Raw genomic sequence first — 144179 nt, 5'->3', positions numbered from 1 at the left:
TTACTTCTGGGCACTTTTAATTAAAACACTGCTGTATTGCTAGTTATGTTTAAAACACTTAATGTTGAATTATTTCATCTGCAATTTCCTGAAAGCAGCAACCACTGCTGCCTTTAATATTCCAATCCCAAACTGTCCTGGAAGTGTTATTTTTGTTTGTACACTTCAGTGGCCACTGGTAATTCTGCAGCTCAAATCAACATAGTGCTTTTTCCATTCCCTGAAATGACACCAAGGTATTTGTAAGAACTGCAGCTGTCTAACCAAAGTATCATCAATCACATTAATTTAGAAAGCATGAGGGGGATGGTTCAGTTTTAAATCATCATTTTTGTCCCAAGTTGAGCAAGAGAAATAAAGTTTCTATTCTTCCCTATTAGCACCCCCAGACTGCACCCCACTTTCCCTCCATTCCTGCTGCTGATGCTCTCTGCAGGCATCTCCAGGTGTGGGGACTTTCCTCTGAGGATGACAAGAGTTTGGAGGAGAAGCCATAGCATTGCCCACCCAGCACCCAGCAGGGCAGGCTGGGGCACCCACGAAGCTTCAGCGGGGGCTGAGCTCCCTGGGGAGTGCAATGGAGGGAAAACAGAAGGAAACCGAAGCTCAGCAGAAGAAAGTTGCCTGCACAGAGATGCCACCACGTGCCATAGTGGGCCTGAGATCTCCATGGGATGCCATGGTTGAACACCTCACCCAAGCACCCCCACACTCACTGGCTCAGCGGTGCTCCTGCCCCTCCACTCCTCCATAGCCCACAGGCACTGATGGCAGCAGCTGCCTTTTTCTGTGTCTGGCTTTCCTGGTTTGACTCATCATTTTATAAGTGAAAACCGCATTTCCAGAGCTCTCCTTGCATAGCCATCACCTGGCATTGTGCACAGCTGGAGATCATACCCACCTGGGCATTAAAAAGTCAGATATTTTTTCACGTGGTATCTCATTCCAGCCTCTCTCTGACATTTTAATAGAGAAAGGCTTTACAGAAAACCTGGGCTAACACTGTATCCTTGTGTCAGGTGAAGCTAAACAGCAGTGCAACTTCAAAACCTGGCTTACAGTCACAGCTGTCCCCTATGTTCCCCATCTGTGTTCATGCTTTGGCATGGAAAGATAGAGCATCTCTCACAGCATCTTTGAAAAATCCCTTGAGAAGACTCAGCAGTGTTCAGGAAGCCAGGAACAAACAGATAGAGCTGGGACTTTGTCCTACTGCTTCTTGGTCATAGGGAATAAATAAACCTGGGTTCTGGAGACCCACTGCCACCACCCAAGCAATGTGTGTGATCAGGACCAGCCCTGCCAACTCAGCCAGCTGTTTTGAATGCAGACCGCAGCACTGTCACCTGTGTGGTGACACCAGGGCTGGGTGCTCTGCTGACCACATGCCCGTAGTTGATGTTGTTCTGCTGCACTGAGCCTCCAGACCCCAAAATGCTACTAGCGATGCGGGCAAGTGTAAGGGTATTCACCCCTTCTGCTTTCTCTGGTGTTCACCTCTCATGCAACACTGACTGCTGAACACACCAGCATGACACTACCAATTCTCCTCTGTGATAAAAAAGGAGATTTGCTTTAAAAACTAGTGTTTAAATGTGCTTTTAAAATTCTATTCAAGGGACTTCAGATTTATATCTGACTAAACCAGCCCTCCATCAGATCGCCCCTGCTGGGAGCAGAAATGGCTGAGGAGGACATAGAAACATCAGAAAACCCAGAAGCATAAGTTGCATCCAGGGACACTGAAGCATCTGAGAATGGGCACCAAGCACCTCCGTCCTCGCACCCTCTCCGTGCAACACTGGTGCTCCGGTGCTTACAGCTCCGATTTCATGAAAGCGAGAAATCGTTCATCATACAATGGATGACTGAGGCTGGGGAAGTTGCCAGACGGCAGAAATACCATTTCTGAACACTGCCACGAGCAGATGTGGCATGGCAGGGAAGCCTGGCTCATTCCCAAAGAGCCCTGCTCGCCGCAGAGCAGCGTGTCCACGCTGGCCCTTTATTTTCTACCGAATAACCAAGCGGCAGCTGTACGGAGGGGAGTCGGTAGAGGGCAGCTTCACCCTGCTTAACGCAGGAAATATTGTTTGCAAGTAGGGGCTGTTTACACGCTGCATGCAAAGGTGAAGCAGACAGTTTTGCACACCAGGATCATGAAAGGAACAGGGAAGATGGTGGCAGAGACCGTCTTCTGCCCTCTCTCCCCATCCTCAATGCCTCTGTGCAGTGCGGAGCCCGCCTGTCCTCTCAGCAGCGTAACTTGTGATCAGAGTGACAAAAATTCTGGGGTCCATCATGTCTTCTGGGGCTGCTGGAGACTCAGCATGGTCCAGCTGTCCGGTAAGGGCTCGATTTGGCCCTTGGGATGCTCCTGCTGAAGCTACTGCTTTTCTGCAGGGAAGGATGGGGTGTGCAGATGTCACCCCCCCCCATGCCTGCGTAGGGTCTCAGACCCAAGGGTGGGTGACAGGGCAGCAGGGATGCTGGCCTCATTCTGGCCCTGATGGGGATGGTTTGAACTCTTCCTGGAAAAAGTCCATGCAGTCCATGCTAAAAATTGGGTGAACACTTTTCACCTTCCCTCGTGTGATGGGTCCAACCCCCGGGCAGGGGAGGCTGCCCCGACCGCCCCCCCCACCCTCCACCCAAACAGCCACTGTCACATTGAAGTGAAGCGGTGAGGTGGGACAGGATCGCCTTGTGCATCACAGAGCCACAAGAAAGGGCATGACCTTGTTAGAAATGTATTTTCTGCAAATCATTCTTCAGTAAATAGATCAGAGAAGTCCTGGCTCTTACAGAAACACCAGTGAAGAGGGTCACTGGCAGAAATTTTAGCCCAGAAATAATTTATAGCCTTTCTTTCCCAATAGCCGGGACCCGGACAATTTGTTAGGTGATCAGCACCCATGTGTGGCAAACAAACTCAAACTGGAAGCTCCTGCTGGCTTCAGCAGTAATTTATCTTCCCAAAGGCAAAGGCGGGCAAGTACCAACAGGGTCCATCTTCTGCTGCAGGTGTGTTCTTTCTCCTCTCTCCTGAGGTCCATTTCAGAATTTAAATCCTGGCTTTCACCACGCTTTATCTGCATGTGCGATACTTCCTGGGAGGGTTTGACTCTAGAAGCAATCAGACAGCAAACAGCGACCACAGCCATCATGTTTCCATCTGCAACACAGTCTGACTCCCCCAGTGCTGGTGAAGGCTGGTGGAGACAGCCCACATTTCCACTCTGAAAAGTCAGCAGGGAAGAAATCCCTTGAAGCATGAATAAACTGAGAAAAATAATTAACTATGACAATTAATTTGGTAACCTCCATTGCTATTTTGTGCCTCCAGGATAGAAAAATGCCTGCAGATCATTGCATTGGTTCTCCACTGTGTTCATCAGAAAACATGAGGGAAGGAGATGCTGCTCGTCCCAGAGGTGTTGTGCACACCAGTGGGACCAGAGGCACGTCACACACATGCTCCTGGCCCAGGCTGTGGCAGAGCATCGTGGCCATGAGCAAGCCCAGGTGCAGCACAGCACAAGGAGCTCGCTTGGCTGCAACACCATTGGGTCTCCTCCAGTGACACATGCACCTGGCAGATGCAACATGGCTTTTCCTAACAGAGACCAGCATGATGTTTAAAATCCAGGACATGTATTTCTGCAGCAGTACACATCCAACAATATTTGAGAAATGCTGAAAACTGCAACTTTCACTTCGCTCTTACAGGAGATGTCTGCAGAACTCCAGTGCACAGTGTTGCCCAGCCTGCTGGCGGGGGATTGCCGGCCTTCTGCACCTTGCTGCTGTCTGCCCAGTGCTGACAGCTCACATAAAAACATGGAGGCTTCTGCTTCAGGGGGAGTAAGCATCAGATTTCATCCGTTAGAACAAGATAATGACGGGCTTCTACCTGGTTCACAGTGAGGATGGACAAGGGTGCTGTGACAGCACAGCCGTGGGCAGCCCTCCGTGGTGATGGTGCAGCTGGGGATGGGCAATGCCTGCCCAGTATCCCACTGGGACACCCCATTCTCCAGTAAACTCAAGGTGGACTATCTCAGAGTCACAGAGGGGTTGAAGTGGGAAGTAACCTCTGGAGGTCGTCTGGTCCAACCCCCTTGCTCAAGCAGGGACACCTACAGCCGGTTGCCCAGGACCATGTCCAGACAGCTTATGAATATCTCCAAGGATGGAGCCTCTACGGCCTCTCAGGACAATCTATGCCAGTGCTCGGTCACCCTCAGAGTGCAGAACTGTTGCCTGATGTTCAGGTAGAGCCTCCTGTTTCCATTAGTGCCCATCACCTCTGGGACAAGGATCTCAGGGGGCAGTAACACAGGCTGGCTTCTGCTGAGCAGTGCTGTCAGGATGTCTCACACACATTGTAGTTACTCATAAAGTAAAACAGAAAGGGAAGCAGAAGCCCTCCTTGGCAGATGGGTCCACTGAAGATGCCCTTTCCCCTTGGCTGGTGAGAAGACATGCCCCATCCCTAAGGGGCTGCTGTGCCTGTCTCCATTTTGCAGAGTCGCAGCCCCAAGTCCATTAATAGAGGTTTGTGCAGCTCAGGTTTACCCAAAGGGACACACTGAACCCAGGTCACCCTCCTCTTGGTGTGCCTGAGCCTGGGGGTCTGCTCATGGTTGCTGCAAGGCAGGCGTTGCCCAACTGGGGTGATTGCCTTGGGGCAGCCAGATATCCCAAATATCAGCATATTTTTTGAGAAGGACCAAAAACCACCACAAGGCACTTACCAAACAAACCCCGGTGGGGGGATGCAGAGATCAGCTGAAATGTTATAATCCCATCCCTGAGGTCAGGGGAGCTGCGGAGCCTCTTGGAGGCTCCTTATGCATCCTTGAACCCAAACCAAAGTCCCCACTGATGCTCCCCTGGCCACTGTGCACCCACCGACCACCTTGCCCAAGCACCTGCTCGCTGCTGCCATCTGACACACACTTTTATTTCACTGTACTCGAGCTTTTCTGTTAATGCAATTGCCATAAGGCACCGAGCCAGAGACCTTTGCAGTTTTAGAGGGGCTCTACTCCTGAAGAACCAAGCTGCTTCTGCATGGACATCACAGCCCACAGGCTGAGCAAAGAGTGAGTCTCCATGAGTCATTAAGCTCCTCTCCCCCAGGAAGCAGCTCACTCTTGGTTACACACTGGAGGTGCGTGTGTCTCCTACAGAAGGTGGGAAAAGGAAGTTTTTAGCTCTCAAGTGTAAGATGAATGTTCAACAAATAGAATCATTTTTCAGCCACAAAAAAGCAGCGTTCAAGTCACCAGCACCCCAGGGGTATTTATTTGGCTATGCAACTGGTGGCATGTGGAACACAGCACCTCCTGAGCTATGCACGCTGCGGGTTTTTGCTTGAGCAGTTCTGCTGTCTGTCTGGTTTGCTTTTAAATAAGCATGAGGTGCAGGCTGATGCTGTGGGGATGTCTCGAATGGGGCAGCCTGAGCTCCCTTCCCAGGCACTCAGAGAAGATCTGCCAGGTAGGTAGGTAGGGCAGAGTGATGGTAAAGTTTGTTGGCACCATCGCTTGACCCTTGCAGTCTCCCTCCTTTCCCTAATTAATTTACCACAAATTACTTAATGCATTTGAAGCCTCAGCCCCTGCCAGGACCCACCCTGTGCTGCCCTTCAAACCAGGGTGCTGCTGGGGAGGCAGCAGTCAGTAGTGCTTTCCACGAAAAAAATTGCATGTAGAATGAAAGTCCCAGGGTGGCACATGCAATGTCTTTGGATTTGGGCACCATTTGCTTGCTGGCATGGGCTGACTTGGCTGCCTTCAAGGTTACTGGTGTACTGGCAGGCTGATATGCTTCATGGGACAATGCGTGGTTTGCTCAGATGGCCAGTTTCCCATCACGTAATGATGACAGTCTGCTGGGGTCTGATTCTGCCCAGTTTAAGGCAAAGCAGAGCTTCTTATCTAGCGTACAGCCAGAGCTCTGCTCCTTCCAGCAGCCCCTCTCAGTATCTGTGGTGCCAGGGTAAATCCAGCACCCTTTGCACCTCTTCTGCAAATACACATTAGCACTCATCACGGTTTTCATAAAAACAAGTAAAAATGCACCTACACTGGACAGAAATTTGGACTATTCCTTCAAATATCCTGTCAGCCAGATACTCGTTAGCTACATCCCTGTTAGCATTGTCAGCATGGTAGGCAGCATTACCCGGGGCTAGACCTCAGTGGCCCACCATGGCTCATCTATGCTGACCATGATTCTTCCAAACCTTCTGGGAGTTAGTGCGGGATAAGGACCTTTCCCAGTAGGTAGCTTGAGTGCAGCCACCCTGTTTTGGGGGACAGGGAGCTCAATCACACAGGTGTGGGCCATCCCAATCTAGCTGCCACAGAGCCAGAGAACAGCCCAGGGCATCTTCCAGTCACTGATGTAGATATCACCGCCATGACCTATATCCTGAAGACACCCAAAACAAGCATGTGTGAGGTCCAGCATGTCATATTGCACCCCGGTCTGTGTCAGGGCTGTGGTTCTTCATCTGGACCGTACCTCAGGCAGCAGCATCTGATGAGCAGCCAGCTGTGGGTTTCGGCTCTGTGCCCCAGCACTCAGTGGGTTGATGTCAGCTCCCTGCCCAGAGAAGTGGAGGCATGTGTTTGGGTGGCATTTGCCCACAGGTCACCTCCTGTACAGGGTAGCTCCTGTACCCTTCTGGGGAGTTCACTTACTTTCAGGTCCCTGTAGGGTCTCTGACCCCAGGCAACAGGGCGTCCACAATCTTTCTCATGTGATCATGCCAGAACAGGAGCTTTGGGGCAAACGCCATGGGGGGGTCTTGGCAGGGACAACTTGGACTTGATTATTTTGTGTGTAATTGTGGTGTGTTTGTGTAGCTGTTTGGTACGTACCCCTCTCCACTGCTGAGCACAGCCAGTGGGTCACACCTTCTTCTTCCTCCCCTCCGCTCCATGCTGTCATAGCCTGTCTAGTTTGAAACCTCGTTAGCTTAATTTAAGAGGTTATTTTGCGAGGAAGACTGACCCATGCCAAAGCTAACACAGGAAAAGAACTGTCATCTGTTTCCTCTTTATGAAGTGCTATTGCTATGCTGAAAACACGCCCCAAACTCCTAATGTTTGATCCAAGACAAAGACACCGTCCAGCAGCAATAAAACCACTTACGATTACACTCCTAGCTCAGTCCAGCCAGAAGACAGGGTCTCCCAAGCATTAGATGCTTGAGAGACACTCTCTTGGGAAATACTGTCTTGGGAGACACTTCTTGGGACACAGTGTTTTGTGAGACCCCATGCATGTGAATAATTTGTCATGCAAAGATAAACTTTCCAGAGGAGATCATTTCGTGGTGCCAGTATCATTTTTCATTAAACTGCACGCGCATCCAGTATCTTCACAGAAAACCAGACTGAAATAACCACCACTGGAGAAACTTTTCCAGAATGGCTGGCTGAATAGGTAGAGTAAAAACAATTTTAGCCCAAAACTCGTTTATTCAGAATTAAATCCTTTTGCTTCAGAATAGAGAGTCTGTGTGGAAGTTGCTTAGGAGTGGGTTATTCTGCTACAGGTATGCCCAGCCCTCTGTGGATGGGTGCCAACAAGTTCAACATGAGATTAAAAGACACACTGAGATGGAGGAAGGAAAAATTAAAAAAAAAAAAAAGACACAAAAATCAAAACAAAAATAAAAGAAAAAATAAAAGAAAACCAAACACAAAAACCAAGAACCAAAACCTCTCGGAGCAGGTCCAGGAGCTGTGATACTGAACCAGGGTATCACAGCTGATCCTCCCAGCACCTGCTGCAGCAGGGATGCTGCCCAAATTGGTGTGACAACCCAGGGAGGGAAGGGGACGACGATGATGGCTACATGCCGAGGGGCTTGTGGGGTTTGCTGCTTCTGACCATGTGTTTGCAAGGAGGCAGGGTGAGATCTGCAAGGGGTAACGTGACACCCACAGTAAATAGTGATTCTGTCGAAGGTGCCCCGTGTATGTGAATAATTCTCACCTGCCTGGGCTGTCCCACCCAAAACAGCTCCACTCTGGTTTATGATCTTTGGCCTTTGGCAAAAAGACAGGACTTGCACGCAGTGATGCCACTGCGTTGGCAGGAGGCACCCAGACGAGCAAGTGGGGCAACTTCTTCAGCCAAATAAATGGCGCTGCTTCATCAAGCAACAGCCTCTGGGTCCGGCCCACTCCTGCCTGGCCAGGCTCACTCAGGGCATGGGTGGGTGAGCCCAGCTGGGGCAAACAGAAAAACTAAAAGGGGGATGCCCAGAGCCCTGCCCATACTGAGCACAGCTGCAGCCTCCAGACTGCTCTGCAGGCTGTCATCAGTGCGCTGAGCTGCGGCAGTGCTCAGGGAGGTTCTGCATCCCAGTCTCTGATGGGCTCCACGTGTCTGAACCCTGAGCAGTGCCTGCTGCAAAAAAGCCACAGTGGAGTGAGAAGAGCCAGAGGGAAGCAGGGTATGGTGCCAGTGGGACATGGTGGGAAGGTTTATTCCTGAAGGCTTTGCCGGAGGCACTGGAGCATTGTTTCTGGTTATGAGAAAGATGTGTTGGGAGGAAAGAGATCGGCTCTGACCAGCCTGTGCCACGGGGTTGCAAAATATCATTGGGAAGATGTCAAGGCTTGTGGATAATATCTGGCTTTCTGAGCTTCACAATTAAATGCTGAGCTCCTCATCTAATTTACTACCACATTAAACATATAAAACAACAACTTATTGTTTTATAATCTCTCCCAGGGGAAGTTAAGCTGTTGCAGCATCCTGCAAGAGCTGCACTGAATGCTGGAGGTTATTCCAGCACTGCCAGCCATCTCACTCTGAGAGCTCTTCCAGCCAAAAATACAGTGGCACCCCCAGTCCACAAACATTAGGCTCACACCAGCACCACAGCAGCTGTGTCTCTGGCCTTCTCCAAACTGTCCTCAGTGTGACAGGCACCCGCTCACACCATGCCGGCAGGCAGCCTCCCTGCAGTGCGTGGTCCCTGCCGAGCCCTGGAAAACCCAGCAGCCCGCTAAGGCTCAGTGTTGACCCGAAGTGCCTTTAGACTCTCTTCCACCTTCTCCTGCCGCTGCCAGCACCACCACCTCCTTCCCAGCCCACAGCACAAGTTGTGGGCACGTCGCTCCCTGGCAGTGCCGCTGCGGTATTCCCAGCGCGGTGACACAATGACCAGGTTGCACATCCCATAACACAGGAGCAGTCAGGCAGTGACCATGCTTGGGGGTCCCTGTGGCCCTGAGCCAGCCCTGCTGATCACTGCTCCTCAAACCATCCAGTGTGAAAGCTGGAAGAAGGGGATGCGATTACCCCTACCCCACTGGTAGGGAACGGTGGCTTGTGGGTGTGTGGTAGGTCACTGGTAAACCAGGACGTGTCCCCACCACAGAGCTCAACCCCCAGCAGTGCATTGGCCTTTCTTGGTGCTCCCCACCGACCCACCAGCACAGGGAGGGAGGTGACATGACTCTGCAAACCAAGCGCTGCTGTGGGAGCCCCTTAGCGCTGGTTTTGGTAGCAGCAGCTGCAGCTATCTATGTCCTCCCTTTGCACCCTGTAGCTGCACTGAAATAGGAAATGGCAAGCAGATAACAAAAGAAAAGACGTGGTGCTGGAGCACCTGCTGCCAAAACACCATTTTTTGATGTCACTTGCTTCTTTGTGGCCCTGAATTTATGTTGAAGAAGCAGATGTTGAGAGGATTGCAGCCTGATATGACCAGCAGTGAGTACAACACATCAGACAGGGTCTGCAGGCAAGGTCCCTCCTCTGTCACAGGTGTGTGACCATTGCTGCCAGACATCTGTGGCTCTGCTCTCTGCTCAGCAGCCACCAACTGCAGCAGCCTAAGATTGGATTGCAGGAGCTCCTGTCAGGAAGCTGCAGATACCACTACCACAGCAAGGAACTATCACCATGCCCAGTAAGGCTTGCTCGGGAAGTTGTCGGTGACTCTGTGTCCATGCACAGGATCTCCTTGATGATAAAACCCAAATGCCTGTGACCTGCCATACAGGGAGCACTGATAACTAGGAGAGATGCTCCTCGCTCGTGCTTCATGCCCTTGAAGCTAGCAAGGCCAACATCAAGAGAGTTTGGCTGGAAAAGTTTTGATGCTAGAAAATTCACCTGGTTTCTCTAAAATGAAGGAAATGTCGTATTTTCCAGGATGGTTGACAATAAGGGCATCAAAGTGTCATCATTCCTTCTGGCCTTGGAGACTTTACTTCCCCTCCTCTCCCCTGACTCCTCAACTCCTCCAGATTTCACTGGGCGGTTGGATCATGAAACCACCACAACCACAGCTTTGCACCACAGCCATGAGAGCATGGCGCAGAGGATGCACAAGTTCACACGTTTTCAGGACACAATCAACAACCCTGAGATGCCAACCCCTAAATGACAGTCATCCCAGGCTGTTAGCTGGGCTGCCCTGTACAGCTGTCTGACGGGAGAAGGAAATGCTTCGGACACAAGCCTCATCTGACACTTGTTTGTGATTGGCTTGTGCTGCATGGTAAAACTCCAGTGTTGCCATGGTTTTCTAGGTTTCAAGGGGTGTTTTTACTCTGTACTGTTAGTTTGTCACAATCTGCTTGTCTTAACTCTTTACACAGGTTGATCAAAGCTAGTTAAAACAGGGAACATATTTGTAAAAATGCTCTAAAGCTACTACCTGTGATACCCAGAGTGGTGGATTCTGTCAGGGAGATGCCAGGAGCATTAAAAAACATCTGAATGGCATTGATAGGACTGTGTCTTAATGTCACATTGGGTTCAATGCACAGGGGTTGTATCTTCAAGAATTAAACTGCAGCGTGGCTGCTCTTCCTCCCATGGAGCGAGGAGCCTGCCAGAGACTGTTCCTGCTGCCTGCACCTCTGTGAACTTACAAAACTTGCTCCAGTCCCCGGCCAGTCTGAGAGCTCTGCAGATCCTTTGTAGGTCTCAGTGCTTTAAAAGCAACAGCAAACAGGCTTTCGTTGTATTGGGCACTTTGCTAATATGCAAAAATTATTAAAAAACAAAATTAATACATAGGTATTTCTTTTTTCCTGAAAGCATAAGCAGCAGGGGCTTGAGCTGAATGACAGAGGACATTTCGACTCACAAAGCAGCCAACTCACTGCAAAAGCTCTCCCTCACTGTGGCTGGCCTGATATTCTCACAGATGTTGGGAATGGTGGGGCTGACTGGAGCGCGGGGGACCAAGGACCAGTTCCCATAGGCTCGTCGTGAGATGGGACTCCAGCAACAACTGCTGCTCCCTGGGGAGTGCAGCTTCACACTGGTGAGGCTGTCAGAAAGAAATGGGAGTCCTGGATGGAAAACGCTGTCCAGGAGCAACATAGCCATGAAGCCTGCAGTTCCGCTGGTCCTGCAGCTTGCTGGGTCACAGCAAAGCTCAGAGTCAACCTGCTGGGTTTCTTCCACATCTACAGTGAACTCCTCTTGGCCAACAATCTCTTCTTGGCCTCTCTGTTCCCTTGCTTCTCATCCCAGAGAAATGCCTCCACTTCTCAGCAGCCTCCCCTTTGCTCAGCAGCTTTCACAAGAGCTTCAGGAGTCTCCTCTTCTTTTTTTCCTTCAGTCCCATTTCTCCAGCTATCGTGTGATACTTAATGCAAATATCTTCACAGGTCAAGTCACTTCAGATACTGAGCTGTTGGAGATGAGAGAAGTAACAAGTTGTTAAGTCTGTTCAGTTTCTATGGTAGCAAGAAGAGAGGTTTTTCAGTAGGCTCCACTTTTGAGACACCGCCTCCAGAGCAGTTCCTGGGCTCTGGCAATCAACTGTCCCCATGTGATCTGTGGCTTCAGGACCTGCCAGACCCACGGACATGCTTCTGACGGAGCTGCCTGGCAGTTTGCTGTCTGGAGCACGATATATGTAGTTCTCCAGTCTTGCATCTCAGTTAGGAGATTGGTATGGAGCAGAAGCCCTAGGGCTGAAGTGCTTTTGAGTAGTAATTCAGTAGGAGAATGGGGGGGAATAGGAAATCTTGGTGAAGACAGCATAGTAGCTGAACTAAATGAACTAACATCTGTCCTCCTTCAAACAGGCTCATGGGTAGAGGACACTGGCTCCATCCCTATGACCTAAAACCAAAAGACTGACTTTTTACAAAGATGTGAGAAACTGAACAAGAGATGAAATGCTGTCATTCTTCATGACATTATGCGGGGTTGAAAGCGCATAATCATAAACTTAAAAAAACAGGAACAGCTTTGCAATGGTGGAACAATTGCTGTATGTAACAACTTTTCATGTACCCTGTGGACAAGCTCAGATCTGCTTTTCCATCAATGCCTTTTTACAACAAATTAAAGCGTGTTGGGTGTCAGGGTCACCAGCATTGCTGCTTTGTTAGGAGTACTGAGGGAGACAGAGCCTGCCCTGGAAACAGCTTACTTCTGCACAGTGGTTTGCCTGTACTCTTGCAGGTATCCTCCAAACCATCCTCCAAAACATCCACAGATACAAAACATATCTTTCATGTTTGCACTGACAGAGCACATCTTTTTTAGATGTAGCTCAATAGTCTTGGCTTTAGTCTTATTGCACTGATAGGCCAGACTAGTTGTTTTCTTGACCAAAACACAGACTGTCTTTGAGAATTAAGTAGCAGTATGTTCCTCTCTCTTTGAATAGCAGGGAAAGCCTTTCTGAAGTCTCACAAGGCTGGCTCTGGACTATGTAATGTGCTTGGAGAGGGAGAAGGAGCCTCTGCTAGCACAGGAGGTAGAGTCAGCAAACAAAATGATAAATATCATTTTGGAGAGATGTGGGGGCACTGGGGAGGTGTCTGGAATTGGGGAATGGAAGAAGAAATGGGGAGAGAATGGGGAATATGGATGCCTTCAGTAGCCTGGCCAGTGCAAATCAAGCTGAGGTGTTGCTTTTCCACCCAAGGCAACCACTTTTTTCAGCAGGGAGCACAGCTCTTCAACTCCCCAGTATGCAAAAAAGGATTCTGAAAGAGCAGAAGTTCAGGATAGTGGAACACTGTATCAGGAATGGGACTTTCCTCCCTAGCTTTAGTCATCTAAAACTCTGATTCCTGATCCTATGAAGGCAAGACATTAGCTTGGTGCTGAACCTGGCACTCACAGGGACTTGGTCCCTTCCCAGTGATGTGGAGCCATGTGGCTTCTCAAGATACACCTGTAATTGAACACCAGAATGGGTTGTTTCCACTGGCCAAGTCTAAGCTGGTTGCCCTCTAATCTCCTGATCAGAGTCCCACTCTGTAGCCAATAAAGAAAGACAGTAAACTCCAAATACCGTCATCAACACCATCAACTCCCCAACCTTAGACACACGCCTTAGGATGAGCTGAATCATCCCAGGGGAGTACACCTCCTTCCACTGATGACAGGGAGAGCCCAGTCAGCCAGCTGGGCTGGATGCCCTGCCTCCAAGAGCTGAAGTTAGGTGAGATGACTCCCACTTCATACATCCTCTCACATCACCCCAATCTTGCCTAATGATGCTCACTAGTCTTCTCTTTATCACTGCCAGTGACCCGAACATTAATTAGGATCACAGGCCAAGAGGTCACAAAGATGGAGCGTCAGTGTCCTGGACTGACTACACTACAGGTGCTGCCACTACAAGAGCTCCCATCAGCACTTGCAGGGAATCTGGGACATATCTGGACAAAGAGCCATCAAGAGCACAGCTCCCCCTTCAGCTCCTCTGTGCATTGACCTTGTCCAAGGTGAAATACTGCTTCATGGGCTGAGATCACGCTGCTTTCTTCAATAAATTGGTGTTGCAGGAGAATGAGATTTTACTCTATATTGCTATGCCAATAAGCCATCTTCACAGCCTGGATTTCAAGAGATCATGGCTGTTGTCAGCTTGCTGCCATTGCCCTCCAGGTTACTTCAAATGTGCCAGAGAATGACAGAATAACTGGGGTTGGAAGGGGCCTCTGGAGGTCATCAGGTACCAGCCCAGCTCTAAGTAAGGTCCAGTTACAGCAAGTTGATTCGGGCCATGATGTGTCTGAACACCTCCAAGGACAGAGACACTACCACCTCTCAGGGCAACCTGTGCCAGTGTTTGACCACTCTCCTGGTGCCAACCCGACGTCTTATATCTAAACAGAATTTCCTGTGCTGTCTCTCATCCTTTCACCATGCACCTCTCTGGTCTGGCTTCATACTCCCTATTACTTCCCATAGGGTAGTTGTAGGCAAAAATTAGATCTCTCCTTTGCCTTCTCCTTCTACGACTGAATAAGCTCAGCTCTCTCACCGTCTCCTGGTACTTCATGTGCTCCAGCCATCTTGGTGACCCTCCACTAGGCTCTCTCCAGTCCATCAGTCCCCCAGCACTTGTCTCTCTATACCAGTGCTGCTCTCCCTGGCTTTCTTTCCTCCCCTGAGGGAAGGACACACTTCCACATGGGTCGAACAAGAAGCACACAGCAAGCACAGGACTAAGAGTGTCTTCAGTGTCCAGCTTCCTGGAGCGCCCAAGCACCAGGGGTCAAAACCCAGCATTGCACCAGCAGGTTAGCAGGAAGGAGACACCTTGTCACCCTTCTTATGAGAGCAGAAGCAGTGCGACAGGGTTTGCAACAGCACAAACTGCCACTTCGACAAGAAAACTTAGGATGGGATCTGAGCATCTTAGCAGCCCCCAAAACAGTTAAGCTTATTTTACAGATATAGAAATGAGGAAGAAGGAGACTAAGGAACTATCTCACAGAAAACCTTCAAAGTCCAGAAGACTTGGCTGCTGGGCACAGGCCACACTACCCTCGAGCTGCCTCAGGGAATCCCTCGGAGATTTTAGAGCAATCAGGGTCAAGTCACTGTCTCTAATATAGGAAGATGAGGCTTCTGCTGAGGACGTGTACTGAAAATGTATCTGCAAATGACACAGTGACTCTGCTTTCAGCAAGTGTCACCAGGCACGGGAATTAGGGAATTTAGGAAAAACCCTCCTGTCTGTGAAAGATTTTGCATGCAGAAGACGGAGAGTATAAAGGGCTGGGAGCGCCTTCATGTATGTGGAGTCCTGATGGCACCACAATGTTTGCAGGGCTGATCTATCAGCACCCAGCTGCGGGCTGACCCCGGGAAAGATCAGAGGTTGCCTCACGCCTCCACAGAGCCTGGTAGCAAAATTTAGCAAGGGTCTCCCAAGCGCAGCTGTGCAATACAGGAGTAACTCACCCTCCCCGCTGCACTCCCCCCGGCCACCCCTGCCCATTGACAGCCGCCCCGGCGCACAGTCTGCCCACCACACAGGAGCCATCACAGCAGCACAGGCTTGCAATAGGCTCTGAAGTGGAAGAAACTGTTTTCTCAGCATTTTATTTCAACTAATGTGTTCAGGCTAGTATCACACTGTGCTGTTAATGCTGCCCTGGTTTGTAATTCTGCTTTCATGTTGGCTCCATTTTTCTCTTTTTAATACCACTATCTAGCCTTCTGGTTCTTAAATGTGGGACCTATTTTTCTGTCTGCTGTAGCAGAAAGAGCTAATTTGGTCCTTCTGTGTATAAGCAACAGGACTGTGAAGTGGAATAGAAGGCGATTTTATCTCTGTGTACGTCCTTGGTCAGATTGACACTAGAATACTGCATCCTGCTGAGGTGCCATATTTTAGAGAGGACATCAAAAAATTGGAGCGGGTGAAGAAAAGAGCCATAAAAAATGGTTTGAGAGCTGAAGAAAACCACTTACAGGGAGAGACTTCTAGAGGTCAGCCTCTGTAACTTGTCAGAAAGAAAACCGAGAAGTGATTTGATGATGTGTATAAGTACATGTGTGGAGAGAAAATACGGGATGCTAAGGGGGTACTAAAAATTTAGTCTGAAAAAGGCACACAGATAGATAGTGATGAGCACCGGAGAACACACTGAGCTGAATTAGAAATCAAGTGTACTTTTTAACCGTAACAGTGTTAACCCTCAGAAGAAAATTGCAAAGTGACTGATGAGTACTGCATTTCTTGCAGTGTTAGAGACAAGTTTGGATGCTAATTCTGCATGTCAGGATAGAGGCAGGGATTCCTGCGGTACGGAAAGAGAGGTGAGTTTGCCTGAATACAACCTGGGAGGTCACAGAATCCAGCTTCACGGAAAAAAAATTCCACATTTCATTTCATATGCCCTTTTTTCTGGCTGCCCATCACATTCTTGGAGAAAATTCTTGGGGAGGCAACTCAGTCCCCTAACGTATTAATAAACTGTTAGTAAGCTAAGTGGTCACTTTTAAGGCTGGGGAGGGATATGGGGAGGGAGAATTTGGGCTCTCAGACACACAGGGATATGAGGATGGATGCTGGGAAGCTGCTCCCATGTGAACGTCTTCAGGACCGTGGAGCTGGGGGGGGCGAATGCCAGCACCCAGCTGGCCCCACTATCTCCACATGGCAATGCTCTTGCCAGCATGGTCATACCCAGAGATGCTCATCCAACTTAGTGAGAAAAATGTCATCAGGCTCCTGAAACTGAACTCTTCCCACTGCCACTGTCGGTGGGTGCCAGCAGCTCCATGAAGCACTTATAAACTCATGTCTTCAGTGTACAGAAGGGGATAAAGGTTGTAAAGCCGAAATTGTGTCAGAACTCCAGGACTAAGTCTAGAGGATCACTCAGTCCACTCGCCTGCTCACGGGCAGAATGGCTCCTCCAGTTTGTAGTTCAGACACACCTTGCTGGGATGGAGTCTCCACAACACATCCAATTTTTCCTGTGGGGATGTTTGTATTCTTTCCCTTGACGTTTTACACAAATATCCCATGTGTTAACTTGAGCCTGTTTCCCTCTGCCTCACCCACAGTGGACACCAAGAATGTTATAACTTCTCCCTCTTTATAAATTTTTAGTATATTTTCCTTTTTAGATTTTAAAAGATTTTTTTAATGGATTTTTTTTTAACTATCAAGTTAACCCCCTTAAAGTTTTCTTCTTTAAAATGTAGCGACCCTCATTCTGAGCACCTTCCTCCACAGACCATGTTTCTCTGCACATCTTCTGATTCTTACTGCCTTTCTGGAGGCCCTCAGATCCCCCATGTTCTCTTAACTGCAGTGCCAGGACTGGGGATGAGGACAAGAGGCCCCTTCTTCCACCAGGAGAGCAGGATGCTGGTCCTTCATGCCTGACTAGTGATGCCCTTAGACTCGCAGACCCTTCCCTGCACTGCTGCTGCTGCTGAAGTCATTTCCCCATCCTGCACATGTACAGTTAATAAATATATCCCCAATTACGCAACTCCTCATTAGTAAACATGGACCTTTTAAAAGGCTCCTACACGTCTGCATCAGAAAAAAAACACGTCAGAAAGCCGCAAAGAGAAACTTCCAATTAAGCTCACTTTGTAAATCATCTGCGGTTTCTAAACAAGCCTGGCGCATACACATTCCTCTTGGTTTTTCTCCTGGTGGATGTTTGCAGTCAGCACTTTGCACACAAATTTTTGCAATTGCTTTAAGGCTAAAACTGCTCTGAGCAACAGCCACGTACCCTGAACCCAGCCCTGAGGCCGGGAGCTGCATCCAGCCCCCAGCTACAGCTGCTAGAGGCACAAACAGAAAGCTGCTGGGCATGTAAAGCAACTATTAAGCTATCCTAGCTCTTAAAACTTCCTTGAGTGCTTATGAATCTAGAAAGCAGTTTGAACCCTTTCTTTTCCCAATAATCTCTCGCTCTCTTAAGGACATATTTCTGCAGATGGACACATTTGGGAGGTTTCTGTAGGCTCTAGGAGTCAAGTGGTCTTCAAGAATTCAGAGCTCACCAGGACTTTGAATCCTTCCAGCTGAGCTCCTGTGCTCTGCAGCCTCTGCACGGCTTGAGAAATTTCAATATTTACCAATCATCTGGTGCAAGCACCACATCCCGAGGAACCCTAAATCAAAGGGGTTATAAGCTCTGCGTGCATGGTGTATAAAACCCCGTTCAAGGGATTTGTGCTGGCTGAGCAAGCGGATTCTGCACACTCAATAGCTGTGTATTCCTCTCTGTACAGGAAAATTACACAGAAAACTCTGAGGCTTAAACAAAAAACAAGGCTTAAATGTAAATTCATAATGAGTCCTGAGAGACTGGAGGAGATATTGAAACATTTGTTTCATAGCATGCTAAACTCATTCTTCAGGAAAAAATAATTTGTCTCCAGGTAAAACTGAACATGAAGAGAAGAGCTTCCCAGAGACACAAGTGGTCCAGTTTTGTGCCATGTAGCAACAGCAGCTGGAAAATCCCGGTGGGAGCAGAAATCCTTCAGGAAGCTGATCCAGGAGGTATGTTACCATCTCTCTTTGGGAGCAAATGGAAATGGTCCCAGCCTCGTCTTCACAAACAGCATGCAAAGCCCTGCCCAGCTGCCCATGCCCCACAGTGCCCCAGTTGGCTCCAGCAGCTGCCTGGCCAACCAACAAGCCATCCCATGGCAGTGGTCTGGACACCTTCCTTCAGCAAAGGCTGTGTTTGATCTCAGCCTCTTGGAGGACACCATCCATAGGTCTGTTAACCAGCATCGGGGACAGCAACTAACTATCAGTACACCCTGGCCGTATCCATGATAGATCTCCCATCGCTGCCTTTGCCTCTTCCTTTGCCCATCTTGGCCTGTCTCACTGGTATCCTGGGTTTCTCGTTCACGCTGGGGTGGTCATTCCCTGCATGCCTGTCCAGCACCTCGCACAACCAGGCCACTCATCTGCCACAGGTCTCTGAGGGGATGCTGTGCCCACAGGAAGATCAACTTTCTTAGCAACATCCCTGTAATGGGACCCTCTGTCCCCCTTCCTTGAGAAGAGTGAGGTTGGTAGGTTTGTGCCTTCTCCCACTGCAGGGAAGATGGGGTGGGAGCAGGCAGCCTGGCAAGAAGTATGTAGTCCGGGAGGAGAGTTTGAAAGATTTTTGATCCCCAGCAAGTGGCACTTTTTCATCCACCTCATGCCTCCAACTGCCCATTTTCTGGCAGTGGCAGTGTTTCCTTTGTGTTCCCCTTCCTCCTGTAAGGGTGTCCTGTGCATCAAGGAGAAGGCACAGCCCCCGTGCCGCACAGCAGGCGATGGACTCTTGGCCTCCTTGTCCATGGCATGGCCTTGAGCGACACACCAAAGGCACTCTTTGTCAGGGGCTCCTGGTGCAGGCCCCCACCATGTGCAACTAATCCCTCCCCCAGCTTCAGCCTTCCTTTCTAAACTGTGTGTTCAGCACAGGGATTGATCTTGTGGGTGACAGCCCTGGTGTTCAAGGTTTCATGGTGAGCTAGAAGAGAGGGCATGGGAAAATACAAATAATGAGCCTTAAGAAAAGAATCAGCTCGTAGACCAAGTGGCATTATTTCATTCCCAGCAGCTCACTCGGCAGCTCTGATGTCCCTGCTGGCGGCCAGCTTCAATTTCCATCTTGGACTTGCTTAACAGGGCCAGGGGGAAGCCAAAAGGCTGAAAGTCTTCATGCATGGGGGGGATCCCAGTGGGTTTGCTGCAGGACACTCTCCTCCAGTGTTAGTTCAGAAGAGATCACAGACACCTCGCTCTAGCACAGTACAAGGGCAGCCACGCAGCCTGCTGAGCCCGTGGACTTTGGCAGGGGCTGTACGCATGCTTTACAGGCATTCACTGGGCAGGTCCAGAGGATCCCTGGCATGTGAAAGGGAAGGGAAGATACCACAGCTCCTTCAGAGATGGGTTTGCATTGCCAGGAGAATATGGGTGGGTGTGGGCAACCTGGCAATAAACCTGTTTCAAGCACTCTTCTGAATCAGCTTCAAACCTCTTGTAAGAGACAAAATCTAGCGTGCTGCACTGAGAGACAAGGGGGCAACCAATTCTCTGCAGCAGCAGGGGGATTTCTGGGGTGAATTACCTTACCCCAGCTGCAAAGCACAACCATTTATCCAAGCAGAAGAAGGTGAGGGCATCTGAGTCCTTCTGCAACCTAAATCTAGGGATTTGGTTTAACTACATATAAGCAAAACTCACCAGCTATGAGAAACTGCAACTTAGCCACCAAAGCTGTATAAACCATGAATCTGTTGCCTCAGAGCATAGACCACAGTCAGAGCACACTCATCATTTTCCTTTTAGTGCATTTGGTATAAGTCACAGTATTTCCAGTCACCTTCTCCAGGAGCACCCTCAGCCCTATGCAGGGTAGATCTAGCTAGAAATGAGCTTGACACCACCCTGAAGTATGGGGAAACCTGTCTGTTTTCATGCATCACCTCAAGTGCACCACTTGGCACCTCCGCTCCTGAACCTTCATCCCCTCATTCACCCCCCAGGGTGAATGAGAAGACAGGAGGAACCCAAGTGATCTTTATGCGGATTGGAGCACAAGTGCAGCCTGCCTATATTTTGCCAAAAGTCCACAGCTTGAGAAGGAGCCCAAACATATATCAAAGAGGGAAAAAAAGCACTTCACAGGCAACCAGAAGAAGACATGCAGGACAGATTTACAAAATAAAGCATGGTGCAAAGAAACATCTCTTTCCAACACCTCTTTCTCCATTGTCCTCCCCTCCTGAGGCTCAGATTTGTTTATAAGTTTTGTTAAGAAAGGAGCAGACATGGGAGTGTCCATCTCTTACCACTTCTCCTAGCCTGGGTGTTGTACTTCAGGGTATTGTCAGAAAGCTGCTTGCTGACCCCGGCTGGACCATGCCCGTGTTACACATTTAGGAATCACTCCGAGGCACAGTGACAGCCAGGCTGTACCCCACCCTGCCCACCGCCCAGTGTATCTGCACAGCAGATCCACTGGCAACTGTTGGGCGGGAGTGGTCTGAGAGAAAGATGACTCTGTTTCAGCATCCAAGGGGTTGAGGAAAGATGCTGCAGAAGCTATGAGAGGTAGCATCTGTACAACAGTCTGACCTCTGGATATTCAGCCTTCTTCAGGCCCCCGGTAACTCCTAAATTTCTCATGCCTTCCTCTCTCTCCTGCTAAAGGAAGAATCCCCTCTGCTGTCTCCAGGCAGATCCTGCCTAATTAGTAACAGTACCTACAACTCACTTGGAAAAAGTCTCTGTCCTGTCCCATCTCCTCCTGCTCATGGTGTTTGCCAGGAGAGGCCAGGATGAAGGTGCACAGCCTCAAGGTTTCGATGCTGCCAACTCAGTCTCACTATTTTGAGTGTGCTGGTCCCACTTGGCCAGGCTGGGCTAAACTTGGCTTGGGAAAAACTAAAACCAGGATCTTTCCAGTGAGTGAGGAGGGATGTTTTACTGTCTGCAAAGGAGAACTACACTGAGACAGAGCTTGGGATTTAGATACCAGGGTGGTCAAGGGTGCATGTGCTCTGTGTCTGCACCCAAGACAATGAGGAACCACAGGACATCTGAAGGTGGGCAACCACCAGGCTGCAATGCTGGTGGGACAGTGAGGGCAAGGGGCACTGAGGAGATACAGACCAACACAGAGAGGTTCTTCCCACTCAAAATTCATCATCTAAACTGCTTCTCCTTGACTCCCTGTATAATAAATGGCATTCTGGAATCACAGAATCACAGAATTGTCCAGGCTGGAAAAGACCTTGAAGATCATCCAGTCCAACCATCAACCTAACATTAACAGTTCCCAACTACACCATATCCCTCAGCGCTAAGTCGACCCTACTCTTAAACACCTCCAGGGATAGGGACTCCACCACCTCCCTGGGCAGCTCTTCTGATTCTGGAGAAGGCATCTCAGATGTGTCAGAGAACTCTCAGCCTAAGCTTGCCCATTTCTCTCCACCCACTCTATAGGGAGTCTGGGTGACCAGCTCAGACACAAATATCTGCAGTTGGGTGAGAGGAGCTCCAAACCTAGCTCCCTAAAAGCAGCCATGGATCCTAACTTGGGCAGTTGCATCATCACCCCAGAACTAGCTCCAGCAGCAGGAACTCCTACCACCAATCTCTTCCTCATCCTGTCCCCCAGTCCTTCCTTGATCCTATTCAACACTGTCTCAAGCAAGTGTGACTCCCCTTTGGAAAGCTGTGCAGTGGGCTCTGTCAGCTGTGTTCAGACACAAGCTTGTTCCCATCCTTTACCAAATCTGGCCAGGCATTTTTTTCTTAAGTGTGACAGTTTTTTTTCCTTCTTAAAACTGCTCTGCACCACTAGAGGAAAATACTGGCCAGGCAGCCTGCAGGTAACTCCTAGCAGAAGGTCTGAGAGATGAAACAAGGTATAAAATACCTCTAGTTGAAAGAAGTCTTTGAGAAGCAGAGTTGCTGGGTCTCTAATGGGAGATGAAGCCTTCACATTCCCAGGGTCCCCAAACCCTCTGCAGCAAAGCTATGGATGCAAGCTATGATTCTGCTGTGGGCTGCTGGAATACCCATACACAGTCCCAGCAGAGCAACATGGCCAAAAAACCACAAAACAGTCCCCATCACCGAGGAGCAGAAGCGTAATAGCTTTATTCCCACCTTGGCTGCAACAACCACCACCAGGTAGGAAGGGAATCTGCAGAACAGACTCAGTCTAAGTGGGTTCATTTTTCACGTAATAGGGTTTCTGGTGCCAAATGCTTAATGGCTCCCTTTGGGAGGCTGCAGTTTGGTTTCACTTCTTGACAGCTCAAGAGGAAGGAGCATGCCCTGGAGAACCATGTACCAGCAGGGTCCTGCACAGAGCAACTGGGTACTTGTGGCAGTGGGGACCAGAGCGCGAGCACCAGGGTAAACCAGGTCTGGCTAGGCTCTGTGCGTACACAGGAGAAAGGCAGAGACAGAGAGACTGGCAGAAGGTAGATGTGATCCATCCTGTCACTCCACACTCGCACTCATCCCTGGTTACTGGTGGCCCTGCTACCCCTGGAGCTTGTTAGCTGGTGCCAAATCTCTTCTTCCCCTTTGTCTGGGCAGCATAAAAACATCCCCAGAAATGCTGTGGTCTCAAACCATGTGGGTGCACCCAGCTGCATCCCCTGTGAAGAGAATACCCAAATCTTTTTCCTTGCCATCACCTGGAGAGCTCCTGCATCTTCTCCCTCCACCTTCCCTATGTATCTCACTGCCTGCCATCATAACCATCATTATCTAATGAGCCCTAGTTGCTGTGCAACAACAATATACCTAAGCCTTCTGCCCTCCTGTAGGTTATACAACTGAATACTTGGTTTATTTGCTTGATTACAGCAACATACCATGATGGCAATTTCTTTTTCTCCTTGCCTTACTGGGTACCTTGCTGTGTGCAGCTTATGGACCCTATGTGTACACTTCTGGTGATCTGTGTTACAAAAAACAAGTGGCTCAGGTGAAAAGAAAGGTTGCTGAAGAGGATCTGTCTTATAAAAGAGACAGAAGGAGGTTGTGCAGTCTAACAAAGCGCAAGGTGTTGCTTTACATGTTGATTCTATAAATACATTCAGGGATGTAGGATAAATATCAGGGAGTAAGAACTATTTGTTAGAAGACATTAGCACAAGATCAGAGGGATATAAATCAAATGTGAACTTATTTAGATTGAAAACTAGTTAAAAGTTTCCAAATCATCTATGGAACACAAAACATCTGGATATGCCACAGAGCTGGAAAAGGCCTCCTGGGTCTCTGGCTGCAGTGGGCTCTACTCTGCCTTAAAACTGGTTAGTTTTTAATTTGTTCCTTTGTTTTAACATAAGTTTCCTGCTCCTCTCCCATCCATGTCCATACTGCATACCTGGGGGAGTGCTTTTCCCTCTCCTCCCCATTGATTTTCCCTTGCCCAGAGCAGGTGGGCACCCAGGGACGCAGCCCAGCATGCCGTCCCACCCCGCCACTGCCTGACCTCCTCCTCAAGCTTCTCCCCAGCCGAAGCCATTTGCTCTCACACGCTTCGCTTGGGGTTGTGTCTTGCAAAAAGCACAGCTGCCTTGGCAGGTGACGGGGGTGAGCGCAGACAGGGCACCAAGCATTTGCTTAAGCTGGGTAGGTTCCCAGTTTAAATAAACCTAAATTCCCAGGATCTAGAGAGGAAGGCTGACCCAGCAGTGGCCAGTGTGCTGCTGGCAGCCCTGCCAACGGAGGGGCCCGCCACCTGCCCATTCCCCCCTGAGCTGAGGCATGCGGATCCATCATGCAGGGGAGAGGCGCGTGAATCACAGCTCTCAGCAACTCGGCGAGGGGGAAGGAGCCCGGTCCCCCAGCACCGTGGTAGAAATGTCTAATTAGATACAACAGAGGGATAGATATGCATACTCAGGGACTTTTCCACACAAGCATAAATTAAGGAAAGCCAAATATTTATTTTAAATAGCTGTGCCATATGCTGATGAAATGTTAATCTTCACAGAAAAAAACACACTGTAAATAAACTCCCCAGAAGCACCTCACATTCACAGAGCTTCATCTTTCTGAGCAAACTAACAAGAAAATAAAATCAACAGCATCCATTATAGTCTCTCTTCCATAAGAAATTCAGGGAAGTTTAGGATGACATGGGCCAGTGCTTTTCAAACTATCATCTGCAGCCCCCAGGAGCACCACAGGCTATTTGTTAAGGTCCTGCAGAAGGTATTTAAGAAAAACAAACTTGCTGTGTTTAATTCACAATACAGGGATCTTTGGCCTCAGTAGAAAAAATGCTAGGGGGCTGCAAATCAAAAGCAACTGAAAAATACTATTTACGCTTTAGAATCAGGAACTGAGTCAGAGGGACAGTTTTGTCTCCTCCACTGATCCCAGGACCTTGGTTGAGTGACTTCACTTCCACCTCTCTCCTCATCCTTCTACCACCTCAACTACCCATAAGCATTTTCAGCGTCTCTTCTTGTGCACCTGAAGAGTATCCAGCACAACAAAGCCCCAGGACCCTACAGAAACACTTCACTATTAACATCCCCTTATTCTTCTAGCTCTCCAAAACCAGTCTGGCCCCAGAACATCCCAAAGTTTGAAGACATTTCAAGATGGGAAGCAAGCTATTAGGAAGTCAAATCTGATTACCTAAAAGGCAGTTTTTATAGAGGCTGTAACAAACCGGCCCTGGAGATTGGCATGTTTTTAAGCAGCAAGACTGGGCGACGAAACCTGTCAGCAGTTGGCTTCCTTTGTTCACCAAGCCACTTCCACCCTCTTACATACGTTTTCCTCACTGGCAAAGATGCAAAGACCACCTTTTTTATCAACATGCATATTGCAGTGTTGTCAGCAGCTCCTTAAGGTTAGTCCCTTTTTCTTCTTGGTTATATTTATAAACCCTGTGCAGAGTTGCTATGGTTTCTCTTACCGCCAGTCCAATCGGTATTCAGTGCAGTTCCTCTCACCTTCACCATTTGGGTGACCTTTACTTCACAAGGAAGATCTCATGCCATCAGCCTGTTCAATTAGATGTCACACAACATGCTGTGCTAGAACACCAACTGCTAAGCAAAAGAGGGCTCTGTGGAACCAATTCATCTGCAAAGGCTGTCTGAGATGGATAAACAATGGTAATTATTTCAAAACAAATTGGAACCAGAAAGCACAACCCAGCAGTGTTAACTGCTAGACAAAAAGGAAAGCCACAAAAAGAAGAAATTTCAGCTCTCAATGTCTTGGGTACTCCGGTATCTTCCTCTAGGCAAATATTTTTCTACCTTTCTTGCTTTCCAAAGTCAAGTTCTAAAAACCATTACTTCCAAGACAGTTTCTTTTACACCAGTTGAATAACTTATGCAAGGGACTTCTCACGAATGGGAGCAATACAGTTATAAACTAGCAGTAAGAATTTCTCTCTTTGCCAAACTAATATTCTGAACATTATATTTAAGCCACTTTGCACAAAGCTACATCGCTTACTGGACAGCCAGACAGCCAAGTGGGATACATGATGCTTTCCTCCAAAAGTAAGCATGCTGGGAATGGGTTCAGCAGCTTCATGTACCGACCAGATCACAAGATCCCCAAAACCCTAACCCAGACACTGAACAAAAAAACCCCAAGGCTTCCCCCTAACTCCAGGAAAAATGCTCCTACTACAACAAAGAAGTCACAAATACACAAAAGCCAGAAAACAGAGCTTGGACATGGTATGAACCTAACTCTGCCCTTGCAGTGGGAATGGGAACATCCCCACACTTTGCCTCTTCAAAACAAAACCAGAATTTTCCTTATGGCACCTCCTTGGTTTTTGAGGTAAGTGTTCTTGCACTGGGCAACCAGGCTAGCCAAGACATCTCATCCCATATGCTTTTAATGCCAGTCGTTGCTTTCTAAAGAAGAGTAAAATTGCCTGCATCTTTCTAAGACACCTAGGTGCAGATGTGTAGGAGCATGGCGCTTTAGCTGATCAAAAGACAGCTCTGTATGGCACAAAAGGAGCTCCTCTGTTACAAGTACTGAACAACCGTGTATGCAGTAAGTGGGTCAGAAGCACAGGTCACAGCCAGCATACAAAAGCAGGCTGGCTTAGAAAGCAGAGAAGGTCAAATGCCCCTGTGCTGTGGGAGGTGGGAACATCACTGGCTGCTGCAGCTCTGTTAGCTCAGGTTTGTTTGGAAGTCGGGCTCTGAAACACGGGTGATTGAGGCATCCGCAGCCATGGCCAAGCTTTCGCACAGCACTCTCATGAAACAACGTGAGCAGGGAAAAAGACCATGTGCCACATTCTCTGAACTGAAGCATCTCTCTGCCCTTGCTATCACCAACACGCGTGGCTTTATGCAGTCTGCTTTATTCCATCAGAGCGCTACCGAAACTACTCCTGCCCGGCTCGCCTGCCGTCTGCACCCACAGCGCTGTTCCGTGGGTGGCTCACACAGAGTGGGCCTAGGCTGCTGGGTGCACACACCCACTTTACACCAGCAAGTTGCTCTGGCTCTCCCGGGCTCCTTGCTTGCTCCCTGGCAGCACAGTGTCACCTGCACATTCATCAAGTACTTATCTGTCACTACAGACCTGAAAAAAATCTCAGTCCACAATTTGATTCAGGGTGGCTTATTCCAAAAACAGAGAATTTTTCACTATTTCCTCTGCTGCTTCCACCTCCTTGAGCCTGGATTGCACAGCTAAATCTTTGCTCGCTTGATGGAGGACTTCTTTACAGCACACAAGTGCTTTCATCTTTACCATGATCAGAACAAGTCAGTGCACCTTTGCTATTTGAGTCTCTTTTAAACTGGGGTGAGCTGAACTTTCTATGCAAAGATTCGACCTCTCCTGAAATCCCTTGATCAGCAATTTCCCTTGCTCGCTCTTTCATGTTTGAGGTATTATGAAACACTGGAAACTACACATTCTTTCATAAGGAAGTTAGTGAGAAAATTCAAATAATCAACTCAGTCCCAGGAGACTTGGGGTCTCTTTCCAAGTTTGAAAGCTCTTTCCTAACAGAAGTTTTGCTCTTGAAAGTCTTCTGGTTAGCAGACAGCTGATGATATAGCTTCTCTGGAGCCCGATTATACTTCCAGCCCAGGGGCAAGTAATAAAAAAGCCTGCCCTGCTTTGTGAGGTCTGAATCAGGTGCTAACACTGAACATCTGCTGGGGCCTCTGCTGTCCTCTCCCCCACCCTCCTTCCATGTGCTGGGCATTGGAGTGTTCTCCATTTTATAGCTTGTGGCAATGAAAGGCCAATTTAAGAGGGAAAGCATTGCTGACAGCGTTATCCAAAAAAAACAGACTCTGCTTTAACAGCTCTCCATCCAGGATTTTGGTGAGTCCAACACCACCGTGACATGCTGAAAAGATCTGCATTGTATGGCAGCCTTTGGAAACAGTTACCAGCAAAGCGTTCACAGACCAACCCGGGCGAGACAACAGACTCTACACGTAACGTTTATTACTTCATGCAACCAGATTGCTTATTGTACAAAAATTAACAGTGCCACCCAAGAGGGCTGTCACAGATGTTTAGAAAGAGACATGTAAACACAGCTTTAAAACATGTTTTTTATGTAATTTAGGTACAAACTACTGAAGCACCATCCATTGTGTGCGTATATAATATACACATACACACGTGCGCGCACATGTCCATACATATACAGACACAAACTGAACAAACTGTCGCAGAGGGCTGTGATATGCTCAGACACTGCTCTCAGAGGAATCCAACATCCCTACACAAGGTGTGTCTACCTGTGGGACACAAACTGGACTTATGCCGAGCCGTAAGCTCATCCTTAGGGCCTCGAGTTGCTGCCACTGTTGGCCTGGCCTTCCTTCCCTGGTTGCTCCTTGCTGCACCTCGCTGCCGGCTCCCCTCTTGAGTTAATAACCCCATCTCCAAGCCCACCCAGGTGAGTGCACCAGCATGACTTGGTAAAATGTAAGGGTCAGCGTACGGGGTCAGATCGCTACCCTGAACAGTCTCAGCACAGAAGGAATGGTCTCTTTGCCTTCCAGAGTGCTGATCTAGCGGGGCCCGAGTCACGGGTGTAATGCTTGGGCACAACCATCGTACATATAAACATCTACAGCCTAGAAACTTTTGCTTTTCTGTTCTGCAGCAGTCAAGGATGAATGGACCTCTACAGAAAAAAACGTGTTTGGTGTAGAAATCATGACCTTTAGAGAAAAAGACTGCAGCACCTGAATAATTCCTACCAGAAGGAATGTCCAGTACAGTGAATTCTGCTTAACATACAAGAGGGAAGTTTAACGCCTTAAGGTAGAAGGTTCATCAAAAAGCTGAGGAAAAACATTTTTGCTAAACGCTGTGCTTTCATCAGCAGGAAGGGCACGGCTGCTTGCAATATGAAACTGAGAAAACTGGTCCTTGGACCTTTCTAAGCAGCAACTGCTGAATCCCAGCACTGCACTCAGACAGCTGAACAGGGTAAGTTATTGGCATTCATGTCTATTCCCTTCTAGATCTTGCTTGTGTAGACTAAGCTCCTCAGGCAGCAATGGCCTCTGTAGTGAGAGATCCTGAAGTGCTAATCTGGCACTGGCCACAAAAGATTCGCGTAGCTTTACTAATTTCTACTGCAGTAAAACAAATAAACAGAAGAGTAACAGCTGCGGCGTGCAGCTTCCATAAGAAAGGAATGACAGACTGTAGCAATTGCAAAACTTTCTCTCTATAAAGGTCCAGTTATTCCCCGGGAGGAACAGCGTAGCTCTGGCAGAAATTTATCCAAAAATTATAGAGTCAACACTGCTTGCTCATCTTCCAGTGCAAAGAGAACTGTTCCTTTTAGTCTGACAGCTACAGGTATTGTGAATCCCAAGGGCTCTATTGTGCAGTTAGTGCAAACTGGTCAGGAAAGAAGCATTTATTCTCCCTGTAGGTGAAGAGGGTAAAAACTGGTGTTCTTTCTGCACTAACCTCCCTGTCCAGGAGTGTAACAGGGCCTAATGTTAGGCAGTGAAGATGCTCTGTCCTTGGAAAGATATGAACAGCAGTTGTGTCTCAACCAGTCTGGAGGCCCCAGAAGGTATTTTTCTGGCGTGCCACATGGAAACATGCTTCTAAAGCCCTGACTGGGTTTCACGTCAAATGCAAGATTGACAGAATCTCAATGGTGCTTCTCCATGTAAATTGCAGCAGCCCTTTATAATGACAGGATCAATCTGAGACATGGTCTTCACACACAAAGAAATAAAACGGAATACTGACAGACAAAGCAGCAATGGTAAAACAGCTTAAAAAGTCGCTCATGTAATCAGATATATGCTGCAGAGCTGTCATGCATGTATCCTGACTATCCTTGCTATTGAACAGTAAACATACTTGAGCAGCATTTGCCTTAGTGATTCACATGTCATGGTCCAAGAGACCAGTGTGCTGAATTACTGACATTATTGGGAACTTCCAAGAACTAGCAAAAATGAGCAAATAAGGATCTACTCCCATTCAAGAGGAGGTATTATCTGTTTCTTACTCCAGTTTGCCACATCTGGCTATGCCACTAGGAGTCTCAGCAGAGAGCCAAAGGACAGAATACCTACCAAACTGCACAGCAACTCACATCCACCAAGATACTTCAGGACTAGCTCACAAAATCACCAAAAATTTGAGAGCTTCCATATTCTTCTGTAAATTTGACCTCTCCTTCTCATTCCTACCACGGGAAACCTTCATATGTCAGGCTCGCTTTCCAAGTCTGTGAAAAGCTCATATAGTCAGCATGGCAGTTATACTCTAGCGAGAGGATTTCTCATGCTGGAGTTTATAACCCAACCCTTCTCATCCCTGTACTTGTACATGGGAAAGGAAGAAACATGTAAGAACAGATTGTATAGATTATTGTCCCCTAAATCAGTAACATTTATACATTTTTAAGAAATCTTCATTTAAAAAAAATTAAGCATGAAGAGTTCTACAACGTAAACAGGTGTGTATGCCATTGCCTAGTAAAGCTAGGATGGAGTTCATGTCTAATCAGAAGAAGTGGAAGTCCACAGCCATGTGTTTTAAGGACAGCCTTATATTTTAAAGACAGCCTTGATATTAGTGTCTTTACTGTATTAAACTTTTGGTACTTAAATAATAATAATAGTAATATCTAGATAGCACAGACAAAGTATAGGATGATACATTAGCATAAAAGTGCAAGATGTAATTTGAGTCAAAGTGCCTACTGGTCAAACTTCAAAGTGTCTACTGCTCAAATTGGTACAAACTATGCTCAGACATAAACCATAAACCAGACTAGGAGCAATCAAGGCCCTTTTCTTTTCCTCTCATTTCCATCAGAAATCGTCACAGGTAACATCAATCCAGTCTGAAGTAACATCAATTCCAAATGGGTGTACATGAGAGGAAAGTCAAGCTCATGTCTTGATGGAAAAACTGGTCCTCATTTCCTCTGTGTAATGGCAATTAATCCACAGGCTTTGCTCCGAATATCCGAGCAGAGAGACAGAAAACAGTAACTTCGATGCCACATTCAAGGGAGGCAGAGTCAGCAGCTCAACAGAAATGTAGCACTTAAGAGCAGGGGGTACAGCAAGCCCTTGTTAGCTCCTCTGGAGTCACATCCCCCCGCTGATTGATTGATTCCAGCCATGAAAGATGACTATGAGGAGGTTAAGTAACACTGCTCTTCATTGGAAAAATAAAAAGATTATCCTCACAAGCTTAATTTTCCCCTTCCTGTTTGTCTTATTTTACTATTTCAGAGATAAAATATCTTTTACAATATCAGCTCATTATTGTGTTCATTCCCTTTAAAGGCAAATGGAGTTTAAAAGATCTTGTCACCAGAAGGGGGTGGGATGGGGGCAGAGGCAGACCTTTTATTAAACCTTAAAAAGATTTCTAACTCATTTTGCAAGTGAAAACAACAAAAGCCATAAAACTAGCAAAGGAGAGCTGTCACTGAGATTAAGCAGATCCAAACTCCGTCATCCATTTTTCATACTTCTCCAGGTCTGCAGCAGAAACAGATTTGGAGATTTTCTTCAGAGCCAGCTCAAAGTCCCCCTTGGTAACCGGCATCTGAAGCTCCTCTTTAGAAAGTGCACGAATCTCTTCTGGAGTTAAGCCATTAATACGTCGTCTCATTGCCATTAAAGAGGCATCCCTGAAAATACAGGACAATGTATGGGAGCTAATTGCTAGCAGCATGTGCTGTAAGCCTATGAATTTTGATTGTATTCTCTTGCTAGAAACCACTGGCAGGAACACTTAAGAGAGCATTTATTTACCATAGAAGATGCAATTCACATATTTCTTAGCTTCCACATTCCCAGATCACTACATTAATTCAACGTAAAGAATGCATTTGCACCAAAACCCATTTAAGCATATGGTAAATGTGCAGAGATAATTAAAACTATAAAACTGAAAACCTTTTACAATGATTCATAGAGATGAAATTTTACAATTTCAGTGCAGGAAAGGGCAGGGTGGGAGAGGAACTGCACTCAAAGACTTTTTTTTTTTTTTAAGTAGTATGGATTTTGCACCCCCATCCTCTTAGATTTCAACCTTCTCTCCACCACGTAGCCCAAAAGGACAGTCAGAGAGTGTTCAGAGTGCAGTCCAGCTCTGTCGCCTGCTCGCACATAGCACCTGTATTAGTAAAGGGCAGAGCAGGAGGCATCAGACACTAGCATCATGTGGCCCTGCGGGGCTGAGGCCATCGATGCCTGTGGTTCCTCATGCTCTACCTGCTCCGTGACTCCTCTCCAGCTCGGAGCTGCCAGTGTGGCCCACTGGCACGGAGAACACTGCTCATTTCTCACACCATGGCCCACATGCAGTCTGAAATTACATTTTTTCTTTCCCCAGGTTTTTCCCAGCAAGGGATAACACAAGCCTCAGGGAGAACAGGTAATTTAACTATTCCACTGCATGACACACACCAGGTTTTCAAAACCAGGGAGTCATTTCACAATTTCAGCAAAGCAGCAGGGGAAAAAAAAAATACAAATCCCAAGCCATGTTCTTAAAGAATCAGTTTCTCTTGGCAAGGATCCTAACGTTGTAAGGGACATAGACTTCCTTCTGATAAGTTTTTTCAAATACCTATCCACCAGAAAAGACTCATTTGTCAAAAAATGAAACAAATTGTGGGAACAGGATGGAAATAAATTCAGTACTAATGCTATCTGTATCATCCTTGCACCTAGAAGCTTCAGGCAGAAACCAAGACTATGCTGCACTGGGGGCTGTCCAAACATACAGCATATAGAAGTCTCAAAGAAGTATGCTGTAAAAGGTTTATTTGCATCACAAAATTCTAGCTCTTATACTCGTGGGATTTAAAAAAAAAAAAATCCAAACCTGTTTTGCACTACATTAACAAATGCAGACAAATGCAACCAATGGTAACCTGAGATTTGCTCAGAGAATTTTTTTCTCTTCAGATCCAAGGGAAACTTAACCACATCTCACAGAAGGACTCCATAGTCTTTAGACTGCTCCACCTGACAGTAACACGTGGTTCCAGTAAATAGATTTGGGCCTCAGACATCGTCACTGTTAACACAGCTTCAGCTGTAGTGGGTATTGCCTTTTATCACATAATGCAAATGATGACTTTCCGTGCAGTTTTATTTGCAAATTAAGGGGAATGAGATACCTGCAAACATTAGTGATGTCAGCACCAGAATAGCCTTCAATCTTCTCAGCAATTTCTTCAAGGCTGATATCAGGATCTAGTTCTACTTCCCGAAGATTAATCTTAAGTAGTTCTGCTCTGCCTTTTGCTACAACACAAAAATACTTGTTTGAAGACTTGCAGGAGTAACATTAAAAAAAAGATACAAACACAACTTAGGTTTTACAGTGAAAACTACAAACAAAAGGGTTTAATATAAGAAAAGGAAAGAGACAGAACAAATCATAGTAAAGTGTGCAATCAAATACAGTAAAGTATATGGTTAAAACCAGTATATGAAAAGAGCATGCTCTAGAGACATTTTCCAAAGTCATACGTCATTAAAAATGTCTGTTATGTCTCAGGTGGCAAAGCATTTGGTCACACACTACCCAAAGGGGACAAAACCACAATCCTACAAACGTCTGCTTCTTCTCACATCCCTTTGGATTCACTCTCTGTTCAAGTGTTTGATTGCATATTATTCACACAGTTTCATTAGAACCACAATGCGGATTCTATTAACAGAGCACAAACCCCTTAACAATAGGCTGAACTTTAAGCATATGTTTAAGCACTGTACTCAGTTGGGACCCAAGAAAGCTGCTGAAGCCTGACAGAAAACAGATACATTAATACAGTAAACATATATTAATATATTTACAACACAAATGTCCCGGTATCCCACTTTCAGACCTAGATGCAATGTGCACACAGTGATAACCAGCTGTACAAATGAGCACTTATGCAGCCAATTAACCATTTTTCTTGCAGAGGGCATGTGCATATGGGTACATATGTTAAGCAGCCTAAGCTTGTAAGAGGGAATTTACATCTGGCAGCTTAGGCCTCAGTGTTACTCTGCACAACCGTGGTGGAGAAGAGGATGACTGCTTTCCTGGCTTTTACTGCACAGAAAAATATACCAGCTCAGCATCTTTATTTCCACAGTGACCAATTTTTATGACCTAGAAAAGAGGATAACCACAACAGAAGAAACAGCAGTAGGACGGGCTAAAAGTCTTAAGGAAATGTCCACACTTACTTTCTATTTATTGATGTCCCTAAATTACTTTTTTTTTATTTTAGGGGGGAGGGGAAATATAAAAGAAATTAGAAAGCTTGTCTAAAGCTGCTGGTTTTGTGTGCTTTGCAGAACTGTCAATAATATAGAGTTATCAATCACACACAACTGGCACTAGCTATAAAATGGGGATTTATTATTTACAGAGCACAATGTACATACGGCATAGCTGCAGACAGCATACTGTATCAGAGAACATTCTTCTGATCTTTGTTATGGGGCTAAGCAAGTCCTTGCAGTATTTTGAAAATGAAACATGGTAGAATATATACTTGCATCAAATTCCACAACATACAGGTGTATATATGACATATCATATCACTTTTTCAATTAAAATGCCTGACCACATCAAACCACACAGCATGGTTATAAATGCATCATTTATACTTGCTCAGAACAGCTCAACATTCTTATTTACAGAACAGACACAACAGAACACAAGACTGGAAATAAAACTGGAGCACATCTTGTATGTTGTCCAGCATGTAATATACTGTGTCAAAAACCAATCTGGTTTAATTAGAAACAAGAGCAAAAGCTGATAGGATTTTAAACTAATTGGTCATAAAGACAGGCATCCTGTTAGGAGCTGTTACTGCCTGTAAGCTGCAAAGACAAGCTGTAGAACTATTAAGCATCCTTATACCTGCTAAACTCAATCACAACTGCTGTCACCATGAACATGCATCTTGTTATCTTGAGTGCTCATGCAAGGAGATGAGGCATCCACTGTACCACAAAGAAACGAAGCTATGCAAACTTCAAGTGATAGGAATCTCAAAATTAATAGGACAGGTGAATGACAGCTAGGAAAGACAATACAAGCCGAGATGTCTTAGGGCAGGAAAGCAATCAGCCTGCTGCATTCTGAGTGACTCAAAGCACAGTCACAGAGGCAAGCAAGCAGTGATTTACAATGAACTAAGCCTGTAAGTGAAAATTCATGGATCCACTTCTTTGCAGTTGTCTGCAAGGGCACGGAGTGCATTTGCAATATTTCTGAACATGTCCAAAGGCTGCCTTTGATGATCACTCAAGGATTGACTGTTAAACATTTAAAATAATTCCAGGCTCATTAAAACTAACTCTCTTTCAAAATGTAAGAACCCATCAATGGGCTTGCAATGAAATGCCGCAGCTCTTTGTTTTTAAGCCTCCAAGCAAGTAGTAGTTTTTTCTTCTTTCTCTCACTCTCTTTAAAAATAAAACGACCCAGCCAAATGATTAACCCCTGAATTTCACCACTCATCACAAAAACATCCAAGATTCCTCCCAAACCCAACAGTAATCCTAATCTCATCCTGCAAAGGCCATTTTAAAGGAAAACGCTTGTAGCAAACATACCCGTGGGCAAAGGTATATAAATCCTCTTCTCCAGTCTCCGTCGGAGAGCTTCATCAATATCCCAGGGAAAATTTGTAGCAGCTAATACCATAACCATCTTGGAAGGGTCATCATTCTCCAGAGCACCACCTACCCCTGCAAGCACAACAGTTCAGAGCAATTTCACTTCACAGCTCTTATTGATCGAGTTGCTTGCTAAGAAACACTGCACAAACACTGCAAAAGCCTGGACAAAGCTAAGCAACAGCTCTATGTAGTCCTAGTGCCCTTTTCCAAACTTCCCATTGCTTAGGTGTGACAAGACCATCACTGGCACAGAGAGACAGTTCCTTCTTTTGCTGAGTCAGGGGAGGGCTTTCTTTGACAGTGCTAATAACATAGTCATATGTGAGTGTAGCCCTACTAGTCCCACCAGAAGTGCTATCTCTGTCAAACCTGGCCATAGAAGAAACAGGAATCACCTCGTGGTCTCACAAACGAGGACTGCAAAGAAATTACCCATTTGGGGCAAAAAGTTGCCTATCCTGAGTTTACCACAATGAACCTGCACATTTGAGGACATTATAAATAGTAGTTAAACAATAGCTGCAATACAGAGGTGGTTATTATACCACTACACTATACAATATTCCTCAGATCATCATCCTCGTTATGTGCACCTGCACAGAACAGATACTAAATCTGACTAAAAGGGTAATATCAGCTGTCACCACAGAATACAGCAAAATCAGATTTCACAGTGGGGTCCCCGAGCTGGAGACTCTAGCAAAGGGGAGAAATCTGTTTAGATTGCACCAAAACCAAAGACCTGTATTAAACTGCACAAATCTCCACTATCTGCTTCTCCTAGAGTCTGTGTCTCTTAAATATGAGTTTTCAATTTACCATCAAAATGGCCATTTTGGAAGCAGAACACCCTTTTCAGTTATCTGCCTTCGAACACTCCAAAAATACACTACTCTCAAGTTCTGCCTTATCTTTCCCCTATCCATAAAGCCAGGTTTTCCAGATTGCTCATGTTCTTACATTCCCACCTGTAAAGAAACAGCACCCCAGCCCCAAACTCAGATCTAAACACTTGTTACCATCCATTTGCACAAGCAGCTCTGACTTGACTCTGCGACTCGCCTCGTGTTCGTCGGACGTGCCTCTGCGGCTGCAGATGGAATCTATCTCATCAATGAAGATTGTTGTTGGAGCATAAAACCTCGCCTTTATTCAAATGAAAACATCACTATTAAGGCTGCAGCAGCAAGCACAAGTCCCCATCAGACCACAACCTAGTCCCACTAGACATACTAGAAACATATCTTCCCTGACTGTCACAAGAAAGTAGTTCAAGATCTGATTTACAAAATGTCTCATGTATGCTGAAGTTTATGCACTTTAAATCGTACTCCTTGGGTCAGGGGTCTCTCAGTGTTGGTTGGTTTCTCAGCAACCAGTCTTGCAAGTGGAAAAGGAACACAACCAGAATACAGGCAGTTTTCATGTCCAGGTTTTTGTGCTGGTGGCAGACAGAAAGGAGCTCAGCCTATCTCAACAGAGACAGGTTTTAACTGACAGTATTGTAGAAGTGCAATGAGGATCCCAAAGAGGTGAATGACTGTTCAGTATAGGTCCACATGGGCATGTCCTTCATATACTACACACAATGGACCACACCCACAACTTTACTGAGAGACTTGTGTTCATCATTCAGAACAGAAACAGAACTAAAGCATGTATTGCTTCTACAATAACAGTTCCAAACCCCTTCCAATTTCAAATCTACTTCCTATAAGCTTCTTATCCCATAACCAAGTAAGAACTGAATTTCTGTCAAGGTCACAACTCTACGTTTAGTCTGGAAAATGCTATCCTAAACATGGGTGATAAACCATTTTCTTCTTAATCCTCAACAATATACCAGAAAAGGATGGAAACGCTGACTATGTTTTTCTAACAGGTTGAGGGGGTGTCAGTTCAATGAACTCTGTGCTTCCAACATGCTACTGGAGGGGCAGGAAACCAAAAGAGATGTCCTTTCTCACCTTAGTGATCCCCAGATCGTATCATCAAGGACATACCATTTCAAACAAGAGGCGGACCAGCTTCTCAGACTCGCCCCTGTATTTAGATGTCAGTGTAGAGGAAGACACATTGAAGAATGTTGTTCCACATTCTGTAGCAACAGCTTTTGCTAGCATTGTTTTGCCCGTGCCAGGAGGACCAACCATCAGCACACCCTGAAAGGTGAAAACAAAGGTAATGAACAACAAATAAAGAAACTCTGCAATTGGTATTCTACGTTACATCTCAATATGAACCAAGATCTGTATTTAAATTGTTTAATAACATAATCATCACCAGTGGAAAACAAAAGACAAGAATCTTGCTTTTGAGAACAGCACAGAAGTGTTCTGAGATTTCTTCTTACCACTCCACTGAGTCCAAATCACAAAAGCCAGTAACTGTTGCTGCACCTATCACCTAGGAAGCAGACAACAGATTTACAGCCTTGCTCTGAATCAGACAGAGCCCGGACTTGAACTTAGGCCTTTCCCAACTCACAAGGGGGTGCACAGGCAGATGAAGACAGCGAATTCTTCTTTTTGGAACAAAGGCCCCTTCACAAAGACCTTCACAGAAACCAAAATACTTTTGCAGAAAGTTGTGTTCCCTCAGTAGAGCATTTTTCTGTAGAAAAACATTTTGCCAAAAAATCCTGACTATGTGTATGTATGAATCCGGTTGATTTTTACATTTAGGTATGCACAAGAGGATTCACTGAATACAACGGTTTGTCATACTGTTTAATCTCTCTATCTCAGTACTTCTATAGCCATACTACTGCATCTTAGCAATTCCCAGATGAAACACCATCCTCACCACACTGTCAGATGGTAGAAAGGCACTGCTATTTCTGTTTTACGGATAAGCAACTGTGGCTCATTTGGACTACCTCTCAGTCCCACAAAAGCCTAATATGAACCTCAGTGATTATTCAGAAAGCTTTACACTAGGAAACTGAACTTCAGTTGTTAAGTCCCAGGTTGGCATCCACCTCATCAGACTGTTCTTCCACCTGTGGCCTATCTGAAAGAGAGGGTAAGGAGCACACACCTCTGCAGCTCAGCACATTCACCCATTGTTACACAAGCAGGTTTTTTGCTAGACACACAGTGCTCTCAGGACCCATGTTAGGATTGTAGCACTAAGACTGGTTAATCACTCTTGATAGTATTTCTAAATACAGTTATCTTTATGGATAATCTTTTCAACCCTTCCAGCAGCAGTGCTAGAGAGGAACACCACACTGTTCCATGCCCATATAGCACTAGAATAGGGCACTGTGATTTTAAGCATGGCACTATGAAAATGTAGTGCTCAAGCAGCTTGGGCTTTTTTTTCCTCCCAACTGCAAGATCTTATTACATGCTAACAAGAGTTTCCTGAAGTAAAGCTGTACTGTGTTGCAAGGGTAATCAAATTAGCCAGAATTAGAATTGCACATCATAATGTGCTTTGCAATTAATAACTTACATAAAATGCCACAGCAATAAAATATCTGTTAAATGCAAGCCACATAGCAAATTAGATTTCATCTGTTCCTCGCAAAAATTTACTTCAAAAAGCACAAAGAATGACATGGAAGAGATCTATAAAAACAAATCAACCGGGAACACAATTATTCAAAAATGTACTATTCAAAAGCAATAGCCTCTCTGTACTCCATTTTCCATTAACTCTTAATACCTTTATTGCCATTTAACACTTAGCTAATGCAAGCTCAACATACATTCATTGGTAAATTAAGTTAGAAACATTTACACACCATCCATACAGCTAACAGTCCAATGTCACTCCTCAGGCTGCCCAAGGTTTCCCAAGCTCCAGAGCAGCAAGCGTAAAAAGTAAATGGGCTCTTTTTCTCCCCATGAACATTCAGACATATACTGTGATATGAGTTGCTGCATAGTCATACTGATATTATAATAATATTGCAAGTACAACCCTGGAGTGACTGGGTAACAATTACTCAGCATGTGATATGCAGGTCAGAGATGACTTACTGTTCTCTCTGAGTTTCAAATGTGTTTATTTAATACTTTAAAACAAGCTGCACCTCAATTCAAACCAGACTTGATCCCTGTGTTTGACAAACTGCCTTCACTGCAGGACCTGGTGATAACTAGTGACTCATTTTTTGGGTGTTGCTTTGGTCTTCCATTATTATGGATGGTCAAATTCTGGCTTCAGTTACACATGCTGCTCACTGCTGAAACTGAAGCCCATCGCTTTGCACCTCCTGTGTAACTATTATAGTGAGCGTTACCTTGCACATGATACTGGTGGCATTGTATACGTGCCTAACACAGGTGCAAAGCAGCCACACCAGGTGTAAAGCCAGGGGAAAACCAAGCTCTCTGGGGATAAAGGTGATAGAAATATCAGTTAAAAAAAAACAAACAAACCCAAACTCGAGTTCTCAGCAAAACAAGATGTGCATGGTTGCAAACAGAAACACATAGGATCACGTTGCTCTTTCTCTCTGCGAACTAGGAGGCTGCCACTTACTCACTAGTTAAAATCCTTGACAAACACAAAGACTTCTTTATTCTTCCTCTAAGGCTCTGTTAATCCAAAGTATTCCAATAAGAAGCTGAAATGCTCCACAGGGAGTAAGTATTTTGATGAAATCACTGCAGGGTTACTTCTTGTTGTTGTAACAATCACTAGCAGAGCAGTGGGAAGCACAGTGAGCAACTGGGCCTTCTTGGCACAAAACAGTTCAGAGAAAAAGAAAGAGCAAGCCTGGGGACACTCAGAAACCCGTGGCTGAAACTACACAGCACCTGTGTTGAATCAGGGAAGACAGCTGGCTCCTTCACACAAGGCACCGTCCTCTGAATGCAAGCACAAACTGTGAGGGCTGTCTTGGGAATTGTTCTCAGGAGAGTCTGAACATCCGAAAACAGATTTGGCTGCCTTTTCCCTGAATTATTGTCCTGAATGCCTAGGCTCAACAAATGCCTGCTGCTACACTGATTACTGGAAGAAACAGTCTTCCCTCCGAAACTTCTCATCCTTCTAGCACAGTCAGAGGTCAACAGTAGGGAAAATACATGCTGTTCTGTGTGAAAAATAAATTCAGGAGAGTTACAGCTTCACAAGTCACCAGGGAAAAGGACAACAATGAACACTCTTCGTGGACTTGTCAGAAATCAATCTGCATTTCAGACTGAAGAGAGGAAATCATCTTAGAATTTTTTTCCATGTTTACAACCACCTGGTTTTCAGAGGCTACACTGCTCAGTAGGAAGAGATAATCTCACGCAGAGATGGAGACTGCAGGCTGTTGTTTCTTTATCCACTGCCACAATACTTGGGAGACAAGGCCAGTGGCACTCTTCACGTTCCCTACAGTCTGCCGAGATACTTGCCTTAAAAACAGATGGCCACTACATCCTCTAGGCATGTTAACAGGTGAAAGAAAACAGCAGCTCTTCACTCCCATAAAGTTTTTGAAGACTGGACAGACAGACCCCCCATAGTCTATCATAAGGGTATGGATCAACTTCCTCTATGCCAAGAGGAAAAGAGAGATTCAGCTGTTCAAGACACTAAAATCTCACCCTACACTTGTAACCCACAATATCTAGGCCCTATCCAAGCTGATAGCTTGGTTAACCTTAAGGTTAACCTCAAGGCCACTGGTACTGACCACAAGCACTCTAAACCCCAAAGACCATATAGCCTGGGACTAGATTTGGGCTGCCCCCCTGCAACTCACTAAAACCTCCATGAAAAGCCCTCGAGCAGCAATCTCCCAGCTTGCACCGTCAGCTCCCACTCTTTCTGACTCCCCCTCTTTACTGTCTGTAGATGCAAGCCCCAAGAATGACAAGTCTTCTACTCATCAATTCCTGGAGGGCTTTGTTTTGTAAATAAGCAGAATAACGGGGATCTAGGACTGGCTCAGGCTGGAGGAGGACAACTTTGAGGGTCAGACCTAAGTATAAGCCAGAGAAGTACAAGAATCAAGCAGGAAAAGACAGAACAAGTGCTAGTAACACAAGATCTGACATGCTGCCGAACCAGCATACTAAACCACAGAAACTACTTACGTACACAGCACTAGCTCACATGCCATTGCCTTGCAGACTCAGAATAACAGAAAATTTGCAAGTCTTTTTTTCCCAGTAATCCTTCCCAGTACCCAGAAAACCCTTGTGTTGTGACTAGTTATTCCAAAAACAAGTGTCAATCCATCCCACAACAAAAGCAAGATAATTCTAAAATGCTCAGCAACCTCCACCCTCCTCTTCCTTTTTAGCTCTAAGCAAGGCCGAGACTGGGCTCACCTCTGGTCCATCAGCAAGGCCATCTCAGTCCCACAATCTTCCTGTTGCCCCACTTGCAGCTCATTCTCCCACTTGGAATTTCTCCCACTCCAGCAGTAACTATGCCCAGTCACAAGTGTAATTGCAAAGCTAAATCATCGCTCAGATTAGCTCCCCTTCTCCCTGCCTCCTTGCACCATCCAGCCTGTAGTTTGCAGTCTGAGTGATAGTTGGCACATGCAGAATAAAACAGTCCAAGGGCTGGTTTTTTTCTGTGAAGTGTTGAAGAGTAGCCACCATAGTCCTAAGCAGAGCTGTCTATTAAGCATTTCTGCTTCTGTCAATATAGCCTGTACATGTGAGCAGGCATATAGGATGACATATAGAAAATATTATAAAGTCAACAAGCTATGACTGAGTAAATACAAAAGAATTATTCGTTACTGTAAAGCCCGTGTACACTTCCAGCTGTTTCTTTCAGTGCATTTTACATGAATCATTGTGAGAGGTTTTCATGAACAAATTACTGATCTTTCCTGTTTGCCTTTTTAGCCTTCTGCTACAGGCATCCACACACATTACAGCAGCAGGTAGCTACACATACACTACATAACATACACACACACATAACTACAGCTTGCCATTTGCTAAAACACCAAATAAATTCCCACCTTCCAAGGTCTTCTGATCCCTTTGAAAAAATCAGGCATCCACATTGGAAGAACAACAGCTTCTCTTAATAATTTCTTGGCTTCTTCCAAATCCGCTATGTCATCCCTGTGCAAGATGAAGAAACTTGTATAAGATTCCTGTACAACAATATTTCTTCCATTTTTATACAAGAAAAATAGAAAAGCTTTTCACTTAGTACCATCTCTTTCAGCATGCCAGTATATGCCTCCTGAGAGCACTTCTATAATCCTGTGACCTAAAATTGCATCCACTTTTGGAAGGTAGGGAAAAAATCATTTTCAACTCAAGTTACCCAGAGCTGCTTAATTAAAAATTGTTTTGGACAATGTGAACACCAAAGTGGTATCTTTAAAGTTCTCTGGAGCGTACTTTCATTTCAGCAGTACCTGTTGTGTTTGTACCGCACATAATATCAGTTAGCAACAAAAGCTTAACGGTAATCATATTAATAAACTGTTAAAACCAAAAGACCTTGTTTTGCTTATCTGTAGAAGATTATGATGGCTCCCTGTTTTAAGAGTCAGAAGAAGGATAATTTCTCTCCTTCTCCACACTAGCAAAAACACTTGAATTGGAAAAATCCTCATACCAATGAATGCTTGGATTCCTTGATACAATGTCCCTTTCAAGAGCTTCGACCAAGTCTTTGTCATAACCCGCTGCATCAAATTTTGGCATTTCCCCATCACCAACTTCCTGGGATATTTTCTTTCCCTAGAAGTGAAAGTCATACAGGCTCATAAGGACATTATTCTTTCAGCATAGCCTTTACTAGCAATATATAGCAATATTGTCTGGTTCACGTCAGTATATGCCACAAGAAGGTATCAAGCTTTAACACAGCTATCTCAGCACCACAATGTCCAGCAAAACCAACACATTTACATCCTCCACTCCACAAAGATTTCCCCAAACACCTGTGGCTGCTTCCACCACAACAGCACCATGCTTCCTTCATAGATGCAGCTCACAGTGACAAAACCCTATCAGAGCTCATTACATATTATGGTGGGTGGGTTGGTTGGTTGGTTTTAAAGCAGCAAACCAGACCCTCTTAACAGAGCTGAACCACTCTTTAGACAACCGACACACTTCCTGGCCAGCTGAAGGCACGAATGCAGAAACAGCCTCACAAAGCAGGTTGCGTCACGACTTAATGCTACGTTAACTCCTGGCTGAAGACCAGAGCATCCAAAGCATATTTTGAAGATGCTACACCTGCCACACTACCTACCGGAGCTAAACAACTGGCACCCCATCACCACTGAAAAGGAACACAAAAGCTGTTACACCCATTGTTTTTAATGGAGGAAAACCAAGAAGATTCTCTCCCCTTCTTTAATTGAAGCCTTCTGGCCCAGCAATTTCTCCTTTCCTCGACTGCAAACTATCTATTTCCCTCCTCTCATTCAAAGGTCAGCTCCATAAACAGTTAAAATGCTTTTTAAAGGTCATATTTATTTAAGGGCCACACCAAAAGCCCTAAAGAAGCTCCCCAGTCACCCAGGCTTCTTTGAACTACGGTAATTTCTGCAGCACGCTAATGCTCATTCGGCAACCAAGCCACACACTACCTCTGCCCCAGACGGCCCAGAATTTCTGGTTAGTACTTCCACAGTGCCGTTAAGCTTATGGGGGTGAAGTAACATTTTCCCTTTGAAGCATCAGGGCTCACACTCCTCCTCTCCCACTTCAGAAGGAAACCGCTTCCCCTCCCAGCTCGACAGCAACGTTTGGCCCTGCCTGAAAAGCAGCTGCGCTGTTTTAAGGAAGGAAGCTGACTAGGGAGCTACTTTAGGCCTCTTAACTCAGCTTCTAAACACTATCAGCAGCAAGTTAAAGAATCCCAGCTGGCTGGACAAAAGCAGCCTAGGCAAAGGCGGGCTGAGAGGCAGCTGGAGACACACAAATAACCTCACAGTGGAAAAAGAAAAGGTAGCGATTACACCCCTCCCAGTTGCCGTTTGCCCATGAGGCGGGTGAGGGAGCAGTTTATCTTCCACTATTTTTATTTCTTGCTTCCAAGTGAACTCTGTTGTTTAGTACTCCCAGATCAGTTTTTTGCAATGGAAATGAAGCTGAAAGTTGCGTTTAGATAAAGAGCTAGTGTCAAAAATGTAATGGTCTGATGTAAAAAGGAAATGGAGAAAAAAGCCCTGTAGAGCTTGGAAAATTTCAGGAGAGAGAAAATGGAATCCAAATGTAACCATTAAAAAAGGGGGAAAAAATGACAATGAAGTGAAAAGTATTTGCTGTCTTTGTTACACGCTTCTATCCCTCCGCAAGGGACTGGTTTTCCTAGTGGAAGACTTTTTCTGCACATTTGAAAACAAATCGGATGTTTTGGGTTTTTTCTGGGTGAAACGGAGTTAAGGAAGGCTTTAAAAAGCAGGAGAAGGCAGGGCGGGTGGCTGCAGCCCACTGTGGAGGAGGCTGAACCAGCAGCTCCAGCCCCCGGCCGGAGCCCGGCTGGCGCCCAGCCCGCTCGCTGCGCCAGCAGGGCGGTGAGCCCGCCAAGCTGCCAACGCCGCCGGCACCGGGCTGGCTCTGCCGGAGCTCAGCGAAGCGGAAAAAAAAGCTGAAATAACATGGGAAAGGCAGGTCCAGGGGCGGGGCGAGAGCGCGGCGGGGCGGGGCGGCACCTCCTCCGCCGGCCCCGGGGCCGATCCCCGCAGCCCCAGCTACCCGGTCCGGCGATACTTAAAATTTTTCCCGGGACAGTGATTTTTGCTGCTTCTCCCTGCGGCACGGCTCGCCACCAGAGAGGGAGAAGGGCGGCCAACGGGGAGGTGTGCCTTCAGCATCGCCCTGGCTGTCATTTTAGTGAATAGTTCTATTTTTTTTCTGGTCCGGAATTAAACCGAGATTTAAAGTATTTACAGTTTTCACATGTAATAAGGTTATTAATGCTGGTCCCAAATTGGTCCAATATGAAATCCTCAGTCAGCAGGTCAGTGAGCAGAGGCTAGAAAAAATAATTTAAAAAAACGTCACCTGAATTCAGGCAGCAGGAGTAAGCATAATTTTTCCAGTCATATCCTTATCTCTTCTTGTGGTATTACTTTCCCAAAACAGCTTTAAATAAAGCTGCTGTGATGGCTTCTCTCTAAGAAGGTATGCCAACAGACACCTTCTTGGAGAGGAGAGTAGCCTTGGGAGTCCAGGTATACAGGACTGCAAAAGCCTGCTCCCGCCCAGTCCCCTTGGCAATCCCATCGCATAACCTTCTCCTCAGTCAACCAAGTTCTGACTTGAACACGTTAAAGAGATTTGCTGGGCTTTCCATCAGGAAGAGGTATCAGACCTGCACTAACCCACTGGAACAAAAAGCATTTCTAAAATGAATGTTTTTCTACTCTCGTACTAAGTTCATGCATTAGCTTCAGCAGTTGTTCCGTCGATGTCTCCACCACTCTGATGTACTTGCAGCATCGTGTGCTCTGTCTTCATTTACCAAACCAAGGAAGTCTCTTCTTGCAACGCAAGTTGAACACAATTACCTGTTCACTTTGGCAACCCTTTTTTTTTTTAATTTCCTTGTTCTAATCTTAACACATCTTTCTTGAGCATGGTTGTAGAAATGCGCACAAAATACTCCAGCTGCTCTCCCACCAGGGCCTCCTATAACAGCATGAGTAGCTCTTCTCTCTGCTGGTAACACCTCAAACTGGGCCTAGGATTTCATTTACATTCATTTCCACGGCTATATCATACTGCCACCTCACACTTAGCCTCAGACAGCTCAATCACGTAGGATAACCCTGGTGGCTGCAGTGACCAGAACTGGGTTCTGAAGACACCTTGTGTTCCTGCAGACTCTTCCCACTACACACAAACACCAAACAACTGCCAGGTGTACTCTCCACTCCTTGCTGAGAAAGCCAAAGGTGGCATCTGGCTGTGCCTCACTCCAGCAGCCAGCCCTTCCCATCACCACCAGGAAAAGGTGATGTGACAAATTAAAGTTCACATTAATCTGATTTCTGCTGATACGTCCATTTTCTTCTCCTCCATTGCTGAGCTCCCAGCTTCCAGCAGAAATTCTTGTTGTAGTCTCCAGGTACACAGCTTGCTGCTCTGCACCACTGAACATTATCCCATTTCCATGACTCCAGCACAGAGTCATCCATTCTTCCTGTACAACAGCCTCCATCGCCTCTCTGGTGGTGGTGCTTCCCAACTCAGTGTCAGCAAATTTAATTAGTGCATGCCTCTTTTTTGTGCCAAGGTCTTTAATTTAAATATAAACCAAGAGTCAGTCTCTAGTCTTGAGGAAATCCATAAATGATTTACCAGTTGACTGACACTTTTTCTTTCAGTACCACTTGTTTACATTCCTCTTGTTGCCTAATTCCCCCCCACCTTACAATTCTTCTACAACACACACTCACTAGATTAACTAATTGCTTCCCACGTGGCATCCTGGTAGATTAATTTCTTTCTCTAAGACATTAACTCTAAAGAAAGTGGTGGCAAAGGCAAAACCTTTGCTTAAGAAACTGTATTTCATGGTATTCCACTTTCCAGTTAGTCCCAAGTGTTTAACTTTTTGTCCATTCTAAACATGTTGTAAAACTTTGCACACTGTTTAGATAAAATTAGCAACTCCAGTTGCCTGGATCACTTTTCCTTTCCCCTCCTAAATACAGGCATGGTCAACACAACTCACCATTCACATGAGACAACAGCAGACCCAAAAAATTTTACTGGAAGCCTCTGCTCCCAACCCTGCAAAAAAAAAAAAACCCACCTACCAATTCTTTCAGTGTTCTTGGATGGAGATAATGCAGCCTTCCAGTCCCAATGCATGGAGGTCTATGCCTCCACCTAAATGCAACTACCTCATCTCCCATACATATGCCTGTAATCTACCTTGCCTTCTGATAATGCACATCAGAATAATCAAGCATAAAGAATTAAATTTTAAGTCGTATCTTCTCAATATTAGTATTCACTTCACTGATATGGCATCACAGCCCTTGGCTATTTCATATCCTTCACAATCTCTACTGTCCTTGTCCACTGGCAATCTAAAATAATTATAGAATCATAGAATGGTTTTGGTTGGAAGTGACCTTTAAGATCATCTAGTTCCAATCCCCTGCCATGGGCAGGGACACCTTCCACTGGACCAGGTTGCTCAAAGCCCCATCCAACCTGGCCTTGAACACTTCCAGGGAGGGGGCAGCCACAACTTCTCTGGGTAACATGTTCCAGTGTATCACCACCCTCACAGGAAAGAATTTCTTCCTTACATACAATCTAAATCTACCTTCTTTCAGTTTAAAACTGTTAACCCTTGTCCTATCACTACACTCCCTGATAAAGAGTCCCTCCCCATCTTTCCTGTAGGCCCCCCTTAAGTACTAGAAGGCCGCTCTAAGATCTCCCAGGAGCCTTCTCTTCTCTAGGCTAAACAACCCCAGCTCTCTCAGCCTGTAATCTAAATAATAATTATTTAATAAGAAATAATCTAAAGAGTACTCCTAAAAAAGTGTTCTAGTGCTTAGATATGGTATTATGCAATTTCTAAAAGACACACAGATAGCATTCATGCTGCCTCTTTAAGCTGAACTACTGAACAGAAGCTAAAATTCTTGGCAATGATCCAGCAGAAGGTACCTTGAGAACAAGACTAATAGTTTCCAGTGGAAGAAGAAAGAAGCACTTGAAAGCAGTATTTTAGAAAAAGGAACACGTAAATATAAGGTTTTAGTGGATAAACACCATCTGGTGGGTTGCAGTTCAAAATTATTTTATACAGCACTACAAAAGGTCATTTTACAGGCATAGTCAGGTTAAAACTCCTATCCCAAGATGGTTACAGTCAGAATGAAAGATTATATGGTCTGGGGAGGAGGAACAGTGAAAGAAGGCATCACATGTAAAGCGAGACAAAATATTTCTAAAACATACATACTATAGCTATATTTATCTTGAAAAACATCACAAATAAATATGCATATTGCATTGTGGTATTATAGCCAGGACAGCGTACAACCTATTAAACTGCAACAAACATCTTAGGAAATGGATATGGCATCCGAGTTCATTACATGTTCTAAGTAGTCCTAGCCAACCACCCAAACCCAAGAACTACAGAGCTGAAACATTTACTGTGAGAAAAGAGGTATCTGCCTGCCTAGTTTGAAGCTTCAGTTTTGCCCTATTATTTTTAACTGAACATGAAGAGTTACCAAACCTCTTTGATTCAACATACTAGGCTACAGAGGTAAGCTCCTTTTGTAGCTTTTGTTCGGAACTGAAGAACTTAAAACACTTGCAAACTAAGAAAGGATAAAACTGCAAGGGAAATTAAACCTATTTTCATGCCTGTGTGTAAAATATGGAAAGTTGCATTAACTCCTCTCGCTTCCCACACCTGGCTACTTCCTCTTTCATTCAAAATTTTCTTCAAAAGAAAATAATGGATCCCATATCAAAATTGTCATACAACACATGAGAATTTGTAACCTGGTGTGATTTTTGCACTTATACCCCAGACAAAGAAAGTAAAATAACTACCAAGTAACTAGACAAAGGCAAAAAGAAGAGCACGTGTTGGTATTTTTTGAAGAGTAGACATATTTTCCTTCTGCCACCTAGTGACCAATTTATTCAGATAAGAGTCATGTCTAAAACGTACCATACTAAATGGAACACCTTCATGACTCCTCTCCATCTGACAGCAGTAGTGTTGCTAATCACATTATTCCCAGAGACAAGTATTGTACAAGTCATGTTGTTGTGGGCTCCTTATAGTAAAGCCCTATAATGCTCATCACCAGAAAGCTTTGAGAGCAGAGTGCACTCTCATTAGAGCTAAGACTTTGAAGGCTGCCTTACATAAGCACGTCTGGGGAACCTGTCACACACCACAACTCCAATTCCCCGTATAGCTGGCAGAACTGCAAATAATTTCACAGATCTTCACAAGCTTTTTATAGCTTGCAGGATGCACACTTGTTATTTTAAATCTTACTGATCCAGGGTAGAGAGATTTCTAAAATGATTAAACTTGATCTGTGCACTCACTCAGTGGCACCGCTGAAAATGTGCCTGGCCCTACCTACTGATGGTAATAAGGGCTGGGATTACTTAATACTTTTCCTGTGTATCAGAAAAGCAATTCATGATGGAAAAAGTGTATCTTTGAGTTCTTTCTGTGCTGTGAAGAAGCAACCTGTAATAGAAAGGCCACAAAGGGACTAACCAAATTAATTTGGAAGAAAACTGGCCTAAATATTTTCTTATTCATCTATCAAGATCTGCACAATACTGTGTGCCCCTACAGGAAGGGGCTTCTCGTATCTCTGTCTGTCAGGAAAGTAAAACCGCTTCAGTACACTCTTGACTTGATCATTTATACCACAGATTCCTTGGGTTCCTGGCACTGACTCTGCAGTTAAATTTAAAAATGCAAGTGTATCAGAAACAGCAGTTTGCACACAGACATTTTTTTCAACCACATAACAGTCCTGCCTTTGACATCACTACTTGATAGTGAGTCACTGTTTCTCTTTTTCTTTCACTTCAGCACTGCTTCTTTTTCATGGGTCTTCAGAGGAAAGAATCTCCAACTTATTCTAACTTATTTCATTGGTTTTATTTTTAAAACAAAGCCTTTCCAAGAAGCATCTTCCTAAACACTATAATAAATACAAAACCCTTTTCATAAACTAAAGAAAATGAAAGTTGCTAAGAGTTTGCTTTTACTACGACTCTCTCACATAATTTTCAAAGATATGACTTCAAATAATATGGCACAGATTTACCTAGCATCAATGCATTTACAGAACTGTGCTGGACTTCCAGACACACCTAAATTTTACTATGGTATGACAGATGCAATGGTGCTGTGGAACCCCATTCATAAAGTCTAGAGAAAGGCATTGGTGTCACTATTGCACTTTTTACACAGAAAACTTTACAAAAGACCTGAATTGTATTCATTTTTTTTAAACAAAATAAGGGTGGGGGAGTAGGAGGAGAAGGGACTTTATACCTGGTTGACACTGACAGATTAGAGTCAAGTCCATGGTCTAACTGAGATGATAAGAAACTCCCAACAGGCCACCATGTTCCAAATCAAAAAAAATATCTCCATGATACATGCTTTGTCCATGAGGCAACAGGAAAGCACCGTTTTGTGGCTTTTTATTATTATCTGTATTAAATAACTAAAACTAAGAATGCTTCTCTTTCCCACCTGCTGCATCATAACTCCTCCCCATCATGTTCCTTCCCACTTCTTACCTTGTCATCTCTTCCTCTAGCTCTAGATTCCCTTTCGCGGCTGCCTGCAGCCTTCTCAGCCTTGGATACTGCGTGTGCTCTGCCCGCAGGCCCACGGGGCTGCAGTCCTGGTGATTCTTTCCTCAAAGGTTTTACTTCTCGGTTGGGACGTTTTATCTGAGGTGGAGCCCTAACAATAAGCAACCACAACAAAAACTTGCTAAAAACAGTGAAAAAAGAGCAACATTAAGAAGGAAGGATTCTATTATTTCATTGATTCCCTTAGTGCGTTACTGCTAAAGCTGACAAGCCCCTAAATCTTATCTCCCTATATCTGCAAATCCAGCAACATATTTATGGTTCTGTCTGACATTCAAAGTAAGAAAAAATACAAAAGAAAGAAAAAGTTTCAACAGTTTCAACAGGAAAAAAGTTTCAAAATGAACAATACTATTAGATCAGTACTCCTAATCAGGCTTAAAACAAACCAACACGCATGTAACAGAAGAGGAAACAATATAGTATAAATCTTCAAACTGTAGTTTCGTCCGACTCCCAACCAGGAGATTATATTAGGCCACATTCACATGCACAAGTTCTACACAACCAGATGACATTCCTGGTTTAAAAAAAAAAAAAAAAGCTGGATAATAGCTTTGACAGGCCCCCAAACAAATGAGGGAGAATTTTAAAACAATCATCCTACCTCTGACTTCATTTCCCTCTGTGAAGATGTCAAAATGTAAAATTATCTAGAAAGCAAATGCAAACAGCCAAACTGCAACCACCTATACTTGTGTGCATCACCCACAATGTCAAGGAGAACTCAACAGTGGCACGAGGAGAAAGGATTTGGTTTTAAGACAAGGTGTCACAGTCATTTTGCTCTAGGGATTGGACCTGAAATATAGAACTAAATAAACGTCCAGGAATGTCATCCAACTTTAATTAGTGTCCGCTCTTAAATCTACCGATTCTTGGTTTGAGTAATTCAAAATTTGCTAACTCCAAAAACAGCTCCCTGGAATACGGCCTAAAAAGAGTACATAGTTAAATGCACTGCTGAATACTACTGCTACATTTTGCTTTGTATACATTTTCATCAAATTTAACAGCACAGAAGAGCAACTAATTTTCCTTACTTGCTTGGACAAGATTTAAATTTCAGCTTAAAAAAGCAGATGAACTATTGGGCCTTTACCTCTAAGAAAGGTACAAGAATAAATACATCTTGCACTTCACATAACATTACCAGATAATCATTTCTACCACTCACAAAAGTAATCAGCATTAATATTATTCTACACTTACATTCTTGGGTTTTTTTGAAAAGTGAAGATCCATTTGTTTCATAGTCATAAAGCACATAAATTTACAAATAAACTTGGCATTTCTTTCTGTTAAGCAAGATTTTTCATTTTATGTTGTTCCTTTGCTTATGTGAGTATACACACAGTAAAATTCTTTGCTATTCTAATGTTAGAAAAATGTTGGCATGATAAATGTTATTCTTGTTTTTAAAGTGGATTTGTTGTTTCCAACAACCTGTGTCAGGCTCTATTAGGGTGAAAATAGGGACTTCAGAAAATGCACAAGCATCTATTTTGAGAAAACTATTAGCTAACTAAAGTTACCTTAAAGTGGTTACAGAAGAGAAACACCATGTATACAGAACATGCTTAGCAATAAAACTAACCAATGGATTAAACACAGGTCATATTATCTGTAGCTAGGGAGTGATTTCTAACCACCATGTCCTTCAAGATCCTTCAGTTCCAGCTCCTTACTGACTCCTCAGCCATCAATGAATTCAACTGCTTAAATAAGCTGAAATAGAAAACTTTTCTTCCTGCACATAAGAAAGGCAATTGTCACCAAAAGCCTACTTACCTCTCCAGCAGACTCTAGTGCCAGGCATTTAGCTAGTCACTCCTACCAGAATAAAGGAGTGGCTTTCTTTAGAACTTCAGCAATAAATCCAACTGTAGGTTAATTACTATTTCCCCTAATTAATTATATTTATTCTTTATTACAAATGACTAAGGGGTGAATGAAATGTGCTTTTCACGTTACAGAAGCATTCAAAAAATAACATAAAATTATGGCAACCCAACTTTATTCCACCCACTCTGCTTGAGCCTCTCATTACCTGTGTTCAGCTGGAACAGGAGGGGGCCAAACAGCAGGATCTCTAAAAGGCTCATCTTGACAGGATACAGGGATATCTGCAGGTCTATCCATTTTAAAACTCTCTAAAGTGTTGACAATGCTCTTAACTTGTTCATATTCTTCAACTAGTTCTTGTCGGACCTTGAGAAATACATACATTATTTAAAAATTGTTATAATTCAAACTTTTTTTTTTAAACATAGAAAATACCTCAAAACATACGCTACCCTCAAAAGCAGGGACTCCCAGACTTTTCCACTCACAAACCCCAGACCTATCAGGCTGACAATAGATCTTTAACAACAGCATAAACAATTGAATCTCTGTTGAGTTCATCTTCCTGCTTGTCAATGTCATGACCAGACATGATTGCTAAAGCAGGAATCGCTCTTCCATAACATGTGCTGATGCTTAGATTTATGTGTGCATGTTGACATGTATGCACACATACACATACTTTTATACTAGTAAGGGTGCTGTTGGCAGATCTATTCTGGCATAAAAGAACTTCTCTGATTAGTCTCCAAGGTCCTAGTTATAAAACTAGCTAAATCATTAAAATGTAATATTACAAGATTAGCTTTGTGGGGCACAACATCATCATACAGTCAAAGCATAAGCCAATTCTTTAGTGGACTGCAAAGATTAGAACAGGAAACGGGAACTTTAACAGCCTATGGCATAAGTTCAAATGATAAGTAAAGTAAGCGAAATGAGAAGATATTATGTCTCAGAAAGAAATCAGATTGCAGAATTACACAGCTCAATTTTATACTTGAAGTTTCTATGGCCGCTAGTCAGGGAATTAGAACTACTGCAATAATTCCAAGATTATTTACTTGATACTTGATCATTTCATTTTTATTCCATGAAGCCTAGGAAAAATAAAATCTGTGTAGAAATTTGCTAAGTTTTAAGTGATATGGCTTGTTACAAGCCCAAGTTTTGTATGCTAAGGTCACTGGTTCTTAGTACACACCAGCAGCCAAAAACTACATTGTACATTCTTGCTCAGAAGCGTAAGCTTTCAGTGCATTAGCTTAAGATGTGCTAGGATTCACCTGAGTGCACTTGTACTGCATCTTACCAGTCTTCCACCTATCACTCAATGATGCTTTCCATCCTGTGGGATCAACCTCCATGCTGACTTCAGTTTTTACCTGCTTGAGGGTCATAACACCCAGATGTCACCTCTTCACTGAAGTGTTGGTGCACAGCTAAAACCAATTCATGCATTGCTGTGCGTGCCTGGAAATCAGTATCGGCACTCTGCAGCTAAGATTACCTCAGGCCAGTGTGAATCTTGCCTGTTACAGGCTCACAGCTGGAGCTACTGAGACGTCCTGAACCTTTCCATCCACTGGAAAGGCACATCGGCTCTAAAAGCTCTCGTGAAGAACCACTACGGTGAGGATGTTTGCAGGCTGTCATGAGGCACACTACTGAGAGAGGCTACAACTAGCATACACTGCACGGCTGAATCAAAAGGCAGGATCTGAAGTCAGCTTACAAGAAAGACAAGGAAAGACACCAGGCACCCAGCTGTGCTCATGTCTGCGTTCACGTGAAAAAGAGCTGGGAAAAATATTGCCTGGGAATGCTGCAAGCAGGCTTCATTTTGTGGCAAGCAGAGGAAGGCAACTGAGGACAGTATCAACAGATGTCAATGATGTTGCCTGAAATCCAGACTCTCTTTGCTGTGCATAACCTGAGAAGATTCCGGGTAATCAAGAGGATCAGAAGAATGGAAGTCTGCACATCCAGCCTGTCTGCTGAGGTTACAAATATAGCAACAGCAGATCAGGAAACTACTACTAACAGCGTCACATCTTACAAATGTTCTTCCTAATGGTGCTTACTGGTGAAAAGATGTGGTCACTAGCCTGAGATCTTCCCATCTCCCTGTGTCCTTGGAAAGGAACCACAATGGGTACGTGCAGGGTGCGGTGTCTTGTCAGTACACATTCAGAAGCACACCTCTTCCAGCCTGATCCCACTCTTGTTTCCCCTCTCAGTACAGTATCTTTCCTCACCTGCTCTGCTCTACATGTTCAAAACAGCAGCAGCAGCCCCCCACTTTTGGTGGGACAACTTCAAGACAGGAAGCACTATCCGACATAACCATTTGCTGGGTATGGTGTATAAAAGATTGAATGATTAAATGGTCAGCACTCAGTAACAAGCATACATCACCTATTTCTGGAAGGTTCAGTTCTCCTAAAATACTATCAGGTACATCCCACAGCAATGTATTGTTCTGCTCTGTAATCTTTCCCAAGAATTTTCCCACCACAAAAACAAAATAGGAGATTTCAGCAGCACAGAGAAATTCTTCTCTGGTTTAAAACTTAAACCTTGTTTAAGGAGATTAATATATATGACTGTGTCAGCAAGATACCAGCAAGGACAGAGGCAAAGCAAAGGGTAAATCCCCAAGGCCCTACAGAGTTCTTGCAACACTGTATTTATTTCACCAGGAGCTCTATGTGCATCTGTACAAAAGGAGCCCGAGAACTGGATCATTTCACAGGGCAGAGCAGCCTTCTTGCTTGTTCCAGATGGGGTAGCTGTATCTTTCCAATCACACAGGCCATCCAGCTCAGGCAGGATTGCTCTGGTAAAGGCAGCCAATGCTTGACGTGGCCCCCCCGCCCTGCTTTGCTTTCTTTGCTTTCGCATCACACATACAGCAGATACCTCCCCTGGTGCAAGAACTTCCAGCTGAGTTACAAATGTGATTGATTACTAACTTGGTTCCTTCAAACTGTCTAACACACATTCCTTCTGTCCAAAAATAAATCCAGCCAAACAGCTGCTCTGAGGTATAAAGGAATGATACAGCACAAATCCTCCAGGGCACTGCTCCACGAGAGACAGCCGCTTCCTACTCCAGTGCTCCAGGAATACAGACAGGATTCCTATCAGCCTTCCAACACATGCAGAAAAGTTGGTGGAAAACAACTTGCTAGCACTGAGGGCTGGAGTGTTGTCATTCAGCTCTCTGGACCAGCAAGGAGAAAGGTATCTGAAAATTGAAAGAAGGTGAGACTTTGATGCCTTGGCAGCTGAAAACAGACTAACAACTGCTGGCCATCTCTCACCCAAACCTGAGCAGACCAAACTCTGAAATACACACCCTTACTGCTTAGTCAGTAGCCAGCAAACCAACCAACAAAACCCCCTCAATGTACTCAAACAACAGGACCACAAAGGAAAAACAGCTGATAAGTTCCTAGAGGCCTTAAAGAAACCAAGTCAGATCAAACAGGTGCAGAAAGAGTTTCTTGCAGATGAGAAACAAATAACCTAGATGTGAGCCAAGAAGGGCTGTGCCGTAATGACCAAGGTGACTGAGCACCATCTTTAAGTGCTCACTGCTACTCTGAAGCAACTTCAGAAGGCTGCAAAAATCACTGGTCTGGACTCACCCAGTCTCTTTCCCCCCGTCACAACCCTCCCTTGGGTGCCAGAGCCCTCAGCAGGCTCCAGCTCAGGTTGTAGAGAGCCTGAAGAAAGCTTTTAGGTTACTCATGTTTAAACAGTTTCAGGAGATAGCATGAGCTGAGTTAGCAGCTCACTACTGCCAAATGGGAAGATCTTGCTTCTCCTCACTTTTCTCCCCAACCACACTCTGCCACTGCTCTTCTGTATTCAATTCTGACATCTCAATACAGTGACCCAGCTTTGTAAATGGCAGAAAATTAGTCTAGGAGGGTAAAAAGAAAATAAAGGACACTTTTGGTGGGTTAACAAGCTGCATTGGCTCACAACCCTGTGATCAGGTGAATCCCAGGACAAACAATGGCATGGTGCAAGGAGGGAGAGAAGCTGGTGCAGCTGGAGGGAAGACTAGGTGGGAAGAACTTGGCCTCTCTGGGCACAGCAAGGTGTTAACCGGGTTCAGCTACCATGTGAAACTGCCTGCTCCCCAGAGCCACGCTTTGGTACGTCAGCCACCCCTACCAGCCACATCACCTCCTCAACAGAAGCAGCACTGTGGGCACTGGGTGATGTTGGAAAGCCTAATGAAAAGCCTTTCAGCCCAGGGGGTGGCCCCACAGCTTTGTTTTGACATTCCAGCCCTAAGGATTTACAGTAACCAAGCAGAAAACACATCCTAACATATGGGTATAAAACACAGTGACCAAAAGTTGAGTTCACTCTTTCTCAGTGGTACTTCCCAAAAAGCATTTCAGGGACTTCCTCTGTATTTCATTCTCTGTCAACTGTTGCACCTTTGGCATCACCAGCCTTTATTTGCTATGCTAGAGCTTGGACTTCTACAGAACTTCCCATAGCAATAAGCATGCGTATTTGTACCTTGGTAAATAGAAATGGGTTGGGGTTTTTTAAATTTTATCATGCTGGAACAAACCCAATCAAGTTTCTATAAAAGTGTGTTCCAAACCTGAAATTACTGCCTGCAATTAGTGTTAGTTTTCCAATAAGCTCCATTTTAAAAAAGTGAAAAAACCAATTCCCTAAACCATCCCCAAAACGGATGCCCTGTAACCCAGCCTGATCCCATGGAGTCGAAGTACAGCTCCTGTAATCACAATTCTTCATGAGTTACCTGCAGAATATGCATTAATTACACATGAAGTAACCTGCAAAGTTAATAAAACAGGCATGAAGCAAAACCAATATAAGCAGAGATTGACTGAAATGTGTTTAAAGTTTTTTTAAAAAGTAAAAACCATCCTCTATTCTTTAAGCAAGAATACAGTGCACCTAATAACCTGCTCCAGTGACCATGGTCAGTAAGGGTGCCTTGCTGGCTGCTCCAAGCACTCTGAGAATTGTTGAACTCCTGCCTCGGCTCCATCTGAGGCTCCTGTACTCTCAGATACTGTGCTACACAGAGCACACGGTTATAACATGCAGCAGGTTTCGCTCGACAGCCGCTGGCCTTGTCGTAAGCCAGTACTATCTCCTGGGGGCACGCTCTGCTGTCATTCTGCAGCTGCTGAACTGTCACTGAGGCAGCTCTTTCCTACAAGCCAGCTGTCTAGTAAAAAGACTGCAACAGCCAAGAAACTCTCTCAGAATAAACAGGGGGAATGTCAACACACGTAAAGCTCACAGTAGCGGTCATGACAGTAAACCTACCTTTTAATGTTGTTAAGTAGAAAAAGAGATGAGTTGCTTCTCATTTTGAATCTTTTCAGTCCCAGCCTGCACTTAATGTGGATGAATATGCCCACATGTCAGCCAAACCTCAAAGCACAACAAAGAAGTAACTTTTTCTTTTTTCAAATGAGCTTAGAGGCTGAGGTGTGAGGATAAGAATGGAGCTACACTTAGCCACCCAAGAGCAAGCTGGGAGCTTCCTGGATGCAAAACACATAAGGGTCTCAAGAGCAGGTCACCCTTGATATCCTCAAGCTAGTTAACAAACGATCAATGACAATGAATTTTCCAAAGGGACAGAGGAATTCTTATGTTGTCACACTGCTGCTCTGGTGGACCCTCAAGGATGTATCTTTCGCCCTTTTGAAGTTCTGCAGGTTGTGCCCAGACTAGTAACACAATTCTTCTCCCCCAGTCAGTGATGATTTTGAAGTCCCAGAAGCAGTACTGCATCAAGTGGAACTGAGCCAGTCAGTTGTTCCCAGGGGAGCAGATGACACGTGTTCATATTCTTCCTAATTATCAGCACCAAGCATGAGGAACCCTTGAAATCAGGGTGCTCAGTTGCAAACCTGAAGCTCTCTGACTGTGCAACATGAAATACAAGCCACCAAATACTTGCACAGAATATCATTCGGTCCAGACCAACATGTAGAAATTTGAAAATAATAACACCTAAGCAAAGACAGGTAGATCAAGAGTGTTTGGGAGTCTGACCCAAAATCCCAACCACTTCTGGTTCACCTCTGCTCTACATTGCTCAGTAAACTGCTGGAAAAATCCCGTATAGTACACAAGGCAACAAAACAGATCCACCTAGCGTGAGGTACCTATTCAGGATGGAGTACCCACTGTAGAGAAGTGACCACAGAGGGAGAACAATGGTTCATGTAACAGGTATGAGCTGATCAGCTGCAGAGCCACAGCTGTAACTACTCTTTTAGATGTTACTTGTATGAACATTCCTATTTTATGAGGGTACATGTATGCAAACACCTGAAACTGAGTTCAGGGCCTCAGAAGTACCAGTAGGACAAACACCCTGTTTGTAGGAAGCGCATGCTTCATACTGCCAGATCCCCTCAGCATTGGTGTCCCAGGAATCCTTCAGGAGGTTCAAGATTGTGAATGTGCAGGCAGACAGTACATCTCAGAGAAGAACTGGTTTAAGTAACAATCTTCTCCTTCGAATACTTATCTACATGGACATTCACACTGTGGACCATTTCCAACAGTAAAAGCTCTACCTACCCAGTGTCTGGTAGAGATTGCTAAACTCCACCTCCAAAAGGTACCAGTGGTATTGTCCTCAGATTCCTCAGAGGATGGAGAAACTGAAGAACCTAAAGAATAGGCTAGTTCTATACACCAGATGAGACAGAATTTCAGGTAAAAATCAATTGCATTCATCCCCGTAACCATGACCTGAGAGTTGCTTTGCTTCTCGTGCCACTTGCGAGCACACAGGTATGAGAATCTTTTGCTTCTGCACATTACTGGTACCAAGTGGGTTAGACCTGAATGTTGCTAAACTTACGTAATGTGTATGGCATAACTCTTTCATGAGAATGATCTAAAAAGAATATCTAAATATTATTTTAATATTTTGAATGAGTGTTTCTTGTGATCCAACTTTTGCTTTAATTTTTTTCAGAACAGGCTGTCTGTCAGACAGCTACTGAATGTGACTGACAGTTTGGATGTAGCTGCTGTTAGAGCTGGAAAACAGCGCTAACATCCAGATCATCAGACTCCCTCTTAGTCTGTCTCAAGGAGTGAGAAAGCACAACAATTACTTATCAAGAGTGGGTAAGAAAGCAGGTCTACCTCTATAGGTCTTACCAAACCATTCAGGTGCAGGTATGGAAAAACTAGTGGTTTCAGGGCTGCATCGTTTGCTCTCAGGGCTGTATCATTTTGTTCCCTGTGCTAAGCCCCATAAATGAATGAGAAGGCAAACAGCCTGGGGATGAGCACTTCTTTTTTTTTTTTTTAAACACACTTCTTACTTTTTGGTGTTTGTCCCTGAGCCAAGACTGGCACCAGTAATGGCAAAGCAATATTCTGACAAAGCTCATCTGCCACCGCTGTGTTGGGAAGTTTCAGAATTAACATGACCGCACAGCGTGACAGACGCTACCCCACCTGCTGCTGATCTTTCTGGGGACAGTTCTCTAAAGCATTTATGGGACACTGTCAGGGGCCATTCTGTTTTTACCTAAAAGGGATAATTTCTGAGAAGGTGCCAACTTCAGATCCTCTGCTAAGGAGCCAGCTGCCTTCCCCAGGGAATAATCCTGGAAACTGTGTTAATGATCCTTTTTTACTCGAGGCTTGTCTCCAATGTACAGCACACATTCCATGGTGCACAAGCTTCTCTGAAGCACTTCAAACAACACACAACATCAGGAGACTTGAAGTAAAATTCACAAGATAAGAGCTGTTAAAAGTTTAATGGAAGAAGCAATGTCATCAGAGGAAACACTAAAGACTAGAAGGGAAGGCAATGCAGTGATGCAGCTGCAGAACAAGGAAAGCCTCACGTTCTACCTTCAGGTCAGCTACAAGTTGGGCGGGAACTAAGGATACGCACAGGGCACGAACACCTTGTATCAGCATGCCCTGGGGTGGGGAAGAGCTTGAGTACAAATACTTGAACGTGAATATCTCCTACACAACATTCAGCTTATTACATCACCAGGAAAGGTAGGCACTATCACTGCTGCTTGTACACACTCATGCTTTGCAGACAAGCTCTTAATAAGCAGACAGACATCTACAGTTCTATGATAAACACCTATCAATAGTACTGTCATTACAAAATGATCGCTAACAGTGTTGCACCTATCAGTACACAAAAAACTGCATGTTAGTGTCAGATGTTTCAAGCACAAAACCATAACCAAAGCAACCTGCTGCAATAAAAAGGAAAAATTTGCTTGTTTTAAGTGACATCAGTTAAACATACGATATTTAGAAAAACTCTTCTTGAAATCATCTCTTCAGCTACTTACTGCAAAATTATACCTTTTATAGGAGATATGTTCTTCTTTCAGAACATAATATTTATGCAACATGAATTCTTTATTCTGGAAGACACCTTTATGTGTTTAGCCTCCAATTTTATTTCTTTTGATGGAACACATTTTGTACAATGAAAAATGGGACCACAAAATGTAAGGAAGACTTAAATACTGGAAGTGCTAAATGAGGGTTCTTACATTTCACCTGTGGATTACTCCTTGGCTTCGACAGTACTCTGCTTAGCAGGGAGATGCATGTGCGCAAGACTCAGGCTAAGAGTATTACTTGGAGTTTTAGAAACCTGATCCAAATTTGCACACTGCAGCATTATAGTTAACTGCTATTCAGACAACCATTCTAGTGACGCTAACCCATCCATTCACATCTTAGTTTACTGGAGGGTCAAAAGATAGAACAGCAAAAGGAAGTGCTCAGCAAAACAGTTTTTCCAAAGTATACAACCACACACAAACAGACTAGTGATTAGCCAGACATCCTAAGTGAAAATAAGAAAAAAATTGATTCAATTAGAACAAAAGAATTCCTTTTGAACATGCCACGAAAATTATTTTCCCATAAAAATCAACAAAATATTGTAAAAGAAATGTTGTAAACTTAACTGAAATATACGTCCCCTACATCTTAAAAGGTCTGGGAAGTATCGTGTGTCTTTCAAGTGTCAAATAATAGAATAAAGGCAACCTTATTTCACCCTACCTGTTGCCATTTGCCCTTAATTGCTGGATCTCTGATTGACTGGCAATGTCTCTGGATTTGCTGGATGACACCCTGGTAATATACCATAGAAGAGTCATAATTCCCAAGCAGTGCATATTCTCTCCCTTTTTTGGCATTATCGCAAATCTCTGCTAAATTCATCTTCACTCAGAAATCTAAAAGAGAACATAACCATCAAAAAAATGAATTTTACATGCTGTAGATTAATTCAGACTGTGACACTTTAGTTTTGTTTTTTCTCTCATAGCTGAATTGTGTCTTTCCACCCCCCGTTCCCATCCAGACCCCCTCTTTTTCAATCATTTAGCTCTGGAGTATCTTTTTACTAGACTAAGGTCTGAGATCATGAATCATAACTCTTTTATAGTGATAAAAAACACAACTTCTTTTCTGCCTTTGGCCCCAATCCTGCTAAATTAATGCAAGAAAATTAAATGTCATGCCCACACTGAACCTAACAAGTCAAACTTTAATTTGTAGATCACCACAATATATTAGCAGCCATCAACCCATGAATCACAAATCACACGAGGCATTAAATTGCTTTTTATACTGTTGTATTACATATGTGCCTAAATGTGCCAACCAGTATCAGGAAAGTCTGCACTTAGCACTTTCAAGAGCCCTCACCCTAATAAGATTACGATATGGTTGAATGACAGCTCTACTACAGACAAAAGTTGAGAGCCTCATTCTGTTTAAATATTCTTTCAAAGTACTCCAACATCCACATGCTGACTTGGATTTTTTTCATTAAATTTAACATGTCACTTTGGGATTTATGGCAGAGTTAGCAATCCAAATTTAAGATTTCTTAAAACAGTGATTTCCAAAGTACGACCTTCCCCTAGTTCCCAAAACAATTTAAGATTTACAGATTTCACTAACTTTTTTTATACAAGTAGTAAATTGCAGCATGACTTTAAGGCAAACCCATAGTCCAACTTCTCCCAGTAACCATTCAGGAAAGCATTAAACCACACATTCAAAAGTAAGCTATGGTGTACAACTAGGTTTGTATTTAAGGTTCAAGATCAAAGCAGTGCCTGCGCTTTTATCTGAATCCCACATGACCCAAAGTCTAGGTCCTTACCATAGAAAAAGAGCATCAGTTCCTTTCCCTTGTCCTCTGACTTAGGATGGGTGGAGTCCCTGACATTTACCCAGATACAAACCTCTGGAAATCAAAAATTAAAAATTATGAATCACAGCTACGCAATGCAGAGAGTTGCACTGACCAAGGGGGAGGAGGCCAGCTCGGGAGGGTCGTCCACTGCGCATCAAGGGTTTGGCAAGACCAAGATGGTGAAGAAGAAACAGGGAAGAAGGGATACAACCAGATGGGGAGAGAGCAGGGCGTGGGGTCTGGCGCAGTACACAGTTCAGGCTGCACAGCTGAAGACAGCCCGTGAACGGGGGTGCATACAGTCGGAGCAGGTGGTAGCAGAGAGAAGCCAGAACGGGGAGAAACAACCTTTTACACCCTAGTGGGTTATAAAAATGTTAGTCATTTTTATAGAACAGACAAGACAAGATCAAGATGGCATTAAGAAGGATGTATCTTATGATTTTGTATTCCCTCATGCTTAGCAAAATTCAAACCTCTGACAATAAGTCAAACATGTATCCACAGAACCTCCATTCTGCCCTCCCTGAAGACTGCCTATAGCAAACACACACTCTACCTCTCAACGATGCCAAACTGAAGGTCCTTACTGCTGCCTGCAGCTGCACACCAGGTCTGCTCCACCACTTCCTCACTCCTGCTCCCTGCAACTAAGCCATGGAAACTGGCTACACTTAAACCCACAGGCCACACAGCTTCCATGTGGCTGAAGACTTTGATGGCAAGAACACGCTGCTACCCCACAGCTGGCACTCCACCAAGCGCAGCAAGATGCGTTGGGGCTTACTTGTCCTTGTGCTGGTGCCGCAAATTTCAGATTGCAGATCATCCCCAAGGGCTGTTATAAACTTCTGGGCAGAAGCAGAATTAAGGTGGAAAGGGCGATGACCCTAATTTTGTTTTCTCTAAGGAAGGGCAGGATACATCACTGGAGAGCTCTAGCTCTGTGGCAATTAAGACCATTTAATTTTAAAATACAGAAGATGATAACTGATAGGAAAAAGTGATGTCACCTGCATTGCACTGGAAATGGATAAAAAGATAGGAACTGAATATAGATTACATCCCATACAGATCTGATGAGTCAACTTATAAATGAACAAAACACCACCTGGGGCAGAATCCATTGCCCCATCTTCAAATGCATCCAGGTTAGGATCTGCTACACACCCAGCTTGTCCCTGTAAGGAAAATGGTCCTCAAATCTCTGGAGGTTTTCCCCACATGTAGCAAGACAGAGAGAGTAAATAGAACATTTCTAAGGAACTGCTGCATTCAATTCCTAGAAATCCATTAAACAGAACACATACTTACTTTAACAATCTCTTATATCTGCTTATTACAGCTACTTCCCACCCTGCAGGCATGAGTTTAACTCCCTTTTGCCTTAAGAGGGCTGACACTCACATCCTGCTTCCCTTAACTCCAGAAGAGCGCCCTGCTCACCAAAGGAGACAACCTCATCTCTGGTGGAAGCTGGGCCAACCCATGGGCAGGAGGCAAGGCACAGCAGCCATGCAAACACATGCTCACTTCAGAAGACTGGTTAGTGCAGCGAGCTGGGAAGTGGGAGGCAGAAAAATTTACATGGTCTTCAAACTGCAGGGAGAACCCAAATGAGACTCTCCCATTTTTTCCAGCAACCAAGAGTTTAGGGACTTCAGGATGGTGACACCGAAGCTTAAGCAAGAGCTTGATGCCTGGTGCATCACACTGGAGAGCTTCTTAACATCGACGGGCACTGAAACTTGGAGCATACATGGAGGTTGGTGGATATACACGTATGTACCTACTGAGCAGTCAATGCCTCCAGAGCTAAGCTGACAAAAGCCTCTGGATCTTTCTTTTGGATTCAGGCACTTCAATTTTTACTTATCACCTACCCTTGACACCAAAACATCACTCGTATACCCAAGACATGTTTGAAACAGCCACTGTAGACCTCAGTCCTAAATCAGTGCTCCCCTCGACCCCCAGGCTGTTCTTTGAGGTCCTATTGCAAAAAGACTGGCTATTTTAAACAAATCGTTAAAAACGGTTTAAACAAACTACAGACCTTTTAGGCACACCAGCGATGGTAACCTTAGTTCAGAATAGCCAAAACAAGTCAAAATAAATAAGTCCAAAACTAAGGAAAAATTATTTTTAGGAAGGAATTCCTTCCTGGACTGTTTTCTGGACAACCCCACTCTTCAGTGCCATGGCTGGGGAGGAAGAAGTAGCTTGAACTAGATGGGGGCTTTTTCATGTTATGTACTTATTTTTTATTATCTGTTCTACATTACATTATAGAGTTCATACATCATTGCAAACATCTAAGGAACGAGAAATAACTAAGTCATAAATAGTGCTTTTGTTGTTTGGGGTTTTGTTTAAATATTTGTTTTTCCTACCATATCACAGTCACATCTTTTAAGTAAATACACTGCCAGGGACAACTGCCAGGTGCATTTAGAACAACTTACACATTACTTGTGACACCAGATTTTCATTCTATCATTGCGTGGTTCTTTCCTGCACTAGACCATAACAGCTCCGCGGCACGTCAAGATATCCTTGGAGATTCCTTAGTTCACGGATCATTGACAAGAAGAGACATTACACACATTCATATAGGCATAGCTGCCACACATGGGGTCTTAAGCCCACTTGTTAAAAACCCTGCAGCAGCAAGGCTAAAAGGTCACAGGGGACATTAATCTCCATTCTTTCGAACAGAAGCTGAGCTGATCCCTATCTGGGGTCAGAAAAGAATTTTTCTCCCAGAACTAAAGCAGTGCACAATTGAGCAAAATCCAAAAGACAGTCTATTTTAACATTAAAGCATTGTACAAACATATCCACAGGCAGATACAGTGACTGTGTGAATGGTGAGCAAAGGGGGGACACAGTTTGTTTAGCACACTATTTCAAACTTGTGTGCAACACCAGTGGGAATGCAGGATGACTGCCTCCCTTCAGCCTGTCTCCCGCTGAACCTCACCACGGTGCTACCAGAGGCAATAAATGCCCTCCCCTACAGATGGGGTCTGTAGCCGCGGTTTTCCTACTGCTTGATATTGAACATTTGACTCTGCAAATGTCAAAACAAAAGGCATCTCTGCTATCTTTACATGTCTCTTTTATGCCTATGTGTTTTGACACAATCAGTTACACAACTGCATCCCATTTTCTCCACAGGCACTCGACTCATGCACAGGATGGATGACACTAAATGAGCAATTACTCATTTTTGCTTTACTCCCATTGTTTCAGTAGTCACATCAAGCCTGATTTACTGCTGCTAATCATACTTTTCTTCAAATCAGTTGTTAATTCCTCACTGATAGGGCTATAATATACTTGTTTCTTTCTGGACATGTGTCTTTTTCTGACCAAAATTTTACCCAGGCAGACCAAAAATTTTCTACAGTTCCCTGAGATTGCTGGACATATGGTCTCACATCATAGCAGCTGTGCAGTATTGCTGACTGGACAACGGAACAGCTGGAAAGGCCTGGACATATACAGATGAAGACTGGTTACTAATTCTGTTTCTCATTTTCTGTAAATCAACCGTGCAGCATGATGTCGGGCATCCTGAAATGCAATGTAAGAGACTGGGCTAACATCACAAGACAGAGCGCCATGCTGTTAGGCACCATCTTCTGAATCCAGTGCTGAGGTACATTTTCCATTTATAGAAAACAGAGCCAGGATGGCCCTCTGCTGCTGCACAAGCCCAGAACAGGTCATTGCCACACAGAGCAAAGCAAGGAAGCAAATTCCAGTGTTAAGAGGTTTCGATTTTTGGATTTATCCACTTTTCATGTACAGTCATTTCTATTAGCAGAGTCTAAGCAATGAACTGAAGTTGTTCCTTTCTCAAATTCTTCTTACTTCTTGGAAGCTTTTCCTTACAATTAATTCAAACCTGCCCTTCTTAGTTTAAGGCCATATTGCTTTTGTAAGCCAGCTATGACTCCTTTCGAACAGCTTCCTCTCCCTCGATTATGTTTTCACTTAAAATAGTACAACAATCCTATTTTCCATTTTCTCTTCAAAGTTAAAACTTGTTCAAATAGAGACATATAACAATATGACAATACCTTACCTGGAAAAGCATAAACTACAACACTGACTGGAACACTATCAGAGGAAGAAAAAAGCATTTTTTCCCTGTGTGGCATGCGATTCCTGCTAGAAGCCTACAGAATTCTAGTTATGACTGAAATACAGACTGCATTTCTTTTTCATGTGCTTGCTGTATTTTAGTTGATTTTTAAGAATAAGTTATTCAAAGATGCAATTATTCCAAAAATTTAAATAAGTCTTGCCTGATTTATTAGAAAGTTTATCCCTTTTATTTTGGACTTGGATGCAGAACAACTGGTCTTCATTTCTAATAATTAACTGTCCCTGTTCAGAAGCAATCACTGATGCTGCAGACAATTATCAGGCATTACGTTCGCATGACAAAAACAACATTTTAACTGATCACTGTCAGATAAAATACAAACAAACAAAAGGCTCGCCAAGTTCCACAGCCAATCTATTCCCTGTTAACTTGGCTTTGTTTAAACTTGCAGCTGTGGTCCCATGGACTGGTGTGGAAGCTAATGATCAATACCTCACAGGATCACAACTCCTGTTAAAAATATATATATATAAATAAGAACGTGGCTCAGTTCCAGCAGATTTGAATTTAAACTACATTTAAATGGCTTCTTGAATCAAAGACGAGAAGTGTGCTACACCAATGCTCTTTTCTTTTTCTCCTTTTGCTGTGTGCATCAGCAGCGACAAGAACAGCTACAACCGCAGCAGTGGCACTGGGGGCTGCAGCAGGTAATGCCATTGGAGTGTTCACTCCCCATTCGACATGTCACTTCAAAGCAGCACACACACCAGATAAAACATACGCACACACCATGGTCCAGGAAACCCAGAACCAAGGGATCTTTCAATTCAGTTAACTGTTTTCTGTTAACTGGTTTTTGGCTTCTTTGCACTAAAACTCTGTTTTGAAATAGCAAACGTGGAGTTAATGGGGAAATGTATATGGAAGTGGAAAGGAGAAGCAGCATGCATGCAGGCCTTCGATCTATTTTTGTGTGGAATATTCTGAGAGCTAACTTGAACCAGAGAGTTGAATGTTACTCTAAATGCAAGTGAAAAAAAAATTCTTCAAATGAAGTAAAGACATTCACCACAAGTTAACAGTAAACACAAACACATAAGAAACCACTAAACAGTTGGCCGGTGTTTTAATTAGAGATTGTATACTACTGCACCGAACAGAAAGCACCCTGGAGAATGAAATGGCCATTTGCAAAGCCTTTGAACTGCAATCTTCTGAAGAATGAGAAAGAGGAGAATCAGAGATGCACCTGATTCACCTAAACCTGACTGCAAAATGTATCCTTCTCCAGAGCACCTCATGTACCACCAGCTTCAGGCATATCCATACGGTCACATCACCATTATTCACGGTAATGAGGCGTTCATCAGCTAGGCTGCGTAAAAACAGCTAACACAAACACTGTGGGGCACTCTAGGGAACCTAACTCCTTACACACGCAGTTTAGGCAGCGAGAGGCTTGCTAGCTTCTTCTCCATCTTAGTCCTGCTGGACCCAGGCTGGGTCCACACATCCCTCTTCTCTCCAGCACAGTCTCCAGGGCTTCTGGCATTAGTACCACATCAAACCCAAGCCAGTGTTCAGGTGGCACCAGCCCTGAGGTGACCGATCCCTCCTCTGACAGGATGCAGGGCTTCTGTAGGGCCTGTCCAGAGCTCAACAAAGTGGAACTTGGCCCAAATCAATAACCCCTCTGACCCTTTGTGAGTCACTTGCTTCTCTGCACACCATGTGTGTAAGCACTTCTGGCAGAGCAAACATGCCACCAAAGACTCCCAAGATGGGTCTGTGCAGAGCCCGCTCGGGTTCAAATTGTTTATTAGGTTGGGCTCTGTGCCGAGAAAGGCAGTTAAACTGCTTCTGCACCTGGCCCTGGATCTAGCATATCCATGTTCCCACAGTGCTGCAGCTCGTGAGCCCTGCCAGACCATAGTCAGCTCCACAAAGATTCAGTTCTGGTGCTGCTACATTCTTAGCGCAGCCAATCTGCAACCCAGATAAACTTTCCATGAATAATTGCAGGTTTAATGGACTCACACATGTGTTTATAACCCTGACTCATAAGGTCAGAATTTAGGCCTGAATACTTTTCCACCTTTTGAATTCCCCTCGGAATGCCAAAGAGTTGGCTCTTTAGGACTATGAATGTGCATTGTTTTAATCAGAATTTTGCTTTTTAAATTGTTCTAATGAATAGTATATATTCTTCAAAACATACATTTATATATACATTGCTGTTAGTACTACAGACACCAAGCCTTCAGATTTCTCAGCTTGTTCCCAGAAGAATCAGCTTTTTTTTGTTTGCAATTATTTACACAGAAAACCAGATAAAGGCTTATTGTTGTTTCCTTGTCTTCCATTTACTTTTCTACCTTGAGCCTATGATTAGATCAGGGCAGGATCCATTCCTCTCTGTTACCTGCTCAAAAGCCCAAGTCTCCAAGAGCAAAGCACCCTGGAAGCATGCTGCAGCAGCGATGTTCACTTTGGCAGTCTGGTAAGTACCGGGAGCTGCAAGAAGCCTAAGGCTGCCTAGGATGTATCTGACATCAGTGTGGGGAGAAAGAAAGAAAAAAAAAAAAAACAGAAACTGACCAAAAACCTTCAACTGCAATAAAAATCAAACATCCATTGGAAAGAAACCCATCTCTGTGACATTTGAAACTGTATTAGGAATAAACATTCAATATTCATATACAAGGGAGTACTAATGCACTGATGCTTTTAAGATACAGATTTCCAGGAAGAAAAAATAATACCAATCATAAATATGTAATTTTAAATATGATTTGGAACAGGAACTGTAATTTTATTCAGCCTCATGCCTGTTGGAGAATACAAGATAAAGGAGACTAGAACTGTCATCAGAGGCAATGGAGAGGGGAAAAAGTCACAAAAGCCAATAGTGACATCATGACAGAAATGTGGGCACAACAGAAATGAAGCAAAATGATTTTTAAAAGTAACGGTGTGTCTGCTCATGTAAAGGATCACCTAGCGCAACAAGCTCAACGGAGCCCAAGCGTCGTAGGACACATGAAACTGCAAACTATAAAGTGAACTGGTTGGGGAAACTTTCCAGGGCCACCAGCTCCCGGCTCTCTTCCACCGCTGCCTCTTCCGGACCCATTTAGCCGGTCTCCAATCTCCTCCGCCTGCTGCACAGCCCTCCCCTTGCATCTGCTCAGCCACTCCTCCACTCTCCCCTCTCCTTCCATGTGCCCCTCTCCTTGCGCTCTTTCCTCCACCGCCGGCAGAGCCCTCCACTTGCACCCACACGCCCCCCAGCCCACCCTGCCCCCGGCGCGCCTCCTCACCGCACTCGCCCGCCGGGGTTTCCCCCGCACACGCCCACCCCCCATTCCCTCATCCGGCAACGCGCCCCGCTCCCGGGCCCGGCCTGCCGCTACCCCTCCCCTCGCACCCCGCCCCTCCTCCAGCACCCGCCCGCCCCCCAGTGCCCCCCGCAGACACCGGGTTCCCCTTCCGCCCTGCCCCCGCCCCCACTAAAGGGGCTCCCTCGCCCCACCATCCCCACAGAGGCGGCTCCGGAGAAGCGGAGAGCGAGCGTCCCCCCCGCACAACACTCTCCTCTGCGGGGGCAAAGCCGCAGGACCCGTCTCCCCCCCCCAGCCGGGCGCGCTGGGGTTTGTAGTTCCCCCCCGCCGCCTCTCCCCTCAGCCCCCAGCGCCCGGAGGGGGGCGCGGACTACACTTCCCAGCAGCCTCCGCGGAGGGGGGGCGCTGCCCTCCGCCGGCCTCGCCCGCTGCTACCCCCCCCCGCCCCCGCCGCCGCCGCCGCCTCTCTCAGCGCGGCGGGAGGGCGGCCATTGGGCCGAGGTCCGAGCCGCCGCCCGCCCCGGGCAGCGCCGTGAGGGGCCGCGCTGTAGCCGGGCCCTGCCGTTACCTGGGAGAGCCGGGGTGCGTGTCCGCGGACGGGAGCGGCGCGGGGAGGGGGCGCAGTCCTTCTGCTCTGTCAGACCGGGGAGGGGGGGGGGGAGCGGCACATGGGGGGGACGGGGGGACGGGGGGGGCGGCCGGGGGAAGGGGTGCGCGCGCGCGGCGGCGGCGACGGGTGGTTGCCATGGCGGCGGCGGGGCGCGGGGAGGGGACGGCGCCGCATCCCGCTACCCCGCCCCCGCCGCCGGGCGGTGCCGGGCCCCGGGCGGTGCCGGGCCTCGGGCGGGGGGGCTGCGGCCTCTCCGGAGCGTCCGCGGCCTGGCCCTGGCTGGGGGGAAGGGTGGGGTTTTCCCGGCGAGCTTAAAACAAAGGAAAAATCCCGCTGCATCGCCGGGGATGGCTGCGGGCGCTGCCTGCCCCTGCCCCCGCCCCGCCCCGCCCGCGTTTCGGCAGCCCCTGGCAGATCTCGGTATTAAACATAATACAATAGAGAGCCTCCCCCTTTCTGCCCGCTACGGCCGGAGCGAGTGCAAGAGCAAAACGCCACGAGGTCCCGGCCGGCTGCTGAGTGCCGGCTGTGCAGCCTCCTCCGGTCGTCTGGGTGCTCTTTCATCTGTATTTAGGGTTTAGTGGATGAACACGCTCAGAATACAAACCTCATCTGCTTCCACTTCAGCTGGGGGAGTGGCTACGAAAGGCAAAACGTGCGTTTGTCCTGCATGGGCACGGAGAAGGGGACTTGACACCATCTTTCCCAGCGGGTTTCATTGCTTTTATGTAACAGGAAAGGAACAGATTTGGGGGTTTGTCTGTTCTTTGGACCACAGTGGTACCTGGTGATCACACAGCTTCACAGGACGGCACCACCCAGTTTGTATCCTCGGCTGAGGGTGCATGTTTCTGAACGGTGAATCTCACAGTTAAGACGAACAGCCTGGTCTCTGCGAGAGGAGCAGTGCGGTTGTAAACCTCTCTAAGGATGTTTCACAGTTAATGCAAGCCGGTCTATGTCTGTGTTGCCACCAAAAGGGACAGTCCTGCCTTCCTCTCTGATCATAGCTATGCTTTCCTCTTTGTTACTTACACAGCAGTAACAATGCTTATGTTGCCATCTGGCAAGGCAAGCCTGGGATCTGATCCAGTGGAAAGCCAGTTATGCCCCTCCAAAAAACTACCAGTATTCAGCTGGATCAAGTTCCTGAACTAGCTGACTCTGCAGAGCTGCTGCAGGCGCAAGAAGGCAGAGGAGACACGGAGGCAGGAGCTGCCAGTTGAGATCCCGGCGGATCCGAGCTGTGTTTCTGCATACAGCTGCACCACTGCAGTGACTCCTTACTGCTGGAACTGCCTTGTGACAGCTCTGAGAGTGTCCCACTGATGATGATCTCGTGATCGCTCCCAATAATGACACGTGATTTCTCTGGAAAATGTCAATTGTAGTTACCTTAAGGTAGCAGGATGAGGTTGTATCTCACAATAAGGTTCTCAGAAATGTTAACTGACACAAGTGAAAGAGCAGGGATTGAAGCTAAAAGCTCAGTGCGCCTCTTAAACAATACAGCATGTGTGAATGTGTCACTCGTACATCTACAAATCTTGCTTCCCTCAAAATCATGTGGAGATTCTTATGCCTTTGTGAGTATTTTAGAACTGGAGCCAAAATCGTGATGAATTCATACCAGCTGCAACTCTGGCTTCCCCCCTTTTCCAGATTTCTTCGAACTTGCCTGCCCGTGACATCAATTCCTGCTGGTTTTTCGCATACCCAAAAGCATAGATGCTGTGCAGACCTTCCAGGGCCCAACACTGCTTGGGAAGAGCAGATCATAAGCAGCCTGCTCCCAGCACCACCATAATATCCCTTCCCACAAGACTATATACTGCTTATCACATTAGGAAACACCTTAACTGCTCTGTCTGAGGATTGTATCCCCCAGCTAAGAAATTGTGACACAGAGAAGGCTGGTTATTTAGTCATAATCTCTATTGGTTTGTTTAGGGATTTTTTTCTCCACCCCTTTTTTTAGTAATGCTTGAGTCCAGTGGGTCTGCTTCCTAGTGGCAGAGAGTACCCATACTACCACTGACCTCCCTTTGAAAAGTAGCTCAACACCAGACCAATACCCTTGTCACCTTAGTTGGGCCCCTCAGAGGGAAAGTTTGGTAAGCATTGGTCTACACAGTTTGCCAAGATCTGCTAAGTGACTGAATCGGCTGGAAGAAAATGACATCTCTGGGGTCCAAGCCTTGCACACTAGGTATATGTAAGGATCATAGGATAATTCAGATTGGAAGGGACCTCAGGAGGTCATCTAGTCCAGCCAGACAATCAGTTCATAAACTTGTTAGTAAAGGCAAAAGAATGGTAGCCGTGAATGTGAAATTTCATAGCCTTTCCTAATGCCGCAGTCAGATAAACTCCAGCAAATCTGGCTGGAGTGATGCAAAATATATGGCTTCCCTGACCATCTATTCTGCCTCCTTACTGAAGGTTCCTGCCTCCACAACAGTCCCTGGATTGGAAAACACTAATGTTTCTAATCCATTTTAATACTGACATTAAAGTTATCTTTATCAGCAGTTTAAGCTAATTTGTTGGTCCTTGTATTGAAGCAGCTGGGATTAGGGCATGTGTTTTGTTCCACGGACTCTGACTGTGAGGCAGTAATCTCAGGCAAAGAGAAGGTAAGAAATTGCTGGAAGGGGATGTGACACTTTAAGCCACTGAAACTTGTTTTACTATGAGTATATTCTCACAGCTTCCATCTTTTTATTTTTTTATAGAGGCTATAAACCTAGCAGTTCTGGATAAGACATGATGTTGGTGGGTGTCGGCGGCTGTGGTTAGGCAGACTCCAGCTGTGTTGGTGGAGAACAGCATTACTCACAGCCAAACCCCAGAGACTTACCATGCCCCTTTCCAGCGATCTGCAAATCTGCCAGCAGAGCTGATTGTGTGCCCTCTCTCTCTGATTTATTCTAGTCAGTTCAATCAGAAGCTGATACAAATTAATAAAACTCTTTTACTGTGAACATTTGATTTGGTTCAAAAGTGTCTCTTCAGCTAGAGTAATTGCAGACAGTGGCAGATAAGTTTAAAGCTATCCACTCTTAGGGTCTGTGTCAGATTAACAAAACTGGCTTCTGAATTGATTTGGTTATCATTACATAAATTCCATAGGCTCTGTCTAACTCAGATGGCTGGCACAGGCTTTTAGCACAAAGCAGAGCTTCATTTGTAACCTCCTCCTGCACACAAAGTTCCGCAGAGAAGGTTGAAAACATATGAGATGTCTATGAATTATGAACTGCCCTTTGCTTGTGTCTTCCCTTCCCCTTGCAATTATATTTAACTAGACTACAGGAATTATTGTGCCTTCATAATAATCTTTAATGCTCACATGCAAACATAACTCTTTACCAAAGGTCTTACAGGCTACATTCAGAAATGCTGTAATAATGGAAGGTGAAAAACAATAGGGAAAAGAAGGTGCATGTTACATATTCATGGGCATTAACCTTCCAAGGGAAGTTATGCACAACTCCGTAAAGGCATCAGTAGACACACACTGTTAATTTTCATACACACAGTGTAATTGTTCTGTGTAGATATTTTTATGGTATGATATTTATCAGTGTGACACATCCACCAATTTCTCTCCTAGGAAAGAACCTCAAAGTCTGAACCTTGAGAAATTGTGATGGAGTGGCAGCACAGAAGGATTTAGTCAACGTCTTTCACACAAGGTACATCTCAGAATGCTGTGAATTGTTAATAGAAAACAGTTCAAGGGAAACCAGTTGATTTTCAAATGAGATTTCAATTAAGCCAGAAAGTGAGAGTAGCAATAGACATGGGTGTTTGTATTTCTCTGGTCAAATGTAGACATCTGTCTCGTAGACCTTTGCCTCTGAGTTAGCTTTTCTCTTAAGTTTTTTCATGGGAGAGAGAGAGAGAGGTACTTCAGGGATACAATTCCCACTTTGACCAGGGTGGACTGTGCGTTGAATGTGTTCAATTTTTTCCAGTGCTTATAGCAGACTTAACTGATCAGCATAAATATGTGTTTGCATTGTACATGCCTAAAGGTAGGTGAGAGGAGTCCCACCTGATGTGTTTGTTGCATTGTTAGAGCCATATAGAGAGAAAGCTGTCATGGCAGTTATGACTAGGTTAATTAAAATGATGAAGAACAAGCCAATGCCAGATGAATAGAAAATACGGGTAGAAGAGGAGACAGATCTTTGAGATGGGTTGAAGCAAGCCCATGGTAGGTTGAAAAAAGTACTTCTGCTTTGAGTCCGTGCACAGAAATTAGAAGAATTAATTAACAGGAACTAGGATATTTCTTTTCTGAGTTTCTTTTCAGTGTATACTTAACAGGCAGAAGCATTTTTCATGTGTTGGAGCATTACTCTTTGGAGAAGGAATAAGAAAGTAGCTTACAGTTGTCAAAACAAAGAGAGAGGAAGACTGAGAAACCTCAGAGAAAGTAGAGTCAGGCCCAAGGAGCTGTGTGTCAGCAACTGTTAAGTGAAAACTGGGACACGGAAAGAAAAGTTTATTGACATCATCTCAGTTCTGTGGCAGACCACTAGACAGTATCAAGTGGCAAAGTTCCCTTAATCTGTCTGCTAGGGTTGACAACTGAGAGGAAATCTCCCATGATGCACAATTAAGCAAAAAATGTTTGGCAGTATAACTCTTTCATGGCAGGGTATGAATTTTAGGCTGGTTTTCTAAAGATGTGACACTTCTGGAGTTGCACACTGTCCCACTGCACTAATTTTGAACCTCAATGGCCAATTTCAACTACATTTGCAAAAGGGTGGAGGTCTTAATGGTAACTGAGTTCCTTTTAGTTTTGTAATAAGTAGCATGGTAGAAAAGATGGGCTCAGCTGGTGCCTCTGCTGAGCACAAGATAGGCAGAACTTAGCTGATAAAGATTTCATCTGGCAACAAGCTGCCCAGTCTGCATGCATGAAGTGACTGACAGCTCCACGTTTAGTGCTACATGCAGCATCTTCTTCTGTGCACAGCTGCAATACCATGTATGACCCATAGGCAGCTGTTTTATTGAACTGATGAGGGCTAAGTGGAAATGGATATAAAACCATAGGATACTAGGCTTTGATAGTTTGAACCAAACTGTTACATCTGTTGAGCCTGTTAACTCAGGCACAGCCATTAATTTTAAGTCATGCTGGTATATATTATTCTCCTTCCCCTGTAGGTATTTCTCTGACTTAAAAGTGGCAGTTTCAAATAAGGGAGCTGTTGGGCAGCTTTCTGCACACACCATTTAGATGCCCAAACCACTAGAATAAACAAAGCACAGTCTAATACATATTAATGCTTTGCCCAGCATTTTTGATTTCTTAGGCATGTTAGTTCCAGTTCTGCAGTATGAGATATTAGAAGATGAATTGTCTGTAACAATCCACTCTTGTAAACACATTCATCCAGGACAAAAGATAGCTACATTTAAAGAGCATTCTTTAACGTATTGGTAATGCTTCCCAGGACTGTCTCAAACAGTCCTTTGAATAGTGCTGTGATCAATGGCAATGAAGGTGGTTATGTTGGAGAAAGATGCACTGAAAATTTGTGTTCTGGTGAGTGCCTAAGTAGGGAGATCCTGCAGGGCAGGAGGTAAGCACACCGGAGGCCATGCATCTGCATTGGAAGAACAACTTCTGTCATTTATCAATAACTTCTTGAACCCCCACCACTGAATGTGTAAAAAGTTCTGAATAGGTAGGAAAATGTAGTAAATGGCAAGATGTGATTACAGATGAAAGTTTAGCCAAAGTTACTAATTGAAAACTTTAAAAAAGTGTTTAAGGAGAGCAGGAAAGTTAAATAAGATACGCTGGTGAACATTGTGAGAATCTCTTTTCCTTTTCTGGTCCCCTAATGCGATTACTATAGGGAACATGCAGTGGTTTCCATGTGAACAACTTAATCTGGTTCATATTTTGAGAGTAAAATTGGGAATCTTTTTTTAACTTCAAAATTTGGACTATATTTGGACGATGTGTGTTTTGTTGTTCATTTATCTAATAAATGAGAAACACGGTTATGTCAGTAGAGGGACAGTGGCACAAAACAGTGTCATAAAAGAACAGGCATTGGTATCACAGCTTTGGTTAAACATATTTTAAATTATTGTAACATCCCATTCACATTCTCAGGGGGGAATATTCACTGCCTACATTTGAACATCTAACTTAGGTGCCTAAATTAGGAGGCTTGTCTCCCTAGATGCCTTGCATAGTTGAAGGAGTGAGAGAGGCTCCTCCAGAGAGCAATTCACACTATCTTAGTTAGGCTTCTGCTCTGAATTATCATCTGGAGGAGCCTCTTCAACTTTGAATGCTGTTCTGTGCTATTTGCATCTTTTCCTTGGCAACAAAACTGACTTAACTGGTCACCACCCCTCAACACTTCTTGCCCTCTGCTTTTCAGTATCACTCTGTTCCTTGTGCTAGTACAGCTGTTGATGTGGTGGCACTGTCAGCTCGGTTGGTGAAATCATCTGGGTTAAAAGGAACCCGGAGAAAGAAGGTGTTACTTTTAACCTAGATCATGTCTCTGATCTGGTTTATCGCATGACCTTGTAAACAGTTAAACCTGCATACCTGAGGAAGTGGTGAGCTTTAGCAAGAGGCAGGAGTGAGTTGTTGAACTCAGGGACCTGTTTGCCGAACGTGCCGCCAAGAAAAAGATACTTTCAGCTTCAGGATGTAAATTAAGGAGATTGAGTCTTGTATCTAAGCATTGTTCTGTTGAAGTACATGATATTTATACCATTACATTTCCACAAATATCATGGAAGTTTATTATGGTTTGCATCACTCACTGTAAGAAAGAAATAATCTATCCCTGTATCTCTTTTATTCATGTAAAAATACTCCTAATTTAAACAAAATAACTTCTGGGATTTACAAATGTACCATGACAAGGTATGCTAAACTATAAATATGCCTAAAAGCGTGGTGTTGCCACTAACATAGAGCAAATGCAATCAAGTTTGAGTAGCTTAAGAAGTTCCCCAGCAAGAGCTGCTGTGGTTCAACAGACACGCTGGATGCAGTTTACCTAACTTGAATGGTTTGCAGTGCAGACATCTGCACATGAGCTAGTTGCCTTAGATTCTTTTCAAAATCTTTGGAAAATCTGGCCTTTTAGATGGTGCTTCATATGAACTGTATGAGATATTCATATTAGATATGAAATATCTGCATTTGGCCAGCTGAATCTCACCCACAGGCTACGCGGCTTCGCCTTGTACATAGAGCAATGCAGACTACAACAAGCTAGGTTCGGTTGCCTTGTGTACTAACCTCTAAAACTACTCACACACAGCTGCACATGTGATGGCCTAAAACTTCATTTTCTCATCATTAAAAGCCATTACAGTTCAGAGACATTTGGTGCCACTAGTGACCACCACTAGGACACCTTTCCAGTCTCTGGTAGTTATTTCATGTTGTTACAGAATTAACTATCCTGTTTTAAAACAGTAATCTTTTAAAACAAGTATGTATTAGGAATGCTGGCCACAAATGCTATGAGGTGAGGGAACTGTTAATAGTTTTTAATAGTTATTAATTTTTACACAACATTTTGTGCTGCTTTTTAAAGTTCAGTAGTCATCAGGTAGGCTTCTTAATAACCTGTGAAAAGATTGTTTAATTGTATTTTTCTGTGACCTTCCATAGCTCAACCTGACTAATTGCTTCTTTTAGATGAAGTACTCACTCCTTTCTGGTTCTTCTCCATGAAAGTAAGAATGAAAATATTTCTAAAGAATCAAGTAAGGAAGAAGCTAAAATCCACTAGGAAGCATAACTGAAGCTAAACTTCTATATTCTAAGCTGGAGCTTAACATATGTATGCTGTTGTCTTCTTGTGTGCATTTCCTCGTTCAAATCATTTTTCATATCACCTTAAAAGAAAAAAAAAAAGGGGGGGGGAGAAATGTTGTGTTTAATTTTCATGCTCAATGCATTTTTAAATGTAATGAAGTTACAAAATGATCCTGCCATGGTTTAACCCCAGAAGGCAGCTCAGCCCCACACAGTTGCTTGCTCACTCCCCACCCAGTGGGATGGGGGGGAGAATCGGGAGGGTAGAAGTGAGAAAACTCCTGGGTAGAGACAAAGACAGTTTAAAAGGGAAAGCAACAGCTGCACACGCAAGCGAAGGAAAATAAGGAATTCATTCACTACTTCATGTTGGCAGGCAGGTGTTCGGCCATCTCCAGAAAAGCAGGACTCTATCACGTATAGCGGTTCTTGGGAAGACAAATTCCATAGCTCTGGACCTTCCCCCTTCCTCCTTCTTTCCCCAGCTTTTTTTGCTGAGCATGAGGCTATATGGAACGGAATATCCCTTTGGTCAGTTGCGGTCAGGTGTCCTGGCTGTGTCCCCTCCCAATTTCTTGTGCAACCCCACTGGTGGGGTGGGGTGAGGAGCACAAAAAGGCCTTGATGCTGTGTAAGTGCTGCTCAGCCATAACGAAAACATCCCTGTGTTATCAACACTGTTTTCATCACAATCCAAAACATAGTCTCATACAAGCTCCTATGAAGAAAATTATCTCAGCCAAAACCAGTACAGAGCCTTAACTCTTCACATCCTTTTACAGTGGAGCAATACCTGTATAATGAGGGTACTTGTGCATAAGAAGATACAAGATTGGGGTTTCCATAATTACAGGTTAGAAAAGAAGAACAACAGTTATTTTAAAAAATTGTTCCAAAAGCACAGTAGAATAATATTCTACAGTTTTCTCAAGATGGGGAAGGTGACCCTGTGCTGTTTCACTTGGTCACCTTGGCCATTTGTATTCTGGGTTTCTGTTTTGCCAAGATACCAAAAAAAACCCCTCTTACTGAGACAGTTGGGACCTTCCTACATTACAAAAGCAGCCTCCAGCACACTGTTCGGTGTAGTGCTGGCTGATACGGGCAGACTCCCTGTGCCATTATTTGCAAGTGGCTCCAAAGTGTGTATCCACACAAGAGAGGGAGCAATTTTCCATCCCAAGGCTCGGTGGTGCATGCTGACTCACACCAGGCTGCTTAGGGCTACCATTTGGGGGAATCCCAAGAGTGAACTACCCAAGATCCATGCCTTATCTTGTACCTAAACAGGTCCCCAAGAAGAGAGGTGACAGTTAAGCAGAGGGAACAATTGGGTGCTCAGGCATTTTCCCTTGACCTTGGTGTAGGACATATTGTAGACAAATCTTAAGTGCCCAGTTTTAGTCCTGTGGTGGGATGAGTACAATGCAATCACATAGGTTCATACAGATTAGCTGAGTACATATGTTAATTGTATACAGACTTTGAAAACAGAAGTGGTTAATACCATATATCAGAAGCACCTTAGTGTTTCATACATACTGCTGAAATAAAGCCGCTTACATTCCCAGTTAGTAGCTCTACCTGCAACTCAGCAGAGCTTTGGCTGGCTCTCAGATCTAAAAATAAAATTTTCCTTCCTGAGATAACATACACTTCAGTGATATTCTCAGTAGGAATGGAATGCAAAAGTGGAATAGATTATATTAATTGTTGTCTAGAAGCTTTCTATCCACTGCATAGGAAACCTTCATTACATTCTTCATCACACCATATGGCATCTAAGTATAATGGGATAAAATTACTAATACAGGACAATAAATAACATTATGATTATGTGTTATGGGTGCCACCTCATACGTGCACAACAAGTAATTATAGTTGGAATGAATAATGGAGATTTGAGTGTTATATCTAGGAATATATTAGAAAGGACACAGTTTGTCATTAAGGATGGTAATTGTCTCATCTGACTTTATGGATTCGGTAAGAAGGTGTCCACACCAAGCCAGTCATCTGTGACTGCATCTGTGATAAGCGGAGAGGAACAGGCCCTTCAGAAGAAAAATGCTCCCCCAGTCTTAGACAAATATTTTCTGAGGAATGCATTTCAAAATCTCACACAAACAGAAAATCTTCAACATCTTCAGGGAGAAAAAAGAGAATACATCCAGGAAAACCTGGTCCCACATTGTAAACTTTCTCAGATGAATCTCCAAGTCTGTTCTCTGCTACAGTGGACAATCATCAGTAGTGAAACTTTTGATGATGTTTATTTAAGCCATTTTTGACACATTCCAGTGATGAAAGTTTCACCATTTCTCTAAGCAGTCTATACCACTGTTTAATTTTCCTTAATCCTGGACAGTTGTCTAGTGGTTTAATGTAAATCTCCTTTTCTGCAATTTATCCCCATTGCTTGTTGTTCGAATAACAACAGTTTTTGTCATTCTTCATTGCAACTACTTTTCACATATCTAAAGATTCCCCCTGCAGTTTTCTCTGTTCTTGACATCATTTGTGTCTTGACACTGAACTAAAGTGATACTAGTAGGATTTATGTACAGTTAAACCTTCCCTCACCTACCCCTTCATGGCCCCAGTAACCTCAGTGGTCCACTGGCTCCATGGTGGTACTAATAGATCTTGGGGCACTCAGAGTTGCAACACCATAACGCCATTAGTCTGTCACCCCTGGCTAACTTCAACTGAACACTCCCAGTTCGTTCTGTCCTTGATGGTAAATCGGAGACAAGAGGGGGTTAAGCATTTGGTTGTTTCTGTCACTCTTTTATGGACACTAACTGGTTCACAGCTTTTGAAGGCATGATGCCCACACTCAATAATGAGAATTGGGGGCCTTGTTAGGCAGTGTTTACAAGGTAATGTAGTTTTTGACTCACACATGCCTTTTTTTTTTCATTTGCTGTTTTCACAGAGCTTCCATGCTTTCTAATTTCTTTACGGTGATACCTTCATAATTTCTGCAATGCATTAAACAGAAATCCAGCCATTTTGTTTGTGTGTACTGAAATATGCTTAAGGATCTGGTGAGTTAGTTACCCTTAACACAAAACATTTCACAGGACTATACATTATACCACAAAATTATTCTTAACATGTTAATTTAAAACATATTTTTCTTTAGATTAGTTCGTAAAGAGAGAGGAAGGAAGATATTTAGCTCCAGACAGCACTTGCAATAGAAATCAGTTATTTCTGTACAGCATCTTTCCTTTGAAATATCACTAAATGATTTCCAGAGAGAGGAAGAATGTCATTTAATGATCCCTTGCACAGCTCGAACACCTTTCACCAGAGCATCTCAAAGCATTTCAGACAAGCCTGAAAGCTTGTCTGTTTTTCCCCAACTATTTCAGTTGGCCTAATAAAAGATACTATGTCTTCCTACACACCTTGTATTGTTTAACACTCAAAGCATTATCATACTTGTTTTACAGATAACTAAAACGGGCACAAAGAATCCACATAGTTTTATTTCAAACAATGAATCTAAGATGAACTCTGTGGGGTCCCGTTTTCACTGAGTCTCCAGGACTTGCAGAATACATGTTCTCAGATTACAGGCAGACGTGGAGCGAAGTCTTCATCCCACTGACATCAGTGGCAAAATTCCCACTGATCTGAATAAGGCTGAAATTGCGTCCTAGCTTTTCTAACTGCTGCCTGCCAAAATCGACTTCAGACCTGTGCATCCTTTCTGTCTTAAGCGTCACCATTAGCAATGAAGTTTCTGTGGTCCACGCCGTGTCTGCCATTACGTTCTCAAGAAGTGATCAAGACAAATCTAAACGAGGAATGAGAGACCCCAGCAACAGGAGGGGTCTCTGCACAGTGAGTGTATGGTGTGTGGTTAACAGCCTCTTTGCAGTTACTGCAGATGGATCCATCTGGCTGTTATGCACGCACTCTGTGCTGACAAAAGGAGCCCTAAGAAGAGCCGTTTGAGTTGGCTTGCCCTGATGTGGACATGTGCTGTCCTTGCTCACAAGTGTCCCAGGTTGCAAGTGTGCTGCCAACACCACCGTAAAGACTGTGTCAGGTCTCTGCTATCATGTCTGACCTTTTCTAATTAGACAGTCTAACCGTTTTGAGAAAATCTAGGGGTCTCTTCCAGCTTCATTTTTGCTTAATTAAGACTGGATCTGGGCACATAGCACCAAATGCTCTCAAAGCAAGTGTTGTCTTAAGGAATTAGAGTCTCAAAAAACAATAAGTCTTTCTACTGTAATGTCTGTGGAGTATGCACTATCATCAGAAGCCATACTTTACCACAGAAATATAAGCACTTTAAAATACAGATTTAAAAAAGGAACATGAAGAGAGAAAATGCCTGTGTATGTAGTGCACAGATGTCTTCTTCTACTATTGAAGATGGCTGAATATGGTCCTGGTAAGAAAAAGGGGATTTGTTCATTCTCAGTCCCCGTATTGTCCATTTGTCCCTTGCTGCAGGGGTCTTCTCAAGCTTGATGGAGGTGTAGCCACCCAGTCTTAGTATATTCTTGATGATTTTCTAGCTAAATGCTCACTGAATCCTCTTGGCTGTTGTGCTAGACTGAGAACAGAAAGCTCTTGCTCATCTGGCATTTGTTATCTCCAGCTGCCTTTCCTCTTTCATAGGTATTTCAGGTTATGGATAAGCTAGAGGAAAAAAGAGAGTTTTTCATACTGCCAATTTCAATTTGAAGCTAAAGAACACCAAACAGCTGAGGTCTGAGAGTAACTCCTAGGCTCACAGAAATATTCTCATGTCTTTTTGGCCGAACTAAATATTGGTCTTTCTATTACATCTTGTATTACGAGCTGCTTGCAAATCTTTATATCTGATCGTTCTCTCATCGTGTTGGAAAACAATATGTGGGAGTTTCTTTCCATAGTAGATCTTTGTGGGTTACTTGCTAGTAAACTAATTTTACATGACTCAGATTTAAATAATAAAAAGGCTTAACTCCAGTCTGAGAAGAGTTTATTGTCCACAACTGTAGCCTAGAGACAAACTCCAGCACCTTAGGGACTCAGCTGAGGCAGCAATTAGGCAGCATTTTATTGTGATGCAGTGAGTGCGCAAAAGATGAAGCTGGACTACTCTCAAGAGCTTAGAAACAAAATTGGCTTCCTGGAGAGAGAACATAAGAAATCTGGCAACCTAAAAATATTTAAAGAGCTTAGGGCTCCCAGGGGAGAATTTCAAGCTATTGAAGTGGAAAAGACTGAGCATTTGCTAAGATTGAAAAAAAAAAGGGGGGGGGGGGGGGGGGGGTTACATGAAAAACGACAAAGTGTACAGATTTTTTTTTTTCCTGTAGCATGTTTCAAAGGGGAAAATATAATAAACCTGAAATCAATCAGTAGCACAGACTTCAATGCAGTGTTCCAAATCAAACAGCCCTGGCTTGAAAACAGGAGTCGAAAGAGATTTTTTTTTCATTTCAGAATTATAAGAGATTGAGGCCAAGAAACCATTAAATGAGGTGAAAGGTCTAGGCTAGAGGGCATCTTGAGCAAGTCTAATGAAGTCATGGTTGCTTCAGCAGCCACGTTCCCAAAGGGTTTTGCTGTGTCTGTCACTGCGACTCTCTGTTCCTCCTCTGAATCTGGCTCCCTGGCCTCTGCAGTTACGTGCCAGAGCGTGCCCTACCCGGCACCCTACAAAGCCCCCTCCTAGCAGCCCCATAGCATGTAGCATCCCTGTGTCAAAACAAAGCCATACAAAATGTGATTTATCTCGCCCATCTTTTGATGTGTGTCGTGCAGACATTTACCTGTGAGCTAGTCATGCCTGACTCCCTGTATTGTCAGCGGGGAGCAGCAGGAGCTTACAAGGCACAATTTAGCTCAACTGAGTGTGAATTTCTATCGTATGCCAAAAGTACCTATTTCTCTCTGACTTAAAACGGCATCCTAAGGTGACTAACTCACAAATGGACACCTACAGTTTGAACATCTACATTTGCTCAATGAACTCTATGCACACAACTAGCATTACACCAGTGCAGACTGTAGAGGTTTCTCTACTGTGTTCAGGCTATGCCTTCATGCACTCTGTATCTAGGACTAAGACAAATTACCTGAAACCATTTGGCTTACGTCCCAACAGTAACGAGAGGGCTAGAGGGTGCAGTATATTTACCTTTTTGTAGCCTCTTCCCTTTCTTGCCACCGTTCCTCTGCATTAGGCTGACAGACCTTCCACATCAGCACTGCAGCCAGATTAGGGGCTGAGGAGCAGCTATCTGTAAGGATGGAGGGATGGTGGGCACCACAGAATGGGAGCGGAGGAGGCTGGTGGAGGGAAGGAAGCATGCAGAGGGAGGGAGGGCCAGGATGCTTTATGTGCTGTGGTAAGTAATAGTGGCCCAATCTGTATCTGGGGCATCCGCAGGGCAGTGCAGTTCACAATCCTGAGCTCTGCGTGTGTGATGCAGCTGAGGGACAGATCACCTGGGTTCTCACCTGGGTCCTGGAGCAAGAGCACCTGAGGCTGTGCTGCAGGTAGGGAGTGCACCGCGTGTTATGGCTCTGGCATGAAATAAACCCTGCCACACACATCCTAACTGCACCTAGTATTACCGCCCTGCCTCAGCTGTACAGCTTCACTCACATGATTTCATATGTCAGAGGCAAGCCCATCAAATAACAGAAGAATCAAAAAATCTCTGAAGGATTTCTGCACCAAGGGGCAGAGCCAGGAGACTGATCAAAGTGGAAATTCTTGCTCTGCTCTTCTGTATCCGAGTAAACTTCATCTGCACAAACTTTTGATGTCTCTGTTGACTTTGACAGAGCTACGCTAGTAGGCAAAACTAGTCAATGATTTTTAAACAGTCCCCTGAAGAGTACCCATTCTGTGCTGAATGTATTCGATTCCTTCTCATAGTCCCAAGGCTTCCCTTTCATGTATTTAATGTCATAGGCTTCCTATTTGGTTGTTCTGTTGCTAGTTTGGAGGTTTCTATGCTCTCTGACTGCGATTTGCAGGGCAGACAAGGTTGTTGCTATTATCATTAATGCGGCAGTGTAAGAGCCTGGCGTCAGCAAGCTGCCCTGTACTGCAGGCCTTTGTTGAGCCCTACACAGCACTGTACATATTGTAAAGCCATCCTGCTCATCCTGCTCTTGATTATTGCTAAAATGCCCAGAATCCATCTCTTTTGTTTGTCAGAAATTAGGCACCTCTGGTAAACAATAAACAGCAGGGAAAAGGACAGCATTATCCTCTCTGAAGCGTACCAGCATAGCAGCCAATTTCTGGATACACCATTCATAGACCAGAAAGCAAAGCGCTGGCTGGTGTGCAAATGTAACAGCAAACACAGCGTTCCCTGGAGAGGCTGAGCTGTAATGTGCACAGACAACGTGGAGCAGTTCTGGATGAGCAGAGAACGTGCATACCAGTGTGCTGCAGACCACCGTGGCTCTGGTACTGCATGGTCCAAGACCAGATACATATTTAAGGCATTTCCTGCTTCAGCAGTGTCTCCTAGGAACATGATACACATTTTCTGTATGTCCACAAGACCTATTGTACATGCAGTCACATCTGAGGGAGAGGGGCATGGAAGTGCTCCCTGGCCACTGCCGTGTCTGTGATGAGGAGCTGTATGGCACCCCATGATGCTGATGAGAAGACAGTGCTGAGGACCTGCTCAGATACACCCATCCCGGACTTGACTGGTTAATCTGCTTTGTGCTGGAGATCCTGTCGCTTTGCTAAGGTGATGCAGAGGAGAAAGAGCATGGTGGAGGTCGGGTTCAGCAGTATGCGCAAATGCACAGCCTGGGCTATAAGGGAGGTGGGTATACCTTCAACAAGTTTTGTTGCTGACAGCAGCAATCTGCAGCCTCAGAGTCAGGGCCTTACGTTAGGAATCCAGAGCCATGTGCCCTTCTACAGTACACCCTTTGTTGCTGGAAAAGCATCCACAGACAAAGCACATTTTGCAGCAAGACTTGAAAGAAGCAGGTATAATCTGTTGTCATATTGCTAGGTGACAAGAAAATAAATGGGTTTATGCCTACCAAGATGTGACTAGCTCGTCAGTTATGTAACCCACTCGTTCATGCTGTTGGCATGATCTACGAGTAGTTTTTCTGACAAAAGATCTTACACAGTTTCTTGGCCTTCAGAAGCACTAAGGATCTGGGCTATATTGCACTAAACATGGTGCATACCTACAGAAAGGTCAGAGAGTCTTCCATGAACTCTGCTTGTGGCCATACATTTGGTGTTCTCAGATTAGCTCAAATCTGCAATATGCAGCAATTTAAAAATAAGCAGAGTCTTTCAAAAGTATTTTTTTATTTATTTTAAAGTTGTGCATTTAGTAAATAGTTCACCCAAAACACAGCTTGTTTTAGAGTAGAGATGTGACAGAGGACCAGACGTGCAAAGTGTCAGGTCAGAAAGGGCTAGTTTAGGACATGCATCACACACTTTAGAAACACCAGTAGCACTTTGTACTTTTATTGAGATGTGCTTTGACCATCTCAAAGCGTTCTATAAACTGAAGTAGCAGTTGTGCCTCTGCCATAAGAGATTACTCCCATTACAGAGAGGAAGATGGAAAACAAAAGGGTCAGGGATTCATCTCTTGTCAGTGGCAGGACTGGGATTGGATTCACTCATCCTGATTTTTTGCTCTAAGCACCAGCATTGTTTCTCAGGTGTTATCTCAGCCAAACCTTAGCTAATGAACAGTGGGGCAGGAAGCAAAGCAAAGCCAAATGAGGCCAATGTTCATCTCAAAGTAGATCAGTACTAATGGAACTCAAGTAGCTGCTTTGAAATTACTACAGGTTGACACCTCAAGAAAGTCAGGAGGATGAAGACCTGTGGATTTTTGGGGAGGAAGGAGGTCCTATGGGCAAAACTCACATAAACTAAAACCAGACCGTAGCTGGAGGGCTAACTTCTGATTATGGTATCTATTTATCTGCTCTTCATGGTATAACTTGAGTTTGATAAATGACGTTACCTTCCTTATTTTACAGTTACTTTATTTTGTACCTGGAAACTGCAGCTAAAATGAACTTGTTCACTGGGTGCTCTGAAAACACAGTGAATGTCCCAGGGCTCTGTGACATTCCTGAGCAGCAGATGCAATAAGCCTAGGCAAGGAGACAGCAGAGGCAAGGGGACTTGCCTCAAGAAACAGAAATGAGATGGCACTGCATGACACACAGCCCAGGTCTCTGGATCCCCAGACACCATCTGCCTCTCCGCAGGCATCTACAGGGACAGACTCACTTTCAGAATTACAGGTTCTAGGGCATGGAGTAGAGGGAGAAGAAATTAAATAAGATCCCTTCCTGGCCAGAGAGGAGCCCAGATGAAGTCCTTTGAGTCCCATTCCAGTGAGGAGCGCTTTTTTAGTTTCTGTCATGTGATCCTCTTGAAGGAGCAACTTCCTCAGAGCGTCACCCTCGGTTTCCTCTCTGCCGGTGTCCTTTGTCCTCTGCTGCCCCCGCTCCTGGGCAGAGGCCGACACCCTCTGGACGTGCCTCGTGGAAAGGAGCTTCTCTCTGGGACGGAGGACTGCACACTCCCTTTGGAGAAAGAGAGGGCTGCGATTATTGCTCCCAGAAGAACTGGAATTGCTATTTACCCACAGCAAGAAAATGTTATTTTGGGGCAAAAGGGACCTGTAATGTTTTTCTGTTACAGTAGTTGGCAGCATTTCTCTATAGCCCAAACAGTTCTTTCTTAATGGGATCTTTACTCATTGCTGTAAGTTTACTAGAGGGAGAGAAAAATTTTGGAATTCAAACAAAATAATACTGACAGTAAGACAGGTTTAAACCCTGGAAGCCCAATAGTGACCGAGCTAAAGAACAGCAGAAAGGGATACAGAACCAGGAGCCTGGGCTGAGGGGAAAGCAGTGGCTAGGTGCAGAGAAGTGTTGTATGTATGGTGATTTTCAAAGCATAGGCTGTTTCAAATAGATACAGTAAGGACATCACTTGCATCTTTTTCTGGGTTCATCCAGATGTTTCAACTTACTAAATTTGAGTGATGGCATGGGGAAATGGGAACCAAATGAGTTAGCTGAGACAACTGCACTTGGAGGCCAAGGTAGTTGAGTGAGCAGATCAAAGACAGGAAGGTGCATTTCATGGAAATACATAATAAGAAAGTTAGGTGGAAATCTGCCTCTCCTGCTGAACTGATTATAAGCCATCCTATGACCCTGATTTTCCTCTCCCATTAACATCTTGTCTCTAATCCTCCTTTGCTTCAGGGGATGGTTAGTGGAGAGGCTGCTGTGGGTTAACCCTGGCAGAACTTGTCTTACCATGTAGCTTCAACTTACAGTGGCCGCACAAACCTGACACACAAGGGAGGAATGAGCTCTCACTTTCAGGCCTCTTGTTCAGCCAGTTGCCAGTGTTTATCCCTGTTTCCCAGTACCACAGTGAGAGCACTAGGTCCTCTTCTCCTCAACTCCCCATGCAGCTGCAGCACTGGCACTTCACCAGACACCCTCCCCCAAGCCAGCCACCTACCACGAATGCACTCTCCCATCAGGAACAGCCATCAGCCATAAACAACAAGGAAAGCTGCTTGATTTTGGGAATCATTTTGTTCCTTGGAGAGAGCGTTGCCCATGTTGTGGCACTGGTGTATAACACATGGTATAACCATGGTGTAGCAGGTATTAAATCTAGTGCCTGTGTTGCACTGAACACATTTGAAGGTTGAGTGCGTAGCTGGATAGTAAAACAGCAAACACCTTAGACCTAAATACCACAGGAAAACCCCTCACTGATGTGTATCAGATGTGTTTTCCTCATGGCACCATTCCTTAACAGATGGTTGTTAAACATCTTTTCTCTATGTTCAAAGGAGCAGAGTTTGCATCCCATCCCAAGGCAGCTGCCTGCCCCGACCCCCCACGGCATTTGGGGAGGTTTGCAGGGTACCACAGAAGCCCACTGTGGGTGCACAGCCCTCACTGACTCCTGCCAGCTGAGTCCACACTGCTGTCAGGAAGGCCAGTCTTGCACTTTCCATCTCATCACCCAGCCTATTCAGCAAACCGAGCTGACTGAAAATTAACCCTACCAAAAGGGGAAAAAAAAGGAGGGGAGGATTGTACCAAGACCAATCAGCCCCCAGCACCGCTGACCCTACAGCCAAAGGAGCACAAGTGTCAGCAGAGCAGGGGAGCTGCCTTTTGGCAGGAGCCCAGCTGTAGGTCAGCTTAGGCCAGTTGTGAAACTGCACATTCACTCAGCCCCTGAACTGCTGTGCTTGCCACCAGCCAGCCAGCCAACCCCTCCAAACCTCGCCGTGGCAAGCTTCGCTGTTGGTGTGTGTGCTAGGGAACTGGTAGCATCTTTACTGGATCCAGGTACTTCTGCAATTCATGTCTGAGACCTTGAAGAGTTAATGCCCATTTTCCCAAGCAAGAAAGGAGCAGATTCTTACAGCACCTGCACTGCCAATGCCCTGTGAGGGTGATTTAATGTTATCCCGTGAGAGTAAGTGCCTCCGGGCAGAACTGGGTCTTGTTCTCCTCCAAAGCAGGAGGCATAAATAGTTAATGGAAGAACAAAAGAGGACAGCTATGCTGCAGTTTACACCAGGGAAAGTGAGAACACAGATTAACCTTATGGCTTGCCTTTTGAAGAACAACACAAAGTTTTGGACCTTGTTTCAGTTGTGTTGCAGCAGTGATGGTGTCAGGCTATAAGCAGAATTTATAGGAGGAGATAAGGTCTTTTAGTAGACCAGCTGACTGCATTGTAGAAAGCAGACACCCTTGCAGACACATAAGCCCTTCTTCAGGCCTGTTTCAGATTTGACGAACTTGTGTCTATGAAAGCATGTTTTGCCTGGAAAATATGTTGGTCTAATAAACCTCTTTTCCAACAATCTTGCCCCACTGCTGATTTAAGGCAAAAGTTGCAGCTTTTTGAAAATTAAGCTGTTTTCAGCTGGACATCCTATTCCTGGTTCTGGAAATTTAGTTCTTACCCTTGAAACGTTAACTCGTAGATCCACATTGTTAAAGGCACATCAGGGTCAGGAGTGCAGCCAGCCAGTTACACACTGAATTAATTCTTCTCCCTTCTCTCCCCCCTACCAGGCACAGCCACACGCCATCTAGTGAAGTAACAAAGAACACTGCCTGACATATCGTGCACATGTAGGTTACATTTATCGTATTAAGCCATGAAATGATGCCTACTGGAGAGAAGGCTATTTTTTTTCAAGCTCAAGTTACTTGTTTTAAAAGGTAGCTATCCTAAGGAGAGGGCCTTTCTCAACTTTGTTGTTATGTAAACTGGGGCACTTATTGACCTCTACTGTGATGGGATAGATACAAACAAAAGACAAAATTTGCAGAAAAATTGCTTAATACATGTTCAGTAACCTTGACGGGGCCTGTAAGGTAGCTGTTGCCTAAAACACTTCCTTGCTAAAGGTAGTCGCTGTTATAAAAGTAACTTTATCACTTGGTAACTGCAGCGCGGAAGTGAACTGGACTTCTTGCACCCGAAAGCCAGATCCTCCCATTATTAAGGCTGCAGCCTGCGCGGCGTAGCTGAGGAATCCCTCCGAGTCCTTCCTGCTTCGGGCTGTCGCACTGTAGCTGCAGCAAGTGCTACAGGAAGCAATGCTGAGCACACACCCTCCCTTTGTGCTTTATGAACCTTACAAAGGCAGCAAACACTTGTGTTTTGTCAGCGAATAAAGCAGAGAGCGTAAGACACAGAAGATTTATAGGTGTAACGTCCCAGCACTGCGTGCTTGGATTTACCCTCACTCAAATCCCATTTACTTTTAATAGGAATGTTGCTGCTAAAACCCTGCATGATGTTTAAAATATTTACCCCATAGGGAGCAGATAATCTGGGAAGTAACAAGGTGCCATTTCCTATCGAATGTGTTCTCTGACTATAACCACATGTTAATGGTACAATTTAGGGCCATGCTAGGGCGAAGCGTCAATTCACCACTTACCAGCACAGTTAAGCTGTGCCGCCATGCGAACTGGGAAGGTTCTGTTTGCTGTCATGCTGATATTTGTCAGATAGGAAAAAGAAAAAAAAAATAAAAATTAAGATACCAAAGCTGGAACATCAGGCTTCCTTGTGTGGTTTGCTTTTCTTATTTTTTATGTTAATCCTCAGAAGACAACAATTTTATTTTGGAGTCCAACTCCAAAGTTTATTAGATTTCTGCGAGCGTTGCAATGATGCTCCTCACAGGTGACCAACACAAATGGCATGGTGGCTCTAGAGACCACGTTAAGTATGGCAGCAGGACTCTTCATGTAAAAAATTCTGTCTTCCTTTCCAAGAATGTCAAAAAGCTTCCTAGCTCTCATTTTGACAGGATTTTGCCCATTCTGGTATGGTCATTAGCAGATTTTATTTTGTGCCTTGCAACATGAAGCAAAGACAGAAGCTGAGTTCTCCCACCATGTCGCCTACTCCTTACCCAGCTCTGAACGAAGGCAGGTCAGCACAGCACAACTTAAAACCTCTGAAGAAGCCATAAAGCCCAGCAGTCCCCATGATGCCCATCTCAGAAACTGTAGCTCCTCTCCTACTCAGATTAAAGTGGTACTTGACTTACTCTCCTTGTCAGTGGACAAGGAGACATGTTTTGGGATGTATTAATGAGTGCATTGGGAGGGATTAACCACAGTCCCTCACCTTGAAATGGCTTCAGCTTGATTTCTTATGGAAATGAGGGTCTGTGATTGCATGGGCAGCTGTACACATATGTCTCAGTCTGTGCTTTTCTGCATATCTGCCCTTCCCCCAGTAACTTCAGAATTCACTGACCAATTTCAGCAATCTGTAACAGAGGAGCAGCAGTCTTAAAGATAATTAAGTTGCTAAATGTTCATTAAAGTTGGCAGTGAACTACCAGAGAAAGAACTTATTGTCATTTAAAATAACAATGTAGCTCAACACTTACTTGTCCCAGAGAATCCCCACCGAGGAGGGTATTATGCAAACCCTATCTTCCTCCCCACACGTGTGTTTTAGCAGAGCAGGATCCAGCCCTAAAAACTGCAGTCTCTTTCTAGATTGTTTCTAAAGTGGGGATCCCAGATTTGTTATTCCATAGATAATTAACCACCAAGCACTAATGAATTCCTTCAAACATGATGCAAGGCTTAGCAGAGAGTGTGCTGTAAGATCCTGCCAAAGGAAGCAGTTCATTCAAAACAGTAATGGGATCACTAGCACAGTTACCTAAACCACTAGAAATAATCTAGTGGGATTAGAAAAGTTTGTTTTGATGTGGTGTACGTGGTATCATCCAGACTGTTTTCATCAAGTCTTTGCATCGAGCTTAGCGTACGTGTTGTCGTTCACCCATTTTGTGAACTCTAACCCCATCCATTTTGTGCGTGCTGGTGCGGCAGCAGGAGCAGCACCTCTGTCTCTGGCGGCAGAGGAGCAGCTGCGTTACCCAGTTGCCACTTTGCAGGGAGGAATCGTCTCACTTTGCAGCCCTGCCCCACAAATATGAGAGAGCAGAGTCCCAAAGTACAGCTTGAGCAAGTGGGTGACATTGCTTCTCGAGGAGCCCAAAACCCCTTGTGCTGTGACACAGAGAAGGGGTGGGAGTCAACAGGCGTTCCCTGCTCATCCCCAAGCCCAGAGCTACCACTTAAAACAGATGTCTGTGTAAAAAAGGCCCCACACCTGCCAAACCACCAGCCTCAAGCTTCCTTCCTCGTTTCTTCAGGCCTCAGAATAACAAGAGCATTTGTGCAATGTGCAGTGCACCCTGTGGTTTTCTCTTCTCCCTGAAGGCATGCTATCTAATCTCCCTGGAGCAAAAAATCAGACAGCAAGCCTTACAAGACGGGAGAAAAGAGGTGAACAGTGAAGTAATGTGCACTTTGCTCAGATGGCTTCACTTGTCAACACCAAAAAAAAAGGAGGAAAACCATGGGTCAGTGTTGCAGACCTCGCAGGAGAGGCGTTTGAATCTGATAAAAAGTACGAGTGCCTCATTTGCACATATTATGCAGTGCGGCACACAAAGCACTAAACTAGAAAAAATCCGTTAACTGAAAAGTCATCTTGAATCGGAAACATTCAAGGGTTCAGTTTTAAACTGTGGCAAGAATTTAGTGTTTTATTGCTGCCTTGCTTTTGGTTCCTGTTTTTGCTAGCATTGAGAAACGAGGTGCCTTAGGAAGCTGTGTGGTGTGTAACACGCAGGATCAGCCTGTATACAAAGGAAGGAAGATGATGTGGCAGAACACTGAGGAAAGATCCTGTTTGTACAGGGAGCTGGAGAATAGTAAACCAGAACAGAGCAGAGATGCAGAAACACCAGAAATGAAAGGAAGTCAACCCAAAATGCTCGTGAATCCTGTTTGTGTGCAAGAGCCTGCTAAAGCCACTGAAACAATTTAAAAATCTGGTTTATATTTCTTTTCTCCAGTTTCCTATCCTGTAGTGGAGGGGGAGAGAGAGGAGAAGAGAGGGAAGACACACTTGGTTGCATTTCCCTGCCAGTCTGTTCTCCCATGGTAGTCCTGCAGCAGTTGGTCATGTGATTCCAGCAGCAGTTAGGTTTGCATCAGAACTGCCAGAGCCAACCAAAAGTTTCTTAACAGTAATTCTTAGCTGTGTTTTATCCCAGGGACACTTGATTTCAGGGACAACTTCTGAAAAGGTCCTATCTACCTTTGTGATTTTTTGAGATTTATAAAAAGCCGTCTCTTAGTTTATTTCCATGAAACAATTAACTGATTTGATGAGCTTCAGTTCTTAATAAACATTTGCCTGTTCTGCAAATGCTGTATGTGTAACAGAGGGAAATTACTTCCCTGTGATATATGCCCATTTCAGGTTACATACTCTTTTGTTAACCTTTTTAAAGCACAGCCACTTAAGGTCATTACACTCTCTAAATAAGTCTCTAATACAATTTTCAATAAATCCATCTTTGCAAATCATATCAAACATTTTGACAAAGGAGTATCTTGTCTCTGCAGCAAGAGGATTAGCCTGTGAGTAGTATGGGTGGTGCTGCATCAAGTGTCTTTTTTTCTGAATTGATTCAAGCGGTCTATGGTCAAGTTTAGAGACCAATACATGCACAGCAGCAAAACCCCACATCCAAATACAAGTATTTGTAGTTCCTTTTTGCTTGTATATAACCTTCCTGTGTTGGTGTGAGCAACTTTGATCTTTGATACAGTGACCAGCTTCCTGCAGTAGGCGGAAGAGACATTCTTAACTGTGTCTGCAAGCTGCGTCAAGAATTTATCAAAGTTGCTGACTCCTAAAAATCAGGCAAGCAATGCCACGGCACATATTATAAATTACCCTTTTCTCCTGGCCTGCTGGTTGTAAACAAGCTTGATGCAAATTTAGGCAAGGAAAGCACCATGCCAAGGTGTTTATTGATTTCTTTGTGTTGTGACTCTGGTGGTTTGGGTGGACCCTGTTGAAGACCTCTATAAAAAGGCAGTTCGTGAAAATGCCTCCCCCATGAAATTAGCAGTAATTTTAATTGTAACAAGCCAGAGACATTCCAATGCGCATCAGAGCCTTTCTGGATCTGAGCAAAGAATAACATGATTCTTATCCCAAAGCACCCGAAATGCAGTCAGCTAGTGCTGAGTGGGGAGTGAATCACAGGCCTGGGAGAGAAGTAACCGGTCAGGGATGTTCTAAGCGTTGAGACAATCCTGTTTCCTCCCGTGATTTCCAAGGGAACTTGCCTCTTTTGAGCTTTTCTGTGGCTAATGAGTGACGTCACTGGATAATTTTGGTCATTCTAATGGCAGGTGCAGTATGGAGGGGGCTAGGGGAAAGCAAATGGGGTTAAAATCCCTCCCTTGTTTTAGATCCCTCATCTCCTGCTCCTCTGCAATGTGGCTGGCACCAGTCACTCTCTGTGCTGATGGGATCGGGTGAGAGGAGGTACTGGAGACAACTAAAGCTCTTGTGCATAGCTGCAGCAAGGTGGGACAGTGCCACAGGCTCTACCAGCTCTCTGCCAGGTACAGTTGTGTGCTGTATGGCTAGGAGGTCCCCAGACACAGGTGCCATATGGCTAGGAAGTCTCAGGACTATGAGGCTTGTGGGCAAGTATGGGCCCAGGCAGCAAGCCCTTCCTTCCCATGTGGCCCACATATGAAGTTGGAGTAGACCTGTTTATATCAAGCCTAAAGGTCTCATCCTGTGCTGGGGACACACAGGGACATATGCCACCCCAGCATGCATGCAGTCCATTTCACCATTAGCAGTAAATGACCCAACTCTCTACGAGGCAGCAGCAGTGCTGCAAGTTTTAAATCAAAATGCCCCCGCATGCTTCCCAGCTCCTCAGTGCTGATGTCTGAGTATGCCAGGTGCATCCCAGGAGGGATGGGACCTGTGGACATGGAGTTCAGGTAGCCATCAGCACCAAGGTTCATATCCGCAGGATCTGGGTACAGGCGTCTGACAGGACATCAGGAAGTGCTTGCTTATGTCTACCTCTGCTGCTTCAGTGTTGACTAGGCACATTAAAAGCTTCATTGTGGTAAGGAATGTCCTCCCTTCTCACTGTTTTTTTAAATTTGTGCAGCCTCTCTGGGTCTGTATGATGCATGTCTGAAAAGGAAACGGGAAGGAGCTGCAAATGGAAATTCCAAACCGTCAGCAACAGAGCAAGCCCCAACCAACTTCCCATAGCATGGGTGGAAAACCCACGCCGTGCAGCTTCAAGTGATAGCAGATGCTGAACTTTACAGAGTCTTCTGAAATCAGCAAGTGCTGGAGATACTGTGAAAGAAGTGACTTTGTCCTGGCTGTATCTGCCCCAGGAGAGGGGACAGGTTTAGGCCCAGATTTGAGCACCCCCTGGCACAGCCCTGCCCTTTGCCTCTGTGCCCAACCTGAGACTCTGTTCCTCCAGACTGACCACCCTTTTTTGCTTGGGAGGTGGTTGTGGGAGGGGAGCTTGCCATATATAAGAGCTCTGCTGTGCCACTTGCTGATGGCTGAGAGAATGCACTGTAGTCTGTTTAGCTCACAACATAAATCGCAGTGTCAAATTTGTCTTTAGCTTCACTAGAGATGTACCAGAGAGAGTTTTGGCCCGTAACGGCATCACACATGTCCAGATGCCATGAAAACACATGTGAATAAAGCAGGAGAAAAGATCTACAATATGAGAGCTAAATATCTGTATTGTCTAATTTTTCTGTACACCATCACTCCAACTGAGAACTGGTCACCATGAGCAGATAGTGCACAGAGTATTGTTACAGAATCTATGCTCGTCTCCAGTTAATTAGTTTCTTATCCAAGGGCTGATAAGTGTGTTATGTCATCCCAAGAAAGAGCCTCTCCCACCAGCAATATAATTTAACAAAGTTTATGAACCAAATGAGTTGCCAGTCTGCAAAACGCTCATACCTATGTGATTCTCATTCCCTGTGAGGTGTGGTTTTCAGGTGGGCACTTTTGGATTCTTGGATTGCTTTGCTAGGCTGAAGGAGTTTACGCAATATGTCTGTATCTGTAAGTTGATATAAACCCATCCGAGATTTGCCTGAATAAAATGTTTAGCACTGAAAATATGCAAGTTTTGCAAACTTGCAGTGTCCGACTCAGATGGTCATGGCACTGGACTGCATTAATGCAGGTAAAGGCTTCCTTCTGTGCGTGTGCAAAGAGGAGTGAAAATGTGATTGTCCCAGACCATTGCATGTTTGTAAATACAATTTTCTAGAGCCATGAACTGCAACACTAGACTTGGTGGAAGTGACAGAGAGAGGATAATTTCCCTTGGAAAGTTTGGATAGCTGAATAGGTGTTCTCTTGAATATGCTGAAAGAGAGCAAGGGACGCTGATTGTCAGAGCACTTTGCAGTTGGAAAAAAGAGAGTGAGCATTTTCAGTCCATGGGGAGATAGTTGGAAAGAGAGGGCAAGTCCAGAATACGTGAAGGTAGGAGCTTCATACAGCCTTGCTGCTGGGTTTGTTTTCTATGCTAGTGGCCCAGGGAACTGGTAAAACTGGATTGGAACAGTAAAGGCTGTAATCCCAATTCATCATTTATAGCCTGCTTGTGCCCAGACAGACACATCTATCCCAGCCTTCTCAGATACAGTGAGCTGCTGCATTTCACAATCATGGGAAGGGCTTCCCAGCTGCACGATCCAAATGTTTTGAAGTGAAACATGGTGCATTATATTAACTTGGTTCAGACAATCAGCTTTAAACATCTGAATCTCATTTCTTGATGCTAATTCCTCTTGCTCAATCTTTATTTCAGCTGTGTGGAATTCTCAGACCTTTCTGACCCCGACTTACCGTTTCCTGATGTTTTATTGCTAAGTCATTGAGGTTTCAGGGAGGCTGATGTTTCTAAAATGTGCACACCTTTGATTGTATGCATGGCTGGCATGTCAGACGGAACTTTTCATATGTTCTGTATATATCACTGTCTCCACTGCTGTGTCCTCTGCAGTTTCACCATTCAGCGTGCTTATCTGCATGCCCCATTAGTGCAGTCCTCCTTAAAATGTGGTTATTATTTAAGACTTTTCAAAAGCTCAGCTTCTGCACACTACAAAACTAGATCTGAGCCTGCGTCCGCTCTTGTCACTCATGTACAGGTTCCATCTGTTCCCCTTTTCCTCTCCCGTTGCTGCTTGCCACATCCAGACCGCATGCTGCTTATACATTGTACAATAGACATTTCTGCACACACACTTTTGAAAATGTGGCTCTTAGTGCTTTATTGTTCACATGTGTCTTGTTGCTTAAGGCAAGTTTTATCAGTAATGATTTTGTTGTTTACTGACACGTAGAATAAAATAGGGTACTGTTAAAATGTGACTGGAGGAGAGGAGAAAGGCCTTTGATACACCAATTACACAATTCCTGCCAGCTTTCTGATCATTCCCCCCTGCCACCACTTCCCCAAATTCTGTAGTTGCCCAAGGATAAAGCCAGAGCCTAACATCGCTTACATCAATGTAAGGGCTGCTCTGCTCTGCGTGTGGCTGCTCCATGTTGGTAAGGATTCACCAGCACCTCCTACGTTCCTGTGTGTGGTGAGGACAGGGGATGGGACCTTCTAGTGCTCCCTTCCAGCAAGGCAGCCCTAGCTTCTGCTTTAGATCTCCTTTACAGATCCCCAGTGGCACCTTTGCATAATGGCTATATGATTCCATTTGGGGAAAAAGTAAATCCCTACAGAAAGTAGTTCTGGACATGCTAGGAAGGTCTGTGAAGGCGCTTCTCTTGCAGAAGCTGAGCTGACCTCTAGCAGCTACCCCAGTGCGCAGACTGGAGCAGACCCGGAGGTATGCAATGGCATGGGAATTAACGCAGGCAGATGCCCTGGCAGCTGTCTCAGGTCTTTCCCATCTCACCTTGCTCCATACCTGTGGTGAGACTGGAGTATCTGCAAACAGATCACACTGGATGCAACTCCCAGTAATGTTCCTGGGTGTCTACAGCAGTGATGGCACAGAGCCCATTAGACTGGATTATTGCCACACAGGGATTTCCTGGACCAGGAAAATCCCCAGCTGCCCAAAACCTCTGGTTTCCCACCTGGAGAAGCCCAAGACCTGCCTATGGTGATGATAATTTCTGCTACTGGGAAAAGCAAAGACTACAGAAACCCACAAATGGTAGGAATAGACCCAGCTTTTATCAGAGACTTGTTCTGATTAAAGCTTTTCCTATCAAAGACGGTGTCTACTTCTGACACAGAGGCAGTCTGCTACTCTCCTCCCCAGAAGAGAGGCAAGCAGCCACACAGCTCAGCTTGCATCTCCCATGTGCAACCAGATGCTGTGTGCTTGGCATTTGGTCTCCTGGGCATGGCAGAGGGCACACCCTGAAGTGCTGGAGAGCTGATGGCAAGAGCCTCATTTGGGAGGGCTGCTGAAAAGAAGACATGAGCACAGGAACATAGAGAGCCTTCCACTACTGTCCATGGACTACAGCCATGGCTCATAGGGTGTCTCATGGCTCCTGTTCCACGCTGTGGCTCCCATCCCACCCAGACCCCTCTGCAGGTCAGCAAAAGTGGCAAGGAGGCCCAAGGTCTCTTTCCCCTGAGACGAGGTGGGCAGGAAGCGCCAACTTTTGTTTGCACCAAAATAATCATCATTTTAAGATACAATATGCTGAATATTTTGTGTACCACCCTGTACCAACATTTGAGGCCATTGATCAGCCAGAGGGAAGGCTCGAAGGGGATGAAAGAAGAGAATGGAGCAGAGCTTTTGGCAAACTGTTGTAGATTAGAAAGGAGGCAGGTAGGAACAGAGATGAAGCAAGTGCTTAAAAGAGTTATTCAGGAGAAGCAAGGGCTTTAAGTGACATTTGAGTATGGGAAAGAAATCAGTATCTGTGGTTTCCATTGGTGTTCAGAGTGCTAAAAGCAGAAGTGGTTGCTGGAGTCTGAATTGGATTCTGAGGCTGAGCTCTCAGCTTCCTCCCAAATTGGATGAGAAACTATTCACTTGATTTACAGGCTCATGGGCAAAAGAGGTCTTATTTTATAGAATTTTGGGGGTTTTTTTAAACATTGCTTTGTGAGCAGTGGAACTAATGGCTCTTGGTTTCCTGTGGGTCTGTGACACTTGCTTCATAGTTGCCTTCCGTCTCCCCCCTCCTCCTAGAATAAAATAGCTGCAACAAGCCCAACTCTCCCCTCCCTATATGCTCTAAGAGTCCTCACTGGGCAGCTGTCAGGCACATATATATTGGCTGACCAGCTAATGCCTACACGGTCGGCCAGCATGCACACACCCACTAGCCAGCTGGCTGCTGGCTGCATTTCTCTAATTAAGGTCTCTATCCTACACCCAACCATCAATTTGCACAAAATCTAGAAAGGAGATAGCTAGCTTTTGAAACATCTACCTTTCTGTCCTGTGTGAAAGCAGGTAAAAATTATTGATGGAGCCAGACAGACTGACTGAATCTGAGTTAAAAAGGTTCTGTTGTATTGGCTTTGGATGTACATGCAAAACATCAGTCCAGGTTCTGGAATTAATTTCTCTCTCTCTTTTTCAGCTGTTTTTAACCTGGACGTGTTCTGCAATTTGTTTCCCACACAGCATTGAAACTGGCACAGCTGAGGAGTGAGTGAGTGGTGGGAGAGGGGAAGGGGAAATCAGGGGATGCTTGTGTTGGTGCTGCTGAAAGAAATGTTCCTCAAGCAATAGACTGTTAGATCTGTACAACATGGAGTCCCACACCGCCCCACAGAAAAGTTGTGAAGATAAATATGTTCACAGCCTTAAAATGTTCAGATATAGGGCAAAAAGAGCTAGGGAAATCAAGGCATCCTGTAAAAAAACTACCAGAAACAGTGGCCAGTTTTGAAATGTAACATTTTCTGTCATAGTTCAACATCTCAGTACTGCCCACATTCCTGTGTATACATCTCAAGACATCCCTCTGTGTAGGGTCTCCTAAGAAAAATCCATTTTGTGGCAGCCCAGTCACTACAAAGTGCACATTGACTCACAGGATCAATTCTAGAAACCCTTCATCCAAGTTACTATCCATATAAACCTAGGTCTTGGAAGAACGGAGGTTTTTATCTGGAAAATACATAGGGAAAAGCTTCTTGAGTGTTAATTTACAAAATGAGACCTCTAATTGCGAAGCATTTCTTTTCTTCAGTTAACTATAGATGATTATAATGTGTGAGATCTGCCTTTCCCCCCTGTGTTCTGTTTAACACTGTTTGTTAGACATGAAAGGAAAAGAGGATTAAAAGGGAGAGATGGTATCATAAACAGCCCTTCAGGGTAGGTAGGAAAACAACAGTAACTCTCTCAAACAGAACACAGGGATGCCCTTAGGAAAAGGTTTTGAAAGTGTCCTGCATTTGAAAGTTAATGAGTAAATAGATCTCAAACATTACTTTAAAGACTGACAATGCCAGCTTTAACATCTCAAGCATGCACCACAACTCAGAAGAGACAAAGGGAATTTTTAATGGGCAATAAATTGACTAATATTTTTGGATGCAAAGCTACAAGCGGGTTAGTTCTGATGGGATGTGGGTTTGTTCTGTACTTCCTGACACAGCAGCTTACTGTATTGCATTTGTTTGCCTTACACTATCTTTTGATGAGTCACCACTTTTTCCTTTAAAAAGGAAAAAAAAGGTGGTTTTAGTAAATAATCCTCCTTTGAGCTACAGTAAATCTATTTGGTATAGAGTTTGCTGGTTCTGGGGGTTGTGTAGGATGTGCCAGACCATCTCACCACTGTCCTGTGATGCCTTACTTCACACTTAGCTCAGGTTGCTTGGTCATCTCTGCCCCTGCAGTGTTGCAAGATCACAGAACCACAGAATCATCTAGGTTGGAAAAGACCTTGAAGATCATCCAGCCCAACCATTAACCTAACACTGACAGTTCCCAACTACACCATATCCCTAAGCACTATGTCGACCCTACTCTTAAACACCTCCAGGGATGGGGACTCCACCACCTCCCTGGGCAGCCCATTCCAACACCTAACAACCCATTCCGTAAAGAAATGCTTCCTAATATCTAGTCTAAACCTTCCCTGGAGCAACTTGAGGCCATTACCTCTTGTTCTATCGCTTGTTACTTGGTTAAAGAGACTCATCCCCAGCTCTCTGTAACCTCCTTTCAGGTAGTTGTAGAGGACAATGAGGTCTCCCCTCAGCCTCCTCTTCTCCAGACTAAACAACCCCAGTTCCCTCAGCCGCTCCTCGTACGACATGTGCTCCAGACCCTGCACCAGCTTCGTTGCCCTTCTCTGGACACGCTCGAGTAATTCAATGTCCTTTTTGTAGTGAGGGGCCCAAAACTGAACACAGTAATCGAGGTGCGGCCTCACCAGTGCCGAGTACAGGGGCAAGATCACTTCCCTGTCCCTGCTGGCCACGCTATTTCTGATGCAAGCCAGGATACCATTGGCCTTCTTGGCCACCTGGGCACACTGCTGGCTCATGTCCAGCCAGCCATCAGTCAGCACCCCCAGGTCCCTCTCTGACTGACAAAGACATCACCTTGCATAGACATCCCCATGCTGGTGAGAGACTGGCTGGTAAGCAGCAAAACCCCTTTCCACCATCAGATAACAGCACAGGCACTATTAGCCCTGCTGCAGGCATGCCCCTCTTGTGTCTGGTGGATCCCAGCCAAGGTCCCAGACTTGACTGGTCTTTGAAGCAGTCCCGTACTGTCCCATACTGTCACACTTCAAATGACCAAACTCTCAGTTACTGTGTTCCTGGATGTCAGGCATTTTGGAGGAAAGCTGGTCTTACTTAGAGCTTTTGTACAGCTCCTGTCATGTCCTCCTGACCTCAGGGTCCTCTGCACACGGCTGTCATGAGCATTCAGTAGCTTCAATGGCTTCCAAGAAGCATGATGGTGCCTTTGCAGCCATGGGAGGAGTTCCAGCAGGAACTCCCAAAAGCAGGTCTCACTTTCCTTTGCCCAGAGCTGGCTTAAGGCACAGACAAAGTCACCTCCTGAGATGGCAGGCTTCCTATTTTGCTTATGCCCAGAGAGGCAAAACCTGATGTTTCTGGTGTAAACAGCTCATCTGTGCCTACTGCCCTCAGCTGAAGAGAAGACACCCGGCCCCTTGCCTATTCCCAGCAGCTCATGGAGGGCAGAAAGAGCCACTATGTGGGGAGAAGGAAAGGGGAAAGGAGTGATCTTGCTGGGGAAGAGGGATGGGAAATTGGAAATCTTGTGTTAAGGAAATGGGCATCAAGCAAGGGCTGGGAGATGTAGGGAAGGAGAGAAACAGACAATCCCTATTTCCAGCCAAATGCCAAGGCTGTCAAGATCCCTGTACATCTGGATATGCCTTTACCTGACTAGAATAATTCAAAACCCCACTGATGTCCTCCAGACCCTTTACTCACCCAGGGTCCCCAAAACCATATCACCTGTTCCCAGCTGACTCTTGCTTATCCTCACACCTCAGAAATGCATGGGCCACTTCAGAAAACTTCTTCCTACACCGCATTTCTCCCAAAACTCCTCTGCCATTACCATAACATTGAGACAGGCCTGCCTACACCAGTGTAAGTTGCCAGCCTAAAAAAAGAAGAGGGAATCAGCTCCCTAAGCTTTAGATACCCAGACACAAGGGAGCACATGCCAGGCCTCAACAGGACACATTAATAGCACCTCCACCCCCTTATCACAGCTTCTTTCTGGCTCACCCTATTCCTGAGGGTCAGCCATTACTTTCCAGCGCTTTCTCAGTTGATAAAAATTACTTAGTTTATCTTTTCTGATCGGTCATTATTTTCTACCTCTTCCAGAGCAACTAAAATCCCAGCCTGCTCATACCTTCATGCCAGACCCATCCTCTATGGGTTGTACTGCTCCTTGGAAACCCCCCATCCTTCTCCCTGCACTCAACCTCGTGCCATGCGATGTCCTGACCTAGTGCAGAATCTGCGCTCTCTGCAGGAGAGGTGCCTGCACTCCTGCACAGATCACTTGACTCCCCGACACTGCAAGCTTAAATACTTCCAACACTTGGACAGAGGGACAGGCTTGGCTCCTCTGTGTCCTCTTCCTCCCTTCTCAGGGCATTTTGCAGTGCATTCCCAGTCTCTTCCTTCTCATTAGCTTCTGGGTTAGTCTTCCTTGAGATTATCCCTATCTAAGTGACAGGCTGCCAAACGGGCACATAACCTTTCACTTGGCTTCCACCAGGGAATGCAGCTTTGAGCTGATGAGGACATGACTGAGGCCAGTTCTCCTGCCCCATCAGTGGTGACACGATGTGGGGTCCACTCTGCTGTGCTTTCTCTTTACCCTGTGGAAGCTACCACCAGTGAAAATGTTAGCTTTATACTATCCAAAGTATAAAATATCCAAAAGCAAGAACTGCGTTTAGCCCACCTTTCACACACAGATACATACCTACCTACGTACACATACAGACATGCATATTTTGGCTCTACTGACTCCTGTTCGATTTCTGGCATCCTTCTGAGCAACTGAAGCATGAAAGTACAGAAGGGAGAGGATACTGAGCTGCTCTATGTGTTTATGAGTGAGAGAGACTGCTTGCACCAGTGGCCGTGTTCTTCAGTGCAGTCCCAGCCCCCGGCAGTCAGAGGACACAGCCAACTGGCACAAGGCTCTAGCCAAGCTTGTTGTGACCCTCTTTGGAAAAACTCAAGAGTTCAGCTTTCTTCTGGCTGATAAAGTCGGTATTGTGAAGAAACCAGAAATACTAGTCCTGCTCAAGAGCTGTGCTACGCCCCAGGCAAGAATACCAACACAGGTTTCTCCCTCCAAATAAAAGTGAAACGATCAGGTATTCTCAGTGCAGCCCCAGGTGGAAGGCCCTGCTCGCTGGGGGTACATACAGTGTGTGGCTCCAAGGGCAATGACATGAGGCTGGGGACAGGTGAAGCAATGGAACATAAACCCACCCAGATCAAGGGTTTGCTCATGGTGCAGAACCAAAGAGGAATTTCAGCACTGTGCCTTCCTTAGGTGAAAGTTAGGTTATCTCAATGCCTCGTTGGATTTGACTCACCGAGAACATCATCGCATTCAGCACAAGGTGAAACACAGGGGAGAGGAACTGCATGGGCAGGTGTACGCAGCAAGCAGATGGAAAAGGTGGGTGCACCAATACTGTTATGGAAAGCATTGAAGAAAGAGGGGGAGGTTGAAGAGGGCTAGGAAAAAACTCAAAATTCTCCTTACCATGCACGAGATCAAATATAGAGCAAGGGTAGGTCTGGGACTTTTCAGTGGGAGGAGGAAGCCCCTCAAGCTAAAACTGTGCTCCCATTTCCTGTCCTCATCCACTGCCCAAAGACTCATGGCAAGCAGCAATATCAAGTGTGAAACACCAACCTTAGTGGATATGAATTTAGCAATCCCCAAATTCAGGCAAACGTCAAATCCCATCACAGCCCAGGGCATGACCTGTTTCCCAGCTTGTTTTCTGCTTCTTCTGTGCCTTGCCTCATGCTAAACATGGATTTATTCTTCAGAAAAAGACACTTGGACTAAACAGAACAGTTCTGTTACCACCCCTGGAAAACCACACTCTGACACCCCTTCCCTTCAGTCCCCTCACTGCAGCGCGGTGTAAAGCATAAGTCATCTGTCCAAGTGCAGGTGTCAAACTCAGATACAAAGCTCCCAAGACTCCAGTAAGTGTACTGACTGGATCTCCACTAACTGTAATGGGCAAGCTGCACTCCAGGACTCACCAGCACCTCTCAAAAACCCTGTGGATACACAGTCAGAGACCAAAAGCCAGACCTATAATGTGCTACAGAAAAATAACAGGCGTTGCGAGTGTCTCACGTCCTGCCATAGCAGCGACTGTTTGGCAGGTATTTTAGAGTGAACACATCTAGACCCCTAACACTATTCCTGTCCAAAACTGGTGTGTATTTTTCCTTGGACAGTGCCCAATCTGCAGAGTTAGTGTTTTCCACACAAAAATGCCTGGTTGGTAAACTTCCAAAAAGTTCTATTTTTGATTCAATGAAGAATGGCAGCTTTCCATGGAATTTACTTTTCTTTCCTTCTTTCCTCCTTTCTTTCTCCCCTACCCCCCAAAACAAGATTGCTAAAAAATCCATAAATTTTCATTTGGAAGTGCTTCCCAGGGGCCCCATGGGTGTCAGAGTTCAGTTGTCCTGTTCTGCAGAAGATTGGATGGTTTCTTTAGTAGTCCTTTTTTACCTTGAAAAAATATGGGGTGGGGTGTGTGGGGGGGTGTCCCCATCTTTACCTTTTCCTTGAACTGTTTTTCCCTCCTCTTGAAGAGAGCGCAGTGGAGGCTCTGCCGTGGATCCACCACTCCATGATCAGAATAAAAATCTTCTGACGTGTGATCAACTCAGAGTAGAAGATACACACAGATCTTGCGGGAAGCCTCTTATTCTCCTCCATCCAGGTTCACCTACTTCTGCATATGAGTTGTCCCACAGACTGCAAACCATGTCCTAAATAGCTGAAATTTGCAGGAGCATGCTGCCTCCTTACTGGCTCCCACGTTCTGATACATTTCTCTACTTTTTTTGTCCTGTTCTGTGTCTCCAGAGTCCTCAGTGAGCAAGAACTGAGCTGCTTCCAAGTCATAATGATCCTCACTTGTTCACTCTCTCACAAACAGAATCGCTTTGGCCAACAGCCAGAACTGCAATAAGGGTCAGGCACATACACAAGCAGCTTAAAAGCACCTCAGCTTTGGGAGATCCTGCTGGGCTGTAAAACCTGCCCACAAACCCGAATCATATCAAGCAAGGCCTGTTTGATAATTCCTTGGCACAATCCCCAAACTTGCTGAACTGCTTTTCCATACAAAGTATTTCCAGGTGGGTTATTAGGTCCTGTATCCCTTCCATCTTGTATCCTCTTGTGGTTGAAAAAGGCATTCCTTAAGAACAAGGTATTTTTAAAAGGAAAACAAATTTTCTCCTTTACATTTCTGGTTCCTCTAAACCAGAAGGATACTTTGCAAGACACAATCTGTTCCTGCCAAGTAGCACAGGGATCTTATCTCCCCACAGCACCCATGCCCGTACAGGACTTTCAGCTGGGGAGATAATTTATATTTTCACAAGGAGATTGATGCTGGTATGACTACCAGTGTGAATAGTTACGCTAGTATGAAGGTGCTGTACTCTGTTAAATCTAGGTTCCCTTCCTGTATTTTTATAGCAGCATCACTGCAGCCACATTTGAGTCTGTGCTGCTTTAATTGTACCAGAGGAGTTAAAAGGAAAGAGCTGAGCCAAGCGTGTCCTACAGCTGGCTGCTGGCTGAGCCGTGTGGGTCGGGGTGTGAGAAGGCAGGACCCATGCAGCTCTTCCAGCCTTGGGTATGCACGTTTATGCTGTTTTACATGTGTGCACACAAGATTCATCAGTAAAGCTTAGCTTTGCCAGGAAAAGCTGCATCTACATGAGGACCTCATGGTGTAAGAAAGACAGCAAAGTTTTGATTGCTTTATGTCTGTGAAGGCTGGTTTGCTGCACTCTCTATGATGAAACAGGCAGGTAGACCATTTGCTGAGCTGTTATTTTGGCCCATTGCAACAACCTGACTGACGTAAACAGGATTATTGAAAATGGAACCCAAGTGTAAGACCTGCAGATCTATAACTAGATATTGCGTGAGAGAAGTGGGTAAAGATAGGGTTTGCATTTGAAAATTGTTGAAACACAAAGTGGTTTGTTGGTTGCTTTGAGTCTTTGGGGTCTCTGCCACCACAGAAGATGAAGAGAGGTGGAGACAGTACAAAACCCAGAGGCTTCTGTGAGTTAAAACAAACTGTTTCACTTTGAGACGCTTTCAGGCAAGATGATTTTGACATGTGTCTTTGGAAAAAAATAACCAACTGTGACCAGTAAAATCTGACCAGGCAGTGATCTGGTTTTGACGCAGAGCTGCTGGTGAGACCTCCCTCTCCAGGGAGGCCTGCCTCACCGCTGGCTGCAGGATGCACACGCCAGCCAGGAGTTCTTTCATACCGCCGCCAGGAAGAAGTCCGTGTTGATGGGAGCCCTGTCAGCTGCGTGCCACCTCGGCACGTCTGTGCTCCCGGCTGTAGGGAGGTTAAGAGGGCTGCACCATCGCACAGGCGCGGCGCATTGGCATGACTCAGGTTCTGGCCGCGCAGCCTCCTGCACAGCCCTCCTCCCAGCCTTCCAGCCTCCCTCCCCGGGGCGCGATCTTGACACCTCCCACTCCTGGTACCTTCATCTTTTTCCCGAAGACAGCCCTGCCAAAGACCGCTGCCTGCCGCTCACGGTTGTGTCAGGCACTGAGCCAAAGCTCCTGCCCTCAGCCCACTCCGACTCAGCTCAATGAGACCTGGTGAGACAGTATCAAAGCTGGCCCGGGCTGCAGAACAACCTGGGGTCTGTGAGCCCTGGAAAAAACTGCGGCATTACCAGCCCTGGCGGAGCCCAAAGCGCCCTGTGCTCTTCAGGGAGAGCGAAAACAAGGCAGGAGCTGTTGCAAAGACGTTATTTTTCCTCCCAGTTAGTAGAAAGCCCCACCCAAGTTTCACTCCTCACTCCCACTTTATATTAAAAAACAAACAAAACCAAAATAAAAGTCAACATTTGCTACTGTGTGTTGCCCTTGCTGCCATGTGACCCAGGCATGTGATTAAGTTGTTGATACTTGTTTTTTTATAGGCTCAAATTCATAGCTGCTGTAGAAGCCTGTGTAACTTGTCAGAGCAATTCTCTACCCTGGCAAGTTACACAAGCTGGGGGAGCTTCTCCCTGCCCCAGGGTATCCTACCTATCTCTACCTTCTCCCTTTATGCATGGTTTCTCCTCTGTCCTTTTGTAAAGGCATGGGCTGTACTCATTTTTAGGAAAACAGGCAGAATTCCTCTTAGCTGCACAGTGGAGCTTGGTGAGAGGCCCCCATGATGAGGCAGTAGTTTCTTCCAGCCTTTCTTCCCATTGGAAGTGTTGCTTAAATAAAAGGGAAGGATGAGCCTCCACTCAAATTAAAAAAAAAAAAAAAAGAAAAAAAGAAAAGAAAAAGACTGGGCTTGCCAACCTGCAGTGTGCTTTGTATTTGATTTCCGCTCGCAGTCTGCACGGCTCTGCCTGTGCAGATCTGTTTAGTCACGTTGCATGGCTGGACTGGATGGGGGTGTATGCTTCAGGACTGGTGTTTGTTCCCAGCTCTCCTGAATGGTCAAATGTTACCCGTGCTGGGGAGCCACCGTGTTGTCATCAGCCCCCTTCCCTCCTTGGCAGCCAGCAGCTCCAGAGGATGAAGGGGGCCACGCAGAGTCTTGGTAGGAAAGCGTCTTAGCGAGGGGACACACTTTTACTGAAGGAGTAGAAATAACCATGGCCCTACTTGGGGTGTCCTTCTGTGACCAGTGTGCACTGGATTGCACCAAGTCCCGGCTGCTTCTCAGGTCTCAGTAGTTCCAGGGAGCCCCTGCTTCAGCGAGTGCCTTTGGTACAAGAGAAGGGGCAAGCCTTTGAGATACCTTCACAATCCTCTGCTGCTAGAGTTGGCCTGGGGCCAGGCCAGCACCTGATCTCAGATGAAGTATTTATGATCCTGGAGCCCAGACACAGGTCCATGGTTACACAGAGGCATGAATGGGAACCAGTGCTGCACTGTTTGTCCTCAGCATGCCCACAAGGAAGCACAGGAGGTGTGAAATGCCCATGTTTACCGTGGTGGTAATTACTGATAACCACCTCTCTGGCTTATTGAGGGAGAAGACGAAAGATACAGTGTCAACACTACTGATCTCCCCAGTTTGCCCCAAATCTGTGTGTGCTTCCAAGTGATGCAACACACAGCCTTCCTGGGATTTGACTTTAATTACAAACGAACTTTTTGTTCACAGTAGTAGGTGCCAACCATTCTTACGGGCTTGAACTGCTCAAGCAGTTGTTCCTAGCAGCCTGGGGTGGCCCCTCCACTCTTTCTCCAGGGCTCACTGCTGTTAGCTTGCTGGTGGTGCTTGTACCTCCAGACACCACCACACTATGGAGGCACTACATGGTTTTTGAAGTAGTGATCGAGTGTAACAGTCATACAGTGATTGTGATCTCTATCTCCCCTGCACAGAAGATGTCTCTCTGCCCATCCAAGGCCACTCTGCAGAAAGCAAATGCTCACCTTGGCCATATGATAAGGATACAAACTACCGTTGTGCTCTCCCCCTGCCGTGTGGCTTTAGTTGTGACGTTAAGCTGTGTATTTCTGACTGGAAATAAACATACTATTTTCCTGTAGGTGGTTTGTTTTGTTTCTGTCAGACATAAAGCCTGGAGGCAACAGTGGACAAAGTGCTTGCTTTTCCTCTTCCCCTGTGGCTCCCCTCTTCTGTACTTTGTCACTCTATCTTCCTTCTTCTTAGAAAGGTAAATCTTTGATAATAACAATTTATCACTCTAAAACTCATTGCAAACTCCTTGAGTTGCCCCAATTTTTGCAAAAAAAAAAAAAAAGTGCCAGTCAGCATACATCACACACCCAAAATATGTCTATTTCTAGCTTGTTTAGTTTTGCTGTATTCTGGCCCTTTTGCTCATGGCCTGTGTGAGGACCCAGTTGCTCCTCTGGGCTCTAGAGTTCTCTCCTATGGCACGTTTGTCTGAAATTCCTTTTTCTCTCCTGAGGATCTCAGGCAGCTCATGTCTGGGTTGCACTGAAGCTCCTGTGTCTCTGACACAGATAAGGGGCTCTGTGCCCCATTGGGTTCTTTTTACTGAACAGGAGCCTGTGATTTATTTTTTTAAAAATCTTATTCCCATGGTTGGAGAATATCCCCATGGTTCTGTTTTGCCAGATCACCAAACTGTCAGTGTGGAGATGCCAATTATCCGTATGTCCCTAAGTAATTAGCTGGATAGGGTTCAGTGTGTGGTATTCAGTAGTAGTCAGTATCATTCTTTGGTTTCCTCAGATCAGTATAGCTTGTTGTTGCTTGTTGAAAGTAACTTTCTGCTCTTAACAACCATCTCTCTTCTCAAAACTTCTTTTTCCGTAGTGATACCATCAGGAAACATATTTATTATGGCAGATATATATATATAAATAATAGACCTTCAATTTTCCAAATTCCAACTTAAATGTTGTCTGCTTTTTACATTTCAACAAAAAGAAATTAAAATATTTTGAGAAGGTCTGTCATTTTCTGAGAAACTTTGTTAAAAAATAGTTTTTGGTTCATCCCTTTTCTCCCTGCCAGTATTCTCTGGCAGGCGGCTGTTTTATTCTGGCAGAGGGGACACAAACACGTTTGTTTTCTTCTTAGCCTGCAAGGTCTATAGGCCAGGGATTGCCACTATACTTGTCCAGCTACTGAGACCAGAAAGCTGAACCTCTTCACAAAAACCAGTCCAGATGATTTCATTCTCCCAAAGCAACATCCATGCACAAAAAGAGAGAGGAGTATTTTTGCCACTCTCAGATCTCTCCTATTTCCCCATGAAAAGTTATGCAGACTTCTAAGTTAGCAAAGGAAGAAGCGTCGAAGACAATTCTCAGTCGTCATCACGATTAACCTGAAGCTGTTAGCCAGAGCTGCATTTCGTGAGCCCAAAGCTTTGCCATGCAGGAGGCTTTAGCTGCAGTGAGGGGTGCCACTTTAGAGATGAGCTTCCAGACTCTCTAAACAGCAAGTCTGTTGCAATGACTCTGTTGATCAAATAAAATTTCTGTTCACAGCGCAGAGCCAAAAACAGTTTTTGATTGGAGCCTTGAGGGGTATTTCTTGGCTCGTGGTCAATGTTTTAAGCAATGAGCAGCTCTACATGCCATTACCAATGTTTTAAATCTCTTCTCTCTTCTTATTATCCTCGGAGATGTGGAATGAAGACTATTTACCTTCCCCTCATAGTTCATTGTGATTATTAAGCCATAGGAATGAGGACATGTGCACGAGAGTTGGATATAGCAGGCCTGTTCTGGCTGTGTCAACATTATTTCCCGAAGAAGAAAGTATATTCAGAAATATGGCCAAGTTTTCCTTTTTTCTTCTCCTAACTGTACTTGTGTACAAAGATTTCAAGATTTCACAATGCCTTGTTGTATATGTGCTGTTTACTGAAGCAGTAATACGAGCTTTCTCATTGCCAAATTACCAAGACACTTAAACAAGTCTCTTCATTAATAATCTGTTGCCTTATACCTTCAAATTCCACTGTCTGGTATCACCTCTGCTTGCCATCTCAGCTGTCTTCCCCTCCCTCCCTGAATTTAAAGCTATATTAGTTGTCCCACCTGCCCCCTTGGGCCCTAACAGCTCCTTTAAAATGGATCCTCAGCCATGTCTGTGAAGTAAAGAGTGACCGAGGTCCCAGCATAGATGGGGTGGTGTAAGTGCTTGCAGATGTGTCCACACTGCGCCCTGCAGCAGCTGTTTCCAGCTGGTATCGCCATGTGCTGCTGTGCAGTGCCATGCAGAGGTGCTAATGAGTGACTATATTTGCATTAACATGGGGTTATGTGGCAGCAAAAGAGCAAAGCTTGTTCAACCAGGTTTTGACCAACCTGGCTATGCTGATCTTAGACTTGGGTGGCAGCTTGGGCTCTGCAGGCCACCTTCGCTTGGCATGGTGTATGTACGGCCTGAAGTCCTTCATGGGTTTCTAGCTACATGGTTGGGCCCTGTTTTCAAAGCAGACTCATTTACTTGAGACTTCCATACACTTACAGTGACATTCAGGCCCATCCATGCCAAAATCTCTTTGGAAAATGCAAGTTACTATTATAAATCGCTGCAGGCAGTGGTGGATTTATTGTCACATCTGAGGTCTGCAAGTGTTAGTTCTTTTAGCCCCTTTTTCAGAGGATGGAGAGATCGCAGTGGTGAAGATGCTGCTGTTGATAGCAGTGGGAACAGAGAGCTCAATCTGCAACGGGTGCAGAGCCTGATCTGTGCTCTCCTTCCCAGATCCTTTTAAATTTAGGCTTGGCAGGTCACTGTGGAGGAACATGGCCACCTGATACATCTGTTCCCTAGATGGAGAGGACTGAAATTTCTGAGGCTGTTTATCTGTCTCATTTCATAAGCACAACATCCACCCTTAAATATAAATTAGGTGTCTGCATAGCCCATGTACACTTTCATGCCATACAGTTTTTCTCCTGAAAAGCAAGATTTTGCCTACTCTGAAGAATGTGCTTTTTTCTGGACACATCAATTTGCACCTTCTCCCCATTGTCCTTTATCCTCTGCTTCCAGGTCACTGTGACACTACATTGGAGTCTGCAGGAGCAGGACTTGTTCATGTAGCACCTACAAAAATGAGGTTTTAATTTAAACACACATCCCTAGTACATAATATATAATAAATTGGCATAATGAAAATGGATAAACTGGGAATGCAGCTCATTGTGGAAATAGTACCTAATATGGGAATAATTCCTAACTCCTCAGGGTTCCAGTGCTCCTTTCTGCTTTGCTCTGAGCATTCAAAAGCATGCTCACCGCAAGATGGTTTGTGTTAGGAATGATGACATTTGCTTAATTAAATTTCAGAAATATCTAAGTGGCAGCCCTACTGGGCCAGAGTCAAGAACTTTTCCATGTTTTCTGGTGCTTAGACAGTGTTGTTGGTTGGTGGCTAGTGAGTTTTTAGTTCATACATTTATCATCACATTGCTGACAGCAAATATAATTTAACTCTTCACTCTAGAAGCCTTATCAATACAAATCTCTCATTATATACTCTACACTAGCAAAAGAGAGAGAAGCATTAACTAATAATTCTATAGATATGTGGATGGCTTTTGTTAATAATATAACCAGGCATTTTGTCAGAGGGATTCAACTAACTTTGCTAATGTCACTGCTACAGTCCCCAGGAGCTAATGCTCATAACCAGGAACATGCTGCACTGGACTCTGAACAAGGAACAAAACACACGTGCTCCGAATGAGTTGACTGTGAGTAATAATGGATGGATATGGGTGGGATAGTGGCACCAGGAGCAAGTAAAGCCAAATGTAACATACAGTGCTCACTTGGGCTTTTTCCTAGTATCATTGCAGTCTGACCTATCCACTGCTCTACAAAACAGTACCCAAGATGTTCTCCATAGGCAGATCAGGACTGAGTTGTCTTTTAAGCAGTAGCAGATGTTCAGATACCAGTAAGACCATGTAAAGCTGTGTGTACATATGAAAGTTGTCAGTTCCCAGTGCTGACTGGGTACTCCTCTGGCTCCAAAGCATACATACAACCCAGTATGTGTAGCAGCTCCCTCCACCCCTCATGCCAGTCTCCCCACCAGCTGAAAATGTGGTACATGCAGGTGGGCTTTCTAATTGCAGCACATTCCAGCCAGGTGCAGTATTTGGAGGTAGTGCAGCCCTGAGGGAACTCTACCAGCTCCGTGTCATCCTTCCATGATGCCATCTTTGCCATCCCTTTTGTCTCCATTCAGTCTGTTTTAATTAGGACCATCATAGCTACCACAATACCACTGCTGCAAGGAGCTCCCCAGAACTGGCCCTGCCAGTGTATCTGGGACAGTGAGCAGAGGTTGTGGGGCTGCTGTCTGCTGGGTGAGGAGAACAAATGGAGCTGCCAGGAGCAAGTCATCATGGGCTGAATATAGTTTGGGGTGAGAAAGCTAGCACCTGGGCTGCCAGCATGCTCTTGGGTGGAGAGAAGCCCTGAGGCAGCACTTTGTGCCATGTCTTCACTTTAAGGTTCAGATCCGGTCTTGGGGACATCTCAGAGCCCCGGAACCCATTGAGGGTGGTATTGGGGCTGTGTGTGCATGTGCTGTCAATTCATTATGGTATTCAGAGGGCAAAAGTATAGCTTTTAGTCAAGGAAACAGCAATTAGTGGGGAAGTGCTTAAAACTGAAGAGAACAGACAGACAGAACAAGTAACCTAGATGCATCCAACTGGACAAAACAAGCTGTGTATAAACAGTCTCTAAAACTGTTTACACAGTCCAAAAGAAAGAGAAAATACAAAAGATTTTTTTTTCTTGCCTGAAAGCAGAGAACGCAGACGCTAGTTCTTTGTCCCTTCCACCACTGTTGGGCAGTTTGCTGCTGGTGGTGACATGCCCTGTGACTCTGGTGGTTTGAGCTGTGGGGCTCCCCATATTATACAAGCACTTCCATTAGTTATCCAGCCATTTCTGCAGTCTCTGCCAGGTGCATCAGCAGAAGCATAACTAAACACAGGCACCCACTCATTTGACTTCTTTCACTTCTGCTATTTTCCCTGTATCAAGAGCATCAAATCCTCCACAGCCATTAACAACAACCTTGCTACTGACAGGGTACTTCTCAAGACATTGCAGTCAAAGATACTTCTGGGAAAGACAGAAAACAAATTCATTTTTCAGCTGCTGCAAAAAGGGATGAATAACCATTTTAAAACCCTATGTTTCTATTTTTACCCACCACCCACCCAGGGCAACACTGTAGAGCCGCAGCACAAGCTCTAGCCAGTGCTGCTATGATGAATTTACTCTGCAAATAGGTTTCCTTTTCGCAAGAGAGGGGAACTGAGCAGGGGACATCCGAAGGATGCAAGGGGCTAGCAAACATTACAAAGTTTAGGGCATGGAGCTGCTAATCTCTGGGTAGGGATACCCAAGGGCCAAAGAGAACAATTGCTTCAGACAGACAGAGGATGCTTCATGGTCTGTCTGTTACCAGAAGAGGAGCCTGCTGAAGTGCCCGTGGAGTGGTGTGCATGGGTACACCATGGTGGAAGCAGTAATAAAGTCACTATAGCTAGGAACCTCAAGTCAACAGAAGCTGCTGCAAGGAGGCATGGTCTGGGTTAGTTGTCGACAAGCAGAAATCTCTCCAGCACTCCTGCCTTGGGATATCTCTTCTTCTACCATTTACCTCTGAGTGAAGCAACTGGACTGGTCAACACTCATGGCTAAACCATGTTCACAGGACCACAAGCCATGTTTCAGAGGTGGAGAGTGGGTTGGAGGAGAGTACAATATGCTGCTGCTGGCTGTGGGAGGGGCAGGCAACATGGAGGAGGGACTTGGATTTCTTAACCTTGACTGTTAGTTTCTTGGAAGCTGCCAATTTATTAAACCAGCAGAGGAAACCTGGGTTTTTTTCCACTCTATATACGATAATGACACCCATTTTAAATTACTCTCCTTAGAAAGGCAGGAGAGAATGCCAAGAACAGAAAAATGGTGGAAGAGCAGGAGGTGAAGCCATGCAGCACACAGCAGAACTACTTTGCCTTTCCTTGCTGCCCCAGATTCACTAGAACCAGCCTCAGCTTTGGTTTCCCAGATTTCAAAGGCAGCTTTTCTGAGCTCCCCAGTTTCCCAAGGCAGGTGTAGGGCCAGCAGTCTTCGTATTTCTCACTTGTGTCCCAGCATCCTTCTCAGCGTGGAGTTCAGAGATGCTATTTTGGGGATCCCATGACATACCTTGCAAGGAGTCTATGATGAGGCTGGGGTGGTTGGTTGTCCCCATCTCTGATAGCACATTATGTCCTACAGGAGGAACAGAAGATGTTGGAGAATATTTGTGCTGTGAAACAATGTAGTGATACAACTGTCAGAGGTCCTTTGCCTGACTTGTTGCTGCTTTACACCCAGCTTGTACACATTGGCATTTGTTACGATCTGGTCCTCACAGAGCTAGGCATACAGTCAATTCTCTTCTTGAGGTTAAGAGATTCTCTTGCTCTGAGTGGATACATAGGACTTCAGCTTGTGCACATGCACATCTCCTGTGTAAGTATGTTTGTCTTCCTGGAGCCCAGACTGACCTGGTGGAGTTCAAAATTGTGGCCACCGTGGCCCCATGTAAGATGTGGGATCACTCTGAGAACTGGTACTGCCTCATCTGGGAGGGACTGTGCAGTCCTGGGTGACTGAGAGATCTCTGAAGGCCCAAGCTTGTCCAGGCTCCCGCTTAACACAGGACTATCACACTAGGTCATATCAGCCTTGGCGTTGTCTAGCCAAGTCTTGAAAACCTCCAAGGATGGAGAATCCCCCTCTCTGGGAGACGTTTTCCCTAATGTCCATTCTCCTCTTCCAAGCTCCAGCCTGGGCTTGTTGCCCCTCATTTTTCCATCTGCCACTTGCAGGAGGTGTTGTTCTCTGTCACTCATGTAACTCCCATCGAGCTGAGGCATGTTTTGTGGTAGACTCCTGTTAGATCATCCATTCACCTCCCCATCTCTGGACTAAACCCACCCAGCTCTGCTAGCTTATGTGCTCTGCTCCCACCATCTCAGTATCCCTCTTACTGGGCCCGCTCACACCGAGAGATCCAAAGCAACATGGTATATCACCAGCGGCCTCCAGGGAATAATAGCTTCCCTCACCCTGCTGGCTACGCGCCTCATCCTGCAGCCTGCCAGGCACTTTGTCCCATTGGCAGTGCCAGCATGCCCTAGGTCCAAACAAGGTGTGACCCATAATTTGTAGCAACGTGAATAGGAGCAGAGGTTTCATTCACTGCACTGGAGATAGTGCAGTGAGCAAGCGGTTTCAAAATCCAATTTCATAGACACAGAGATTACATTAATCTCTTTTAATAGCTAAACAATTCAGTTTTCAAGATAGGACAAAACATGGGATATTCTTGACAAAACTGGTGCTTCAAAGCTGCCTACATCAGATTTAAAATCCTAACTCCTAAGCTCCTAACGATAGAACTGATTGTATCTTTTCAGACAGTAGCACTGCAAAACTTGTGTTTAATCTCCTCTTTTTCTAACATGCTGTAACTGCCTGGGCTTGCCTGTTGGGAAGCAAATGTAGATTGACTTTGCCTTCAAACACCATATGAGGAAACTCACTCAGCCCCCACCAACTGATCTTGGGGGCCTGTGGAATGATAAAAGCTCAAGTTATCAAAGTATCTGTAAACTGCCTTCTGACTTCTAGCTGGAGCACCTCCCTGAATCTGGACCCTTTGATTTAAGGTGGCTGCTTTCTTTCACCATGTCTCAACAGGCAGAAAAGGGCATAGCTTTAATCCCTGTTGGCTCAGTTGCATTAGCTCAACATGACTGAAAAGCCCTCCTCACCTCCAGAAACGCAGAAGTGAATGCAGATCTACATTGGAAACTTCTGCCCATGTAGTTAAGTACCTTGTAATATACAAGGATGTTTCCATACCGCCAAAAATATCAGTGTAAAAGTACTTTTCTTGTCGACACTGTTTTACTTGGAGAACCAAAATTAGCTCTCTTGGGGAAGACACTATTTATTGGGCTAGACTTCATGTTTTCAGAGAATTTGCAGGTTTTGTGGTCTAGGCATATCCATTTTGGACTGATTTTTAGTGTTTGTGTTGTGATTTAGAGCTCTGACAAATGAGCTCTAGGAAATGATGGTGAGGTGACTGAAGAGGTGACCCACCCAGCTGTTTATTACTGCTCCACTGGCTCAGATTACTGTCCCTGCAGCAGAATTGGCAGAAGACAACATATGTCCAGGGCAGAGCTGCTCCAAATGGCATTTGAGTTGAAATCTCCAAGGAGGTGGGATTAGACTAGATAAAAGACTGTGAACTAGAGATACCGAGATATTGTCCATAATGGTTTATGCCCATCAAGACCAGCACTGCTGCCATGGTTCAGGTCCTTACAGCTTCTGCCCCACGTTTCTGTTCCTTCTTTGCACCAAAGCTGGCAGTTGTCTGATCCTCACAGGAGATGATTCAGAGACTTCAGCCAAATGATCTCCTCATTCACCTAGAGGGAGTGTGGGAGGCTAAAACACCACCAATGTCTATCAGCTTAATCATGATATCTCTCTCTCGGACAATGGTACAAGTGTCCTAGTGTCTCAGCTACACTCTAGCCTTTGGTGGTAGAGTGGTATCACTCTTCATCTGCTCATCTGTTTTCCAACCAAATGGTCTTCTGAAGCCAGAGGCTCCCCCCGATGCTCCTGTATGGCCAACTAGTAAGGCCTCTGCTGCCAGGGAAGTTACCCCTTACCCTTCAGCTGTAATCTCCATTCTGCTATAGGAGTAACCTGCTGAGTAGGTGATACTGCTGTCAGAAATGGAGTTGCCATTAATGGTTGTCTCCTTCCTCTCCCAACTCAGAGGGTGGCCAGCCAGAGACTGCCCTTGCACCCTGGTGCAGCAGCAAGCAGGAGCCACTGCAGGAGCGAGTCAGGACTGACTCTGACCTGAGCAATATTGCCAGGCTAAAATGCACAAGATTTTTTCTCTCCTTGGCCCATTACTAACACAGAAAAAATCAGTGGGAAAAAGACTGGCCCTTAAATATACAATGAGTCTTTCCCCACCCATTACCACCTAACCGATAAGCTACTCCAGGCTATGTTGTTTATGTTTATGAGTGTTTAATACCTCTTAGCATTTGCGTTTGCCTTGAAGCTTCAGGCAGCTATGCACTGTAGTGTGCTAAATATTTGCCATAAGTACAAACAGATGTTTGAAGATCTGCTTTGAAGCAAATCTTTACCCTGTAGATTCTCTCCTAAGACTCCTCAGGAATAGTATACATCCCTATATTCAGAGCAAAGCCTTGAAGGGCAGGAAGAGTGGAGATACATAGAAATAGTCAGTAGTGGAACAGGAACACATACTCACATCTCTATTGCGTAAATCCTTCACAGCAGCACTTTGGACATCGGAGTTTTCATAAACAAATTTGCAGGGCCTCATTCCGATAAAGTGATCTATGCTGTGTGCAGGTCTTTTAGGCTTGTTTTGACTCACTAGCCAGATTCTTGTCACCCTCAAGAGCTATTGCCTGCAACCTAAAATAATCTCCCTAATATCAAAAATCTCAGAATGAGCAGAGAGGGAGAAACCTGAGTGGTGTGCATGGATGGCTCTGGCTCACACATATTGCTTCTCTTAGCTGCTTGCAGAGATGGAAAGGCTTCACAAGGCATTAAATAATTTGACTCTCAGAGTCAAGAACTCAGTTCAGAGTCCAAAACTGCGAGATACCCCATGATACTGCGTGCCACATGCAAAGTAATGGGGAAGGCTAAACAGTTTCTGCCTCAGGCAGCTCCCAGCTTATGTCAAGATGCAACAGAAAACCTGAGAGGGGAAAGGTAACATGGTAGTGGTGGAACCAGCCAGGATTGTGCGGTGATTGCTGTGTGGGAGGTTGCAGCCAGGACTCTCAAATGACTTAAACCACTGTGGTATGACTTTGGTTTTGTTTCTTCTTTTCTCACGTTTTGGGGGAGAAGAGGGTGTGTCTGGAAGTTCAGGTGCTAGCTTGGGACTTAGATGATCTACGTCCAGTTTCTGCCTTGCCAGTGACTCCCTTGGGTAAGCTGCTCTCATCCCCTCTGCCTTTTGCCCCTCCAAGGAAAAGCAGCACTTCCATACCCCTGAAGCGTATGAGAATAATACTTCAAAGTCTGTGAGGCATTCAGGTATGGTATGAGAGAGAGCCATATCAGGCCCTGAAGAGACTCACTCTGCATTAGCTTTTGACTGTATGCCTTGGACAGCAAAGGGAATCCTTCAGAGCACTCAGTGTAGCCAACTTTCAAATGCAAAGCAATGTTTGACATGAGCTACACAGGGAACTAATGTTCTGCTATAAATCTCTCTAATTCACTCTGCAGAACGCTTTCCTTCCACTCTGCCTCATTTCACCTGTCTCTTGCATTTCTTGCTTAAAATATGAAAACTCTTCATATCTATTTTTATATCATTCATTTTCTTTTCCTAGTAACCACTCTTTTGTCTTGACTTATTCCACTTAATCTGAAACTGTTTTTCCTCCCTTCTTCCTCCTCCTCATCCACAAGCTCAGGCTGGAGCCATCCATCACTGGGATACCTGCTAGGACCATGCAGGCAGGTAAATCACAGGATCTACAGAGCCTTTGCAGTGAGGAGTGGCTGGCTGGTGCTGGCCTCAGGGTATATTGCAAGAGGGAAGGGCTTCCCAGTTCCTGCATCCCACTCGGTTCCCCAGGTGAGGCTGAGGTGAGTGGTTATTCCTTCCTTCTGAGCTGTGCTTGCCATGTGCAGGAGAGGCCAGTGTGTGCTGGGCGAGGAGCCGGGGAGCAGCTTGTCTCCTCAACAGGCCAGGCCTCCAAGAAGCACTGAGGTGCAAAACAGGAGCTTGCTGGAGTGATAGCTGGAGAGAGAAAGAGGGAAAAAAAGAAAAGAGGATGGGATTGCTGTGGATTCAAGCCTTTCTCCGCCCTCTCCTTACCTTTTTTCTTTTCCCTACTTGCAAGGAAGGGACTAGCAGCTAAGATAGTAGCATGGGACTCAGGAGACTTACTTGGTTTGCAGAGTTATTTTTCTTTGGTTTAGATCCTTGAAACAGTGTCCTCAGGGTGGGAGTCAGCAAAGTGACAAAGGCAGGAGTGGGAGCATGGGACCAGAGCCAGAGAGGAGCCCGTCCTCATCTACAGGAAGAAGCTGTTTGACTCAGCTGTAATGTGAAATTGCATCTGCCAGCTGGTGGGGCCAGTCGTTTTGTCATCCAGTGCTCCTGTGCCCTCTTGTTGAGAGAGAACAGGTTTTTTTTTTCCCCTTGTAGGGATGAAGCCTGGACAATGAAAGTCTAGTAAGGGCTGTAGCAATGATCACAAAAGTGCCTGGCTAGGAGCCTGGCAGCTGCTTGCTGTACCCATATTCACTCAACACTCCCCAAAGTGTCCTGAGTGAGAGAAAAGATGCTGTGTTGGGGGACAGCTGACTGCTGTGCCTTCCTGTGAGAAATATGCTGCTTACATCAATGCTGTAGGTAACAAATCTTGTCAGAGGTGCCAGACCCTGCAAGTCATTTACAGCAGATTTCCTTGAGGTAGCAATGAAATCCTCAATGTTTTTGTTTGACATCTGCAACCCTAGTGGAACGAAAACAGTGTGACTCTTGCCTTGCATTTGCAGCTGAAGCCTTATCCAAGACAGGAAAGAAGATGCACCTCTTTTTTTTAATTTTTTTTTGTCTTCTGCAGCTACAAACAATGCTTTTCTGGAGTAAATTGAGAGGCACAGGGCTCTGTGGGAGTGATCAGCTTCTAGAAGTTTATTTCACATGGCTGTGAGTAGCTCAGTAAGATAGGATGGGAAAAAAGAAACAGGCCCAAACCCCCAAATAACTCTGAAAGAGTGGAAGAGCCCAGCAAATGCATCCTCACATCTCCTGCTTCCCTAAGAGAATGGAAATCTTTCCAAGGGACATTGTATATCTACTGCTATGTTAAGTATTTTGTGTTTTGTTTTTTAAAGAAAAGCCAAGTTACACTTCAAAGTATCACCTACTCAATTGTAAATTGAAAAAAATAAAATGTTCTTGGGTTTGCATTTAATTTCCTGTCCGGTGCCAGTTTTTCCTGGGACCAACATGGGTCTTCTGTGAAATACTCTGAGAATGTGGGGGCCAGGAAGGCAGCTCCCTGGCCCCATCACCTTCACAGTGGCTGATGAGACACAGAAGAGCACCAGCAGCCAATGAACCTGCATCCCAACAGGCTGGCTCTCCTTTTCTGCCCTCGCTGGCTGCTTTCAGCACAGGGTTTCCTGCTCAGTCTCACCTTTCAAGAAGGGACTGTGTCCAGTTCCCTTTTAGAAAAGGCAATTTTTCAAATTGTCCTTGTTTGAAAGAAAATACTGTGTTCAGCAGCAGTGAAAACAGAGAGCTAAGTGCTCTCTGGCGTGTGCTGTGCTGATATGATGAGGCTGGGCCATGAGTCCAGCAAGTTTTGCTCATTTCTATACTGTGTAGTGGTAAGCCAACATGTATGATATTTTCCCTTTACCCTAGAGCTTCCTCCTAGGACCCTGCCAGTAATTTGATCTTGCTTTGGTAAACCATCATGCAGACACAACATGGAACTGTAGTCCTAATGACCTGTGTTAATTAAAAATCAAATGACACTTTCTCAGGAGAAAGTTCTTTAGTTCCAGTGTTTTCCTAAGATAATTATACCAAGCCAGCCTATTACCCTCCCCTGTAGTTTCATTTATTGTTCACTATGTCTAAATTCCTGCATGCCGTTGCACTGCATTATTTTGTCGTGTTCCACTCCATCATTTCAAAGTAGGTTGCCTATTTGTTTAAAAAGACAGCAAAAGCTTTAAAGTCTTGAGGAGAGAGATGCCATATCTTTACTGTGGTGATGTGCAGTCTGCCAGTTCGATTTCACTGCCTTGTAGCACCAAACTGAGAAACTCTTTAACTCTTTGTCTCCCCTGGTTTCTAAAATAGCAAGAGATAAATAGGAAAAAGGGGAGACACCTTCTGTTTGATATTGTTTGACTCTCAAGTCAGTTGAGACTCTGATATTAATAACTTCCTGTTTTGTGGTAAGTTGTCTGACAAGTTGCCTCCATGTGCATTGGCTTTTCAGCCTGAACTTAGGCAACTACATGACTACTGTGTTCCCAGGCTCTGGGCTACAAATTCCAGTTTTCTGCTTACCTTCAAGACAGAATTTTAAAATTGAAAGTCATATCACTGAAAATCAGGTGCCTACGCCCACAGTTAGTGGCCAAAATAAAAATGACCTGACTGCCTCAACGGTTGAACACCTGCAGACCCCGTCAGTATCTTGGGACTTGAGAGGACAGAATCTATACAGATCAGACTAACTTTATGTAGGAACTCAGATAAGGATCCTAATTTGAAACTCTGGACTGCTATTCATTGCTAAGGATGTGCTCAGAAGCTAGAAACAGAAAAGAGGATATGCAAAAATGTGGAGAAAGGTGCATTTGTTAATATCACTTGTGCAAGATGCTTGTGAAATGTGGTGCATGTTGCATTGCATCATTTTTCACATACCCTTAAATTAGTAAGAGTCTTTCTTTCCAGCTATCCAAATAATGTTCCCTGTGAACTGAACTACTTCCTCTGGTTAATACACTGGTTTGCTACCTGCTGAAGAGGTGGAGTCCCCCCTAATGCCTAATGCCCGTGGCTGCTGCTCTGTGTAATTGGGAACCATCTCCCGATCACCCTGTGCTGCAGGACAGCTTGGACTTAGCAGTTCTCTGAGATTTAAAAATCAAACCAGCTAATCAAGGTTTAAAACAGTGCTGGATTGAAAAGACTAGCAAGTGGTCCAGCCATGAGTTAATTCATTAGTTGCAGTAAATATCGCTAGAAGAGCTTGTCAAAAAGAAATGTGAAGCAGCTGAAACGAAATGTCCTTAAAGTGAATGTCAGAGGCTTTTGCAGCTGTCATCCAGTGAACTGGGAGACTGCAGGCTTTGGATAGAAAATGAGGGTGAAAGAAATAAAAATTTGAGTACAGAGGATAAAGTACGAGTTCCCACTGAGTGATTATAAAGGAAGCAATCTTACCACTACAGGGACCTAATTAGAGACTGAATCTCACAACTGTCTAATGTCTCCTCTAGTACACTGAGAAACCCAAACTAGCTAAAGCAGTCTTGTTCAGACCAGCAGCAGTAAGAAGCTCTGCTGCTTCAGGGCATACTGAAATGTCAGGTTTATATAGCAGTGGTCATTTCCAGGGTTCTTGAATCCCATAGTCTCTTCAACATTCCCTTAGGACCAGGGGAGCAATTTCATTTTCTTGCTTGGCCAGCACAGCATCATCCTGGTCCTACAGAAGGCAACAATGGGCTCCTACTCAGGGTGTACCTGAGCCTCCTGGAGGAAAGACACCAGGACCTGTTTTCCCAGGCAAATATAAGAGTTAATTGTCAACATTAACAAGAGAGACTTTGATGAATCACTGCTTTTGTTGGTCTCTGAAACGTGCAGATCAGGTGTGGGTCCTCAGACCTTCCTGGCGACACCAGTGCTGTCAGTCAGTGGTTGCATGCGTTGTTTCACTTAAGCCTTGGTGTGGGGCTCAGCTTTTCCACCTCACTCCAGCTATTGCCTGTCTGAGACACTGTCACCCTTCACTCTTTCCTTTTGGAAATGTGGAAACAGTGGACATAGTTTGAGACTAACCTTTGGCAGCAATGCCCATCCCTGCTCTAGCTGCTCCCTCCTACCTCTGAGCTGCAGTGCATCACCCCTTCATTGGTGTGCCAAGCAGGGAACTCCCGGAGTTAGGTTTTTTCTTTGTTTGGTGGGTTTTTTCTAAGCAGCAACAAGTTTTTGCTGGATTTCATTTAAGACTGGTCAGTTCTGGGCCCCAGTTCTCAGCACTCCCCTCTTGTTGCCAGGAAGGGCTGGGCCAGCAGGAACCATGCTCTGGGGTGAATGAGCAGCGGGGTCAGTAGGAAGGAATTATTTTAGCCGGTATTGCCATTAAAGGCACTTTTTATGTAACCCCGTCCCCGCAGAGTGATTCTGTAGAGGTGAGGCTTCAGGGGAGCACAGGCTACCAATGTTGCTACTACTAGCAGCCGCATTTTCCTGTAGCAGGATTTTCCAGGCATAGGAAGGACTGGGACTTCTGAGACCGCTCGGGGAGCTCAGCACTTCTGGGAAGAGCGGGGATGACTGCTCAGGATGGGTAGATGCATCATGTGTTGGTTTACCAGTCTCCTCTGCAGCTGGGAGGAAGTAAGTGACCTGCCCAGAGAGACCTCAGCATGGTTAACATCTGACAAGGACATTTTCATAACCAAGATAAATAAACAGATGCCTTTTTTGCTCTAGGGAGATAATATCTTCTGTGCTACTAGCCTGAGACCGTTTGCTTGGCTTAGCCTGTATTTTTACCATATGCAACAAGCTTTAACCACTTCATTTGAGGCTGTTATTCATTTGAATATGAAACATTTCTGGCATTTTTTTTCCATTTTTCTGGCCTTTACATGTTGCTAATGTCTCCACTTCTGTATATATGTTTTCTTCTCTAACATTTCAGCTTTCCTCTCTTGTAATATTTTAAATCCTTAATTGCCTGATGCTGCAGATGGAGAATATTAGTTACCTTCCATCACCACTCTGGCCACAATGACTTCCTTCGCTTGACAAGTTGATTACTTTGTCAAGGTGAATGTTAAGTCTGTCTGGAGTATCTCTGTGCATCTTGTGCCAGATTGCAATTGCAAGCTGGTTTCTTATTGAACATGCTGTTTCTCCAGACACAGAATACCAGGAGTAAAACAGGGTTTTTGAGGGGCTTTTTTCCACACTTCTCTACTGAGATTGATGTTGCTCCAGTTTATACCAATAGAATTTAGATGGCTGTATCTCTAAATGTGGCAAACTGATGCATGGCAAGCAAACCCAACTGATGAAATTCCATTGATAAAGAAAATTCCCATCCTGGCAACCACCCAGCAAAGTCAGCAAGTAGCGATTAGGAGTTAATAATAACTGCACCGAGTCTGCCAAAGCTGCTGGAGATGTGACTAACAGACACCTCCGTGGAGACAAAGAATTGTTGTAGTGTCTGCTCCCTGCTGCACTGCATTAGCACATCCAAAAGGGCAGTGTCCTGAGTGAGCGATGGGGCTGAGAGGCTCCCCAGAGTTCCAGATATGGGCAGTAGGGACCAAAAAGGAGCCTTTGCAAAGGCATAGCAAAAATGGCTTAACACTATGGAAGTTCATTAAGGGGGGGGAAACTTCCTGTTCACTATATAGTAGGATATCACAGGGGTTGGTGTCTCAGATCTTGCCATCAACATGTGAGTCCATAGCTCCCCTTCACAGATCCAATGCACAGTGCGGGATCCAGTTATGTCTCTGCTTGTCTATATGCAGCACCAAACCTTGCCTCCTTATGCCATGCACATGCTTCCCAGGCCTCCGGAGACCTTCAAATGGTCATATTCTGCATGACCCCTAAAAGAGAGTAGACAGCAGTTGCAGCGTGGAAGCTATAGCATTAACAGTGCTTTCAGATTATCCACTGGATATAATTGAGGCAAAACAACAAAACCCAAGTAAATTAAATGTGTTTCATAGCAGTTCCTGAGGGAGAACAGGTTGCATTATTTGCGAGCTGCAAGCCAGGTCAAGAGGGCTGGATCTTCCAGAGTGAAATTGGCCCGAAAATGTCATTGTTACAGTGAGAAAAACACCCAAATATCTCTTATTTTTTCCTAGTTGATATGTTATAAGGAAGTGGCATCCAGACCACTATAGGTGTTAAGAATTTGGGAAACAACACTGAGCAACACAAAGAACAAAAACCAGTGTGTGCTTTCTGAGAAGATAGGGAAACTGAGTCCAGTGCCACTGAGTGCTTCAGGAGAGTAAGTTCTAACAGCTACAGTAGCCAAATGTCACCTGGGACCAGAATGTGAACAACTCTTTTGTGATATTACGTAGCGAATGTCTCAACTTCTTGAGCTTGTTGCAGAAGATAAAAGAAAATCTTGGTCAGCATTATTATCTGGTGGTACAGGAGCATTCATTTCTCTAACCACATGTGGTAGTATCTGACCATCTTGGAAATTTGAGCAGGTAGGTCAAAGGAAAGCAGCGTGCAGACTTGGTTTTCAAAGGCATCTATTTCCAGTAAATGTGACCTTCATTTTCTTTTAGGAATTCATTTTTTCTGGCATATTGTAACAGAAATAATAAAATAAGCAAAAGCAAGGTACACTTGTAAGATGAACCTTGGGTCCATACCATCTACAGCCAAACAAGTTCTGGGGGCAGTGTGATCACTGAGGGCAGATGTTGGGCCACTCTCGTCCCTGGCAGGTGTGGTCCTGGTGTTGGTCTCCTCAGGGGATCCCACAGTGAGACCTTAGCAAAGAGCAGAGACAAGAGCTTTTCTTCTGCCATACAATACATGACAATGCAAGGATGTGTTGGGGCACCTATATATTGACCTACCTCAAATCAGCTTTATACAAGAATGGAAGAGCAACATGTATCCACCTCTTTATTTTTTCCCCTGGTGTTTGTGGGAAGGAGGAAAAGCACCTTTTACCGTCTAAATTTATGACATTCCTGCTCTCCCTGGGTAGAAAGGAAAGGGACATCTTTTCTCTCTCTGACTATGAGGGAAGTACTGACTATCGGTGTGAGTGATGGGCGAGAAGTTCTCTCAGGGTAGACCTTGTTCTCCCCAGGGACCTGCACCCCAGCCACTCCCTGCCCTCAGCTAGTGTGCTGGGGCCCCCTGGCCTGTCCCCTCCTGTGCTCCCCCATCTCCTGTAGCTATGAGCCCTGCCACTTTCTGTCCTTGGAAAGGCAGAGGTGAGGGAGCAGGCTCCCAGGATGTCCAGAGGAGCAGAGGGTCTCCATCAGGGGTATCTCCTTGCAGGAGATGAAGAAGGGGTCTCCACTGTGGGGGCTGCAGGCAGGAGCAGTCATGCACTTCCCTCTGCAGCTGGGAGCACTTTTTCTCGTCATTTATTACCTGACAACTGGTTTTGTGTGTTTCCCTCCAGGCAGGGAGCCAGGAGGGCTAGCGCCTGGGACACCTCCTCCTGATGCGCTGCCAAGGACTGCAGCAGTGTCCTCCCGCCGAGGGCGGTGGCCCCAGGCCTCGGGCACACAGCATCCGTCCCCACGGCTCGCCCAACCCTCCCCTCGAGACCTACTTTTGCTGGGAGAGGCAAGGTAACCTCGCCACTGAAAATAGCTGGGACGTCAGCCAATGGAGATTAATGGCATCATTAACGTCCCCAGTTTATTTATAGGCTTAAAAATGCCTCAGACCTGCGAACTGAGCAGAATTGCTCTGTGTAACATAGGGACTCCCAGGTCTCCTGCTTCTGCCTTTCCCCTTCCTGCTATTTCATCCTGATCACTGGGACTGTAAAACCTCTGGAGCAGGGACTGTCTGTCATTGTAAACCTTCCTAACTCGGGGGATGCACACGGATATATTTCCATGAATGCTGTATGTGTCTGGTCTCCTTCCTCCACCCAACTCTTTCTGTACTCACTGTGTCCTGTGGCCCTTCTTTGGGAAAATTCTCTTTTTCATGAATTCCTGAGGCACATCTGAGCAGTCGTCACAGGAATTAGTGATTTTCCACCTTGGGTTTTAAACTGTGAGCTCTGTCGGAGGAGGACAGGGAATCTCATAGCTGTGGAGAGCACCTAGGACATGTGGGGCCCTAGTGAGACATGCAGATGTAATTAATGACTGTAGAGGTCTTCCTACAGGAGCCAGCAGAGCCAGCCCAGCTCCCAGGTCCTCCAGGAACCTTGTGGGACTGGCAAGAGAAGAAAAAACCACCCCGAGTGTGTTGGCCCCACAGAAGAGGAGTTTTCAGCACATGACCTGCGGCCTCACTGCCTGGCCTGTTTCCCAGCGCTCAGTGAAAGGTAAGTGAGAAAGGAAGCTTGTTTTCAGCAGGCACAAATCCAAGGAATTGGCTGTGTGACTGGGAGATGGCTCCATGGGTGGGAGAAAAAAGTAAAAATGTCAGTAGGGATTCCTCCCACCCAGAAACATGGATAACCATTGTGGCACCTCATGGAGGGGAGGTTGCTTCAGAGGGCAACCACCCTTCACTTTGCTGTTGGTTTTTGTTGTATCAAAGTGAGATAAAGTTCTGTGTCAGTTTCTCCTTGAACCTCTGTCTTCTAGGGGCTGAAATAATAAAACCCAGCAGAGAACCACTCAAACTGCTGTTGTCTTTTTTTTTCTCTGGGCAACAAGACTACTTCAGGGCAGAGTAAAGGACCCAAAAATCCTAGAAGGAGGATTTCTGTGCCGTGGCCACTACAGGTGAAGCCACAACCCTGGGATCCCCTCAACCACCAGTGTCTGGCAGGTTTGAGTCATCTCAGTGCCTTGTTTTCCCCTTCCTCTCTTTCTCACTTGGGTTCTGGGCTCTGGGTCCCCTCCATCCCCTCCTGGCCAGGACCCAGCTCTCCGCTGCGATGGGGAGGACAGTGCCTGCTCAGCACCTCACTTTCCGTGTCTGTTAAATGGGACTGTGACACTTAACCAGCTTTATATAATCCTTTGAAGGACAAAAGTGTAAGAGCAATTATTCAGTCATCCAAAGATCATAACTGGCAGAGTATTTATTTCCATGTCTGATATATGTGAGATCCTGTGTAATTTGGAAGACTTCAAGGAAAAGGCAGGTCACATGCAACATCTGAGATAAAGAGGGAAAAAGGTAATGTTTTAACTGTACTCTATTTATCCTAGGAAAGAGACACCTCTTACATAGTTGTTTCTCGTCTAAATTTCTGAACAACTAACCAGAGAAGTCAGCACGACTTTCTAGACTGATGTCAGACTAGAGGAGTGAGTCTTGTGACAAAAGAGGCCATCTACCTCTCAAACTGATTAGCTGCTTTGAAAAGTGAATATAAAAGGTGGAAGATTTTTTTTTTAACAAGACAGATAAGCCACATTTCAGCTGCAGGACAGCTATCTCCTGGACCTCGGTGCTGCAGAGCTTCTGTGGAATTACTCACTCCTGATACAGAAAGCAAGAGCAGGGATATTTTTCCCATTTCACTGGGCTACACCCAGTTGTAACCATATTTAAACCTTCCTTTTTCTAGCTGCCAACACTGGGTGGCACTAAGTAACTCCTTCTGACACTTTACAAAATTGACTCTAAAAACCTGAATCACACTGACTTGGCTCCTCTCTGTCCTGACAGCAAATGCGTTTGTTTGAGAAACTTCTGATCATATGGTTGTTGTAGTAGAAGCATCTGACTTGCATGGCACCTTTTGTACCTCCTTGGTTTGCTATGTTGTTAAAGCTCTCCTGAAACCCTGGGCTCACAGGTTTGGCAAAGGTTCAATGTGCTGTTGGACTTGAAAGCCAAATTTCCTGTACTGAGGTGAGAATTGATGGAATACTTGAAAATAACTGTGCTTTATGCTGGAGATTTAAAACGAATCTCACAGAATCACAACATGGTTGAGGTTGGAAGGGACCTCTGGAGATTGCCTAGGCCAAGCCCGCTGCTCAAGCAGGGTCAGCAAAAGCTCGTTGACCAGGACCATGTCTAGTGAGGTTTTGAGTATCTCCAAGGAAGGAGACTTCACAACCTCTCTGGGCAACCTCTTCTGTTGATCAACCACCCTCACAGTAAAAAAGTATTTCAGTTTGTGCTCATTGCCTCTTGTCGTGTCACTGGGCACTGCTGAGAAGAACCTAGCTCCATCTTCTTTACTCTCTCCGAACATCAGGTACTTAAACATAGTTAAGATCCTCTCTGAACCTTCTTTTCTCAAGGGTCAACAACCCCAGTTCGCTGAGCCTTTCCTCATGTCAGTTATCCCAGTCATCTTTGAAGGACTCACTCCAGTATGTCCACGTCTCTATTGTACTGGGGAGCCCAGACCTGGACACAGCACCCCAGATGCATCTCACCAGTGCTGAGCAGATAGGCAGGATCACCTCCCTTGACCTGCTAGTGACTTCCTAATGCAGCCAAGGAGGCTGTTGGCCTGCTTTACCACAAGGGGATATTGCTGGCTCATGGTCAGCTTGTCCACCAGGAGCCCCAGATCCTCTCTGCAAAGCTGCTTGTCAGCCTGGTCAGCTCCCAGTGTGGACTGGTGCATGGGGTTATTTCTTCCAAGGGGCAGGAGTTTTCCCTTCATTGAACTTGATGAGATTGATGTCATCCCATTTCTCCAGCCAGCTGAGGTCCCCCTGAATGGTGACACAGGCAACTGGTGCATCAACCCCTACTTCCCTCCTCCTCTGCAAACGTGCTGAGGGTGCAGTCTGTCCCATCATCCAGGTCATTAACGAAGATGTTAAAAAGTATTGGACCCATTATTGACCCTGGGGTTCTCCACCAGTGCCTGGGCTCCAGCTGGACTTCATGCCACTGGTCACCACCCTTTGAGCCTGGCAGTTCAGCCAGTTTTCCATCCACCTCACTGTCCACATATCTAGCCCATACTTCATCATTTTACTTATGCAGATGTCATGGGAGATAGTGTCAAAAGCCTTGCTAAAGTTGATATAAACAACATCCACTGCTATTCCCTCATCCACTAAGCTGGTCATCTCATCATAGAAGGTTGTGGAGTTGGTTAAGCATGGATTCCCCTTCATAAAAACAAAATGACTTCTCCCAATCACCTTCTTCTCACTAAGCCTTCTCCATGTTCTGCATGACCAGGTTCCCTCTTCCCCATCCAGCAGCAGGCCCACATTTTCTAGCCATAGAAGCCCTCCATGTCCCTCACCAGATTCAACTCCAGGTGGGCTTTGGCTTTCCTAACTCCATCCCTGCACACTCCAACAGTGTCTTTATAATATTCCTAGGGTTACTTGACTCTGCTTCCACCCTTGTGTTTTTTGTGTTTGAGATTTGTCAGGACCTCCTTGTTCATCCATGCAGGCCTCCTGCTGCCTTGGTTTGATGTCTTGTAACTGGGCATAGACCGTTCTTGAGCTGGTAGAAGGTGATCCCGGAAGATCAACCAGCTTCCCTGGACCTTTCTTCTTTCCAGGACTGTATCCCATGGGATTCTTCCAAGCAGCAGTCTGAAAAAGTTAAAGTGTCCTGAATCTAGGGTTGTGATCCTGCTCTTTGCCATACTCCCTCCTCTCATGATCCTAAACTCCACAATCTCGCGGTCACTGCAAGCAAGGCCACCCCAGCCTTCACATCCCTCACCATTTCATCCTTGTTTGTGATTCTGAGGTCCAAAAATCGTCTCTCCTTGTTGTCTCTTCAATCACCTGTGTCAGAAAGTTATCATCAGTGTACTCCAGAGACCTCCTGGATTGCTTGTGCCTTGGTGTGTTGCCCTTCCAGCAGGTATTGGGATGGTTGAAGTCTCCCATGTCCTCATCGGCCTGCAAACAGGACACTTCCTCCAGTTGCCTCAAGAAGACCTCAACTACTTCTTCCTGATCAGGTGGTCTACAGCAGACATCCACAACAGTGACACCCATGTTTGTTTGCCCACTTATCCTGACCCATAAGCTCTCAGCTGGCTCCTCATCCATCCAAGGCAGAGCTCCATGCATTCCCACTGTTCCCTCAAATCAAGGGAATCCCCCACTTTGTCTACCCAGCCTATCCTTCCTATAGAGCCTGTGTCCATTGCTGGCAACATCCATAGCAGTGAGCTATTCCACCACAACTCATGATCGCAATGAGATTGTAGCCCTGCAATGGCACACAGACCTCTAATTTCTTCTATTTGTTCCCCATGCCATGTGCATTAGTGTACAGGCACTTCAGAGGGGCACCCAGTCGTGCAGATTTCCCAGAGTAGGTATGAGAGCTTCCACCATGAAGTTCTCCCATAGGGACTTCCTCATCTGTGTAGATAGTGCGGAGGTTCTCCCCCTTCAGCCCTGTTTTGTTGATTATGATGTGTCTCCAGTCCACATCACACTGAACCCTTTCCTTGCCAACCTGGTCCAGCACTTCCTCACATGATGGTGGGTTGCCAACTTGCTCCCCCATTGTTCCTATGTTGAAGTTATTCCCCAGCAGGTTGGCCAGTCTGCTGGCCCACTTTTGTCCCATTTGGTGAGGTGGATCCCATCCCCTCCCAGTAGTCCTCAGTCCTCAAAGAGACCCACAGCAATAAAATCTTTGTTAACAGCAGCTGCACAACCAGTAGTGGCACCACAGGATCCATCCACTCCTCCTGAAGCGCTTCCCCATCAACAGCAGGATTGAGGAGAAAAACAGCAGGGACCCGATGCCCTTGGCCCTCACCCCCAGAGACAGGTAGCTATGCTTGATGTGCTCCAGGTCTCCCCTGGCCATTTCATTGGTGGACTCATGGAAAAGCAAAACCAGAGCCCCAGCAAGCAGCAAACCTCCTTAGATGCCAGACTGGGTCAGCAGATGGGGACCTCTGTCCCCTGCAGCAGGGAATCGCCCAGTGCTGCCACTTGCCACATCCTCTAGGTTCTGCTGAGGGGCTGGGGCAGCCAAGCATCTCCCTGACCCTGGCAGGAGGTCCCCAGTGTCCCTCAGCCCCAATTTTGTAGAGCTTCACCCTCCTTCAGGAGCTCAGCCTGGGCCGAGGCTGCTGGCACCACAGGGGCTGGCCAGGGCCCATTGGAGGCTGCAGCATCCTCAACCACAGCATCACCCAGGTGGTCCCCAAAGGGCTCCAGGAGTCCCCCAGCAGCCCCAGAGACTTCTTGAAGATCTTGAAGTGGAGCCCAGACACTGCCATGTCTGCTGGCTGCCACTGCCAGCTGCGCACTGTGAAATTCCTCTTAAAACAAATCAGCTTTAAAAGAAGCACAACTGGGAACGCATGGCTTTCATACCCTGCAGGCAGTGCTAGCCCTACAAGTGCCAAGGCTGCCATTTTAATGGCCTGTAATGTCTCCAGTGGGCTTTGTGGGACCCTGCTGACTGATGCTGGTGCATATGGTGATGGATGCAGCAAAAAATCAGGACCAAGTAGTGTGTCCTCAGAGGACATGTGGCCATTCTCAGCCAAGCCACCCATGGAGACCCATTGCCATGTCCTAATAATAAGAATTAGCGTTGCTGTGTTTGTACCTATCCCTAAGAAGGTAAAAAATATAACAGACCTATCCACAGACAATAGGTGGTATAACTTGATGGGATCATAAAGATTTGTGTCCTGAAAGCAAGGACATAGAAACACCAATCATAACTAAAAATCCTCAATATGGAAATTAAATTACATAACCAAATATTGACATGGCCATTCTGATGGCGGCTGAGGAAGAAGCTGCCCACAGCAAGAGATGGAGAGTACTGAAGATGTCTCCAAGCAGAAGAGCTGGCAGAGGGTGAGACCAATTGGTGGTTACATTAGAGCCAGAGCAGAGCTGATCCGTACACCAAGTATTACCTACAACATGCCTGCCCTCTCCTGTGGCAGTGGGAGGGGGGGTCCAAGTAGAGCCAAGGATTTCTGAAGAACAGTTGAAAAGCACAATTTCTGGTTGATCAGAACTATCTGCCAATTGGAGTGCAATCCATTAATCAGATTTAACCTATAAAATTAGAAACATCAAAATGTCTTGCTTTGATATTTCTGAAGAGATGTGTTTTGACTTTTTTTGAAGTTGATATCACAAGAAAGTCCAGACAAGTAGCACTGGGGAGAGATATTTGAAGGCCCTCTCTACCTCAACGGGAGTGAGGATTTACCTGACATGTGCTACACCTTAAGACCGTGGCCAAATCACAGGCTGTGGGCCAGCCTGCAACAGAGCTCTCCTAATCCTCCTGCTCAGGGTATAATGTTGTATGAATTATTTATTTACATTGTTTATTGGACCAGATAGAGCAGAATATCTACAAGGCTAAGTTCCCTGCCCCAGAGAGCTGTCCTGGGAGCCAGGAGGTAGTAGTTGAGAGTGCTTGTGTCCACCTGCTCAGGGCCAGCCCACGTAAAGTAGGTTGGCCTTGATTGAATGACATGGCACTTGACTCCAGCTCAGTTTGTCCCTGTGTGTTGTGCCTATGGACCCAAGAGAGACCTAGTATTTTTGTAGGGTTTTTTTTTAACCTCAGCTCAAAATGCCTGTGATAATGAAGACGATGCTGTAGCTCACCAGTGTTGGGTTTCCATAGTGTAAAACAGTCAGGGTGTGTTGCAGGCCCTGGACTGGAGCATGAGAGTGTTCAGGAGCGCTGGAGGATGGAAAGGCTGGTGGGACCATGCTGGAGGAGGGAAGGGAGTAGTTGTACCCAGAGTAGTGCTTCTTGGTGGTTGGAGGGAGCTGCTTGTCCAACTTCAGAGGAGAACATGGGCATGTGCTAACTGACACAATGGGGACGATCAAGGATGAGGACCCATGAGTCAGCTGGAAAGTTGTTTCTGACAGTGTAGGTACATCTGACGGGCATGTCTACATCTCCAGCAAAGAGGGGATGGACTCCAGCCCTGGGCTTCTGCTCATTCTCCACTGGACTCTCTGCTAACTCTCAGGCTTGGATTTGGATCACTCCAAGTAGCTCTTTCCAAGACAAATTTTCTCCGCAGGGAGCAAGCTCTAGGTGCAGTGTCTGTGAGCCCAGCATTGCCACGCTGCCCTGGCCTGCTTTTATTGAGCAGCATAGGCACTGTCAGGCTAAGCCAGTCTCCTGCATTGCTGCGCTCCAGTTCCAACATGGCCCTAGTGCTGCCTGGCACACCGGGTGTGATGCTGCTTTTAGGAAGCCTTTTTTCAAATCTTTTTCTGTATGAGAAACAGAAGGGTTTTGAACTTGCATCTTAGGTGCTTTGAGCCTATGATGTCGTAGGCAGTGGATTACAGTCGATGATAGCTTTTCTTCATAAGCCTTGCAGCTGAAGACAAGATCTCCTTGGGAATCCACCTTTTCATTGCTGTGAGGGTTTTGGGGTTGACCTATATCATGTTTGTTCACCTATATCATGATTGTTTGACTGCTGAACAGAAAAATCAGCTATTGGCAGATCTGCCTTGTCAAATAGACAAAGACTCAGAAGAGGCAGAAGTTCTTTGGAAAGAGGCCCTGGCTTTGCAGGGATCACAGGGCTTTGGGCAGAATTCAGTCAGAGGATAAACCCTGCTATCCAAAAGGATAACTTGGGGAAAGGGAGTTGCATGGGATTTTTCCGTTGCTGTAGGAACCTTTACTGTAATTCAGCTCATGTTGATTAATAACCCTGAATGCTAGATTCTTAAAAAGTGATTAGTGAGATCACAGTGGAAATAGAAACAGATGTGCCATCTGTTACACAGTGTATGGGGTTTAGAGGGAGGTTTTGCTGAAACACAGTTGTTCCCGACACTGACATGAGACTTCACTGCCGTCACCTTCCCGTTACCTCCCCAGAAGCTGAACACCCCTTTGAACATATGAAGTGAACTGGTGGGATTTGCTGTCAGTGGACTGGTGGTGCAATTCTAGCCAGTGACTAGGTTGAGAGCTGAGCTATGGTGGCATCTCAGCCTTTAGGATAAGCCATTGTATAGGACTTTGCCTCAGAGATGCTTTCCAAGTGACTGAAATCCCAGAGTGGGGAAATCTGGGCTTCGGCCTGGACTTGTGCTTGTGCCTCAGCGCATCTTTTCCTTCAGTGAAATGTAAACGCTGAAAGGTTGGAGGTGGTTTTTTCCAATCCTTCTGCATAGGTGCTCATATACTGTATCCCTGCCCCCAAATACTCTTCGTTTGTACTGTAGTCACTCGCTGCAGGTCTCAAGGATTATCAGAAGCACTAAGCAGCTCTCAGACAGCAATTGCAATTATGCTTCTACAGCTGTGATTGTCCACAGCTGTGCTGTCTGTCTTCATCCAGAGCAACAGAGGATTTTAAGGAACAGTGCAAGGCTGGAGAAGGCAACACATCCATATGTGCTTCTCTAAATCTACCCTGGCATCCTTCTGGCTTTCAAAGCATCTGAAGAGCAAAGTGCACATTTGCGCTGTTCATAGCGTTGCTGCCTGATAACTAATATCTGGTCTAACAGGCAAAGCGCTGCGGCACCTGGGGAGAACAGGAGTGGGTTCCCTTTGATCTGCAGGGCACCTTTTTCAGCGCAGCTGCACAGCCAGGTAGAAAGCTGTCAGGATTCTTGTTTTCTTCTTCCTTTTTCAGAGTAAATCTCACGTCTCGTACTCAAAGTCTCTGGCAGGCCTCCATTTACAAATATATCTACTATTTATTATTTATACAGAACCAGAGAAGGGCCATTGCTTTATGACCATGTAATAAAACGGGTCACTGCTCCCCGTGTGCTTTGAAGCCCAGGACCTGATCTGGTAGAGATAGAAAATGGGCTGCATGCACGGGAAGGGGATTGTTATAGTGGATCCCTTTGCAAAGACCAGACTTAAATACACAACACACCTACAAAGCATAGGTACAGCTTTACAGGGGAAAACGAGCCAAGCAGCCAGCTGCCCTCCCTCGAACAGCAGCCTTACGGGGGAAGATGAGCACTGTGCTCCAGCAACACTCTTGGGGATCTTTTGAATGTGGGATCTGCTGGCATTGCACTGGTTTTATCTGGGTAAAGCCAGCTGTCCCTTAAAAGAAATGACTTATCTGTCCCCCCTGTTGCTCCTCTTTCCCCACCACTGCCCTCCATTAGCTGTCCTTGTCCCTGAGGTCTCCACTGGGACCAAGGGGCGTAGGGGGGGAGAAGGTGATGTGCCATGAGGAGGAGGATGACCAGATGGATTCAGCATGTGGTTGTGCTTTACATTTCCAGTATGCCATCTCAACCCCACTGCCACCCCCAGCTCCAGCCCTTTGTGGCTGTCCCTGAAGCTTGTTCCCCAGAGTGCTGGGAGGAACTCGGTTTGGGATGCCAAAGGGGGAGAGGGGATGGCCTGGAGAAGGCCACTTGGTAACTCACCTCCTGGTCAGAGGACGCCCAGCTCCATCGACTCCAAAAATCCCCCCTGCAGAGGACACCCATGGCCGTGACACTGAATGGAACAAAGAAGGTGTACCAAAGACTGAGGAGCAAGACATATTAAATTGGCTAATCTTTTCATATGATTACCTGTTTCTCTTGCTTTCTGTCTGCCTCCTGGGACATGCCACTGCCATCACCCTTCAGGACACTGCAGCGGCGCAGTGCTGTCTCCTGTCAGTGCCTCCTTCTGCCCAGCTGGCTTGTGGTCCTGCTGCCGGCAGGCTGCCTGTCACATCACATTTTGGGAGATGCAAACTGGTGTAAGGAGAGTAGTTTCTGCCTTTGCTTCTTGTCTTTTTGCTAAAGGTTTTCTTTGGGGTTAGGGATTTGGGGACTAAAGCATGTATGGTGATCAAGGAGGGCTCAGTTTTGCTCTTTGGTTCCCTATAGTGATATTTTGATACCTCACAAAGGGATGAGGGGACAGGCCAAGGCAGGGCAGAGCGCAAGCGAGATGATGCTCCCTTGGTGGTGGCAGCCCTCCATCCTCATCCCATGCAGAGCTGCACCCCAGTGAGCCCGGATCTCCTGCAAGGATGACACGGTTCTCCTGGGCTCTCGCTTGTTCACGCAGGGCTGATTCAAAAAAGATGTTGGCAGAAGATGTTACAGACCTTTCAAAATCTCTCTTCATACACCAGCACTTTCTTCTCTCCGTCCTCGGGCAGGAACCACAAAGATCTGGACCACATCCCCCAGCCCCAGAACCCCAGAAAGCAGGAGCCAGTGCCTAGCAGCAAGTTCTCCCAATTACTTCTTTTTAAAAATGCTTTCACCAAACAGTTGATTAATCCTACACAGTGATCTCCCCAAGCGCTGTGTGCCATGGACAAGGACCATGCGCTTACCACACAGGAAGAGGATGGAGTCTGGGCTCCTCATGTGAGCCCTAATGGCTGAGGGAACAAGAGATGTTCTCAGGAAGCGCATGTGCAGTGGATACCTTAGGGGAAAAAGTCACATAATGTAAATTTTCTTCCCTCCAGATTCCTCATATGCAAGCCATGGAAACAAAAATACATCCTTACTCTCTTTTTCCAGGGAATTTTCAATGGAAGAATGGAAAACTTTTTTTTAAAAAAAAAAAAAAAAGTAAGGATGTGGGGAATCTCACCAAAATTGTCTGAAGTCTCTGAGCATGCCTGCCTGGCTGCCTGGGCTCGGTGCCCAGGGACCCAGCGCCCTGGAGCTCAGCAATGCTCAGGAGTTGAGGCGGCTGTGCCCAGGGTGGCTTTTCCTCTGGTCAGTGCTCACACAGCTTGAGTGAGGACACAAGAGAAGGTGCTGGTGGGACTTAAACACTTTGCCTGAGCAGCTGAAAGAGAAGTTTTCTCCCACAGTTTATTGGGAAAAGCATCGGAGTGGTGCGGCTGCCAACACAGCCACAAGGTCCCCACGCAGTGACAAAGGTCTGCACCCAACGGCACGCTGAGGCAAGCTCTGACATGGCAGCCCAGCCTCCTTGGGGACAGAAACCACTCGATGCTGGACCTACAACAAACCACGACAACCTTTGATTCTGCCCCTAAGGTCTGCCTGCCCAAATAATTCGGTAATCATTACCCCCCCACATACCCAAGTATAACCACGTACTTTTCACAAGTGTTTAGCAAATGTAATCTCTGTGTTTTATACCTTTCAGTCATTGATCAAGCTGATATGTTTCTCCTTTGGACAAATAGTCATTACATCTGAAAGTTTACGGCTGGGCTTTGAAGTTAATGTTCTCTGAGATGAAGGAGAAAGTTCACACTTCTTCTATTGCTTCCAGCCCCTCTGGCTGCAGACCAGATAAGACAGCGATGCCTTCAATTTACAAGTGATGACTATTTTTGCAGGCAGAAAAGCCAAAAAACTTCTTAAAATAATAATGGCTTGAATCCTGTAGTGCTCAGCAAAATGCTGGGAAAGGAGGAAATGAATCCAGGAAAACTATGGATGTTTCAGAACTGTTATTTCTCTGTTTACTGTCTCAGCTTAATCTGAGGCTGAGTCTCCCTTCCTCCGCTTTTGCTGCTGTTATGGCCACATTGCCTTAGGTTGCCCACAAACTGCTCTTTTCCACCAGCAACCCATGGGGAAGAACCGCCACTGCAGACAAAAGGTTTTTCCCTGGCTATTAACGAGTCCCTCCCCCTAATTGTCCATGATTAGGTAAAGGAAATGCTACATTTACAACATACTCTATTAACAGCCAAGACCTAGTGTTTAAGCTGGAGGGCGTTAAGGCATCCAGTTCCTTCACACTGGTTTGGAAATTGCAGTCTCGGTGTGACTTTTTCAAGCCTTCTTCCTACCCTCCTTCCTACTTCAGCGTCAGCCAGGCTGGGGCAAGCCGGCTCCTCCAGGCTTTGCTGGGAGAAGGCTTTTAGCATCTCTGCCCGAGGGGGGCTCTGAGGGGCATCCTGTAAATGCTCAGAGACAGATTGTCACTGCCTGCAAGCTCCAGGTGTAGTAACTGAGGCTGAAAGGGAGAGGGACGGGTTTTTCCAGGGCCTCAACTAGCCAAATTGGGGAATTCTCAAAAGATGGCAGATCCACCACCTACCTGGGCAGCGGTGCCTGTGCTTGCCTGCATCCTGCTCCCCTCTAAGCCTCTTCACTCAAAAGTGGCTTTTCCGTTTGACCCCACTGGCCATGGGACTGGCCAAAAACAGAGATGCCAGGAAGATCCATGTGTACCCCACAGCTGGAGTTACCTCAACCCGTGCTAGGGAGATGTAAAATGCAGTTATGTCAGGAACTCCTGCAGAGCATGCACAGGTACCATTAGCATTTTGATACTGCCAGTGAGTGGATGCTTATATAGCTAAAATACCTTCTGAAATGTGATTTACAAAACGGCAAGATTTCCAATATATGCTGTCTAATTTACAACTGAATTACATCTCTGTTGTAGCACATTAAAGGAAGGATCAGTGTACTGCGGCTCACAGCTGGGCAGCATGTCAGCTAAACCTGCTTCTCCCTTTCAAGCACCATTGGGGACCAGCAGAGGAACAGCACAAGGCTCTCAAGCCACCCTGGCGCGACCACAAGGACCAGTCAGAAAACATCCCAGGAGGTGACAGCAAACACCAGGGTGCCACCAGCATCTCCCGCACCAGCTGAGAGAGTGAGAGAGTCCCCCTCCATCACTAGAGACCTGCAGCATCCTTTGCCAAAAGCAGTGGTTCCCTTTTGTTCACACCTGCGCTACTAATTTGCCTCGATTAGTGTGACTATATGGGCTCTGGGGCATTTCTGATTCTCCTCCACATCTTGGCAATGGGACCTGCCTCGCTGAACACTCAGAAAACTCCTCCCTTCTTTATTTTACTCCATTTAATCCATTGCTGCAATGCTAAATAAAATCTACTTATTATTAACGCCCCCCCCAACAGTAGTGGTTATGTCTGCTGCTGGTTTAGCTTCCAAGTAATTTAAATAAACAACCGAACCATAAGGAGAAACTATTAAACATCCCCTTCCACTGGACATCAAGATGCACCAGGTCATTAATATTTCTTTATCGCTGCAAATTTTGATGCTTAAAATCCACTCCTCCATTTGTCAAATGGGATAATTCTTAAATGTTTTCAATTATCCAACTAATTAGCACTAAACCCTGTATTGCAGTGAATGCTACGTTGCACAGTGTTTCTCACACTAATTTCTGTGGAAGGTAGGGCCTGTAATATGGCGCAGCCCTCGCAGTGGGGAGGTTTTTCATCTTCTAGGGCACCATCACCCATTTTTGCCCTTGCCTTAAAAGGCAGCTAATACCCCTTCCAGCTTTCCTAGGCAATCATCAGCCACAAAATCAGTGTGGCGCTTGGGAACATCAATGTCAGGAGGCACGAAGGTGGTTTTTCTGCTGCTGGTGTTGGGGGGACCTTTTGGGAACAAACCCCACTGTGTTGGGGGGACCTTTTGGGAGCAAACCCCACTGTAACATCCCTATTTTGAAAAACACCTGGTCTTTCCTTCAGGAGCACCTACCAGTGCTCAGCAGCACAGTCACACGCTGCGGACCTGGCAGATGCATCTTCTGCCTGGGCACTCGGGCTGGAAGCTCTTTTAGGAGCTTTGATGCTTTTCCCTCTGTTCCCCTGGGGAAGTCAGGGCTGGCATGAGGGGGGTCCTGGGTACTGGCAGCACCAGGGCATCCCTCGCTGTGGCTTCTGCTCTGCTTTTCACACAATGCCCGCTCACTCCCATTTTTGGAGGATTCAAAGTGAAGCTCTGTACCCCTCAGAGAAGACACTAGTCTGTTCCCCAACTCCATTGCAGAGTAATTTCATTTCACCATAAAATGATCTTGCTGCCCAACGTGGAGCAGGTCTGGAGCAGCCCCCGAGAGGTGCAGGGCTCTGCATCCCATTAGGGCTGCCCAGAGGAAGCCGAACAGAACTTTTATTAAATCAAGCTCAGAGTCAATGCTTAAAGAAGGGCTTTTTTGAACTAGGAGCTGAACCTCATGTTTGGTGCCCTGCCAAGCTCAGGATAGTGCGAGGAGGAAAAGGAGATGTATTTTTGGACTGCATGTCTGCGAACAGGCTGTTAGATAAAATTAAAGAGGCTGTTTATAAAGAATCCTCTGGTGGTGAAGCAGATGTGGAGGCCCGAGTTTATGACAAGATATATTTCTGGTATTCGCATGAACAATCATTTTCATTCAGAACTTTCCTCATGCTGTAATAATTTGTTGGTTTGGGGTTGGGTTTTTTTATTTTATTATTTTAACTGAAACTGGCATGTTGCCCTCATCACTTGTGATAAAATTGTTTGTTTACTTATGTTGTGGTAACCGGAGAGCTGGACTCAGTCTCTGCTTCCTTGGATGCTGGTTGTTTCCTACCAGAGCACTCGAGGCCACTTGACACAGGTAGCAAAGCAGAAAAACAGCATTTAATTATTTTCTTGCCATGTTGTTTGCGGATGATGAACACTTTGGCTTCTGCAGGCCACTGAGCTGGCACCCATAAGGCCTTCTCTTACTCAAACCCCACAGCACAAGGACTGCCAGCCCTGCTCATGCCTGGCCTGACACACAGGCAAAATATCTTTGCAGGAGGCAATGGACTTACTTCATAGAATCATCGAATATTTGGGGTTGGAAGGGACCTTTAAAGGTCATGACCCCAAACCCCTGTCATGAGCAGGGACATCTTCAACTAGATCAGGCTGCTCAGAGCCCCGTCCAACCTGACCCTTGAATGTTTCCAGAGATGGGGCATCCACAACCTCTCTGGGCAGATTCCCCAGAGCAAACTTCAGGTTTGCTCTGGTACAAAACAGGAGCTGAGTTTTCTTCTGAACCGATGTTATTCTTTACCAACCTATGCTTACCATCCAAGAAAATACTTTGGATTATGCTTAATGTTATATAAATACATGGAATGTGTTTAATAGATACTCCTGCAGCTCTAAATGTGTTTTAAAAATACGCTGCTTTCCTGAGCATTGTAGGCAGCAAAGGCATTGCTGTGCTTTTACAAGAAAAATCGAGAGCAGGAGCGCATATTTGTAAGTGAAGAGACATTATCATTAATTATGCATGGTTTGAGTTCGTGCTGACTTGCCATTCTTCCTTGGATCCTGCCCTGAGTCCTGCCTTTCTTATGGCACAGATAATAACTTAAAAGAAAGCAGCCCAACACAATTGCCATGATCTGTATCTACATCAGAGCATCACATATGGAAGACATAATATTTGATAGTAAATTTTTGCTTTGACATTATATTAGAAGTTAAGCGAAAAGGTGTCAGCCTTGGCCTAGAGTTTCATGAGTGCCACAGGCTGAACACGCTTCTTCAGGCTCTTTTAAACCTTCTCCTCC

The 144179-nt window shown here is 45.4% G+C and overlaps 1 protein-coding gene and 1 long non-coding RNA gene across 4 annotated transcripts; one reads left to right on the top strand and one right to left on the bottom strand.

Moving 5' to 3' along the window:
* Positions 1–27721: 27721 nt before the first annotated feature.
* On the bottom strand, positions 27722–70928 carry KATNAL1 (katanin catalytic subunit A1 like 1). Its single transcript, XM_074859874.1, has 11 exons — positions 70850–70928; positions 61674–61849; positions 52783–52943; positions 50655–50823; positions 42988–43112; positions 42377–42482; positions 37449–37607; positions 36465–36591; positions 35380–35514; positions 32934–33060; positions 27722–31430 (listed from the first exon to the last, which is right to left on the bottom strand). The coding sequence occupies exons 2-11, from the start codon at positions 61833–61835 to the stop codon at positions 31232–31234; spliced, it is 1470 nt and encodes a 489-aa protein (XP_074715975.1). The 5' UTR covers positions 61836–61849; positions 70850–70928; the 3' UTR covers positions 27722–31231.
* LOC141939683 (uncharacterized) lies at positions 70730–141736 on the top strand. Of its 3 annotated transcripts, none has more exons than XR_012627694.1 (7): positions 70730–70863; positions 74508–74589; positions 100762–100829; positions 128454–128625; positions 129177–129338; positions 129676–129790; positions 141257–141736. It is a non-coding gene; the product is annotated as an uncharacterized LOC141939683 (long non-coding RNA). The 3 variants fall into 3 exon arrangements; XR_012627695.1 differs by having other exon boundaries at positions 100762–100833; XR_012627696.1 differs by lacking the exon at positions 129676–129790.
* The last annotated feature ends 2443 nt before the right edge of the window (positions 141737–144179 follow it).

Source organism: Strix uralensis, chromosome 2, assembly GCF_047716275.1.
Source record: "Strix uralensis isolate ZFMK-TIS-50842 chromosome 2, bStrUra1, whole genome shotgun sequence".
NCBI lineage: Eukaryota > Metazoa > Chordata > Aves > Strigiformes > Strigidae > Strix > Strix uralensis.
Note: the sequence above shows the minus strand (reverse complement) of the source record. Positions and strands in the feature narration are given on the sequence as shown.

Coding starts and splice junctions, on each gene's coding strand:
- KATNAL1 (XM_074859874.1), bottom strand. CDS start 61,835: ATGAATTTAGCAGAGATTTGCGATAATGCCAAAAAAGGGAGAGAATAT. Junction 43,113..50,654: donor CTAGAGGAAGAGATGACAAG/GTAAGAAGTGGG, acceptor TTTCACTTCTAG/GGAAAGAAAATATCCCAGGA. Junction 37,608..42,376: donor GGATCAGAAGACCTTGGAAG/GTGGGAATTTAT, acceptor TTCACCTTTCAG/GGTGTGCTGATGGTTGGTCC.